At 44.4% G+C, this 115,483-nt stretch overlaps 1 protein-coding gene across 1 annotated transcript; it reads right to left on the bottom strand.

Moving 5' to 3' along the window:
* Positions 1-29,526: 29,526 nt before the first annotated feature.
* On the bottom strand, positions 29,527-92,979 carry LOC126092866 (facilitated trehalose transporter Tret1-like). The gene is made up of 5 exons (XM_049908597.1): positions 92,778-92,979; positions 81,760-82,048; positions 62,277-62,556; positions 39,343-39,654; positions 29,527-30,027 (listed from the first exon to the last, which is right to left on the bottom strand). The coding sequence occupies exons 1-5, from the start codon at positions 92,977-92,979 to the stop codon at positions 29,527-29,529; spliced, it is 1,584 nt and encodes a 527-aa protein (XP_049764554.1).
* Between the last annotated feature and the right edge of the window lie 22,504 nt (positions 92,980-115,483).

The raw sequence follows: 115,483 nt of genomic DNA, 5'->3' as shown, positions 1-115,483 counted from the left end.
GAGTCTCGGTCCGACACACAGTTTTAATCTGCCAGGAAGTTTCATATCAGCGCACACTCCGCTACAGAGTGAATATCTCATTCTGGAAACATCCCTCAGGCTGTGGCTAAGCCATGTCTGCGCAATATCCTTTCTTTCAGGAGTGCTAGTTCTGCAAGGTTCGCAGGACAGCTTCTGTAAAGTTTGGAAGGTAGAGACGAGGTACTGGCAGAAGTAAAGCAGTGAGGACGGGGCGTGAGTCGTGCTTGGGTAGCTCAGATGGTAGAGCACTTGCCCGCGAAAGGCAAAGGTCCCGAGTTCGAGTCTCGGTCGGGCACACAGTTTTAATCCGCCAGGAAGTATCAATGATACTTGTCATACAGCATTGAGTTCATAGCTATTATCGACAGGGCGAAGTTATCAAACTAAGATTTCACGCTAAATTCTCTTATACGAAATTTCGTGATAACTTAAAATGGGCGGTGATATTAACCGAATAATGATATGCATTTTTCTCAGTGTTGCTGTGCTACTTTCTGAACTTACGTGTTGCTCTTATAATTCACGCTTAGACCCTACTGGACCACGCTGCGCACAACAACGGGCGTTTTCAGGGTTTTGTTATAGCTTTTCTTGTGCCCTGAATTTCCAGTCTCAAAATTTTACTATCTATCATATCAGCTTGTGATTTTCGTGATCTCTTTCTGTCTTCTGTAACTCTACTGATCCATTCTATTGTTTCAATTTTAGTTTTAACACGGGTTTCGCAGGATTCCTCAAACAGTCTTGTTAATGTGGTTGGTTTCATTTTCTTCATATGCCTGCTGTTTTCATATCCGAATTAATGTTCGGTTATTTTTCATGTTCTGTATTTGCTTTAAATCTGTGTGCTCCTCCTTCAGTATAATTTGGACTGAATATTTACCCGATTTCCTTTCGTTCTCTCTTTTGGATTTCTGCAATATTTTTCTTTCTGTTTAAATTTGGTGTTTCACTGTTTTGTAGTGAACGATTGTCGTAAACAGTCATTTCCTGGCCAGTTTCCTGAACGGTTTCACCCAAAAACTGGAACTGAGAAACTCTATCGATTTTCCCGCACCATGTAGTTGCTAGACATGTGACTTTTTTTTTCAAGTGGTACTTGGAGTTCTACCCTGCTGTTTCTTGAAGAATTTCTGTTTGATTTTTCCGAAATTTCTCTCTCGAATCTTACATTCGATTTTATACTACGTAGTGTTTCACTGGGAACTGCAGTCGTTTTGAGGTCGAGACCACGTTCTTTCAGCATTTGAAGAGAGACTTACGGTTCACTGAGTCATAAACTTTTTAAGAATCTACTAATAAGCGAACTGCCTTTCTTATTATGAAGTTTTGACCCCTGAAAATTAGTTAGAGAACTAAAATTTTTCCCATGCAAGATCTACTTAGATTTAGAATTTTCAGTAGGACTGGTAGAAAGGAAATACGTCTGTTTTTGCTCACATACGCTCTCTCTCCCTGTCCATTTGCCTTCTCGAAGCAGATATTACGGGGCTGAGATTTATTTAGCTTCGTTTTAAAAGTTTTATAAGAAGTTCTAGTATTACTTTTCTGGAAGTCTTCAATGTCACTAAGTTGACTGCTCTTTTACTGTCAGTTTGACCGCCTAATTAATTTTGAAGCTTCTTTTAGAGTCACGAATAGGTTATGTGCAATTCCTGATTTGTCATTCCATACTTTGAACGCCTTATACGGTATCATGATTTAACAGCTTGTACAGGATCTACATCCCACCAAGGGTGTTTTCTCCGCTTCTGTAAAGGAATTTCGTTTTTTTGCAGTTTTGATAAACTTGTGTTTGAGTTGATCCCAATTTTGTGCTTGATTCGGGTTATGTAACGGTCTGTGTCAGCATTTGCTCCTTTGCGTACGTGATTCTTTAAAATCTCCTTGTGATGTCTGATGCATGATCTGTGATACAACAAGCAGGTTATAGTTCGATTGCTGGGGAAGAAAATGAAGAAAAATAATCTACTCTCTGTAAAATTTTTTGAAACATTCGTTGAAGTACATTGTGCACGGTGACAAGCTGACTGAAGAAGAAAGAAAAAATGTACGTCATCGTCATGGGGAATATGAGGTCATTAAAGACCAAGTAAACTCAACTGCAATTGAATAAGAGATGGCAGCTATATTGGAGAAGTAGGGTTCTTGCCTCTAAGGCGAATGACAAGTCTCAATTACCTTGGGCATCGGCGAAACAGCCCGGCGCAGGGTGGGCAATACTGTCAGAACATTTTAACGTTCGTGCTTGGTAATAGTGAATAAACGGGACAAAATTCAACAAATCACTCTCCAGTTCCTCGCTAGTGTAGGAGCCACGGCACAACATTTATGCGTCTGCACACCGCACGTCACAGACACTTGCTTGACCGCAGAACCAGCACTACTAAGCGCTCCGATAATAGGAATACATCACTTATAGAAGCTGTAAACAGTCTGTACAGGTCTCATTATTTCTGCACCACTATGGTCATACAGCGGGAATTAACATACTTTGAACGCGTTATGGGAGTTGGAGTTAGACACATGAGAAATTCAGTTTCGGAAATTCTTTGGGAATTCAATATTCCGAGATCTGCAGTGGCCAACGGCCTTCACCTAACGACCGAGAGCAGCGGCGTTTGCATAGAGTTGTCAGTGCTAACAGACAAGCAACACTGTGTGAATCAAATGTGGGACGTACGACGGACATAGGATAGTGTGACGGTATGTGGCGTTAATGGGCTATGGCAGTAGTCGACCGATGCGAGTGCTTTTGCTAACAGCACGGCATAGCACGCTGCGCCTCTACTGGGCTCGTAACCATGTCGGTTGTACCCTGGACGGGGAGAAAACCGTGGGCTGGTCAGATGAGTACAGATTTTGGTTGATGAGAGCTGAGGGTAGGGTTGTAGGTTTAGAACGTGGTGCAGACCCCACGAAGCCACAGACCCAAGTCGTCGACAAGACACTGTGGAATTTGGTGGTGGCTCCATATTGGTGTAGGCTGTGTTTACGTGTAATGGACTGGGACCTCTGATCCAGCTGAACCGATCATTGACTGGAAATGGTTGCGTTCGGCTACTTGGAGATCATCGCAGCCTTTCGTAGACTTTATCCATCCAGACAAAAACGTCACCAGGCTACAATTGTTCGCGATTGCTATGAACAACATTCTGGACAATTCGAGTGAATGATCTGGCCACTCTGCCTTCCCAATACGAATACCATTGAACATTTATGGGACATAATGGAGAGGTCAGTTCCTGAACATCATGCACCAACATCATGCACCGGCAACACTTTCGGAATTATGGACTGCTATAAAGACAGCATGGCTCAATATTTCTGCAGGGAACTTCCTGCGACTTGTGTAACCCATAAAACTTCAAGCTGCTGCACTACACGACACGAAATTAGGAGGTATCCCATGACTTTCGTCACTGCAACGTAATCTTCAGCATTGTTCTATAACACCACAATTCAAAAATTTTATTCTTTTCTACTCTGTTGTTGTTGATGTGTTCAGTCCTGAGACTGGTTTGATGCAGCTCTCCATGCTACTCTATCATGTGCAAGCTTCTTCATCTCCCAGTACCTACTGCAACCTACATCCTTCTGAATCTGCTTAGTGTATTCATCTCTTGGCGTCCCTCTACTATTTTTACCCTCCACGCTGCCCTCCAATACTAAATTGGTGATCCCTTGATGCCTCAGAACATGTCCTACCAACCGATCCCTTCTTCTGGTCAAGTTGTGCCACAAATTTCTCTTCTCCCCAATTCTATTCAATACCTTCTCGTTAGTTATGTGATCTACCCATCTAATCTTCAGCATTCTTCTGTAGCACCACATTTCGAAAGCTTCTATTCTCTTCTTGTCCAAAGTATTTATCGTCCATGTTTCACTTCCATACATGGCTACACTCCATACAAATACTTTCAGAAACGACTTCCTGACACTTAAATCTATACTCGATGTTAACAAATTTCTCTTCTTCAGAAATGCTTTCCTTGCCACTGCCGGTCTACATTTTATATCCTCTCTACTTCGACCATTATCAGTTATTTTGCTCCCCAAATAGCAAAACTCCTGTACTACTTTAAGTGTCTCATTTCCTAATCTAATCCCATCAGCACCACCCGACTTAATTCGACTACATTCCATTATCATCGTTTTGCTTTTGTTGATGTTCATGTTATATCCTCCTTTCAAGACACTGTCCATTCAGTTCAACTGCTGTTCCCAGACCTTTGCTGTCTCTGACAGAATTACAATGTCATCGGCGAACCTCAAAGTTTTTATTTCTTCTCCATGGATTTTAATATCTACTCCGAATTTTTCTTGTGTTTCTTTTACTGCTTGCTCAATATACAGATTCGATTCTTATCTGAAATCTTTATTGTCCACAGACTACAGTTCTGACCGACACCTTCAGAACACACTTCATGACATTCAATAGCAGGTCTTCATCCCTTCCTATGAGCGTTTTATACGCCAACGTCTTGCCGGAGCCCCAGAGGAAAAATTCCAGACGTGCGAGATCCGGGTATCGCGCTGGCCATGGATCAGGCCCTTCCAATACAATGATGATGGTACGTGTTGCTTAGGTGCACCCTGACGGTGTTGACATCACCTCCTTTCGCGGCCAACAAGAGGTACAGTCTCCAAGAACTATGGCAGCACATCTCGAAGGAACATCAGGTAAGATGCGACTGTCAAACGAGGAGGCAGCAAATAAATTCCTATTAGGTGATCTTCGACGTTGACAGAGAATCGTTCCTGATTGCCACCGATGTGAGTGGCGCGGAGGTTTTCCTCACTCCAGACATGGCTGTTCCGGCTATTGGAGACACCGTCATGGGTGAATCCATGAACAATACAAACTGCTCAGGGGTGTACGCTTTTTAACACCCGCTTCCTGTTCCAGTGTACAACAAACTCCCGGGATCTTTGGCAGAGTGCGGCAGAATTGCATCTGCCGTTGCAGTGTATGCATTGACGCTGTCGGTCGTCGCTTTGAACAAATAGTATCAGCTATGTTGCTGTTATGCTGTGTACGATATGTATGCCATAACACAATAAATACGCATTTCCAACCATTGGTTCCCTTCCTCAATATAATTAGTTGCGCACCTCTGTTACATGTTGTCTGGTCGGACGAGTCTCGTTTCGAATTGTATCGAGCGTATGGCAATGTACGACTATGGAGACACCCTCATGAATCCATGAATCCTGCATGTTAGCAGGAGACTCTTCAAGCTGGTGGAGGCCCTGTAATGGTGTGAAGCGTGTGCATTTGGAGTGATATGTGATTCCTGATACGTCTAGATACGACTCTGACAGGTGAGACTTATGTAAGCATCCTGTTTGATCACCGGCATTTATTCATGTCCATTGTGCATTCCGACGGACTTAGGAAATTCAAGGAGGACAAAGCGACACCCCACAAGTCCAGAATTGCTAGAGAGTGGCTCTAGGAACACTCTTCTGAGTTTAATCACTTCCGCTGGCCACCAGACTCCCCAGTCATGAACATTATTGGGCATACCTGGGATGCCTTGCAACTTGCTATTCAGAAGAGACCTCCGTCCTCTTGTACTCTTACGGATTTAAGGACAGCCCTGCAGGATTTATGGTGTCAGTTACCTCCAGCAGTACTTCAAGCATTAGTCGAGTCAATGCCATGTCATGTTGCGGTACTTCTGCGCGTTCGCCGGGGCCCTACACGATATTAAGTAGGCGTACCAGTTTCTTTGGCTCTTCAGTGTAGTTTGGTACTATTCACGCCTGTCACCACCTATTTTATCTCGAACTGGCATTGTTAAAGTCATCTTGAAGTCTGAGTCTGTCACGCTTTTTCATATATCTCGCCCTTTAGGTCCGATAATTTTGTCATAGTTGGTTCCCATAAATATCTCAATAATTCTGACCGAATGTTTCGTAACCAAGGGTCCTCTTTCTACCTAGGTCTCTCTGTGTTCACAAAATTTTTCTCACAGTATCATATCTCCCATCTCTTCTTCATTTACTTCCTCTTCCTTTCTGCATTGCGCAACAAAATTGAAGGATAACTTTTTCGTGACCCCGTAAATGTTTCCCATTGCGACGCATTAGCTTGAAATTTGCCTCAAAGTTGTTTAAAACCTTCCTCTGTAATAATGCAATAGAGTGACGCCTCACAAATTCGCGTGAGCTGTAATGTTGGTTAATGATGACACACTGGCACCAATTTCACCATAATTCTGCCCACCGTCACCGTAGACGTGTCGTGCTATGGGGAGGTCCTCACACCACTCTTACCAACATTTTCCCCTTCATTTGGCATGTCTGCGATGGTGGTCGGAACCGCGACACCCGGCGTTGATACATCTTTTTTCTTATGGATGGCTGAGGAAAACATCTAAGACACACAGCCACTCAGAATAGATACGAAAAGGCCTCAGAAGAGGGCGTGAAGGGTTTCAGTGAAATCATCCCTTCCCTGGGGTGTTGATTCCGGCGCATTTCGCGGTCGAAAACTATGGTGTGCAGTGTGATAAACGACATGACGACATTCTTGACAACGGGGCGCGTTGCCACCCCCTGGAAGTTTCAACCCTATTCTAAGGACATTGTGGGGCTGCAAACATATTGAACCCGTTCTGATCCATTTGGAGTGATGTGCGACCCCAAATTTTGCTCTGGAATACAGTATGGAGGGATCCTCCAAAAACATTCGATGAAATTTGAACGTGATCCCAAGCAGCAAAGACTGTTTACGGTTTCTCAGTACTTCTGTTTCGAGCCCTCCCGTGATGTGATCATGGGGGGAGGGTGGCTAATGAAGCGACAGATGGTCCCTCTGATGCTGCCCCCGTCCTCTGCCAGTTCGGCAGCACCCTTGCTGCCACTCACGCACCTTTGCTGAGCACATTAAAAAGTATACCTGTCAGAAACTTAGACACCAGCTCATCCCCACAACTGCTCTCTGAAGGTAGGCAAGCCCCATTTAAGTGTTGCTGAAAGGGTTGCCAAGCCCTCAGGCACTAGAATGGCCACAAAGTTGAACTGGTTTGTCACAGGGACATTTTTAAAGTGCTCAACAAAATTGCGTGAGTGGTACCGAGGATGTTGGCGAACTGCGGGTCTTGAAGGGTCCCTTTCTGTTTTATTTACGCAAATATTAATGTTGCAGCCCACACTCCTCCCCTTCTTGCTGGCTGCCACCATTCTGATCTACACCGCAGAGGCGTCAAAAAGACGAAAGAAATATGGGTAAGAGGGGTTATGACGACCTTATCATCGTTTGACGCGTCCACGGTATCTGTGGACAGAACTATGGTGAAATCTGGTGGCAATGTAACATCAATAAGCCACCTTAGAACTCATCTGTGACTTTATCTGAGCATGTGTCGACATCTCGCCGACTGAAGAGTCGCGGAGACCGGGGGGGGGGGGGGGGGGGGGGGAGGTGACGTTGTAGGTAGGTCGCCACACTTTCGCGCCATACGCAGGAAGGTTTCAGGTAACTTTAGCCAAATTTTAAACTTGTCCGTTGCAGTGGGAGACAATTACGGTCTTTCGAAAAAGTGATCCTTTAATTCTCTTGTGCAGTTTATAATAATGTCTTCACGTACATTTCCATTGTACAGTTCTTCTTCAGTTTGGCTAAAGTCTTTGCCGCGCAGGGAAGCCGCGCGGTCTTAGGAGCCTTGTCACGGTCCGTGCGGCTTCCGCCGTCGGAGGTTTAAGTCCTCTCTCGGGCATGGGTGTGTGTGTTGTTCATAGCGTAAGTTAGTTTAAGTTAGATTATGTAGTGCGTAGGCTTAGGGACCAATGGCCTCGGAAGTTTGGTCCCATAAGACCTTACCACAAATGTCCAAAAAGTCTTGTTGTTGTTGTTGTTGTTGATGATGTGGTATTCAGTCCGAAGCCTGGTTTGAGGAATCTACTCATGCTAATCTATCCTGTGCAAGCCTCTCCGAATAACTACTGCAGCCTTCATCCATTTGATCATGCTTACTGTATTTATCTCTTGGTCTCCCTCTAAAGTCCCCCTCCCCCCCCCCCCCCCCCCATGGTTCCTCCAAACCTAAACTGATGATTCATGTCTCAGAATGTACTCTGTCAACCGAGCCCTTCTTTTAGTCAAGTTGTGCCACAAATTATTTTCTTCACAATTCTACTCAACACCTTGTCATATGCAACGCCATCTGGCCACCTAATCTTCAGAATTATTCTGTAGCACCACATTTCAAAAGCTTCTATACTCTTCTTATCTGAACTGCTTATTGTCCACGTTTCACCTCCATACAATTCTTTAGTCCACACAAATGCCTTCATAATAGACTTCATAACACTTAAACTTATATTCGAATTTAACAAATTTCTCTTCCTCAGAAACGCTTTTATTGCAATTGGCAGTCTATATTTTATATCCTCTCTACGTCGGCTATTATCAGTTGTCTTACTGCCCAAATAACAAAACTCATCCATTCCCGTTAGTGTCTTATTTCCTGATCTAATACTCTCAGCATTGTCGTGCGGTAGCGTTCTCGCTTCCCACACCCGGGTTCCCGGGTTCGATTCCCGGCGGGGTCAGGGATTTTCTCTGCCTCGTGATGGCTGGGTATTGTGTGCTGTCATTAGGTTAGTTAGGTTTAAGTAGTTCTAAGTTCTAGGGGACTGATGACCATAGATGTTAAGTCCCATAGTGCTCAGAGCCATTTTGAACTCTCAGCATTGCCTGATTAGATTCGACTACAATCTGTTACCCTTGTTTTGCTTTTGTTGATGTTAATCTCATATCCTCCCTTCAAGACACTCTCCATTCCGTTCAGCTGCACACCGTGTGGAATCGTTTGGTCGTTAACACTGCAAGGCTACCAGTCGTCTACTTCAGGCGCCTTGTTTCGGGTTAGGTCTTTCATTGCTCTGTCAAATCCTTCTGCCAGTATATGTCTCATCTCATCTTCATCTACATGCTCTTCCCCTTTCTATAATATTGCCTTGAAATTCATTTCTTTGTACGGAGCCACTACATACTCCTTCCCCTTCCAGGTTCGCCTTCTTTGTTTAGTACCGATTTTACATTTGAGCTCACAAAACCTCTTTCTCTTTTCTCAAGATGCTCGTTTCATTTTCCTGTATGTGGTGTCTATCTTTCCGCTACTTACACGTATTTCTGTAGCCTCTCATGTGTCCTCTAGCCATTCCTGCTCAGCCACTTTGCACTTTCTGTCAATCACAGTTTTAGACGTTTATGTTATGTTTTACTCTCTCATCAATTAAATTCAATATCTCCTGTGATATCTAAGGATTTCCACTAGTCCTTGTCTTTCTGCCTGCTATCTTCACTATTTCATTTCTCAAAGCTACTCATTCGTCATATACTTTATTCCTTTCCTCTGTTTCAGTTCATTTCTGCCCAATGCTCCTTCCGAAACTGTCAGCAAGCTCTGATTCTTTCAATTTATTGAAATCACACATCTTCAATTTTCTATCTTTTTGCAAACTGCTTAATTTTCATCTGCAATTCATAGCTAATAAGTTGCGGCCGAAGTACACATCTTCTCCTAGAAATGAATTATAGTTAAAAATCTGGTTCCAAAATCTCTGAAACCTTCCAGCGCGGCCGCGCGTGGTAGCCGCGTGGTGTGGAGCGCCTTGTCAAGGCACGCACGGTTTTCCCCGTCGGAGGTTTGAGTCTTCCCTCGGGCATTGGTGTGTGTGTGTTATCCTTAGTGTAAGTTAGTTAGATTAAGTAGTGCGTAAGGTTAGGGACCGATGACCTCAGCAGTTTGGTCCCATAAGACCTTAACACAAATTTCCAATTTCCTTCCACAGCACTACGGCCGCACAGTGGTGTGATGTATCTGGTTGTATGGTTGTGTGCATCGCATCGCAACGTACTTCACGCTTTCTGCCCAAGTGCCTTAAGGGCCACTCTCCTCCACATTCGAGTATGTCTGTCTACCATCGCGTTCAACGCGTCGTACGTTTCAATAACGTAACGGAAATGTCAATCAAAAACTTGCTTTTCAAATTTATTTTTATTTTTGCTGAGAATTGTTTCAAACGTCGGTGAGTTAATTTGTCGCACGAAGCTGCATGTTTTAAGCAGGGCTGTCCTCGTTACGGGTGTTACACGCAGATGGCTCGCTTGGCATGCCGTACATTACCTTTTGTTGCAGAGAAGCTTTCCATCACGTGCCCATCGACTGGTATGTCTCTCTCAAGAGAGTAGTGACTTTTACGACCAAATGACATAAGCTGTCTTGGAAACAATGTCGGCGACGCCACTATTCTTATTTGCGTAGGCAACTGGGTTATCTTTAGAAGCTGATATCGACGCTTACTCACTTTGTAGAGGCTGCCCGTTGTAACATTACTGTGCAGCGTTGCCAAGCATTTTCGGCATACAGTTTTCTGGAAGAAAGGAAATATACAGACGCACCGAAACGTTTGGCCGAGTTGCAAGGTGATGGATGATGCAAGCAGTAGGGAATCTGCAGGCAGCCGTAAGTTGTATACTCCAAGACCAAGACTTTAACATTTCATTTAGTACAGCTATCAGTGTTAGTACTCCTGTTGCAAATGGCTCTGAGCACTATGGGACTCAACTGCTGAGGTCATTAGTCCCCTAGAACTTAGAACTAGTTAAACCTAACTAACCTAAGGACAACACAAACATCCATGCCCGAGGCAGGATTCGAACCTGCGACCGTAGCGGTCTTGCGGTTCCAGACTGCAGCACCTTTAACCGCACGGCCACTTCGGCCGGCACTCCTGTTGCAGTACGAGTTTTGAAGACAGAGTACTGTTGTACATCTGTATGCTGCTGCTACATCTGTTTTCTGACAGATAACACAGTATGATTTTTCTTCGGTTAAATCCCTTACAATCTTCTTATTCATTGCTGAAATAAATCTTAAGGAACGTTTTTACATATACATAATAAGATGACTTCCTAAACGAGGACTAATAAGTGTTGTCGAAAGTAAGGCTCGTTTATGTTATAGTACACTGATGGGGAAAAAAAAATGCAACGCCAAGAACGAGTTGTGCGTCATAAACGAAAGTTGGTAGGTGTGTTTTTACGTCTGAAAGATGGTGTATTTATTAAGTCTAGCGCTAGTAGCGCTACTACGAGGTACAAATCAGGTTTGCTTGAAGTACACGCTGTAGCGATCGTGAGTGTTAGTTACCTTGATGTTAGTCAAGACTGCCTTCAAGGCGACAGACGCCAGTGTCAGCACCTCACTGAATTTGAACGGAGGAGTGTAATAGAGGTATGAGAAAATGGATGTTCCTTCTGCCATTTGTCCGCAGCTCGTGGTCGTGCTGTAGCGTTCTCGCTTCCCGCGCACGGGTTCCCGGGTTCGATTCCCCGCGGGTCAGGGATTTTCTCTGCCTCGTGATGACTGGGTGTTATGTGATGTCCTTAGGTTAGTTAGGTTTAAGTAGTTCTAAGTTCTAGGGGACTGATGACCATATATGTTAAGTCCCATAGTGCTCAGAGCCATTTGAACCATTTGAACCATTCTGCCATTTGCAGAAAGACTTGCGGGAATGTAGTCACTGTACTTGATTGCTGGCAGCGGTGGTGACGAGAATCGCAAGAAGACCAGGCACCCGAATTCAAAGGCATTGTCGAGAGGGAAGATCATGTTAGGTGTATGGCTCTGGTTCATTTCAAACGTCCCCTTCGAACAATTTTAGAATTACTGTGCTGATAAACCTCTTACACTATTTGCTTTTCAAACAGCTGAGCAAAACTGAACGTACTCAAACATTCACTAAAGTGACACAATATTTTTAGCGCAACGCAATCTGACTTTCAAAAATCCCTACAAAAGAATGGCTCTGACTAACATTAACCTATACGTTTCAGAAATCACTTACCTCACCAAAAATCTTCGTTACTCGAACTACTGCAATACAGCGAGCGCCACTACTGCCAGCTAAATAACAGATTCAAACTACGGAAGGCACTAACTACTAGTAGGCATAGTTAGCAAATGAAAGATTTTAATAGAGAACAAACAATGTATTTACCTTAATAGTCATCAAAAGTCATAATATATACAGCAGTTCATGACATCCATTTTTACAAATTTCAAAACTCCGCCATTTCTCTCCCCACATCCACCACTGCTGGCGGCTCACCTCCAACTGCGCAACGCTACACGCTGTTCACATCCAGCTGCCGCTGCCCAACACTACAATGGCAAACAACAACGCAAACTAGCCACAGACTGCACACAGCACAGCCAGTGATCTTCACACAGAGCGCTACGTAACGTTGCCAATAAGAAAACATAAACAGCCTACTTACACATTGTACTGCAACTGCAGCAGCAATTTGAGCAGCCGTTGGCACCACAGTGACACAACGAACTGTTACAAATTGGTCACTTCATGCACAGCCCCTAACTGGCAGCACAGTGACTCACCTAACTGTTACAACTTCGTTACTTCAAGCACAGCTCCGAGCCAAACGCCCTGTAGCGTGCATTCCGCTGACCTCAAACAACCGCATTTTGCGACTTCAGTGGTGTCAAGCGAGAGCTCATTGGATGGCAGGGTGGAGGTCTGTTGTCTGATTAAAGCTGGTTTTACCTCGATGCCACTGATGGCCGTGTGGTGGTTAGAAGGAGGCAAGTTGTGGGACTGTCCACGTGCTAGACACGCTCAACCTATACCTGGATGGTTATCCCACGCACCATGACTGCAAGTTTGTGCGTCAGTCTGGCGATTCGCCACTTTGTGCTGCACTAATGAACATAATTCCACGACTTGATTTCGAACAGGATAGCGCTCGTCCACACATCCAATATGCTCTGCAGTGTGTTCACATGTTGCCTTGGTCTGGTCGATCACCAGATCTGTCTCCAATTGGGCATATGGGCACATATGGTACGTCATCGGACAACAACTCCAGTGTCATTCAGAAACAGCATTAACCGTCTCTGTGTTGACAGACAAGTGCAATTTCGAACAGGATAACGCTCGTCCACACACCCAATACGCTCTACAGTGTGTCCACATGTTGCCTTGGTCTGGTCGATCACCAGATCTGTCTCCAATTGGGCACATGGGCACATATGGTACGTCATCGGACAACAACTCCAGTGTCATTCACAAACAGCATTAACCGTCTCTGTGTTGACAGACAAGTGCAACAGGTATGGAACTCCATCTAACAAACTGACATTCTGCACTGGTACGATACAATGCAATTACATCTGCATGCTTGTATTCAACATTGTGGCCGTTGCAACGGTTACTAACGAAGCAGTATTTCACATTTGCAGTTGGTTATAGAACGCCTACATTAACCTGTGGTCTTGCAGTATCAATCACTTAAATATATTACCTATACAAAGGTATTCCCGAAATTTTATTGTTCTATATGAATTATTTTTTTGTGTTATGTTTTTATCCGTCACTGTATTATTGCAGTCGGTCAAGAAGTTAAGACGCTGTGGCTTCCACAGGTCGTAAGTCAATATTGTGGCGCTATTACGGAAACGGGTACCCTTTGAGCAACACGTTAATAACAAAAAGAATGTTGGTGTCGGAACTGGTCATACTTTTTTGTTTGTAGGTGTTTTACTTTTTCATTCAGGGAACCGACTGTCCACTAACCACTTCGGTTCTCCTCAGCCTACACGGTTTCTAAAAGTCACAGTAAAATTTTCAGTATAAAAGAAGATTAAGATAGAGGATTAAAACACATAAAATATGTTGCTGAATATGACAGCACCGACTAACCGACTACTTGGTGGTTGTGAGTCCAGGCGAATAGTAGCTGCTCCTGCGAATTCTGAGAAGGTGGATGATTGGCGGTAACGCGGCAATGCGTGTTTCGTGGTAGGGGAGGAAGGGGAGTTGTATGTGGGAGATATGGGTGCTAGATGCGGAGTAAGAATGGGAGGTGTAACTTAGAAATTGGAACAAACTTTGGCTTAGGGAAGGTAGCTCTATACATTTCTGATCAAAAAGCACGAATTGGTTAATGTTACCTACGGACAGGATTTGGAATGTGTGGTGGTGAAAATGGGAGGGTACATTTTGATAACGCATGTGTTTCAGAAAAGGAGATGGGAGGTGTTCCCACAAATGCCTGATCATTTCATCTTCAGTCTTTCCCTGGTGCGTCAAGTGGGGACGTAAAGTCCGGCAGTCCCTCGGTGCTATTTGAGAGGAGTACTGTTCCAGAGGTGTAGGCTGTTTGCTGCCATCCTGTTTCACTTTCTCTCATCATCTTACAAGACAAAGAAAACACCACACCATGCAAACATCCATTACAATCAGCCACATTCAACAGATACAATTAAGACACAACTCTCGTGCAGCGCATAGTGAGCGACCATTGTACAATGAGGAAGAAAACCAGTAATGCAATAAGATTCTTATTTCTTTACCATCAGCCACACAACATGACGCACTCCAGGTCAAATGTGCTTAATTTTGCAGTAATTCTAATAGTATATCAGCAACTAATGGACTTGAGATTGCCACGTTGTTGGAATTTCGGTAAAACGGTAGTGCTGTTGGGGACGTTGTGGAAGTATTTAGTTGCAACAGTTTTGTTGTATAGCTGTCTGTACAGATACAGTAAGCCATCTTCCTGCCACAGAAGATTTAAAATGTTCATAAAAAGTCACGTACACGTTGTAGACCATGAAATTTACACCCAGAAAGTTAATGTGACCGGCGGGGTCTGGGATTTTCTCTGCCTCGTGATGACTGGGTGTTGTGTGATGTCCTTAGGTTAGTTAGGTTTAAGTAGTTCTAAGTTCTAGGGGACTGATGACCATAGATGTTAAGTCCCATGGTGCTCAGAGCCATTTTAATGTGACCCAGCGATAATGCAAGGTGACGTTTTAACGATAGTAAATGGCAAACTCACTCAAAGCGCAACAAAAGGGTGTAAGCTACTCGGAAGCTGAATTCTGAACAAGTGCATGAAACTATTAACACATGCATCCCAACCTTTCATTGCTGAAGACCGCACCTTATAGGTCCGATTTTTGCAAAGGCAAATGACTTTGTCGTCAGATACCTAATTAGCTTAATAACGTATAAATATACAGCATGTGTGGTGAATGCAGTGGTCTGCAATAACGTAGTCTCAATAGCTGAAAATCTCGGAGTAATTGTATCAGCTTCAATTTACCTTGTTTGCTGAAAACCATTAATAAAATAAAGAAACAATTCAACAGTGAATTACTTGAGCTTACAGACGAATTCATATCAGCCCGTTTTCGGAATCAAGTACAACGTGAACAAAGACATGATATTCTGCTGGTGAATTCCGCACACAAAACACTCAAAATCGGTACAAATTTACCTAACCTGACTTCTGTCATAATTCCCAATTATATGAAAGCGATTTCAATGTTTGTGGCGGGCTGCTTTCTTACCATAATACGGATGGTTGATGGCCAAATGCCTTCATACTCACACTCGAAAAAATATAAGCAAAACTTCTGACCACGGCGCGCTTTCCCGGACGACGAACAAGGGAGAAGTAGTTTCACCCCGCAAACTGTGGCGGAACGGTATCGCGTTCTGCCGCCTAGCGTTTGCATTGGCAGAAGGCGGTCGAAGCTCTTAGCTACCGGTAAGACAGACCTGCCGTTTCTCGGTGTGGCAGCGGTTCCTCATTCTGGCAGAAAGAACCGACGTGTGATTGAATAACAGTGATCGAACGAACTGTTTACGCCAAGAACAGAATGATTCTGCGATACGTGAAAGGCGTTCGTTCCCAAAAGAGAACGTAATTATCTCTTCGTCCTCGGTATGTGTGTGCGAGAGGTTCGTACCTCGGTTGGTGCTCACGTCCGCCGCTGGGGTGTTCCCGTAACACCGTGCCGATTGATTAGGCCAGCAAGAGACGCGAGTAGCCCGGAAAAGTCTTCTAGCGCCGCAGTCGGTCTGCCTGAAATGGATTCATCACTTGCAGGTACTCTGTCATATGGTCAAAAATGACACAGTCCGAGCTTGTGTTCCGTCTCTAGTGACCTCGGTGTCAACGGGACGTTAAACACAATTTTCCTTCCTTCCTTCTTCAAAAGTGAATTGACAAAACCGTTTTATCATTTGCTAATAGTGGATCGATTTGAAATCTATGAGGTGCGACAATAAAGTAATGAAAGAAAATGTTGCTTACCGTTTTAGTCAAGTTTAGTGTTGTCTCCATCAAAGTAGTTCCCTTCTGATAGCACACACTTTTTCCAGCGCTTCTGCCGCTGATAGTAACATATCTGGAACTCATCTTCTGTAATATCCTCCAAGACGCTCGTCACAGCTTTTTGGACATCTTGTGTTGTTTGAAAATGGTGTCCCTTGACCGCCGTTTTGACTCTTGGAAACAGAAAAAAGTCGCACAGAGCGATATCTGGTGGCTGTGGTAGTACTGAAATGTGTTTTGAGGTTAAAAATTGCTGTACTGACAGAGCAGTATGGGATGGCGTATTATTGCATACCAAGGTATTGAGTTATTATTAGATGAACCGTTTCTCGATTGATGTTCATTTCTTCTGCAGTTATTTTCACGGATAATCTTCGATCAGACCATACAAGTGAATGCACCCTGGCCAAGTTGACATCTATCCGTGAGGCTGATGGTCGTCCACTGCAGTCTTCATCTTCAACATTCGTTCTGCCTTCACTAAACATTTGATGCCAACGAAAAATTTGAACTCTTGGCGTAACCTGCTCTCCAAAAGCCTTCTGAAGCTTACCATAAGTTTCACCCAATTTTACGCAAAAAGAAATGGCATACCGTTCTGCAATATTATGCGGTTCCATTTGAGTGACGAGTGACGCAAGCACGTGTTAACTTATTACAGCACAACTCACGACTGAGCAGTTGCATCGATGTGCCACTTGGACTAGAAGCAGCTTATAGACAAAGGTCAAAGATTTTGTGCCTACGCAAGCCAGCAGGGTTGCTACATCTTGCAAAGAAAATCAGCCTCATTACTTTATTGTCGCACCTCGTATCTGCTATAGAAACCGAAACAATGCAGGAGAATAACCACAGTTACCACTTTGTGCCATGTGTGACTTGGGTTGTAGATGCATTTCGCAGGGCAAATCAAAAGGTGTGTTACAAGGGATCGTGGTTGGTAGGTGGGTACCAAGTGAATATGTTAGTGAAAGCCTCGTTTGCGTGCTAGCGTCCCTGAAATGTGGAGGAGAAAGTAGGCAGCTGGGGCCACAAAAGCTAAGCAAGGAATACAGGAGAAAATGTACTTTTTTTGGGTCATCAGTCTTCTGCCTGCTTTGATGCGACCCGCCACGAATTCCTCTCCTGCGCCAACCTTTTCATTTCAGAGTAGCACTTGCAACCTATGTGCTCAATTATTTGCTGGATGTATTCCAGACTCTGTCTTCCTCTATGCTTTTTACGCTGTACAGCTCCCTCTAGTACCATGGAAGCTATTCCCTGATATCTTAACAGATGTCCTGTCATCCTATCCTACTCTCAGTGTATTCCATAATACTCCTTTTCTCGTCGATTCTAGAGAGAACTTCCTCATTCCTTACCTTATTATTCCACCAAATTGTCAACATTTTTCTGTAGCTTCATATCTCAAACGCTTCTACTATTTTCTGTTCCGGTTTTCCCACTGTACACGATTCACAACCATACGTTTCTGTGCTCCAAAAGTACATTATCAGACAATTATTTCTCAAATTAAGACTTATATATGATAGTTGTAGACTTGGTTTGGCCAGGAATGCCTTTTTTGCCAGTGTTAGTCTCCTTTTTATGCCTTCCTTAATCCGTCCGTCACGGGTTATTTTCCTGCCTAGGTAGCAGAATTGTCCTTAACTTCATTTACTTTGTGATCACCAATTTTTAAGTTAAGTTTCTCGCTGTTCTCATTTCTGCTACTTCGCATTATTTTCGTCTTTCTTCTACTTACTTTCAATCCATATTCTGTACTCATTAGATTGTTCATTTTATTCAAAACCTGCAATTCTTCTTCACTTTCACTGAGGGCAGGAAAGTAATCAGCGAGTCTCATCACTGAGATCCTTTCCCCTTGAATTTTGATTCCACTTTTGATGAAACGTCAGTTTGAAACTTCCTGGCAGATTAAAACTGTGTGCCGGACCGAGACTCGAACTCGGGACCTTTGCCTTTCGCGGGCAAGTGCTCTATCAACTGAGCTACCCGAGCACGACTCACGACCCGTCCTCACAGCTCTAATTTTGCCAGTACCTCGTCCCCTACGTTCCAAACTTCACAGAAGCTCTCCTGCGCACACTCCGCTGTAGAGTGAAATATCCGGCGCACAGTTTTAATCTGCCAGGAAGTTTCATATCGGTGCACACTCAGCTGCAGAGTGAAAATCTCATTCTGTAAACGGCAGTTTGTTAGTAAATACCAGTTTAACTAACTTACAGAAGGTGCTCAATACGACCATCATTTGGATGGCAACTTTGGTGACAGATCGATTTGACGTGCAGGCCTAGTAGCTTGGCCCCTTCGCACGCTACACCTGATACCACTGGATTTTCATATCTGGGAGTACATGAAAACCCTGGTGTACGAGACTCCCGTGGAGTCACCACAAGATCTCGTAGCACACACGCAAGTACCAGATAGCGCCATCCGTCATACGCCGGGAACATTTCCAAGGATTGCCGGCCGGGGTGGCCGAGCGGTTCTAGGCGCTTAGAACCGCGCGACCGCTACGGTCGCAGGTTCGAGTCCTGCCTTGGGCATGGATGTGTGTGATGTCCTTAGGTTTCAGTAGTTCTAAGTTCTAGGGGACTGATGACCTCAGAGGTTAAGTCCCATAGTGCTCAGAGCCATTTGAACCATTTTTTTCTAGGGGACTGATGACCTCAGAAGTTATGTCCCATAGTGCTCAGAGCCATTTGAACCATTTTTTCCAAGGATTCCGCAAGATTTCATTAGGCGATGCACAAAATGTATCGAAGTTGTTGGTTGTCATATTGAACACCTTCTGTAAGTCACATATACTGGTGTTTACTGATATTAAAGTACGTTATCTCTTTTACTGCTTTGCCTAGCTTGTGTGGCCCAGACTGCCTACGTCCACCTCCACATTTTAGCGACACTAGCATGCAAACAAACCGTTTTTGAACATAAATTTATTAGGAAAATATGCTCAAATGCTGCCCATCTACCAACCCCATACCTTCTGACACACCCTCTATACGCGGTTGAAACCGCGTTGCGATCATGCGCACTGAGCACGGCCATTGTGCCATCACACCCACAGCCCTTTTTCTCGACACGGATCCTTTGTTTGGCGAACTTCTGCAGCTACGAATTTTTAACAGTGGCTAGAGGACAAATGTAAGGATGTAGAGGCTTATCTCATTAGGGGTAAGATAGATACTGCCTACAGGAAAATTACAGAGACCTTTGGAGAAAAGAGAACCACTTGTATGAATATCAAGAGCTCAGATGGAAACCCAGTTCTAAGCAAAGATGGGAAAACAGAAAGATGGAAGGAGTATATAGAGGGTCTATACAAGGGCGATGTACTTGAGGACAATATTATAGAAATGGAAGAGAATGTAGATGAAGAGGAAATGGGAGATACGATACTGCGTGAAGAGTTTGACAGAGCACTGAAAGACCTGCCTGAGCCGAAACAAGGACCCGGGAGTAGACAACATTCCATTAGAACTACTGACGGTCTTGGGAGAGCCAGTCCTGACAAAACTCTACCATATGGTGAGAAAGATGTATGAGACAGGCGAAGTACCCTCAGACTTCAAGAAGAATATAATAATTCCAATCCCAAAGAAAGCAGGTGTTGACAGATGTGAAAATTACCGAACTATCAGTTTAATAAGTCACAGCTGCAAAATACTAACACGAACTCTTTACAGACGAATGGAAAAACTGGTAGAAGCCGTCCTCGGGGAAGATCAGTTTGGATTCCGTAGAAATATTGGGACACGTGAGGCAATACTGACCTTACGACTTATCTTAGAAGAAAGATTAAGGAAAGGCAAACCTACGTTTCTAGCATTTGTAGACTTAGAGAAAGCATTTGACAATGTTGACTGGAACACTCTCTTTCAAATTATGAAGCTGGCAGGGGTAAAATACAGGGAGCGAAAGGCTGTTTACAATTTGTACAGAAACCAGATGGCAGTTATAAGAGTCGAGGGACATGAAAGGGAGGCAGTGGTTGGGAAGGGAGTGAGACAGGGTTGTACCTCTCCCTAATGTTATTCAATCTGTATATTGAGCTAGCAGTAAAGGAAACAAAAGAAAAATTCGGAGTAGATATTAAAATCTATGGAGAAGAAATGAGAACTTTGAGGTTCGCCGATGACATTGTAAATCTGTCAGAGACAGCAAAGGACTTGGAAGAGCAGTTGAACGGAATGGACAGTGTCTTGAAAGTAGGATATAAGATGAACATCAACAAAAGCAAAACGCGGATAATGGAATGTAGTCGAATTATGTCGGGTGATGCTGAGGGAATTAGCTGAGGAAATGAGACACTTAAAGTAGTAAAGGAGTTTTGCTATTTGGGGAGCAAAATAACTGATGATGGTCGAAGTAGAGAAGATATAAAATGTAGACTGGCAATGGCAAGGAAAGCGTTTCTGAAGAAGAGAAATTTGTTAACGTCGAGTATAGATTTAAGTGTCAGGAAGTCGTTTCTGAAAGTATTTGTATGGAGTGTAGCCATGTATGGAAGTGAAACATGGACGATAAATAGTTTGGACAAGAAGAGAATAGAAGCTTTCGAAATGTGGTGCTACAGAAGAATGCTGAAGATTAGATGGGTAGATCACATAACTAATGAGGAGGTATTGGATAGAACTGGGGAGAAGAGGAGCCTGTGGCACAACTTGACGAGAAGAAGAGACCGGTTGGTAGGACATGTTCTGAGGCATCAAGGGATCACAAATTTAGCATTGGAGGGCAGCGTGGAGGGTAAAAATCGTAGAGGGAGACCAAGAGATGAATACACTAAGCAGATTCAGAAGGATGTAGGTTGCAGTAGGTACTGGGAGATGAAAAAACTTGCACAGGATAGGGTAGCATGGAGAGCTGCATCAAACCAGTCTCAGGACTGAAGACCACAACAGCAACAACATACATTTTAATTGGAAAACTACTCACATGTGTGCGGAAAAAGAAGATCGCAGCGGTAATCTTTAAGAGCTAAAAACTAAAGTGTTCAAGCTCTTGTGGCGGCTTTTTTATAGGAAACTTGTCCCTCCTGTCCCTCTTCAGGCAATGACTTTGCGGCCGGAGAGAGAGCGCCATATTGTTTGTGGCTTTAGAAATAATTGAAATTAACTAGTGGAATAAAAATGTGAATATATATGAACACCAAAAGGAGCAAAAAATTAAGGCAGTTTCATGACAACACTATCCTCTTGTTTGGAATTAATACCTACTGACCTGCTTGCTGTAGACATAAGCCCTTTCCCCAAAAAAAACCACCACAATAGTAGGGGCGCAGTGTGGGGTCGAAGCACATGGCTGCGTTAGTCAGTCGGATATGTTCTTTTACTTTCAGTGTTATAAAATGCTTCTCTTACCTGTCTAATTACACTCATGCTCATAAATTAAGGATAGTTGCAGAATGTGGTGCCACACAACGTGGCACTACACGAAACTGCCGCTAATAGCATAGGCATATACGGAACACACGAGACACAGATGTGTAAGTCCACGGTATTGGTGACAAATTGAGAAAACCGTCCCGAAACACATGTGCTACAAAATGCCACTGTTTCCTGCGCATGTACTCCAACATCAATATGGGGTATGATGGGGTATGATCACCATGCACACGTACACAGGCCGCATAACGGATTAGCATACTCTGGGTCAGGTGGTCGAGCAGCTGCTGGCGTATAGCCTCCCATTCTTGCACCAGTGCCTGTTGGAGCTCCTGAAGTGTCGCAGGGGGTTGAAGACGTGCAGCGATACGCCGACCGAGAGCATCCCAGACGTGCTCGATGGCGTTTAGGTCTGGAGAACAGGCACGCCACTCCATTCGCCTGATATCTTTTGTTTCAAGGTGCTCCTCCACGATGGCAGCTCGGTGGGTTCGTGCGTTATCATCCATCAGGAGGAAGGTGGGACCCACTGCATCCCTGAAAAGGCAGACATATTGGTGCGAAATGACGTCCCGATACACCTGACCTGTTACAGTTCCTGTGTCAAAGACATGCAGGGGTGTACGAGTACCAATCATAATAGCACCCCACACTATCAAACCACGACCTCCATACCGTTCCCTTTCGAGGACATTAAGGGGTTGGTATCTGGTTCCTGGTTCACACTAGATGAAAACCCGGCGATAATAACTGTTCAGACCTCGTCCGTGAACATAAACTGGGACCACTGTTCCAATGACGAAGTACTGTGTTCTTGACACCTGGCTTTACGGGCTCTCCTGTGACCAGGGGCCAGTGGAATGCACCTTGCGGGTCTCCGGGCGCATAAACCATGTCTATTCAGTCGTCTGTAGTGTGTTTGGAGACAACTGTTCCAGAGGCTGCGGTAAGGTTCCGAGCAAGGCTACCTGCAGTACTCCGTGGCCGTCTGCAGGCACTGATGGTGAGATACCGGTCTTCTTGTGGTGTTGTACACTGTGGACGTCCCGTACTGTAGCGCCTGGACACGTTTCCTGTCTGCTGGAATCGTTACCATAATCTTGAGATCACACTTTGTGGCACACAGAGGGGCCGTGCTACGACCAGCTGTGTTTGACCAGCCTCCAGTCGCCCTAGGATTCTACCCCTCACACGTCATCAATATGTGTTCTTTGAGCCATTTTCAACACACAGTCACCATTAGCACGTCTGAAAACGTCTGCACACTTACTCGCTGCACCGTACTCTGACATGCACCAACACACCTCTGCATATGTGGACTGCTGCAAGCGTCACCGTGCGACGACCGCAGGTCAGATGCACCGCATGGTCATACCCCGAGGTGATTTAAACCCGCAAATCGCCCACCAGAGCGTTGTTTCACCATGTACTAGCATTATCCTTAGTTTATGACCATGAGTGTATTTAGAGAGTGCCCTACGCTTTTCTCCAACGCAATTGTATCATCTACAGGTAAGAGAAAATACCAGTTGACTGAGCTGAGAAGAATTCGACTGATTATCGGTGGAATAACATACGACATGCTTGAAGACGTACCTGGGTGATAAAAAGTAAGGAGAGTAGCGGCGCATCCTTTCGCATCGTGTACAAAGCACGTTTTCCGTTTCCCCTGTGTATTATCTCGGTGTAGGGAAGTCCCGAGATTATTTGTTTTATTTTTGTGTGCTGCACGATGCGGTGGTAGTTACACGTGGTTTACGTGTGGTATAAAGGAAATAGAAATAAAAAATATAAAAAATGTCCCACTGTTGATTTCTCCTCACCATTCCTAATACCTAGCCGGCGAGGGTGACACTGTGGCCAGGCCTGGGGTTATGACCTGCCCACTCTGCACTCCTCGCACTCGCCTCCAATGAAAAAGATATGTAACTGGAGTCTTTTTATTGAGACCTGCGAAAGAAATGAAACAAAAAAAGTCCTGGCCACGGCATAAATAAAAAAAAGAAACAAAAGAAGAAAAGTGTCTCTTCCGGGACTGGGATGTGCACCGAATCGAATACGCCCGGCGGATTAACGATGAGGCTGGTGTGCTAGCAATCCTGAATGTAGCTTTTAGGCGGTTTCTCTCATCTGACTATGGGAATACTGGGTTGGTCACAAGTCGCACCTGTGTTACACGATTAGAAAACATTTCTCAAACTTAGCTCACTTTCACATGAAAATCGCCGCAAGCAGACAGTTGAGCTACACATTTTCCGTCCCAGGGAGTAGCGGGTTAGCGACGGGAAGGGCATCCGCCCACTCCTTAAACTAACCATGCCACAGCCGTTAGTAGCCATGTCCACCCTGTGCCAATGCGGGACAAAGGCACAAGAAAAAGAAGAACACAAATTCTGACCTCATAGGCGAAAAATAGCTCTAAAGTAACAGATGGCCAGCCGGTTCTGGGCGCTTCGGTTCGGAACCGCGCTGCTGCTACTGACACAAATTCGAATCCTGCCGCGAGCATGGCTGTATGTGATGTCCTTAGGTTAGTTAGGTTAAAGTAGTTCTAAGTCTAGGGGACTGATGACCTCAGATGTTAAGTCCCATAGTGCTTAGAGCCATTTGAACCAGGAACAGATGAAACGACACTGAAAACACTTCAGTCAGTTTTCCACCCTCAAGGCTAACAAACTTGTTAAAAATAAGCATTTATCTAGTTTCTTGACGACTCCTGCGCTTCTTCCGCTACTTCTTCATCCACAATTGCTTGCGGGCTGCAGTACTAAATAGATCTTTACAAAGTTACGTAATGTTTCGTTTTCTTCTGCTGAGATGCCTCCGGAAGCTTCCAGTGATTGAAATATCTTAAATATTTATTTATGTATAGACTGTTCCACTGCTCTGATAGTTTGCCTCGAGCATTTGGTAAGGCGGCTTGCCCTTCATGGTATCCTGTACACACACCACTCATTTCAAAAACGATTCAATAAACAAAAGTTTCCTCATATATGTATTTTGAGGTATGTTGTGTGTGTTTGCACTGCTTGACATATGAAGCGAATAATGAGAAAGTGAATGTTGTGTCTTCTTCTGTATGACGTGTGTCTCAATTTCGATGCTGAGTGTATTGAGAAGCGGCTCAGTCATTATTGTATTTGTTCCAATACGTGTTTCAAGACAATTGCGAAAAACGAAAGGCGTTTAGCGTCCAGTCACCGACATGGTGGTTGGAGTTCGATCACAAGCTTCGATTAGGTAAAGTTAGGTAAATCTATCTCCAACTCGAAGGTTGGCTTGAGGGAAGGAAGTTTGGGTTTAATGTCTCGTCGACATCGAGGTCATTACAGACGGAGCACAAGCTGGGATTATATCAAGGATGGGAAGGGAAATCGTCCGTGCCGTTTCAAAGGAACCATCCCGCCGTTTGCCCGGAGCGATTTAGGGAAATCACGGAAAACGTAAATCTGGTTTGCCGGCCGTGGGTTTGAACAGTCGTCCTCGCGAATGCGAGTCCAGTGTGCTAACCACTGCACTGCGCCACGTCGCTTGGTGGGTTTGTTTGAACACGCCATTGCTTTAGTAGTAGTAGCAGTAGTAGTAGTAGTGATATTGTTGAAAGTGGTATGCCCTTTCCTTCCTGCTACTTCTCAGTTCATGGACTGTGCGGCTTGTTCCGGCGGAGGTTCGAGTCCTCCCTCGGGCATGGGTGTGTGTGTTTGTCCTTAGGATAAATTAGGTTAAGTCGTACGTACGCTTAGGGACTGATGACCTTAGCAGTTAAGTCCCATAAGATTTCACATATATTTGAACATTTTTACCTCTCAGTTGACTTACCCATCTAATTATAGGTGAGTGTAGCATAGGTTCCAAACCATGGTGCAACTTGGCGTTTTGCTCATATGCAGATCATCGGCAAACGTGAACGAAACGATAATTATTTGTAAAATTCTTGGTCTACTCATGTTTGAATCCCAGACTTTCGAATTTGTAGTCTGACACAAATACAGCTCGGCTCTGAGTTACAGAAAATCGATGGTGTCGTTCTTTAATGGAGCCCTGTCGGCGTTGGTCTTTAATGTAGGAAAATCACGGGAAATCTGTGAATGACTGGATGAAGAACTGAAATACAGAGTGCAATTGAAGTGCTCGATAGCTCATCTTTTGCTACGTATAGTACTTGCAGTTAAATTAAAAGAAATTGATTACTTGATGCACTCTATGAATTTACTATAGGATGCAGAGAAGTTTGAAACTGTAGTTTTACGTTCTGTATTATTTTAACCCCTCCAATAAAATCGTCTTGTTCTGTTACATACTGAATATGTTTTCAAACATGGGTCTCACATAAATGATTTTAATTTCATTATTTTTAAGAAAGTTGATTATTTCTCTTATATTAGGTCTACTTAAAACTTTTGACTGTGCAATTGAAGACATTTACATTAACACTGTTAATCATAAACTGTAAGAGTAACTTCAAAGAAAAGGTTATCGATAAGTGACTCCTTTGTTGCGTAAAAGGATTTCGTTGGTACATGTATAAGTAGTTGTAAGAAGTGATTGTCGTATGTAGCTGAGAGGAAGTTGTCGCACTGTGTATGCCACGCCGTATTCTGAACTTCAGACATATTTGAATGCTGACATTATGACGTCCCCTAATGAAGAGAATTAAATGCTATATGAAAGATAAAGTGTCTGTAATAAGTTATTTCAGCGTACATATTTTAAACAAAAAACTTGAATATTCTCCTGTAAGCAGAAATATACCTCCAGTTGTAGAGCCAACAAATAAGTTGAAATACATAGAAGAAAATGAAAATTACTAAATTAATTTTTATAGCAATCTTTATTTGGTGAATAATTCAACCTTTGCTCCTACCTTTTCCCAGTGGTAGAACATATCACGCAAGCAGCTGCAAATAAATAATTTGCGACGTTTGTTGTAAAATTAAGTACTGAAGACTGCTACAGAGGTGTGAAGAATCTAGTGCACCAACTCTCGCAGTAGTATAATTATCTGTTCTCTTTTGGACTGCGTGATATGAGAAGCGAGGTATGAGAGAGTGGATGTTGTTTCTCCTTCGGTACGACTAATTAAGTTCCGATATTGAGTATACTGAAAAGTGGCTTCCTTTTTTTTGGTTGAGTTGCGCCATAAATTTCTTTTCTCCCCCACTTCAATTCAGAACCTCCTCCTTAGTTTCTTCATCTATCCATCTAATCACCAGCATTCTTCTGTAGCTCCACTTTTCAGGTGCCTTCGCTTCTTGTCTGAACTGTTTGTCTCTACACGTTGGATAACTCTAGTGTTAAATGTTTGCTGTTCGGTCAAGAAATCTTTAACTACCTTGGAGTAGGAAAATGGAGTGCTGAAACTGGAACGTCTTAATTTAGTCTAACTTCTTACATGTATCTGTTGTCGTGACTCTACCAAATTCTACAACAGCTTTTTTCTCGGAAATGGGTGTCTGTGTGTTTCATGTAGCTAAATGTTCATATTATAATAAAGGAGATCGCTTACAAATTACTCGTGCGACAGGTTCTAGAATATTGCTCAAGCGTGTGAGAGCCGTATCAAATAGGAATAAGAGGGATATTGAAGGTGTATAGAGAATGGTCGCACGTTTATTTGATGCGTGGGAGAGTGTCACAGAGATACTTGAGGAACAGAACTGGAAGTCTCTTGAAGACAGACGTAAACTATCCCGACAAAGTTTCGAGAACCGGCTTTAAATGATGTCTCTAGGAATATACTACGAGGGTCGCCCAGAAAGTAATGCACCACATTTTTTTTCTCAGACAACAACAATGATAGGAATGCGAAACTTTATATGCATTATTTGAAGTTTCCGGAGTGCGCGTGCAAATTTTTCGTTACCTCCAACAGATAGCGTAGCTGCAGTAATGTTTCAAAATGACGTCTGTAAGCCGGCCTGAGTGGCTGAGCGGTTCTAGGTGCTACAGTCTGGAACTGCGCGACCACTACGGTTGCAGGTTCGAATCCTGCCTCGGGCATGCATGTGTGTGATGTCTTTAGGTTAGTTAGGTTTATGTAGTTCTAAGTTCTAGGGGAATGATGATCCCAGAAGTTAAGTCCTACAGTGCTCAGAGCCATTTGAACCATTTTGACTTCTGTAAGTCATGTATGTTACAAGCAGCGTGTCGTCATTGAATTTCTTAGTGCAAAGAAACAAACTTTTAGGAACATTTAGAAACGTTTGTGTGCTGTTTGTTGAGCATCTGTAATCGACAGAAGTACCTTTGATCGACGGACAAAGAGGGCGAGGCCATTACGAGATGGCGGTTCGGCAGAGCTCCAGAATTTGTAGCGTTCGAGCAGGCCATCCATGGCTGTCACAAGTGACGACATGCATCTTGCCGATGTGCTGATCCGCGAAGACCGACACGTAACTCGACAGCTGGCGCCGATGCTACCAATCAGCAAAGGAAGTGTGGATGCAATCAATACCCCAGGTGATTGTTTGAATCAACATGATAGCGCTCGGCCACCCACCAGTTTGAGGACTACGGAAAACATCACTAAACATGGTTGGGCAGTGTTACTACATCTATTCTACAGCCTTGACGTTGGGCCTTTAAAGGACGCCATTCGTGGAAGGCATTTTGAGGATGACGAAGAGGTGATTCCCGCAGTGAAGAAACGGCTTCTTGACCAGGACAAGCAGTGGTACCGACAGCCGGCCGGGGTGGCCGAGTGGTTCTAGGCGCTACAGTCTGGAACCGCGCGACCGCTATGGCGGCAGGTTCGAATCCTGCCTCGGTCATGGATGTGTGTGATGTCCTTAGGTTAGTTAGGTTTAAGTAGTTCTAAGTTCTAAGGGACTGATGACCTTAGAAGTTAAGTCCTATAGTGCTCAGAGCCATTTGAACCATTTTTGGTACCGACAGGGCATACACGTCCTTCTGTCCCGCTGGAGGAAGGTCATGGGAGAGGAAGGAGATTACGTGGAAAAATAGGAAGTGTGGAAGAAATATCAGTCTTTCTTGTGTGTACGTTTCATTGTGTTCAATAAATAATTTTTGAAGAAAAAAATGTGGTGCATCGGCGGCTCTCCTACAACTCTCTACGTAACTTCCTGGCAGATTAAAACTGTGTGCCCGTCCGAGACTCGAACTCGGGACGTTTGCCTTTCGCGGGCAAGTGCTCTACCATCTCTTTTTTTTTTTGCATTTTGTTCATTGTTGATCGTTGTGTTCGGTCGTTGCGGACGTCGCAAGACATCCTGTTCAAGTTCGCTGGTTGATCCTTAGTTTTTTATTACAGAGGCCAACCTGCTCTCTGGTCGAACACGCTGAGCTACCGTGCCGGCGACCATCTGAGCTACCGAAGGACGACTCCCGCCCGGTCCTCACAGCCTTACTTCTGTGAGGAGCGGGCGTGAGTCGTGCTTCGGTAGCTTAGATGGTAGACCACTTGCCCGCGAAAGGCAATGGTCCCAAGTTCGAGTCTCGGTCGGAGACACAATTTCAATCTGCCAGGAAGTTTCATACCAGCGCACTCTCCGCTGCAGAGTGAAAATCTCATTCTGGAACTCCCTACGTATGGATCACATTGGGATCGTGAGGATAAGATTAGAATAATTACTGCACACACAGAGGCATTGAAACAATCATTCTTCCCGCGATGTGTACGAGAGTGGAATGGGAAGAGAGTATAATAATTGGTACAATGGGACGTATCCTCTGCCACGCATCTCACGGTGGTTTGCTGAGTATAGATGTAGACGTAGATGTTAAGCTACGCTTTTATGACTTTGGTAACAAATGAGCCGTTTCAGCATGTTTATTATAGAGTGCGTGGCTGTGATTCCTACATAGGTAGCGTAGCACAGCTATGTCGATACTTTCATTATGAAAGAATTGTATAAATACTGCAATTTGCACTACAGTACACGTAGCTTGACGGAGACGATCGCGTATCTCCGTGCCGTCGGCCGGTCGGAACTAGGAGCTGACGGTGAAGACACTCCTGCCGCCGTTGAGGTCCCTGAGGATGCTGTCCAGAGGCCGGCCTTTGGTCTCAGGCAGCGCCGCCAGTCCGACGACGGTGCACGCGATGCTGACGGCCGCGAAGAACCAGAAGGAGCCGTACTCGCCCATGGCGTCGGACATGAAGGGGTAGAGCTTGCTCATGAGGGCGGCCAGCCCCCAGATGGTGCAGAAGCCGAGCACCGAGGCGAGCCCGCGAAGGCGCGGCGCCACCAGCTCCATAACCAGCACGTAGGGCAGCGGGCCGGGGCCCACGGCCATAACCATGACGAACAGCGACAGGCACAGCACCGGCAGCCAGCCGACGGACGACACGTCCGTGGCCGTCTCCGTCCGCAGGTAGAAGTACGCGCCCAGGGCTATCAGCGACGCCGAGGCGAACACGTTCGTCACGAAAAATATCGTGCGTCGGCCGACGTAGTCCATCAGCGGGGTGGACAGGACGCCACCGGCCACCTGCGGGTACACACACACTTGCGACAATAGCCACCACTTCTCTCGTTCATAGTCACTTCGGTATGTTTTTCATGTACAAAGTGTTTCTTGCTTAGTAGCATGCCGTATGTTGAGTGGTAAATTCGAGGGCGAATTTCTCCGAAGAGTGGAGGAATGTTGAGTGGTACTTACAGGGTGTTTCAAAAATGACCGGTATATTTGAAACGGCAATACAAACTAAACGAGCAGCGATAGAAATACACCGTTTGTTGCAATATGCTTGGGACAACAGTACATTTTCAGGCAGACAAACTTTCGAAATTACAGTAGTTACAATTGTCAACAACAGATGGCGCTGCGGTCTGGGAAACTCTATAATACGATATTTTCCACATATCCACCATGCGTAGCAATAATATGGCGTAGTCTCTGAATGAAATTACCCGAAACCTTTGACAACGTGTCTGGCGGAATGGCTTCACATGCAGATGAGATGTACTGCTTCAGCTGTTCAATTGTTTCTGGATTCTGGCGGTACACCTGGTCTTTCACGTGTCCCCACAGAAAGAAGTCACAGGGGTTCATGTCTGGCGAATAGGGAGGCCAATCCACTCCGCCTCCTGTATGTTTCGGATAGCCCAAAGCAATCACACGATCATCGAAATACTCATTCAGGAAATTAAAGACGTCGGCCGTGCGATGTGGCCGGGCACCATCTTGCATAAACCACGAGGTGTTCGCAGTGTCCTCTAAGGCACTTTGTACCGCCACAAATTCACGAATAATGTCCAGATAGCGAGATGCAGCAATCGTTTCGAATCTGAAAAATGGGCCAATGATTCCTTTGGACGAAATGGCGGCCCAGACCAGTACTTTTTGAGGATGCAGGGACGATGGGACTGCAACATGGGGCTTTTCGGTTCCCCATATGCGCCAGTTATGTTTATTGACGGAGCCGTCCAGGTAAAAATAAGCTTCGTCAGTAAACCAAATGCTGCCCACATGCATATCGCCGTCATCAATCCTGTGTACTATATCGTTAGCGAATGTCTCTCGTGCAGCAATGGTAGCGGCGCTGAGGGGTTGCCGCGTTTGAATTTTGTATGGATAGAGGTGTAAACTCTGGCGCATGAGACGATACGTGGACGTTGGCGTCATTTGGACCGCAGCTGCAACAAGGCGAACGGAAACCCGAGGCCGCTGTTGGATCACCTGCTGCACTAGCTGCGCGTTGCCCTCTGTGGTTGCCGTACGTGGTCGCCCTACCTTTCCAGCACGTTCATACGTCACGTTCCCAGTCCGTTGAAATTTTTCAAACAGATCCTTTATTGTATCGCTTTTCGGTCCTTTGGTTACATTAAACCTCCGTTGAAAACTTCGTCTTGTTGCAACACCACTGTGTTCTAGGCGGTGGAATTCCAACACCAGAAAAATCCTCTGTTCTAAGGAGATGATGATGATGTTTGATTTGTGGGGCGCTCAACTGCGTGGTTATCAGCGCCCGTACAATTACCCAATCTTTGCTCAGTCCAATTTCGCCACTTTCCTGGATGATGATGAAATGATGAGGACAACACAAACACCCAGTCATCTCGAGGCAGGTGAAAATCCCTGACCCCGCCGGGAATCGAACCCGGGACCCCGTGCTCGGGAAGCGAGAACGCTACCGCGAGACCACGAGCGGCGGACGGAACTGTTCTAAGGAATAAACCATGTTGTCCACAGCACACTTGCACGTTGTGAACAGCACACGCTTACAGCAGAAAGACGACGTACAGAATGGCGCACCCACAGACTGCGTTGTCTTCTATATCTTTCACATCACTTGCAGCGCCATCTGTTGTTGAAAATTGTAACTACTTAATTTCGAAAGTTTGTCCGCCTGAAAATGTACTGTTGTCCCAAGCATATTGCAACAAACGGTGTATTTCTATCGCTGCTCGTTTAGTTTTTATTGCCGTTTCAAATATACCGGTCATTTTTGAAACACCCTGTAAGATAGGTAAATAAATTAGTGAAATAAATGTGAAGTGAAGTAGAAATTAGAAAATAAATGAAAAAAATTAGTTTAGTATAGAAGAATTATACACTGGCAAACAGCGGACAAAGCAGCAGTGGCAATGACCGGCGCTTGAAATCAGCACGTTCAGGGGAGAAGCGGAAACTGTCGACTCAGCCGTCAGGGCATCGCCCGACCGGCTCACGTGTTTCTCATTTGTCACATGTGATCAACGGCCCTCGCCTACATTCCAAGAGCCAATGACCAACGTTAAGAAGATTCTTCGAGAAGCTTTTTAACGTGACAGAAGAGGCAATGACCGTGAAGTCGTTCACCTCCAGCGAACTGAAGTGAATAAACACGCGAGACGCAGTGGGCCCGACAAGAAGAGTAGTTTCAGTTCAGTTTCGGTGCTGAAGACCGTCATGCAGGAAGAGACTACATCGTACACAAAAGCACCAAATCCGCCGCTGTGATGGAATAGCAAGCCGCAGCTTCGCCGCCAGAAGACAGAAGTAAAAGGTATTTGAAGACTGATTTTTACGTACCCGGGTGACTCGAGAGGACGGGAAGGAGACGGCCTCACATCAGCAGTCACCTGTGAGCTGGGATGAAGATCGGACAGCCGAGGACTGGCAAGCTGGAGTCCGTTGTTCGAGTCCGGGACACTGGCCTTCGCCCGCCGCGCCGCTCCGCTGGCCGACGCAGAACACTGACACACGCGGCCGCTTACAGAAGAGAAACACTGGGACGCCACATCCGAGGTATCACCATCCGATTCACGACTTCGTTCTCAATAATTAAACGGGTCACCACGATGCACGTCTCCAGTCAACTGGGCAAAACAGCGACACGAGATACACACCGCCAGGCGTAATCAGACGCCGCCGCTGCCGCAGCAGAAGGCTTCGCAAACGACACAGCTGCCGCTCTACCCAGCCAGGACAATCCAGTAAGAAAAACTTTGTACAAATCTTCAATAAAATTTATCTTATGTAAAAATGCTGTTTCATTCTACCCCATACCCGAGCCATGAAAGAACCCACCCTGCCCACAGTTGTTAAGAAAGAAAAAGTAATTTATTTTGTGTTTTTCATCCTGACATAAAACTTTAGAATCAAATGCCCTTTGCAGTAATGTTCATCCTGACAACTGACTAGCATCAAAAGAGAAAACTCAATTACGTTTGGTGCCCGAAGTGTTACACATAGTTTAAATAAAGCAAAATCTCCAAAATTGGCGAAGTTTTGCAGAAGCTCAAAATTTAGCACGAACTTAAAGGCGCGACGCTTTTAATCCACCAGAAAACCCAAAGACATTCTTGTATTTTGACTGGAGGTCCGGGGGACTAGAGCCGTTCCCTGCAGTAAGAAAATGAAACACCTACAGCCGTCCTCTTGGTGTCATTTACTATGTAGGTACCAGTTTCGGCGCTTCAATGAACCATCTTCAGGCCTTAGTTGATGCTGAAGGGCTTATCACCTCCATATACAGGGTGAGAAGTATTTAAACCGACAGCCGCGCGGGATTAGCCAAGCGCTTAGCCGGCACGGCAACTCTGCGTGTTCGGTCAGACGGTTAGCTACCCTCTGTAATAAAAAACTGGGTTAATGGATCAACGACGAACTGAAACGGGTGTCTTGCGACGTCCGCCCCGAGCAGATACAAGAAACGAAAACGAACAAAATGAGATTTTTTTTTTTTTTTTTTTTTTTTTTAAAGCGGTCTAAGGCGCTGCAGTCATGGACTGTGCGGCTGGTCCCGGCGGAGGTTCGAGTCCTCGCTCGGGCATGGGTGTGTGTGTTTGTACTTAGGATAATTTAGGTTAAGTAGTGTGTAAGCTTAGGAACTGATGACCTTAGCAGTTAAGCCCCATAAAATTTCACACACATTTAAACCGACAAACTCTGGGAGGTTGTAGGGTACATCAAAACAAATATTTTTCCCTAATGTCATTTTTTCCTATGAGGTCGATTTAAACCGGCAGAGGAAGATTTCTCTGGCGGCAAATTAATTAAACCAACAAACACTTTTCCATTTTTTTATGACCAAGAGACAACACATTAACACAACCCAATTTCAATGACAGTAGATTTTCAAAAATGCCTCCATTGACATGCAAACAAAGGTTACACAGTCGGATCATGTTCTGTCTGACACAGGCAAAAACCCCAGGAGTATCCTGATTTGTTCCTGTTGCTGCTACTATCCGGGCAACCAGGTCCTCTTTTGATGCAACAGGAGTTGCGTGAAAAAGGTTGCGCATCTGTACCCATACAAAGAAGTCCAGAGGGGACATATCTGGACATCGAGCAGGCCATGGTACAGGACCACCTCTGCCAGTCCACGTTTCTGGGAACCATCGGTCTAGGAATCGACGCACACGACGACTAAAATGTGCAGGCGCCCCGTCGTGTTGGAACAACATGCGTTGTCTTGTAAGGAGCGGGACGTCTTCCTGCAATTCTGTCAATGCTCTGGCGAGAAAATTGTAATAGTGCCTGCAATTTAATGGCCTATGTAGCAGATACGGCCCAATAAAACAGTCCCCAACAACACCGTCCCACACATTAACGAAGAACCGCACTTGATGAGAGCGATTAACTGTGGCATGTTGGTTATCCTCACTCCAAACTTGCGAATTGTGCATGTTGAAGACTCCATCACTCGCGATCGTTGCTTCATCGGTAAACAACACAGAGAATGGAAATGTACGATGTATTTCAAGCTGTTCCAGGCACAACTGCGAAACAGTGCTCTGAGTGGATAATGAACTGGTTCCAGGTTGTGGACACACTGTAAGTGAAATGGACGTAACAATTGCTCTCGAAGGACTTTTCTTACATTCGTCTGATTCGTCCTCACGTTACGTGCAATTGCACGAGTGCTGATTGAGGGATCCCGCTCCACATGCTGCAAGACAGCTTCCTCAAATTGCAGCGTTCTTACCGTGCGACGGCGTCCCTGTCAAGGTAATCTGCTAAATGACCCTGTCTCACGCAGACGTTGGTACACAGCAGCAAAGGTCGTATGATGCGGGATACGGTGATTAGGATATTGTTGTTGAAAAAACCCGCTGTGCAGCTCGTCCGTTGTGGTGCGCTACGTAGTACGCACCAACCATACCAGTGTACTCGCTCCAGATGTATCGCTCCATTAGTGAACAGAGAAAATGCACTACTACACTGGTAGACAGCAGTTGCCTACAACTGAAGAGCGTATTACGGCCTCCACCGGTTTAAATAATCCTCATTGGGAAAAATGACATTAGGGACAAATATTTATTCTGATGTCCCCTACAACCTCCCAGAGTCTGCCGGTTTAAATACTTTTCACCCGGTATACGATCCATCAGTGGCCAACATAACTGGTTTAAGCAGTTACAGATAGTCTGCATACAACGGTTATGTTGAAGAGGAATGGGCATCTCTAAAAAGGACATCACGGAAGTTGGAAAGAAAAACACAGGTACAAGGAAGGAAACTGCGAAGAAACCATGGGTAACAGAGGAAATACTTCAGTTGATCGACGAAAGGAGGAAGTAAAAAAAGTGTTCAAGGCAATTCAGAAATAAAGAAATACAAGTCACTTAGGAATGAAATAAATGCGAAGTGCAGGGAAGCTAAGGCGAAATGGGTGTATGAGAAATATCAAGAAATTGGAAAAGAAATCTGTGTCGGAAGGACTGAGTCAGCGTATAGAAAAGTCGAAACAACTTTCGTTGAAATTAAAATAAAGGGCCATAACATTAATAGCGCAATGGGAATTCCTTGGTTAAATGCAGGGGAGGTAGCGGATAGATAGAAAATGTAAAAATGGTTCAAATGGCCCTGAGCACTATGGGACTCAACTTCTGACGTCATTGGTCCCCTAGAACTTTACTTAAACCTAACTAACCTAAGGACATCACACACATCCATGCCAGAGGCAGGATTCGAACCTACGACCGTAGCGGTCTCGCGGTTCCAGAATGTAGCGCCTAGAATCGCACGGCCACTCCGGCCGAGGAAAGTGGCAACAAAACTGCTGTTCAGGTAGGTGTGTATAATGTATGAGACTGGCAATATACCATCACACTTTCGAAAAAAAACCATCATCCAGACAGGTCTAAATATAGCAAGAGCTGACAAGTGCGAGAATTATCGCACAATCAGCTTAACAGCTATACATCCAAATTGCCAAAAAAATAATATAGAGAATAATGGAAAAGAAAATTGAGTATCTATTATACGACGATCAGTGGGAGAATTATCCAACTGTCAGTTTAACAGCTCATGCATCCCTGTTGCTGACAATAATAACAACAAAAGAATGGAAAAGAAAACTGAGGGTCTATCAGATGATAAGTTGGTTTTAGGAATGGTAAAGCCACGAGAGAGGCAGCTCTAACATTGTGGAAAATTCTGTAAATTTGTGGTAAGGTCTTATGGGACCAAACTGCTGAGGTCATCGGTCACTAAGCCTACACATTACTTAAACTAACTTACGCTATGGACAACACACATACACCCATGCCCGACGGAGGACTAGAACCTACGACGAGTAGAGCCACATGGACCGTGACAAGGCGCCTTAGACCGCGTGGCCACCGCGTGCGACTCTCACATTGTGGTTGTTAAGGGAAGCAAGACTGAAGGAACATTAAAACACTTTCACAGGGTTCGACGACATGGACAAAGCTTTCGACAGTGTAAAATGATGCAATATGTTAGAAATTATGAGTAAAATAGGAGTAAGCTGTAGGAAGAGATGGATAACACTCAGTATTTACAAGAACGAAGACGGGAAAGGTACAACATTGCGATTAAAATTCAGGGTGAAGGGATGTGAATGATAAGATTTGCTGACGACATTGCTATCCTCAGTGAAAGTGAAGAAGCATTACAGGATCTGTTAAATGGAATGAATATCCGAATGAGTACAGAATACGGGCCGAGAACAAATCGAAGAAAGACGAGAGTAACGACAAGTAGAAGAAATGAGAACAGCGAGAAACTTAACATCAGAATTGGTGATCACGAAGTAAATGAAGTCAAGAGGAATTCTGCTACCTAGGCAGGAAAATAACGCATGACGGACGGAGCAAGGAAGACTCAGAAAGCGGACTAGCACTGGTAAAAAGGGAATTCCTTGCTAAGACAAATCTGCTAGCCTCAAACAAAGGTCTTAATTTGAGGAAGAAAGTTTTGGGAATGTACGTTTGGGACACAGCAATGTATGGTAGGACATGGACTATCGGAAAACCGGAGCAGAAGAGGAGTATTTGAGATGTGATGCTACAGATTAATGTTGAAAGTTAGGTGGCCTGATAGGGATAGGATGAAGGGGTTACCGCAGAATCTATTATTATAAAGCACTTATATTTCATTTAAACGAATCATTTACTACTTTGTTCCTTCGGAGTGTCTTTTGCACCCTTGTAGATGCTAAGTATGAAGCACAAGGCACAGGGATAGTGTCTGCACTAAGTGAGGAAGGAAGCGTTTGTTTCCTCTGGAGCTCCAGGCAGTCTATGCCACACAGAGTGGAAACTGTTGCCTTTATTATTCGTAACTTCATGCCACGCTGTACGATTAAAGATATCACGAATATACACTACTGACCATTAAAATTGCTACACCACGAAGATGTGCTACAGACGTGAAATTTAACCGACAGGAAGAAGATGCTGTGATATGCAAATGATTAGCTTTTCAGAGCATTCACACAAGGTTGGCACCGGCGGCGACACCCACAACGTGCTGACATGAGGAAAGTTTCCAACCGATTTCTCATACACAAACAGCAGTTGACCAGCGTAGCCTGGTGAAACGTTGTTGTGATGCCTTGTGTAAGGAGGAGAAATGCGTACCATCACGTTTCCGACTTTGATAAAGGTCATAGCCCATAACCCATAGCGATTGCGGTTTATCGTATCGCGACATTGCTGCTCACGTTGGTCGAGATCCAATGACTGTTAGCAGAATATGTAACCGGTTGGTTCAGTAGGGTAATACGCAACGCCGTGTTGGATCCCAACGGCCTCGTATCACTAGTAGTCGAGATGACAGGCATCTTATCCGTATGGCTGTAACGGATCGTGCAGCCACGTCTCGATCCCCGAGTCAACAGATGGGGACGTTTGCAAGACAACAACCATCTGCACGAACAGTTCGACGACGTTTGCAGCAGCATGGACTATCAGCTCGGAGACCATGGCTGCGGTTACCTTTGACGCTGCATCACAGCCAGAAGCGCCTGCGATGGTGTACTCAACGACGAACCTGGGTGCACGAATGGCAAAACGTCATTTTCTCGGATGAATCCAGGTTCTGTTTACAGCATCATGATGGTCGCATCCGCGTTTGGCGACATCTCGATGAACGCACATTGGAAGCGTGTATTCGTCATCGCCATACTGGCGTATCACCCGGCGTGAGGGTACGGGGTGCCATTGGTTACACGTCTCGGTCATCTTTTGTTGGCACTGACGGCACTTTGAACAGTTGACGTTACATTTCAGATGTGTTACGATCTGTGGCTCTACCCTTCATTCGATCCCTGCGAAACCCTACATTTCAGCAGGATAATGTATGACCGCATGTTGCATGTCCTGTACGGGCCTTTCTGGATAGAAAAAATACTCGACTGTTGCCCTGGCCAGCACATTCTCCAGATCTTTCATCAATTGGAAACGTCTGGACAACGGTGACCAAGCAACTGGCTCGTCATAATACGCCAGTCACTACTGTTGATGAACTATGGTATGGCGTTGAAGCTGCATTGGCAGCTAGCTGTACCTGTACACGGCATCCACGCTCTGTTTGCCTCAGTGCCCAGGCGTATCGAGGCCGTTATTACGGCCGGAGGTGGTTGTTCTGGTTACTCATTTCTCAGGATGTATGCACCCAAATTGCGTGAAAATGTAATCTCATGCCAGTTCTAGTATAATATATTTGTCCAATGAATACCCGTTTATCATCTGCATTTCTTCTTGGTGTAGCAATTTTAATGGCTAGTAGTGCACGAGTTTGTTACTTCGGAGTGTCTTTTGCACCCTTGTAGACGCTAAGTATGAAGCACAAGGCACAGGTATAGTGACTGCACTAAGTGTGAAAGGTAGCGTTTGTTCCCTCTGCAGCCCCAAGCAGCCTATGCCACAGAGAATGGAAACTGTTGCCTTTATTATTCGCAAGTTCATGCCACGCTGTACGATTAAAAATATCACGAATATAAGTGTTTGCTGTTACTCTGGAATATGATTTAAATAAGTGACGATGGCAATTCTTTGATGACAGTAATTTTGGGCCTTTAAATAAAGTACTTTGCATCGGAGTGGCCTCCACGCTGCACGTTACCTGCAGAAGCCCCATGATGATTGTGGCGAGCTCTGGAGACAGGGCGTTGCCCCCTTCCTCGAAGATGAAGACGGCGTAGTTGATGACGGCGAAGAGGCCGCACAGCTGCTGGTTGACGGCGACCATGACGATGAGGCACAGCCCGACGACGGCGGCCCGCGAGCACGCCTGCCGCTCCAGCGCCGGCCGCTCCGCCCCCGCATCCGCGTCCGCCCCCGCCTTGGCCTTGTGCCGCCCCAGGGAGGCCTCGATCAGCGCCATCTCGTGCTCCAGCTGATCCTCCGTGATGCCGCGCCGCAGCCACCGCAGCGACTGCCGAGTTTGTGCCATTACTATCATAACTCACGCTCTTCTGACAAGGTGTGACATAGGGTACTAAAGAACAGTGTTCGGGAACTTCCTAATAACGTAACCTATAATTATAATGACAGGTCGTTATTTAACGTTGTTACCAAGAACCCCGAAGATTTCTTCACCAATGTTCTTCAAATTTTTACAGGATACTCTACTAAACATTTGGACGGACATACGTTATGTGGTGTCACCGCCAGACACCACACTTGCTAGGTGGTAGCTTTAAATCGGCCGCGGTCCATTAGTACATGTCGGACCCGCGTGTCGCCACTGTCAGTGATCGCAGACCGAGCGCCACCACACGGCAGGTCTAGAGAGACGTACTAGGACTCGCCCCAGTTGTACGACGACTTTGCTAGCGACTACACTGACGAAGCCTTTCTCTCATTTGCGGAGAGATAGAATAGCCTTCAGCTAAGTCCATGGCTACGACCTAGCAAGGCGCCATTAACCATTTCTAGAGAGAGTCTCACTTGTATCATCAAGAATGCTGTATACAAATGATGGATTAAAGTTAAGTATTCCAGCAGCTACGTACTTTTCTTTATAGCATTCATTACGTATCCTGTTTCAGACTTAACGCAAGTCGGCGTGAGTTGACGCGTGCCCTTTCGGCTTCCTCGCCTTGTGTCTAGACTGTCTTGTCTAGACACAACACGTTACACATACTTTTACATACATAATATATCTATACTGCTACAAAAGGAAAGGCCTTGTTTAACGTTGTTACCAAAAATCTTGAAACGTTCTTGACCAATTACTTAAGATTTTTACACAATACTGTACTAAATGTTCGGACGGACATAGACTACATATTTTTAAAAATATACTACATAAATATATGTGTACTATATTGATAGTAAAATCCAAAAATAGCGTAAATGAGAATGCCAATGGTGTTTGTTCCAGAAAGCTGCTGCAAGTAGTTTACAAGTTTGCGACTATTGTGGACATTGTTAACACCGGCAGCCGTTTGCTCCATCCTATTGCTTTAATACCAGGCGACGATGTCAAAACTGTTTACATTTTGTTGTGTGTACACTGCAATTGCATTGCGACGCTCATGTAACTTATTGTGTGATAATGGACATAACTGGACGTGCTTGAAAGATGTCATTTTCCAGCCTGAAAAAAGCGGACGTGCTCATAGTTGCCTTTTCCGTAAATAATAGCGTGAAACAAAGAGCGATTCATACTATTGGGGCATGGGAAGAATTTGGCACTAAATCCGGAGTTTACAAAATTACTTGTAACGACTGCCCAAACTATTACATTGGACAGACAGGTAGACCCATTAAAGTAAGGTATAAAGAACACATGCTAGGTAAAAATGGGGGAAATGTATATAATTCTACGTTTGCTAAACATCTATGGCTCTTACAGCATGCGCCACGTGAACTGGATGACGTAGAGTTGCATCACGAATTGAGTAAGGGTTACAGATCGGACTTGCTCGAAGAATTAGAGATTTTCAACCATCTTTCTCAAAAAGAAACCCTAGAAACAAAAACTTTTTAGATAATTTCAAACTCCTCCTTGCTTTAATGTAATATAGTCTGACTGACTAGAAGTTCGTTTTCTTGCCTGTTGTTGCTGGTGAGATGCGCTTTTCCTGTCTTGTTCGGATTTTACGTATTTTCGATGTTTGCTGTTTGTGGCTTTCGATGTGTATGTGTTGTTGAATCGCTCTGTTATGTTTTTATTCACAACGACAGATGATTTCGTTTTCCTTTAACATTTTGGTTGTTTTCGCTAGTATGTACTTTACCCTTAAGTTACGCGAGATTCTCGCGCATAACACTAGTGTCCTCTCTCGTTAGATGTGTTCCGTAGCGCAAGCTTCATCTGCTTGACACTAGGACACAGGTAAATTGGTTTCATATTTTTTATTGCACTTGGCCGGCCGCGGTGGTCTAGTGGTTCTAGGCGCTCAGTCCGGAACCGCGCGACTGCTACGGTCGCAGGTTCGAATCCTGCCTCGGGCATGGATGTGTGTGATGTCCTTAGGTTAGTTAGGTTTAAGTAGTTCTAAGTTCTAGGGGGCTGATGACCACAGATGTTAAGTCCCATAGTGCTCAGAGCCTTTTATTGCACTTAGGTGTTTTTAAATGGTTATGATATGTTTTATTTATTAAGACAGAAGGTTTGAATTAGCACAACTTTTAATAATTTTGATGCTCATGAGTATGTATCCATGGGTTTTAATGTGCGCGAGTGTCTCGCGCTAGAGAGCCTGTATAGGGAGAGAGTGCCCAACCGGACGATACATCGGCCATTTTTCTGCCAAACTGCGGGCAGTAAGTGACTAAAAGTTATTGAGCTTGTAATACTTTGGTAATTTTACAGTTATCTAAGCTATAAGTGTTTTTTCTTTCTCAGTTATGGTGCTCAGTTTTTGCTAATGAAGGTGTCTTCCTTTTCAGGTGTATTTTACTTCTGATGAAGGTATATTTAGATATACCGAAACCGTGGTCAAGGATATTAATAAATCTTTATCCTGCAAGTGGATGGCTGTTATCATTTACTGTGACTAATTTAGTTTGGTTTGATTGTGGTACTGTCAGTAGCTCCATTGAAATATTTGTACCTTTGGTTTAAAATAAATACACAATTGAAACTCAAGACACTCTGTGTATGGGCTGCAAAGCCGGGCTCCTGCCCATCATTTCAATCTTTGAAATCCGCATATCAATGGCGCCTTACATTATAAAAATATTTGGGATATATTGCTAACAATAATGTCAAAATTTTCTTGACCGATTTACTTCAGATTTTTACTCTATGCTTTACTAGACGTTTGAACGGATATAGGGACCATATGTTTTAAATATACATTGCATATAAAGATGTATGTAATATAGTCGTTAGCAAAAATTTCGAAAAGTTCTTTATCGGTTTACTTCAAATTTTTACATGGTACTGTAATAAAATTTTGACGACCATAGACTATGTATTTTTAAGTATATGTAATGTGTAAATATATATAATAGGCAAATGTCAGCAAAAATCTCGAAAAGTTCTTGATCGATTTACTTCAAGTTTTTGCACAATGATTATCATTCAGACAGATAGACAGTTTCTTTAAACAACATTGCGTAAGTTATCTGTTAAATCCGACTGCGAGAAAAAAAATGTTTTGCTATCAAAATGTGTGATTTAGTTTGTTTTTTAAACAAAATTTTCGTACGCAGGTATGTGCTGTTTCGTTTCATTCCTCAAAATCGGTTTTAATACAAAACAGGAAAATTTTATTTATGGCTCAGCGCTTTGTAATTAGATTACTACTGGTAGTACTACTTCTACTACTACAGGATCTGAATCGTCTGAAACTCTTTAATCCTTCCAATCCGCAGATTAAAACCATGCGATATACTGTCATTGAAGCCACTGTACTGATAGTTACAGCACCGGAAGACATATCTCCCACACCCCGTATAGTGTATATCAATGATCCTAACCGTTTTATCAATTCATTTTAAGAGACTTCAGTTTCCCATCAAAGTTTCTTTTGCAACACCAACAAATAAGGCTCCAAGTCCGAGAAAGAGGAGGTGAGCCGACAGGAAGGATGTAATGAACGGAGAGAGGGAGGGGAGGAGATGCATAGAGAAGAGGGGAGAAGAAGTTGGACAGAGAGAGGATGGAAGACGGAATTTAGAGCTTACATCCGATTCCTATACATATTCAGCAACTGCGAAGCATTGCTGGGTTCGCTAGCAATACATACTGTCAAATATACTTCACATAAAGGAAATGCAACCATGACAACCATTGTAAAGATCGTGCGGAGTAACTGTTCCATGTCTGTTAGGCCTCAACGTAAGCTGACTGATTCTGGCGTATGCCGTTTCGGTACAGAGGTGGTCAATCCTAGTAAGCAAAAAACTGGCGCGTGGACCAAGTGAAGTTGAGACGGAGTTCGTGATACACTTGGCTTACTCGGAACTGACGTCAGAGCGGCTTGTACATGTCCATCAGCGCATTTCGAGTGAGCCGAACGTGACACTGACACCAGCTTCTCCCGTGTCAGAGCTGGCCCTCGAAAATCGCAACATATTCGCTCGAAAATAGCTAAATTTTTGCAACAAGGAAGTACATAAATGTCATCGGTGCTTGTTTCAGTAGTAGAAATTTTAGCTGCCCACTTAGGTTTCTGCCTTACCACACCCTTGGAAGCTGCAACATATTCGAAAATGAACAGCCAAATTTTTGTGACAAGCAATAAATATAAATATCATTGCCCGTCGTTTCACTCACAGCAAATTCATTGTGCGTTTTTAATCTACATCTACATCATACTACGCAAGCCACCTACTGGTGTGTGGCGGAGGGTACTTTCGGTACCACTATCTGATCCCTCCAACCCTGTTCCTCTCGCGAATAGTGCGTGGGAAGAATGATTGTCGGTAAGCCTCTGTAATGGCTCTAATTTCTCGAATTTTCTCCTCGCGGTCAATACGCCCAATATATGTGGGGGTAAGTAATATGTTGTCCGACTCGTTCTGAAAAGTGCTGTCCCGAAATTTCAATAGTAAATCTCTCCGTGATGCACAACGACTCTCTTGTAACGCCTGCCAGAGGAGTTTGTTTAGCATCTCCGTAACGCTCTCTCTCCAGCTAAACGAGCCCATGACGAAACGCTCCGCTCTTCGTTAGATCTTCTCTGTCTCCTCTATCTGTACTATCACATAGGGATCCCAAATGGATGAACAGTACTCAAGAATAGGGCGATCAAGCGCCTTATAAGCCAGTTCTTTCGTGGGTGAGTTACAATTCCTTAAGATTCTCCCGATGAATCCTTGTCTGCTTTTCCCACTATCTGTTTTACATGGTCATTCCGCTTAAGGTTGCTCTGGGTAGTTACGCCTGGATATTTTACGGCAGACGCTGTCTCCAGCTGTTTGTCACTCAAAGCGTAGCTGTACAGTAGTGGATTTCTTTTCCTTTAAGGGGCTCCGGAACGCCCTATACTTGCAATGTTAAAATAACGCTTGTAAATTACATCTTTCCTCACAAAGTATTTGAGGTAGGAAGTTGAACTTTTTACAGATTATTTATTGGAATATGGGCTACAACTTAACACAGGGATTTTACAAAATTTTAGTTCAGTTATTAAAGATGATTTTTTTCAATTGTAATGAAAATTCACAACATTTTTTGCAATTTTTTATTTATATATTCAAAAATATACAGTTTTTTGGAAAAAGTCTGTGTTAAATTATGCAGAAGGTACTGTGTAACATTTACTGAAAGTTTGAAACAAATATGTTTGGAAGATCCTTAGAAAACATGTAATTAGTATGAGAAAATAAAAGTTTTGGGAATCGAGCGACAAAGATTGGATTAACTTTTTAGTGCATTCCAGGTCCATAGGATGGATTATCTTCATCCTCTGCAAACTCCTCCTCCAGCTTCCTCTTGTTCCTCCTCCTGTTTACTCTTGCTTGTATTTCTAGACTCTTTACAGCCCTGTCTGCAGCCCGAAGGCGTTCCTTGTCTAAAGCAAGCATCGCTCGTACCATGTTAGAATGTTATTATTTACAGTAAAAACACATACCTTTGGTTTTCCAACATTTCTCCTTTTCTTAAAAGCCTTCAGAGGATTTCTAATAACTTTACTTTTACTCATTATTATACTTCAACAAAACAGAGACTCAAGAAACAGAATTAATTACGAATATTTTCGAGATAACGACAGAGTAAATAAACATGAAACAATCGACAATCACACCAGCGATATATATTGAACCATCACAGGTTAGCCACAACACATACTTTATCTCACATCACTAAAATGTACCTGATGAACACGGACGTTAATAATCACACCATTTGACAGCAGTTTAACAGCGCCACAGTGGGTCACGCCCATGTAGAACACATTTCAAAAAAAAAAAAAAAAAATTAAAAATAGTTGTAGTCTTCGGAATTGAATAAATTATATATCTATTAAAAGCAGATTCAGAAAACGCAAAAAAGTAAAAATTGAACTTTTCATGATTTTGAGCCTTTCCGGAGCCCCTTAATCAGACAGAAGTCATAAAATCGAAGAAACTGCGCCCTGAGCGAGTGCACTCTTACATGCAAATAACGGCTAATATTGCAGAACATTTTTCTATTTCATTCACAATAAGATGTGTGCTATTTGTTCTTTCGGAAATTTCTGAAAGAACAGACTCCATTTTAATCCTGCACCAACTATGAATCAACACACAAAGGAATTAGTGACATTAGCTGCCAGTGGGCATTGATTAATATCAATGAGGCAAGTTGAAAATTTGTGCTGCACCGGGATTCATACCCACGCTGAACACAGAGGTAACCATAACCGCAAGGACAGCCCCAGCACCCTTCCCATCAGACCCAAATTCTCAACTTATATCACACACTACTGATGTACACTATGTGATCAAAAGTATTCGGACACCTGGCTGAAAATGACTTACAAGTTCGTGGCACCCTCCATCCGTAATGCTGGAATTCAATATTGTGTTGGCCCACCGTTATCCTTGATGACAGCTTCCGCTCTCGCAGGCATACGTTCAGTCAGGTGCTGTGAGGTTTCTTGCGGAATGGCAGCCAATTCTTGATGGAGTACTGCACTAAGGAGAGGTATTGATGTCGGTCGGTGAGGCCTGACGCGAAGTCGGCGTTCCAAAACATCCCAAAGCTGTTCTGTAGCATTGAGGTCAAAACTCTGTGCAGACCAGTCCATTGCAGGGATATTATTGTCGTGTAACTACGCCGCCACAGGCCGTGCATTATGAACAGGTGCTCTATCGTGTTGAAAGATGCAATCGCCATCCCCGAATTGCTCTTCAACAGTGGGTAGCAAGAAGGTGCTTAAAACATCAATATAGGCCTGTTCTGTGAGGGTGCCACGCGAAACAACAAGGGGTGCAAGCCGCCTCCATGCAAAACACGACCACATCATAACACCACCGCCTTCGAATTTTACTGTTGGCACTACACACACTGGCAGATGACGTTCACTGGGTTTTCGCCACACCCTCACCATGGCGTCGGATCGCCACTTAGGGTACCGTGATTCGTCACTCCACACAACGTTTCTCCACTGTTCAAGCGTCCAATGTTTATCCTCCTTACAGCAAGCGATTCGTTGTTTGGCTTTTACCGCCGTGATGTGTGGCTTATGAGCAGCGGTTCGACCATGAAATCCAAGTTTTCTCACCTCCCGCCTAACTGTCACAGTACTTGCAGTGGATCCTGATGCAGTTTGAAATTCCTGTGTGATGGTCTCGATAGATATCTGCCTATTACACATTACGAGCCTCTGCAACTGTCGGTGGTCTCTGTCCGTCAACAGACGAGGTTGGCCTGTACGCTTTTGTGCTGTACGTGTCCGTCCACGTTTTCACTTCACTATCACATCGGAAACAGTGGACCTAGGGATGTTTAGGAGTGTGGAAATATCGCGTACAGACGTATAATACAAGTGACACCCAGTCACCTGACCGCGTTCGAAGTCCATGAGTTCCGCGGAGCGCCCCATCCTGCTCTCTCACGATGACTAATGACTACTGAGGTCGCTGATATGGAGTACCTGGCAGTAGGTGGCACAATGCACCTAATGTGATTATCAGAGTAGCTCATCAGAAGATTATCTTGCGAATTTGTCACCGTATAGGGTAGGGTAAACATAGTCATGTGTAGGGACTGTGGTTGTTGTGAGCGGACGCAAGGAGAATTGGCCACTCTTCGGGGGCAGGTGGAGGCTTTGTCTGTTAGGCTCATCGAGCTCGAGGCGCAGGCGTCGGCTCGTAGTGGCGTTGGGGCAACTGTGGTGAGACCTATGCCTACTTCGGTGGCCTTGGAATCACATGGAACCCCTGATGTCGCTGCGTCTTCCGGCAGTGAGCATCTTACCGGTCAGCCATCACTCCAGGGTGAATGGCGGACAGTGGTGGGCTCGCGCGTGCCTGGCCGAAAGGCGAAGGTGGGATCTGGCCGCGTGGCGGCTGCCTTATCCCTTTCCAACAGGTACGGGGTGCTTCCTAGTGGTGATGACATCGTTTCCGAGCCACCACAGGATGCCTCGCCTGTTGGGCCAGTGGCCGATTCTCCGGCAAGGTCCCGACAGTCACAGAGGGCGGGCCTATTAGTTATAGGGAGCTCCAACGTTAGGCGGGTTATGGAGCCCCTCAGGAAAATAGCGGGTAGGTCGGGGAAGAATGCCAGTGTGCACTCGGTGTGCTTGCCGGGGGGTCTCGTCCGTAATGTGGAGGAGGCCCTTCCGGCAGCTATTGAACGCACTGGGTGTGACCGGCTGCAGATAGTAGCACATGTCGGAACGAATGACGCCTGCCGCTTGGGTTCTGAGGCCATCCTTGGTTCTTTCCGGCGGCTGGCTGATTTGGTGAAGACAACCAGCATCGCACGCGGAGTGCAAGCTGAGCTTAATATCTGCAGCATAGTGCCCAGAGTCGATCGCGGTCCTCTGGTTTGGAGCCGTGTGGAGGGTCTAAACCAGAGGCTCAGACGACTCTGCGACTATAATGGTTGCAAATTCATCGACCTCCGTTATTGGGTGGAGAACTGTAGGGCCCCCCTAGACAGGTCAGGCGTGCACTACACACCGGAAGCAGCTACTAGGGTAGCAGAGTACGTGTGGCGTGCACACGGGGGTTTTTTAGGTTAGAGGGACCCCCCCTTGGGCGAAACGATAAAATACCTGACGGCTTACCAGAGAGGACATTATCATCGTTGATAAAGAACGTCCGTCCTCAGAGACCAAAAACAGGAAAAGTTAACGTAATATTCGTAAACTGCAGGAGTATCCAGGGCAAGGTTCCTGAATTAGTATCTCTTATTGAAGGAAATAGTGCGCATATAGTATTAGGAACGGAAAGTTGGTTAAAACCGGAAGTGAACAGTAACGAAATCCTAGACACAGAATGGAATATATACCGCAAGGATAGGATAAACGCCAATGGTGGAGGAGTATTTATAGCAGTAAAGAATTCAATAATATCCAGTGAAGTTATTAGCGAATGCGAATGTGAAATAATCTGGGTTAAGCTAAGTATCAAAGGTGGGTCAGATATGATAGTCGGATGCTTCTGTAGACCACCTGCATCAGCAACCGTAGTAGTTGAGCGCCTCAGAGAGAACCTGCAGAACGTCGTGAAGAAGTTTCGTGATCATACTATTGTAATAGGGGGAGACTTCAATCTACCAGGTATAGAATGGGATAGTCACACAATCAGAACTGGAGCCAGGGACAGAGACTCTTGTGACATTATCCTGACTGCCTTGTCCGAGAATTACTTCGAGCAGATAGTTAGAGAACCAACTCGTGAAGCTAACGTTTTAGACCTCATAGCAACAAATAGACCGGAACTTTTCGACTCCGTGAATGTAGAAGAGGGTATCAGTGATCATAAGTCAGTGGTTGCATCAATGACTCCAAGTGTAATAAGAAATGCCAAGAAAGGAAGGAAAATATATTTGCTTAACAAGAGTGATAGGGCACAAATCGCAGAATATCTGAGTGACCACCATCAAACGTTCATTTCTGAGGAAGAGGATGTGGAACAAAAATGGAAAAAATTCAGAAACATCGTCCAGTACGCCTTAGATAAGTTCGTACCGACTAAGGTCCAAAGCGAGGGGAAAGATCCACCGTGGTATAACAATCATGTACGAAAGGTACTACGGAAACAAAAAAAGCTTCATCATAGGTTTAAGAGTAGTCGAATCATAGCTGATAAGGAAAAGCTGAACGAAGCGAAAAAGAGCGTAAAGAGAGCAATGAGAGAAGCATTCAACGAATTCGAACATAAAACATTGGCAAACAATCTAAACAAGAACCCTAAAAAGTTTTGGTCATATGTAAAATCGGTAAGCGGATCTAAATCCCCTATTCAGTCACTCGTTGACCACGATGGCACCGAAACAGAGGACGACCGAAGAAAGGCAGAAATACTGAATTCAGTGTTCCGAAACTGTTTCACTGCGGAAAATCGTAACACGGTCCCTGACTTCAGCCGTCGCACGGACGCCAAAATGGAAAATATTGAAATAAACGATATCGGAATTGAAAAACAACTGCTATCACTTAGTAGCGGAAAAGCATCCGGACCAGACGAGATACCCTTAAGATTCTACAGTGATTATGCTAAAGAACTTGCCCCCTTTCTATCAGCAATTTATCGTAGATCGCTGGAAGAACGTAAAGTACCTAGCGACTGGAAGAAAGCGCAGGTCGTTCCCATTTTCAAGAAGGGTCATAAATCAGATGCGAATAATTATAGGCCTATTTCGCTTACGTCAATCTGTTGTAGAATAATGGAACATGTTTTGTGTTCTCGTATTATGACGTTCTTAGATAATACAAATCTCCTTCATCATAACCAACATGGATTCCGCAAACAGAGATCATGTGAAACTCAGTTCGCCCTATTTGCCCAAGAAATTCACAGTGCCGTAGACACTGGCGAGCAGATTGATGCCGTATTCCTGGACTTCAGGAAGGCATTTGATACGGTTCCGCACTTACGTTTAGTGAAAAAAATACGAGCTTACGGAATATCGGACCAGGTTTGTGATTGGATTCAGGATTTCCTAGAAGAAAGAACACAACATGTCATTCTTAACGGTTCAAAATCTGCAGATGTAGAGGTAATTTCGGGAGTACCGCAAGGAAGCGTGATAGGACCTTTATTGTTTACAATATACATAAATGACTTAGTTGACAACATCGGTAGCTCCGTGAGGCTATTTGCAGATGACACGGTTGTCTACAAGAAAGTAGCAACATTAGAAGACTCGTACGTACTCCAGGAAGACCTGCAGAGGATTAATGCATGGTGCGACAGCTGGCAGCTTTCCCTAAACGTAGATAAATGTAATATAATGCGCATACATAGGGGCAGAAATCCATTCCAGTACGATTATGCCATAGGTGGTAAATCATTGGAAGCGGTAACGACCGTAAAATACTTAGGAGTTACTATCCGGAGCGATCTGAAGTGGAATGATCACATAAAACAAATAGTGGGAAAAGCAGGCGCCAGGTTGAGATTCATAGGAAGAATTCTAAGAAAATGTGACTCATCGACGAAAGAAGTAGCTTACAAAACGCTTGTTCGTCCGATTCTTGAGTATTGCTCATCAGTATGGGACCCTTACCAGGTTGGATTAATAGAAGAGATAGACATGATCCAGCGAAAAGCAGCGCGATTCGTCATGGGGACATTTAGTCAGCGCGAGAGCGTTACGGAGATGCTGAACAAGCTCCAGTGGCGGACACTTCAAGAAAGGCGTTACACAATACGGAGAGGTTTATTATCGAAATTACGAGAGAGCACATTCCGAGAAGAGATGGGCATCATATTACTACCGCCCACATATATCTCGCGTAATGATCACAACGAAAAGATCCGAGAAATTAGAGCAAATACGGAGACTTACAAGCAGTCGTTCTTCCCACGCACAATTCGTGAATGGAACAGGGAAGGGGGGATCAGATAGTGGTACAATAAGTACCCTCCGCCACACACCGTAAGGTGGCTCGCGGAGTATAGATGTAGATGTAGATGAATGTGAAAAAGGTATGTTGTTGGGGTGTCCGGATACTTTTGATCACATAGTGTAGTGTGGTGTCTGAAAGAACAAACACCACATATACAGGGTGTTACAAAAAGGTACGGCCAAACTTTCAGGAAACATTCCTCATACACAAATAAAGAAAATATGTTATGTGGACATGTGTCTGGAAACGCTTAATTCCCATATTAGAGCTCATTTTAGTTTAGTCAGTATGTACTGTACTTCCTCGATTTACCGCCATGATTTCATACGGGATACTCTACCTGTGCTGCTAGAACATGTGCCTTTACAAGTATGACACAACATGTGGTTCATGCACGATGGAGCTCCTGCAAATTTCAGTCGAACTGTTCATACGCTTCTTAACAACAGATTCGGTGACCGATGGATTGGTAGAGGCGGACCAATTCCATGGCCTCCACGCTCTCCTGACCTCAACCCTCTTGACTTTCATTTATGGGGGCATTTGAAAGCTCTTGTCTACACAACCCGGTACCAAATGTAGAGACTCTTCGTGCTCGTATTGTGGACGGCTGTGATACAATACGCCATTCTCCAGGGCTGCATCAGCACATCAGGGATTCCATGCGACGGAGGGTGGATGCATGTATCCTCGGTAACGGAGGACATTTTGAACATTTCCTGTAACAAAGTGTTTGAAATCACGCTGGTACATTCTGTTGCTGTGTGTTTCCATTCCATGATTAATGTGATTCGAAGAGAAGTAATAAAATGAGCTCTAACATGGAAAGTAAGCATTTCTGGACACATGTCCACATAACATATTTTCTTTATTTGTGTGTGAGGAATGTTTCCTGAAAGTTTGGCCGTACCTTTTTGTAACACCCTGTATAGTGAAGGTGATGACGGTCAATGATACCTGAGTAATGTGGCTAATGATGAAGGGCACTACATCAGTAGACGTTGGGAATCTGAGTGTGACGGGAGGCGCGCTAGAATAGTTAGCGTAGTTGTGGTGACCACTTTGCTCGGATGGAGTACTGGTCAGCGCCATCAGTTTAGTAAGTAGTAGATCCGGGTTCGATTCCCAGCCTGGAACAAATTCTTAATTTGCCCCATTGATATAAATCATTGCCCACTGGCAGCTAATGTCTTTAATTCCTCCTCGTCTTGATTTATAAGAACAGCACAGGATTTGTTACAAATGTGAGGATATGGAAAAACAGGACGCGAACGTTCTATCTTCGCCTGCGTAACTTTGTGTCCCTAATCACAAGACGACGACGAACTGACAGAATTCTCAACAGTACTGTAATTCATCTTAGGCTGTTACCGCCGATCCAAAATAACTGATATTCAATTACAAGAAATTATACGAAGGGTGACGCGCCTGTGATAAATCTACAATGTGCCGTTGCCTTGAAACAGCATCCTACCACACCACACAAGTTATAATGCTAAAACAACGAAATACGGGAAATCAGTGTGGCTTTTCCAAAGTTGTCGACTGTCTGCATCGCATCGAGTTGCATTTCATTTGGGTGCTACAAACGCGACCCGGCGTGAGGCTGCGGTCGGAAGGCGTACAATAGGAGAACTGTCAGGGGAAATCCTTCAGTGTTCCGGAGGCAGGAAATGGCTTCCGTTCTGAGCGCGGCAGAGTGTGGTGGATGATGGAGAATATTCGTATTGAGAGACTATGTAGCTATACAAGACACATAAAATAAACAACAGACAGAAGTGAAGAGCGTAAAAGGACGCAAGTACTGAAGACAAACGTCTTTGCTTTGGAGCAACTACTTAAGAAATTATGCTATATGAAGTGCATTGGATCTTATAAAATTTTTACTTTTATTATTATTAATTAGATTGTGACTAATAATGTATCGTTGATCAGCTCTTGTTAAGGGCAATCAATTTATCTGCAAAGACTTTAAGTAAGATACCTGATACAGATGCACTAGCACGAACTAATGGAACAGTACAATTAATCATAGAGGTAAAATACGCCACCACTATTAATTTGTCTTGACAAACGAAAACTTTTGTTACAACATAAATAAAAGAAGCTTCCTGTGTAATAAAGCTGTTTCCTGAAACATCATTTTTGTCATATAAACTTTACTCAACGTACTGTCTGAGTATTTTCAACATACCTCATTAAAATATCTAAACATTAATTAATATTCTAATTATTTATTTTACTTATATTTGTTTTATGTTTTAAGTTGTTATTTTACGTCTTACATTCCTGGCTTTTTGGTTATTTAGTTTTCAAAAGATAATAATGTTAATCTGTAAGGAAATGCTTAAAACAACATTTTTTTGCACCATACACATAAAACGAACGAAATATCTTCACATAATACGCACGACGGAGAAGGCAATTAAAACAAAATTGACCCAGATTTCGAATTTTCACAGGTGATTCTCTAAACGTCTTGATTTGTATCAGACATATGTCAGTACATTGGTAAGGCTTGGCGAAGAGAACTGATTACGTACTAGTGATTGCAGCTTCTACGGTCGCAGGTTCGAATCTTGCCTCCGGCATGGATGTATGTGATATCCTTAGTTAGGTTTAAGTAGTTCTAAGTTCTAGGGGACTGATGACCTCAGAAGTTAAGTCCCATAGAGCTCAGAGCCATTTGATTGCAGCTTGATTGTATTGTATCTCAAATGGTGATTGACATCATAATCATTCCACAAAACTAGGTCTGAAAATTTTCTCACAACATTCTTCCAAATATCGAAAGCCGTATACTTCCGCGGCTGTATCTGTGCCATCGAGACCTCTGGGATCAGCGGATGTTTCTTGTCCTTGGATAGAGCGTCAACACTTTTTTTTTATCTGACCACCCGTCTTTTCACAGTTTTAAAAGAAACTACTAGTGAATTTGGACTGAGGATTCGAGAATCTCTTTTTGAAGGTCGAAATCTTCTTGTGACAACACCGAAATCTGGTAAACGAATGTCTGACCGGGCCAAAAGATATTTGAAAGATGATTTCTTTGCCAGTATACAACTTTCGATGTCGGAAGAAATTTATGAGAAAACTTTCTGTTGAATGATTATGATGTCAGTCTCCACTTGAGAAACAATAAAATTAGGCTGCATTCACAGTATATAATTAATTCTCTCCGCTAAGGCTTACCAAAGTGCTGAAATATGCCTGATACGAATCAGGATATTTAGAGGATCAATCGTGACAATTTGAAAACCTGCTGAATTTCGTTTTACATTGGCTTCTCCACCATTTCCACTAGCGCAACGATCCCAGCGCCGCATTCAAACTGAGAATTATCTGTAGCGGCCAAACATTTGAAGATGAGTCTTCATTGACTCTAAAGCTAATTATTAAAATATTATAGTATTTTTTTAAAAAAAGATAGTGTAAAGCGGCTGGTTGTAGTATTAATTCAAAGCATCCGCTAGAATAAATACTCTGCCTGAAAAAAAGTCAAGCGTCCTGTACAGAAAAGGGGGTGGGGACGAACGAAATGAAACTTCACGGGTTGAGACAATATGTGATGTTCTTCTAATGATTACAAAATCGAGTCAAATTGAGAATGAACTTGGCAGTACGAGCCTACTTATTAGTATGACCTCGCACACCCTCAGACCTGGAAGCACGCATTGATTCTGTTGGGAAGAATGTCACAAAGTCATTGTATACTCTTCTGAGGCAAGCTGGCCACAGCTGTAGTAAGTGGTCCAGTATATCGTGGATGCTGGCACTGGGACAGAGCTGACATCCGAGCTGGTCCCACAGGTATTCTGCAGGGAACAGATCTGAGGATCTTGCTCGCCTCGAGAGTATGTCAACATGACGGGGACAGTGCATAGAGACAGGTGCCATGTGTGGCCGAGCATTGTCTTGCTGAAAAATAACACCACGATGCTGTCACGCGAGCAGTAATACGTGAGGACGCAGGATATCCATAACGTAGGTTTGTGTTGTCAGTTCCCTCACTCGCTACAGTCGTGATCTGAAATCATAGCCGATGGCTCCACACTTCATGACGCCAGGAGTGAAACCGCTGTCCCTCTCAAAAACTTCGTAAGTATGAACTCCCTCCTCTCTCCGTCCGAACAGGCCTTGGAAGGTCACTGGGTGCGGATATGGAAGGGGAGGTGGTCAGCGCAGCGCTCTCCCGGCCGTATGTTGTTTACGAGACCGGAGCGGCTGGCTACTTCTCAATCAAGTAGCTCCTCAGTTTTCCTCTCAAGGGCTGAGTGCAACCCACTTGCCAACAGCGTTCTGCCCATCCAAGCGCTAGGCCATCACCTCGGTGATCTGATGGGAACGGGTGGCAGGGCCGTTGGCGTCTTGTAAGTAACCTCTACCAAAGAAGCCGCCATTATCGCTAACGATGGATGTCTGGACAGTGCGAAACAATGCAACGTCATTCGTCTGCATCTTCCCGATCACAGCACCACTCCAAACGCAGCAACTTTTGTTGTAGTGTTAATGGCAGCGTTTACATAGGACGGTATTCCCTAGATTGGCTGCTGCCAGTATGTGATCAATGGTGCGAGAACACAGAATGTTACATGGAGTCTACCTGTTCTGCGACGGCAGGCGCAGATGTGAAGCCGAATTTGGCAAAAGCCTCAGAATAATCTAGCTTTGTACTTTACAGTTGGATAAAGTCCTCAGTTATTTGCTGGATGTATTCGAATCTCTGTAATCCCCTACAAATTTTACTCTCTGTAGCTCCCTGTAGTACCATAGAAGTACTGATGTCTTAAGAGATGTCCTACCATCCTGTCCCTTCTTCTTGTCAATGTCTTGCATGTCTTCCTTTCCTCGCTGATTCTTCGGAGTAGCTCCTCGTTCCTTGCCTCATTAGTGCAACTAATTTTCAAAATTCTTCTGTAGCATCACATCTCAAATGCTTCGATTCTCTTCCGTTCTGGTTTGCCCACAGTCCATGTTTCACTACCACACAATGCAAACGTATATTCTCAGATATTTCTTCCTCAAATTAGGGCCTATGCTTGATACCAGTAGACTTCTATTGGCCAGGCATGCCCTTTTTGCCAGCGCCAGTCTGTTACTTGTGTTGTCGTCCTTCACGGGTTATTTTGCTGCCAAGAGACCAGAATTTCTTAACTTCATCTACTTCGTGATTATACACTCCTGGAAATGGAAAAAAGAACACATTGACACCGGTGTGTCAGACCCACCATACTTGCTCCGGACACTGCGAGAGGGCTGTACAAGCAATGATCACACGCACGGCACAGCGGACACACCAGGAACCGCGGTGTTGGCCGTCGAATGGCGCTAGCTGCGCAGCATTTGTGCACCGCCGCCGTCAGTGTCAGCCAGTTTGCCGTGGCATACGGAGCTCCATCGCAGTCTTTAACACTGGTAGCATGCCGCGACAGCGTGGACGTGAACCGTATGTGCAGTTGACGGACTTTGAGCGAGGGCGTATAGTGGGCATGCGAGAGGCCGGGCGGACATACCGCCGAATTGCTCAACACGTGGGGCGTGAGGTCTCCACAGTACATCGATGTTGTCGCCAGTGATCGGCGGAAGGTGCACGTGCCCGTCGACCTGGGACCGGACCGCAGCGACGCACGGATGCACGCCCAGCAAATTAGGGACACTGTTGCTCCTGGGGTATCGGCGAGGACCATTCGCAACCGTCTCCATGAAGCTGGGCTACGGTCCCGCACACCGTTAGGCCGTCTTCCGCTCACGCCCCAACATCGTGCAGCCCGCCTCCAGTGGTGTCGCGACAGGCGTGAATGGAGGGACGAATGGAGACGTGTCGTCTTCAGCGATGAGAGTCGCTTCTGCCTTGGTGCCAATGATGGTCGTATGCGTGTTTGGCCCCGTGCAGGTGACCGCCACAATCAGGACTGCATACGACCGAGGCACACAGGGCCAACACCCGGCATCATGGTGTGGGGAGCGATCTCCAACACTGGCCGTAAACCACTGGTGATCGTCGAGGGGACACTGAATAGTGCACGGTACATCCAAACCGTCATCGAACCCATCGTTCTACCATTCCTAGACCGGCAAGGGAACTTGCTGTTCCAACAGGACAATGCACGTCCGCATGTATCCCGTGCCACCCAACGTGCTCTAGAAGGTGTAAGTCAACTACCCTGGCCAGCAAGATCTCCGGATCTGTCCCCCATTGAGCATGTTTGGGACTGGATGAAGCGTCGTCTCACGCAGTCTGCACGTCCAGCACGAACGCTGGTCCAACTGAGGCGCCAGGTGGAAATGGCATGGCAAGCCGTTCCACAGGACTACATCCAGCATCTCTACGATCGTCTCCATGGGAGAATAGCAGCCTGCATTGCTGCGAAAGGTGGATATACACTGTACTAGTGCCGACATTGTGCATGCTCTGTTACCTGTGTCTATGTGCCTGTGGTTCTGTCAGTGTGATCATGTGATGTATCTGACCCCAGGAATGTGTCACTAAAGTTTCCCCTTCCTGGGACAATGAATTCACGGTGTTCTTATTTCAATTTCCAGGAGTGTATATCCTGATTTTAAGTTTTTCGCTGTTCTCATTTCTGCTACTCCTCATTAATTTCGTCTTTCTTAGTCTCACTCAATGTTCTGTACTCATTAGACTGTTCATTCCGTTGAGCAGATCCTCTAATTCTTGTTCACTTTCACTGAGGATAGCAATATCATCAGCTACTTTTATCATTCTCATCCTTTCAGCTTGAATTTTAATCCAACTCTTGAACCTTTCTTTTGCTTTCGTCATAGCTTCTTCGACGTATAGATTGAAGAGAGGCGGTGAAATAGTACATCCCTGTCTTATTCCATTTTTAATCTCAGCATTTCCTTCTTGGTCTTCGACACTTACTGTTCCGCCTTGGCTCTTGTACATATTGTATATTAACCGATTTTCCTTATAGCTTCTCCGTATTTTTCTCAAAATCTCCAACGTTTTGCACTATTTGACGTTGTCGAACGCTTTTCTCAGTTCGACAAATTCTTTGAATGCTTCTTGGTTTTCCTTTAGTCATGCTTCTATTATCAGCCGCAACGTCAGAACTGCCTCTCTGGTGCCTTTACCTTTCCTAAAGCCAAACTGATTGTCATCTAACACTTCCCCAATTTTCTATCTTGTTGTTGTGGTCTCCGGTCCGAAGACTGGTTTGATTTTTATTTATTTATTTATTTATTTTAAATTTTACACGTCCAGTTCCTTAGGACCAAATTGAGGAGCAAATCTCCAAGGTTATGGACGTGTCAGTACATGAAATTACAACATAAATGTAATAACAGATATAATCAAATGTTTATGAACCCAAAAAAAGAAAGCCATAAGTTTACGTAAACGCAATCAACAATATAACGTAGGAATCAGATTAATTTTTCAAGGAACACCTCGACAGAATAGATGGAGTGATCCATGAGGAAATTCTTCAGCTTCGATTTGAAAGCGCGTGGATTACTGCTAAGATTTTTGAATTATTGTGGTAAATGGATGCAGCAGTATACTGCTCACCTTTCAGCACAAGTGTTAAGTAAGTGCAATCCAGATGCAGATTGGATTTCTGCCGAGAATTAACTGAGTGAAAGCTACTAATTCTCGGGAATAAACTGATATTGTTAACAAGAAACGACAGTAGAGTATATATATCTTGAGGGACCAGTGTCTGAATGCCCAGACTAGTGAACAGGGGTCATCAAGAAGTTCGCAAACTTAGACCACTTACTGCCCGAACCGCCCGTTTCTGAGCCAAAAATGTCCTTTGAGAATAAGAAGAGTTACCCCAAAATACACACATCAAAAAAGTTTCGCATCACCTCGGTTCCGAGAGTTACGGAACTTGTACAGAATACTGGAATAGAGATCATCATAAACATCATTTCCCCCCTTTTTATTTCTCATGAAAACCATACATTGTACGTTGTACCAGCATACAGCGAGACCTTCAGAGGCGGTGGTCCAGACTGTTGTACACACCGGTACCTCTAATACCCAGTAGCACGTCCTCTTGCATTGACGCATGCCTGTATTCGCCGTGGCATACAATCCACAAGTTCATTAAGACGCTGTTGGTCCAGATTGTCCCACTCCTCAACGGCGATTCGGCGTAGATCCCTCAGAGTGGTTGGTGGGTCACGTCGTCCATAAACAGCCCTTTTCAATCTGTCCCAGGCATGTTCGGTAGGATTCATGTCTGAAGAAATGCTCGCCACTCTAGTCGAGTCATGTCGTTATCCCGAATGAAGTCATTCACAAGATGTGCACGATGGGGGCGCGAATTTTCGTCCACGAAGACGAATGCCTCGCCAATATGCTGCCGATATCGCATTCACGTATCGTACAGCCGTTACGGCGCCTTCCATGACCAACAGCGACGTACGTCGGCCCCACATAATGCCACCCCAAAACAACAGGGAAACTCCACGTTGCTGCCTCAGTGGACAGTGTGTCTAAGGCGTTCAGCTTGACCGGGTTGCCTTCAAACACGTCTCCGAGAATGTATGGGTGAAGGCGTATGTGGCACTCATCGTGATGCCAATCCTGAACGGTCAATTCGACATGTTGTTGGGTCCATCTGTACCGCGCTGCATGGTGTCGTGTTTGCAAAGATGAACCTCACCATGGACGTCGGGAGTGAAGTTGCGCATCATGCAGCCTATTGCGCACAGTTTGAGTCGTAACACGACGACCTATGGCTGCACGAAAAGCATTATTCAACATGGTGGAGTTTCTTTCAAGGTTCCTCCGAGCCATAATCCGTAGGTAGCAGTCATCCACTGCAGTAGCAGTAGCCCTTGGGCGGCCTGAGCGAGGTATGTCATCGACAATTGTCCCTTTGTGTCTCCTTCATGTCCAAAGAACATCGCTTTCGTTCAATCCGAGACGCCTGGACACTTCCCTTGTTGAGAGTCCTTCCTGGCACAAAGTAAAAATGCGGACGCGATCGAACCGCGGTATTGACCATCTAGGCATGGCTGAACTACAGACAACACGAGCCGTGTACCTATTTCCTGGTGGAATGACTGGAACTGACCGGCTGTCGGCCCCCCTCCTTCTAATAGGCGCTGCTCATGTACGGTTGTTTACATCTTGGGCGGGTTTAGTGACATCTCTGAACAGTCAAAGGGACTGTGTCTGTGATACAGTATCCATAGTCAACGTCTATCTTCAGGAGTTCTGGGAAGCGGGGTAATGCAAAACCTTTCTCAGTGTGTGTGTTACTTGTTGTCGGACGGCAGGCCCAGATATGAAGCCGTATGTAGCAAAAGCTTTAGAATTATCTAGGTTTGTATCTTATATCTGGATAAAGTCTTCAGTTATTGAGAACTTTTAACACTGCAGTGCGTCAGCAATCGTGAATAATTTAATGATTATAAAGAATCCGCCTCGATTGCGAATTGAAACCGGATATTGACCTAGGTTTCGACGCTGATAACCACGCCTTCTTCGGAACACACTAAAACTACAAACTGCCTAAAGAGGCATGGTCCAACATTAATACAGAACGTCCAAAAGGGCAAAAGACTAGCATAAGATGTAAAATAAACGGTACGTGTGTACCATGTCAATAGCTGTACTTAGGTCAAATGTTCGGTGGGTCGCGGGCTCTCCGTTATTTGCTGGATGTATTCCATCTCTGTCTTTCTCTACAGTCTTTACTCTCTATAGCTCCCTCTAATACCATGGCAGTACTGAGGTCTTAACAGATGTCCTACCATCCTGTCCCTTCTTCTTCTCATGTCTTCCATACATTCCTTTCGCCGCCGATTCTTCCGAGTATTTCCTCGTTCCTTGACTCATTCAACATTCTTCAACAATCCGAAGGGCCATATATGAGAGATCAACGCTGTTAAGAAATACGTTTAATGGGAAATACAGGGTGTTAAAAAAAGGTACGGCCAAACTTTCAGGAAACATTCCTCACACACAAATAAAGAAAAGATGTTACGTGGACATGTGTCCGGAAACGCCTAATTTCTATGTTAGAGCTCATTTTAGTTTTTTCCACCTACGCTCAATGGAGCGCGTTATCATGATTTCATACGGGATACTCTACCTGTGCTGCTAGAACATGTGCCTTTACAAGTACGACACAACATGTGGTTCATGCACGATGGAGCTCCTGCACATTTCAGTCGAAGTGTTCGTACGCTTCTCAACAACAGATTCGCTGACCGATGGTTTGGTAGAGGCGGACCAATTCCATGGCGTCCACGCTCTCCTGACCTCAACCCTCTTGACTTTCATTTATGGGGGCATTTGAAAGCTCTTGTCTACGCAACACCGGTATCAAATGTGGAGACTCTTCGTGCTCGTATTGTGGACGGCTGTGATACAATACGCCATTCTCCAGGGCTGCATCAGCGTATCAGGGATTCCATGCGACGGAGGGTGGATGCATGTATCCTCGGTAACGGAGGACATTTTGAACATTTCCTGTAACAGTGTTTGAAGTCACGCAGGTACGTTCTGTTGCTGTGTGTTTCCATTCTATGATTAATGTGATTTGAAGAGAAGTAATAAAATGAGCTCTAACATGGAAAGTAAGCGTTTCCGGACACATGTCCACATAACATATTTTCTTTCTTTGTGTGTGAAGGTTTGGCCGTACCTTTTTGTAACACCCTGTATATCCCCGCGAAATGGTTAAGTGCCTCGTTCCCAAATCTAATTCCCTCTGCATCACCTGATTTAATTCAGCTACAATCCACTATTCTTGTACCGTTTTTTGTTGATGCTCGTCTTATATCCTTCGTTCAAGACACTGTCCATTTCATTCAACTGCTCTTCCATGACCTTTCCCATCTCTGACGGAATAACAATGTCATCGGCAAATCTCAAAGTTTTTATTCCTTCTCCCTGAACTTCTTATTCAAGTTTTTTCTTTGGTTCCCTTTGCTGCTTGTTTACTGTACATTTTGAATGACATCGGGAATAGGTTACGACCCTGTGTCACTCTCTTTGTAACCACTGCCTCCCTTTCGTGCCCTATTTTCTTAGAAGTTTTTTGATAGCTTCGCGCTCTTTTGTTGCAGGTAAGTGGATGTGAGCGCCAGCCGCACGCACCTGCCGGGCCTCCGGGTACTGGCGCTTCTTGGCCAGCCAGTAGGGCGTCTCAGGGAGGAAGGCGAAGCCGACGGTGAAGAGCAGAAGCGGCACCAGGTTGAGGTAGAGCACCACCGAGTAGGGCAGGTAGGCGCCCACCACGTACGAGAAGAGCACGCCCGAGTTGCTGATCAGCCCCAGCAGGCAGCCGAGCGCGCCGCGCACCTCGTTGCTCGCGATCTCGCTCACGTAGATAGAGGGCAGCACCAGCGACGCCGCCGCGTTGATGCCCGCCAGGATCCTGCCGAATCCAAATGTCTCGCCTGTAGAGGAAGGTCACGTAACCGACGGGGTCAAGGGGAGAAAGGCGGATGGTACTGTAGCAAAGGTAAAGGCGCCAGAGGGGCTGCTCTGACGCTGCGGTTGATAATGAAAGCAAGACTGAAGACAAGTCGAGACGCATTCATACGATTTGTCGACCTGTAAAAAGCGTCCGAAAGTGTAAATGAAGCAAGACGTTCGAAATTCTGAGAAAAGTAGGCTAAGCTATAGGGAAAGAGGTGTAATATACAATAAGTACAAGACACAAGAGGGAATAATAAGGCTGGAAGACCAAGAACGAATTATGACGGAAATAAAACAAATATTCAGCAGGGGGATTGAAATTCAAGGTGAAAGGATTTTAGTAACAAGATTCGCTGATGACATTTCTATCCTCCGTGAAAATGAAAAATAATTGTAGGATCTGTTGAATGGGATGAACAGTGTAATGAGTACAAAATAGAGACTGAAAGTAAACAAAAGAAAGACGAAAGTAATGAAAAGTAGCAGAAATGGGAATACCTAGAAACTCAACATCAAAATTTGTGATCACGAAGTACCGGGTGATCAAAAAGTCAGTATAAATTTGAAAACTTAATAAACCACTGAATAATGTAGATAGAGAGGTACAAATTGACGCACATGCTTGGAGGGACATGGGGTTTTATTAGAACCAAAAAACAAAAAAAAACAAAGTTCACAAAATGTCCGACAGATGACGCTGGACAGCAAAACGTCAGTGACTGCGCATGACAATCGTGTATAAAAGGAGCTGTAATGAGAGAGAGAATCAGATGCGCCAGCAGTCGCAGCATGTTCACAATACCTGAAAAGGCGCTTTTAGTGAAGCTGTATTATCAGAATGGGGAATGTGCTAGTTCAGCGTTACGATCCTATCGCCATAGGAAGGGGATTCGAACGGGTAAAGGTCCGTTGACAAATGCAGCTGTCGCGAGAATGATTTCCAAGTTCGAAGTCATGGATTATTTGGACGATAGACCCCGTAGTGGCCGACCGAGCACACGGCGTGATGCTGCTGAGACAGTTCAGGAAGAAATGGAGACTGTAGCGGGTCCGTCTATGCACGGGGAAGTCAGCGCTCGTGCAGTCGCACGTCGCACCGGCATTCCATATACTACTGTTTGGTTAGCACTGAGGCGTACCCTCCGAATCTATCCGTACAAAATCCATCGGCATCATGAACTGTTACCTGGCGATTTAGTGAAGCGGAGGGCATTTTCGGTGTGGGCGTTTCAAAAGATGGCGGAAGATGACGACTGGTTGCGTAACATGTTGTGGACCGACGAAGCTCATTTCACGCTCCGAGGGTCTGTCAACGCCCACAACTGCAGAATTTGGGCTACCGAAAATCCTAGAACTGTCGTGGAAATTCCACTGCACGACGAGAAAGTCACGGTATGGGTTGAATTTACCACATCTACAGTTATCGGGTCTTTTTTCTTCGAGGAAATGCGTGATTCTGGTTTTGTAACTGCTACCGTGACGGGTGAGAGGTACGCCGATATGTTACAGAATCGCATCATCCCCAGCCTGGCTGATAAACACCTGCTGGAACGTACGATGTTTATGCAGGATGGCGCTCCACCCCATATTGCTAGATGCGTGAAAGGTCTCTTGCGCGCGTCGTTTGGTGATGGTCGTGTGCTCAGCCGCCACTTTCGTCATGCTTGGCCTCCCAGGTCCCCAGACCTCAGTCCGTGCGATTATTGGCTTTGGGGTTACCTGAAGTCGCAAGTGCATCTTGATCGACCGACATCTCTAGGGATGCTGAAAGACAACATCCGACGCCAATGCCTCACCATAACTCCGGACATGCTTTACAGTGCTGTTCACAACATTATTCCTCGACTACAGCTATTGTTGAGAAATGATGGTGGACATGTTGAGCATTTCCTGTGAAGAACATCATCTTTGCTTTGTCTTACTTTGTTATGCTAATTATTGCTATTCTGATCAGATGAAGCGCCATCTGTCCGACATTTATGAAATTTTAATTTTTTGGTTCTAATAAAACCCCATGTCATTTCAAGCATGTGTGTCAATTTGTACCTCTCTACCTACATTATTCCATGATTTATTCAGTTTTCAAATTTATACTTACTTTTTGATCACCTGGTACAATAAGTACAAGACCCAAGAGGGAACAATAAGGCTGGAAGACCAAGAACGAAGTGCTCGGAATAAAAAGGGTGTAAGAGATGGATGTGGTCTTTCGCCCCTTCTGTTCAATCTATACATCGAAGAAGCAATGACGAAAATAAAAGAAATATTCAGCAGGTGGATTAAAATTCAAGGTGCCGGCCGTAGTGGCCGAGCGGTTCTAGGCGCTTCAGTCTGGAACCGCGCGACCGCTACGGGCGCAGGTTCGAATCCTGCCTCGGGCGTGTATGTGTGTAATGTCCTTAGGTTAGTTAGGTTTAAGTAGTTCTAAGTTCTAGGGGACTGATGACCTCAGATGTGAAGTCCCATAGTGCTCAGAGCCATTTAAAAATTCAAAGTGAAAGGGTTTCAGTAGTAAGATTCGCTGATGACATTGCTATCCTCCATGAAAATGAAAAAGGATTGTAGGATCTGTTGAATGGAATGAACAGTGTGATGAGTACAGAATACAGACTGAAAGTAAATAAAAGAAATACGAAAGTAATGAGAAGTAGCAGAAATGGGAATATCGAGAAACTGAACATCAAAATTTGTGATCACGAAGTAGATTAAGCTAAGAAATTCTGCTACATAGGCAGCAAAAAACCCATGATAGACGAAGTGAGGGCTGGCAGCTGTGGCCGAGCGGTTCTAGGCCTTTCAGTCCGGAACCGCGCTGCTGCTACCGTCGCAGGTTCGAATCCTGCCTCGGGAATGGGTGTGTGTGATGTCCTTAGGTTAGTTAGGTTTAAGTAGTTCTAAGTCTAGGGGCCGATGACCTCGGCTGTTAAGTCCCATAGTGGTTAGAGCCATTTGAACCGTTTTGAACGGTGTGAGGTGGACATAAAAAGCACGCTAGCACTGACAAAATTGGCATTCCTGGCCGAGAGAACTCTACTCGTATCAAACACAGGCCTTAATATGAGGAACAGATTTCTGAGAATGTACGTCTGGAGCACAGCATTGTATGGCAGTGAGACATGGACTGTGGGAAAACCGGAACAGAAGAGATTCGAAGCCTTTGAGATATAGTGCTGCATAAACGTGTTGAAAATTAGGTGGACAGATGAGGTAAGGAATGGGGACGTTCTCTGCAAAATCGGCGAGAAAAGGAAAATTGAAAAACACTGACAAGCAGTAGGGACAGAAAGGAAGGACATTTGTTAAGACATCAGGGGTTAACTTCCATAACTTCCTTGGTACTAGAGGAAGCTGTAGAGGGTAAAAAGTATAGAGGAAGACAGAGATTGGAATACATCCAGCAAATAATTCAAAACGTAGGTTGCAAATGCTATTATGAGATGAAGAAGTTGACACAGGAGAGGAAATTATGGCGGGCCTCATCAAACAAGCCAGAGGACTGATGACTGAAAAATAAAAACGCTCTTTCGAAATCATAACTTATTATGAAGACTATATAGGAATATTCTTCACACTAAATAATAGAGCAACACGTTACTTGTTGGTTAGTTAGTTACATGTTCCATACATAACTTGAATGATCGTTTTATCGAAATAACGTGGAACAAGTCAATTTACGGTATATGTGGCATGATTAGTGGTAACAGTTATAAACACATTATTTTGTTAGTCTTACTCAAGCAACTATTTTCTTTGGCAATCAGTTTTCTGCATGGAATGAAAGGAATTGGCAAGGAGAAATGATCTTATATCAGATTTAAAATTTTGCTGCCTGTCAGACGTTTCATGTTGTTGGGCAAATGATCAAAGTATTTTCTTGAAGCATAGTGAACTCTTTCCTTAGCCACTGACAGATTTAATAACCTAAGTGTATAAATTAAATTAAGGCAGTGTCCTGACTGACTGACTCATTATTGGCCAGCTCAAATAGCTAAGGACAGAAACCTGAAATTTGGAGAAGGTATGGGTCTTAAACCGTAGACGTCGTTTAAGAAGGGATTTTTCGAAATTCCAACCGTGAGCATGATACATCAGACTGATACGGGTTTTGTCCGGCCCTTTATCAGACTAATATATTTTTTATTATGTTATTCTTCTCATCCCAATTGCTTATAGAGCGCGGGGAGAGTACCTAGCTAGTACTGTAATTTTGTCTTCACGGTTCCAACAGAAGCGATTCGTAGGGAGCTCAACGATATCCCTACATGTTTCACATATGCTGCTTATTGAAATGTTGTAAGCAGGCTTCCTCCTTGTAATTTGCTTCTGTCTTCAACGTCTTTTAATTCAGGTTCATCGACATTTCCGTGACACTCTCCCGAGAGTCAAACGAACGTGTGACGATTCGTGTCGCCCTTATTTGTATACTTTCAATATCCTCTGTTAGTCCTGTTTGGTGTTGGTTCCACATGCTTGAGCAATAAGAGGATGAAAGTTCTTTATTTTAAATGTCGCTATTAAGGCAATTTTGAAGCTAGATCTATGAAAACTGGTATTTGGTTTCGCAGTCAGAAATAAAGAAATGTCTGTTTCAGTGGTTCTGGAAATACTGGGTGAAAGGTTTTTTTGGTAATAAATCATTATCAAAGAACTGCTACAGTACTTTTAAAGATAGGTCTATGAACACTGTTATTTGATTTCACGGTTGCAAATAAGAAAATGCGTATTTGAGTAGTTTTGGAAACTGAATCCCTGAGGAGAAGAAACAGGAAATGAGAGTTTTTATGAAAATATTTTATTGTGAAAGCAACTATGAAAATTTAAGTTTGTCTTCTCAGTTAGAAATTAAAACAATATGTGTTTTACTGTTTTTAGAAATTCAGTCCCTAGCAGCTGAAACAGGGGGCTGAAAGTTTTTATCGAAGTAAGTCATTGTGAAAGCGTTTTTGAAGAAAACTCTATGAAAATTTGTATTTGGCTTTTCTGTTGGAAGTAAAACATACATTGTGACTGTTTTTGGAAACTCAACCCCCAAGGGGCTGAAACGTAATAAGAAAATATTTTATAGTAAAAGCATTTTTAAAGCTAAGTCTTTGAAAATTGGTGTTTGGCTTTTAGGTTAGATCTGAAAAAATACTGTCACTGTTTTTTGGAAATTCAACCCCTAAGAGGGTTTTCCCACAGTTGGTCTTCAGACCAGCCTGTGTTTGAGTGTACCGATCTTAAGAGTAAGGTTCCCTCCATGTTATCCTGTGACAAATAACGCACGTAATTTAATGTTCAACCACGTTACAGTGTAGAGCCCAGTACGTTTTCCTATGCCTCCCCGCCCCCCTCATCTGTCCATCAAAGCTTTTAGTAATGGTGTTTTCGTATTTCTGTAGGATGAATGCTTGAACTAAATTTTTTTACTACGTTTTATCTGTTTCATTTACACGTTCCCGTTCACTTAGTTAGGTACAGCTCTTGGTCAAAATTATGGAATCACCGCGAGAAATGCATTCTTGATCATAAATGAAGGTACTAGCCAAGACTGCAGATTGCACTGTTGTATTTGACCACGAACGGCAGGTCGGAATAGTGTTCTGTGTACTTGTGAGTGCAATACATCGCAGTTAAGTGAATTCGAACGTGGGTAAGCTGTTGGTGCTCGTATTATGGGTCTCTACCTCCGTAGCCGACGGTCAATGCGACAGACACTTATGCGGGGGACACGGATACGATTCCTAGGACTACCAGGGATTTTTTTCTTTGTGAGAGAACTGGACAGGATGCACTCAGTCTCGTGATGAGAACTGAGGAGCTTCCTGATTTTGAGTTAGCTGCTCCAACGTCGAAACGACGACAACGGCCGGGAGTACGGTGTGCTGACCACGTAACGCTTCATATCGCATCCAATGACGAATGCTGAGGATCACACGGCGGTCGGTCGATTATCGCCTTGTCTACAGGGCATTATCACGAGCCTTCTTTTTTCTGTATGAGATGTGCTTCCGAAATACAGGTGGCCGAAGCGTTTGGTGTTCAAGAGGCACCATATTGAAGATTTATACCGCATACCAGGAAATCAGAAAAACAGCATACGCTAAGTCACAGCGCGGAAGAAAGTATGTGTTGAGTGATAGTGACAGACGGTCATTGAAGAGGATTGTGACGGAAAATAAGAGGACAACAGCTGCAAACGTCGCTGCAGAACTGAATGTCGGACTCACAAACACTGTCAGCAGCCAAAATAACACGAATGGAGCTCCGTCAGCAAGGACTTTAGGGGAAAACTCGAATTTCAGAAACTACCCACAGTTTGGATTCCGTAGAAACACTGGAACACGTGAGGCAATACTGACCTTACGACTTATCTTAGAAGAAAGATTAAGGAAAGGCAAACCTACGTTTCTAGCATTTTTAGACTTAGAGAAAGCTTTTGACAATGTTGACTGGAACACTCTCTTTCAAATTCTAAAGGTGGAAAGGGTAAAATACAGGGGGCGAAAGGCTATTTACAATTTGTACAGAAACCAGATGGCAGTTATGAGAGTCGAAGGACATGAAAGGGAAGCAGTGGTTGGGAAGAGAGTAAGACAGGGTTGTAGCATCTCCCCGATGTTATTCAATCTGTATATTGAGCAAGCAGTAAAGTAAACAAAAGAAAAATTCGGAGTAGGTATTAAAATCCATGGAGAAGAAATAAAAACTTTGAGGTTCGCCGATGACATTGTAATTCTGTCAGAGACAGCAAAGGACTTGGAAGAGCAGTTGAATGGAATGGACAGTGTCTTGAAAGGAGGATATAAGATGAACATCAACAAAGGCAAAACGAGGATAATGGAATGTAGTCGAATTAAGTCGGGTGATGCTGAGGGAATTATATTAGGAAATGAGACACTTAAAGTAGTAAATGAGTTTTGCTATTTGGGGAGCAAAATAACTGATGATGGTCGAAGTAGAGAGGATATAAAATGTAGACTGCCAATGGCAAGGAAAGCGTTTCTGAAGAAGAGAAATTTGTTAACATCGAGTATAGATTTAAGTGTCAGGAAGTCATTTCTGAAAGTATTTGTATGGAGTGTAGCCATGTATGGAAGTGAAACATGGACGATAAATAGTTTAGGCAAGAAGAGAATAGAAGCTTTCGAAATGTGGTGCTTCAGAAGAATGCTGAAGATTAGATGGGTAGATCACATAACTAATGAGGAAGTATTGAACAGGATTGGGAAGAAGAGAAGTTTGTGGCACAACTTGACCAGAAGAAGGGATCGGTTGGTAGGACATGTTCTGAGGCATCAAGGGATCACCAATTTAGTATTGGAGGGCAGCGTGGAGGGTAAAAATCGTAGAGGGAGACGAAGAGATGAATACACTAAGCAGATTCAGAAGGATGTAGGTTGTAGTAGGTACTGGGAGATGAAGAAGCTTGCACAGGATGGAGTAGCATGGAGAGCTGCATCAAACCAGTCTCAGGACTGAAGACCACAACAACAACAACAACAACAACAACACTCACAGTGATGCAAATGCCCGTAACAGGAAAATATGGTGCCGAAGGCATAAAACCTGGACTGCGCAGCGATGAAAGAAAGTCATTTGGTCGGACGAATCTTGTTGCACGCTGTTTCCAACTTCTGACCGAGTTTATGTCAGATGAGTGAAACATGGCAAGTGTTCGTTTATCATTTGGGTTGCCATGTCGTTGTAATCAATTTCCCCCTCTCCCCCCCCCCCCCCCGTCCCGTAGAAGGTCCCATTATTGTCAAGGGTTATAACACCATCTCTGCTGATCAGAATCCCCTAGCACAATGTTTGTTCCCCAAGGTGTTGTTGTGCGGCCCTGCTACGCAGCTCACGTCGTCCAGGACTGGTTTTGTGGGCTCGAGGAGGAATTGTCGTATCTCCCCCGCCCCCCAAAGTCACCAAATCTCAATATTATTGAGCCTCTGTGGTCTACTTTGGAGAGAAGATTACGGGATCGCTATCGACGCCCATCACCGTTACCTGAACTTGATACTGCTTTGCAGGAAAAATAGTACAAAGATTCCGTTGAAAATCATACAGCACCCGTATTTAACCATTCCGAGACGGCTGGAAGCTGTTTTGAGTGACAACGGTCTCCCTGCGCCGTTTTAGACATACTAATCTGTTGTGTTTTTGATGTTTCCATAAATTTTGTCCACCCCCAAAACACTGAACATTAGTAAGCATTGACGATTCACTAGGGGTCACAATTTAGGGAATGCGTCAGCATTATCCACTGTGCAAATCAGTGTGCTTGCTCAGCGAGCGTGAAGAACTTGAATGTTAAACATGAGTAAAAAATTAATTACACTGAAGAGTCAAATAAGCTGGTACACCTGCCTAATATCTTGTAGGGCCCCCGCGAGCACGCAGAGGTGTCGCAACACGACGTAGCATGGACTCGACTAATGTCTGAAGTAATGTTGGACGGAATTGACACCATGAATCCTGCAGTGATGTGGATAAATCCGTAAGCGTACGAGGGGGTTGAGATCCCTTCTGAACAGAGCGTTGCAAGGCATCCCAGGTATGCTCAATAATGTTCATGTCTGGGTAATTTGGTCCGCAGCTCGTGGTCTTGCGGTCGCGTTCTCGCTTCCCGAGCACGAGGTCTCGGGTTCGATTCCCGGCGGGATCATGGATTTTCACCTGCCTCGAGATGAGTGGGTGGTTATGTTGTCCTCATCATTTCATCATGAAAGTGGCGAGATTGGATGAACAAAGGTTGGGAATTTGTACGGGCGCTGATAACCGCGCAGTTGAGAGCCCCACAATCCAAACTTCATCGTCTGGGGAGTTTCGTGGCCAGCGGAAGTGTTTAAACTGAGAATTGTGTTCCTAAAGACACTCTGTAGCAATTCTGCACGTGTGGGGTGTCGCATTGTCCTGCTGGATTTGACCGAGTCCGTCGGAATGCACAGTGGACATGAATTGATGCACATGATGAGACAGGATCCTTACACATGTGTCACCAGTCACAGTCGTATCTAGACGTACCAGGAGTCCCATATCACTCCAACTGCATACACCCCACACCATTACAGAGCCTCCACCAACTTGAACAGTCCGCTGCTCACATGCAGGGTCCATTGATTCATGATGTTGTCTCCATACCCGAACATGTCCATTCGCCCGATACAATTTGAAACGAGACTCGTCCGACCAGCCAACATGTTTCCAGTCATCAACAGTCCAATGTCGGTATTGACGCGCCGGGGCGAGGCGTAAAGCTTTGCGTCGTGCAGTCATCAAAGGGTACACGAGAGGGCCTTTGGTTCCGAAAGCCCAGTCGATGATGTTTCGTTGAATGGTTCGCAAGCTGACACTTGGTGATGGCCCAGCATTGATATCTGCAGCAATTTGCGGAAGGGTTGCACTTATGTCACACTGAACGATTCTCTTTAGTCGTCGTTGGTCCCGTTCTTCCAGAATCTTTTTCCACCCGCAGGGATGTCGGAGATTTGATATTTTACCGGATTCCTGATATTCACGGTACACTCGTGAAATGCTCGTACGGGAAAGTCCCCATTTCATGCAACCTCGGAGATGTTGTGTCCCATGGTTCGTGCGCCGACTGTAACAACACGTTCAAATTCACTTAAACCTTGATAACCAGCCGTTGTAGCAGCAGTAACCGACCTAACAACTGCGCCAGACCCTTGTCTTATATAGGCGTTGCCGTATTCTGCCTGTTTACATATCTCTGTATTTGAATACGGATGCCCATATCAGCTTATATATACCGAAGCGCCAAAGAAACTGGTATAGGCAAGCGTATTCAAATACAGAGATATGTATGATTTTTGTGGATATGTACGACGTATGATCTTTGTAATTATATATCCCTGTCACAGGATTGCTCAGAGGGTATGAATGAATGTAATGACAATTTAGAAATATAAAAATAAGCATAACCCCTATATTTCCGTAATTCATACAAAGGAGTGTATTTTTGTAGCTAATTCAGTGAATCATATAATATTGACAAACTGCCTATTGGCTTCTGTCTCGGGTTCTTCGGCCGGCGTTTGTTTGATGTTTTCTGGCGTTTCACCAGCGCATATGGCTGGGATTGTCAAAGCTTCCCCTCTCAGCCCATGATCCAACAGTCAATCGTGCTGGCAATAGGTGAGAAAAATCATCAAACAAACGTCGGCCGAAGAACCCGAGACAGAAGCCAATAGGCATTTTGTCAACAAGAGGTCACGAAAGTCTGAACAGTTATCTAATATTGCCTGTCGGTTAAGTGAAAAACCAAGACTGCTGACGCAGCAGATGTTTACACAGTACAGTTGCAGAAACAGGGGTCCATCTCTAGTGTTGGTTTTGATATTTTGCCACAGTTGCTTCGATATCACATAAAACTTTACAGCTACATACTCGCTGTACGGTAACTTAATGAAAACGCTTGTTTTAATGGTTTCAATGATTCCAGAAGTATTACATTGCTTTCAACCATCGCTGCGTAGTGGGTTGTACATGCGACACTCAAACGGAGCTCTAGCTACTTCATGCATATACTAAGAGGTGACCCCTACTGAAGTCTTAAAATATCTTACAGTATCACCAACTTCACCTCGTAATTTAAAGAGAAAAGCTCGCAAGTAAGATATCAACACGAGAACTCGATCTTGTGAGAAATTTTGGGCCTTAATTGTGATGTAATGACCTCCTGACGTCCAGCTTTTAAACTTGTCATTCGCTGCGACTCGCTCGGCCTGTCCAAGGGCCAGGCACTGAAGACGGAGTGATAGCTCAGCACTCCTATTCGCGGGGTGTTAATGGTGAGGGACACGTCTAATGAACCTGTTTTGAAATCTTGTTCGTGAGCACGTTGTTGCGTTGTTTTATGCGAAAAGCGTACATAATGTCGCTCTCACGCACATGTACCGGGTGGTTACAAATAAAGTGTAGTTACTGACGGAAGTCGAGTGTGGGCTGTAATTACAGTATTGAAGCGAAGCTTGGTAGATACGCTGATGCGTGAAACTGACTTACGCAGGAAAAAAATTAGTTCCAGTTTTGGTCATCAGTTGCAAATCTGGCACTGTACAGCATCTCGTAGACATCTTTGGTACTCATATTGAACAAATTGCGCAAGTGGTGTGTGAGGTAATGGGCGAGTTGTGTGGCCTTGAAAATATTCTAAGTTTGGAATTGGCGTGGCAGCACGGGCCGCTCGGCAAGCTGGTTCTCGCCAGCAACTGCGTGGTGCCGAACATTAGCCGGAGCAAGAGGGTTAGCCCCAGCGTGTGGTCCGGGCTGACCGCGTGGCTGCGAATTCCATGTTGACGCTGTGTCGAGGAATGGGCTTTGTGTCGATGAAGGAGATTTATATGCTGGGAGTGCCAAAGATGGCGGACTTTGTGAAACCATAATGGCAGCATTTCACAGTTCATGTAGAAATTAATAATAGCCAGAGGAATCATGATACTTTACAAAGAAACATGTACATTACCATTATTTGCACGACGATTCTGATGGTGTAATCAGAATTATATTATACAGGTAACACCCAGTAACGAATTTCCAAAATCTAAACGGTTCATCCGATTTTGTCGATCGACGTGTCTTGTAGTATGAACCTAAATTGGTATGAATTACAGGCATGCAACTTGAATAGTACATGAGTTACTGGAGGTCAAAGTGGCCGATCACTGTTGATCGTGTCAGGCCTTAAGTACTCCACAGTTACACGAAAAAACGGTAGCAGCATGCTTATAAATGTATTTATTCATCTATGTCTGTGTTTATATCCGATATATACTATTAATGAAGAAATTGGTCAAATTTTTCCGGTGTTTTAGAATGTACAGAGACATCAGGCTACTGGCCTACTTTTGTTTCTGTTCCTTTGATATATGTTTATTTAATTTGTTTGTGTATTTAATAATGTGTGTTAAAGCGTGTTTATGGTCCAGCCGTAGGGATATTTATTTAATTTTAAGTTATTTAAATGCAAATACAGTATTTCGTATGTGTTTCAATATGTTTGTGAGTGTACGTTGGCTTGGAGACATGGCGGGAGCGCTCTAGCCAATCACAGCACTCGTTATTACACTAGGCGACTACCGAAGTCAATGGAGAGAGTATGGAAGGGAAGTGCTGGACGAGAAGGCGCGATGAACGATTGCAGGAAGTACTTGGAGAGTGCTGAGAGTTAGCGCGTGTTCACGGGAGACAGAAATATTTCGTAGTGCCGACTTGCGCACTTGTGAGATTTTCGTGTCTTCTGCAGTGAAGACGTAGTATGCGTTTAGAAGTGAATATCTCGCAAGCTATGTTGTTGCTAATAACTAATTATGTGAAGTAGGAACCTATTATTTCCATGTTATTCAACTTTATTTTTTTAATTGCTGGACCATTGACAGCGATAAGTGTTTTGCAATAATAAACGGCATTCTTAAAGGTACTTCTGGTATCGCACTCATCATTTAAAGTCGTTAAAATAGTACCTGCAGATTTTATTTAATTGCAATCTTTCATTTATAAATTTCTATGTAACATTCAAAATTCGCAATTGCCGAGTGATAGGAACCTTCAACCATTCGATTCAAGCGTATACTCGTATTGTATACTATAGACTCAGCAGTATTTGGCTTGTAATACGGCAACCACGTATTCCAGTCCCTAAATAACGAAACCAGCCAACACTTTTAATATTTCAACTCTGAGTCAGAGGGTACGTAGTTGAGGGTCACTTTTTTTTTTATAGCCCTCGGGCGGTTAATAATAAAGTCAACATTATGCCTTTCTCACTTGTTTGTTCTTTTTCTGCCCACGTCCCATTCCTAATCCATTACATTCGAAAACATTTCTACGCGTCTTTCTTGCATTCACAGTGACAGATTTGTTTTGGTGGCCAAATTCGGAACTAATCTTTTTCCAGTGTAAGTCGGTTCCGCATTAACGCATTCGATGATCAGAATATGTGCCAAGTTTCGCTGCCATACGATATTTCAGCCCACACTGTATCTCTGTGAGTAGCTGCACTTTAGTTACAGTCACCCGGTACAGATCAGCGGACTGGCAACCAGCACAATCCTATTCGCGGGATATTGCAGGCGGACCAGGGAAGATTATGAAGGAGGAGAAGACATCTCGCGATCGTGTTCTGAAAGCTTGTTTGAGAACGCGTTGTTTCGTTGTTTTGTGCGAAAAGAGTGCGTAATGTGTAAACCTCACGCACACATACTCTGATCGGCCAGAACGTTATGACCACGGACCTATTATCGTCATAAAACCGTCCAGGGATGGTAGAGTCACCTGGCGTGGGATGACTGCTAGTCATACACACTCACGGTTCATCTAGTATTAGTGAGCGTGCTGTCCTTGTGTAGAATGGGGCGGGCGCGCCATCTGTCGTGAGTTTGACCGAGGGCTGACTCTAATGGCCCGCAGGCTCGGCACTAGAGATGGGCAAACTGAAACACATAACTGTTTCGAAACAAATGAAACAGTACAATGTAATGTTCGAAACAGTGAAACAGTTTGTGTTTTGTTATCTAATAAACCTACACATTTTATCATCTTGAATGTCTACTGTATAAGTATGTCAATATAAACATAAATGAGGTGCGAGAGCGCTGATCATATCGCAGAAAGTATGAAACTATCACTTAGGCGTCTTGGCAGTTTAGAATTTCCTGAAGCAAATGCGCTGCTTTCGTGTCGTGTGTCTTTCATACTTTTCAATTCGCTGAGGACAGCCATAGCTGAAGACAGAAGAACCACCACGGACGGAACTGGAGGTGGGAGCCAACTGCAGAAACAACGGATATGCAACTGGGATTCCCACATTCCGTTAGTATGGGTAATATACCCATCCTGCTAATTTCCATGCACACAAAGGGAATCATTGTGGATAATAGGCACAGTGACTATAGACTCACAAATAACGCCAAATAATTCGAATAAATAACAAAATATAACAGAAAAATTTTGTCTTTTAAGGTGTTTCGAACCGTTACTATAAATTCACTATGCTTCCCAGCCCTTCCCGTTCACCATTACACTATCAGTGATACGTCAAACAGATTGCTTGCAATTATACCTACATCAAATTTCTGTATATGTCTAATAACTGTCACTTTACGCTTTTTTTTATTCAAAATGTTGTAGGCCTACTTGCGTTTCTTAATATGATTACTGTACATGACCAGAGAAACGTATGTTGTAAAAAAAAGTGTAATTTAACTGAGTGATTTTCATATATTTATTATTTTGAATGTGAATAGTATGCGTTGTTTTATTGTTTGGTTAGTGTTTATAAAGCAGATGTTACGCCATTTCAGAATAGGACAGTCAGATAGAAACGAAGCTTTATTTTCGCATATCTTAAGCTTCATGCTATTGCTTGTCAAAAAGATTTCGTCACTCTTGAAAGTGTTTCACGAAGTGGTACGTTCTGTTTCAGTACCTATGCCGAGCCCGAATCTCGTCCGACACAGCGCGGAATGAAACATCACTGTTTCGATACAATTAGTCCGTTCCAAGCGGAGGTGGACTGAAACAGCCTTATTTTGAAACAACGATACAGTTTCTGTGTCTGGCTCGAGATCGAATCTGGTCCGGTTACCCGAGACAGGGGCGGAATTAAACACCACTGTTTCGAAACAGTGAACCACAGTCGTTCCGAAACACTGAAACAGTTCCACGTATCGGTACACTGTATCGAAACATAGAAACAGTGGCCAAGTCTACTCGGCACTTCTTGTCGGATGTTCGAGGAGTGCTGTGGCGAGTGTCTTCAACATGTAAGGCGACCGCTTGCGATAATCGGGAAACCTGGGTTCGAGTACCGATCCGGCACTAATTTTCATTGTCGTCATCCCATTATACAGCTGGTGGTTGTCCATATTCGCATGTGCGAATACATTTAATGTAGTTTAATTATAACCACGCTGTATTTCGCACTCGCGCACGAAGCGACTGCAGTGAATTGAAGCGAGTAATAAACAGATGTGCGCGAAGTTTAGAAGCTATAGATTCAAAAGGTCATAACTGCATACTGTCAGAATCTTGGCCGAAATTTTCAAGCAGCATGGACTGAGGGGGCTAATACCTTGCTACTGTGCTTTTCTCTTCTTAAGATTTGAAGTCAAGTTGATGATGTTTCATTGAAAATTCTACAGCAAGTATCAACGATAATATGAAATACCTCGTAAACAATTACTGACAAAGGGTCGTGAAGATCTGGGATCGCAGATTTACTTCAAACTTTGGGGACCTTTAGTAGCCCATTAAAACAACATAATGTCCAAGTGGTGAGGTGCACTACTCTGGTAAATCGCAAGTGAACTTTTACGCTTGTGCTATGTAACTGACGTATCTGTGCGTAGGGGTACTGGAAGTTAGAGTTGATGGTGGTCAAGCTGTTTTTCTCCAGTTTCCTTTGAGGTGTCTTCCTTAACCCACTCCAGAGCAGGTGTTTTCTTGCCATGAAGAGTTGATCCCCGCCTCTTCCACACTTAGAACCGATATATTCTCTGGTCATCGGAATGTTCTGGGCGGAAAAACTATACGTCGATAGTCTCAATGGGTCTGAGGTCTTGCTGCGCCCACCTCCTGTTAATTTTTCTAAAAAAGTAAATAAATATAAATAAATAAACCAGTGATGTCCATTGTACCTCCACGTCCCCTACACTTTCTTTGGTTCCCGGAGGGTGGGAACGGGACGTGGTGGGCTAGGCCTTGGGTTGCGACCCCTGCCCACGTTGCCCCCACTCCTCCCTTTGGGCGCCAGGAAGGTCCTTAAAAAAATTAAAAAAAAGAAGTGATTAGCGTTCGAGCTTCGTAAGATGAACGTGGTTGGGACAACGGTTCCACTTCCGCCGAAACCTACATTTTTGTAGCGCAAGTGTAAATTCTGTGATGTTCAAAAAATTTTCACCTACGCTATTCGTCCTTGCTACATTAGCAACGTTTCACCGTCACGCAGACTAACTGCCAAATGCGGCCTACCTCTGTGTCTGCAGCTCCAAGCGTCGAGGCGCAAAGTAGTTTCGGGCACCTTACCAGATTGCATGGGTAAGGCATTTCACAAATGACGACAGGGATACGTTTTCAAGAAAACCAAATATGTCCATTTACTTGTCGATAGTTATAAATTTCTTTGTTCTAATAATTAAATTTAATTAAAAATAGTAAGTTGGCAAATAATATGAAATTCACTAAAACTTCATGCAAATATACGTGCTTTTTTTAAAAATTCTATTATCTCTCAAATGCCATATAAATTGATATGACCAGTAATAAAAAAAATACAGCAAACAATCCTGTCGGAGGAACATCCGCAACTGAGCATTATAGCAGAGGTAGAAAATACCGATTCAGTAGTAAGGTTCTTTTTATTTAGAGCACGACCGGTTTCGGTCTCTAATATGCCCATCATCAGGCGTTTATAACTTCATGCGGTGACCCCGAGCGCTGCGGTGGACAAGTACAGGACTTGGTGCATCCCCAGCGAGCGCAGAGCTGGTGATACACTGCGTCCTGTACTTGTCCACCGCGGCGCTCGGGGTCACCGCATGAAGTTATAAACACCTGATGATGGGCATATTAGAGCCCGAAACCGGTCATGTTTTAAATAAGAGGAACCTTACAATTGAAACGGTATTTCCAACCTCTGATAAAAAAATATAGATCAAAAATTAAAACTGAGCTGGAGACGAACCGTCGCCTCATAAAAGTTCGTCTCACGAGACTGTGAACAAGTCCTTGCCTTAACCTCATAAATTAAGTCAGGCTTTCAAAGGGCCCAAAAAACCTGTGTGGCTTTCGTGGACCTCTCGGCGGCCTATGATACCATTTGGTTCGACGGACTCAAGCTGAAATAGCGATCCCTTTCCACAACACAACTAAGCTTCTGGAAAACATGTTGAAAAATCGCTACTTCAGAGTGAACGTAGGTCAATCTACGAGTAAATCCTACTCAATAAACAATGGGATCCCACAGGGATCAGTGTTGGCTCCCCTTCTCTTCAACCTATGCACGAGTGACATGCCAGAAACTAAATCGCAAAAATTCTGGTATGCAGATGACATTGCAACAGCCACTCAGAGCAAGGCATTCGAAGAGGGGGAAGGTAGTCTGTCAACCGACTTTCAACTTCTTAACCAGTATTATACGAAATGGAGATTCTACCCAAATTCAAATAAAACTGATGTAAGCGTATTCCACCTGAACAATCATGAGGACCGCACCGGATTAGCCGTGCGGTCTGAGGCGCTGCAGTCATGGACTGTGCGGCTGGTCCCGGCGGCGGTTCGAGTGCTCCCTCGGGCATGGGTGTGTGTGTTTGTCCTTAGGATACTTTAGGTTATGTAGTGTGTAATCTTAGGGACTGATGAGCTTAGCAGTTAAGTCCCATAAGATTTCACACACATCATCATCATCATCATCAATCATGAGGCAAGATGAGAGTTACAAGTAACATTCTGCAGTGAGCGATTGACGCACAACAGCTATCCAAAATACCTACGAATCACTCTGGACCGGTCAATAACCTATAAAAAACACCTAGAAATAACCAGTCAAAAGAAAAAAAATCGAAATAACATATTAAGAAAGCTGACTGGAACCTCCTGGGGAGCTAAAGCTACCACCCTACCCACCGCAGCACAATCTCTTGTTTACTCGGCGGCAGAATACTGCGCTCCAGTCTGGTAGAAGAGCACACACACGAAGAAAATATATGTCCAGCTTAATACCACCATGAGGATTGTCTCAGTAACTCTGCAATCAACTCCACTTCCCTGGCTTCATGCCCTTTGCAATACAGCTCCTCCCTCCCTCATAAGGCAACAAGCAGCTATCCGAGAATGGAAGAAAATTAGCCGGCCGCAGTGGCAGAGGCGTTCTAGGCGCTTCAGTATGGAACCGCGCGACCGCTACGGTCGCAGGTCGAATCCTACCTCGGGCATGTATGTGTGTGATGTCCTTAGGTTAGTTAGGTTTAAGTAGTTCTAAGTTCTAGGGGACTGACGACCTCAGATGTTAAGTTCCATAATGGTCAGAGCCATTTGAACAATTTTTTTGAAGAAAATTAATGACCCTCTGTCTCTGAAGATATACCTATCCGAAAAATATTGGACCATATACCAACTACTCGCCTAAAATCCAGGCGAATGATACTCCACGTGCTGTTCAGTGCCTACTTAGATGTGGACTTGTAATAGCTGCAGTGGCTGTCTCCCTAATCTTTCGCATATTGTTGTTTGAAATCAATCATTTAATAATATATTTGTAATTATACATGACGATAGTATCTGTTCCCGAAAGAACAGTTACCGTAGATGACCATGCAGCTTTGCTAGAAATGAAATGATAATTAAATGGACACGAGTAATGAGTATGATGGGCAAACATCTCACTACGAATGTAGTGGTGTGGACATGTTGGGATTGTGGGTCTCACGGGGAGCGTGCAAGGGACAAGTCCCTGCAGTCGCGCTATCCTCTGTGCCGTCGGTGGCTCAGAGCCGGCACGGCAGCTCAGCGTGTTCGGTCAGAGGGTTACGTGCCCTCTGTAACAAAAAAACTGAGTTAATCGATCAACAACGAACTTCACTGGACGTCTTACGACGTCCGCCCCGAGCAGATGCAACGAACAAAAGCGAATAAAATGAGATTAAAAAAAAAATGGATAGAGCGTCTGCCATGTAAGCAGGAGATCCCGGGTTCGAGTCCCAGTCGGGACACACATTTTTCAACATGTCCCTAATGAAGTACATGAACGCCTGTTTGCAGCTAGGGTGTCCATTTAATTATCATTTCATATTTGTAATTCGTTTATTATCTTAAGTAATAGTATTGCGCAATTTTACTCTGTAGATGCCATACGCTAAATAAATAAAATAAAAATAAAGTTCGTCTCACGAAGCTCGAACGCTAACCACCTGACCACCATGAACTCTACCGTCCGGCACCTACGCAGGGATACATACGCCACATAATAGACGCTTACACCCTGTTTTGCGATTTTCTCGGAATTGCCGGAAAAGTCCACCTTGCACATTATGTTGTTTCAATGGCCTACTAAAGGTGTGCAGAGTTTGAAGTAAATCTGTGATCCCAGTGTCGTGGCCTCCCCTTGTGAGACTACAAGTTTTCCCGTCCAGTACCGATTTGATAAGACGGTAGTAGAGCGCACCTTGCGATGTAGAGGTACCCCGTGTTAGTGGAGGCGATCTTGAGGATCCAGGAGACGAACAGCGGCGCCACGGTGAGGTAGCCGAACGGCTTGCGAGGGACGAACTCGGTGAGCGCGGAGAAGACGGGCGTGAAGACGACGGCTGCGACGGCGAGCAGCGACGACACCCAGGAGCCCTCGTCGACCGTCAGCGGCTGCGACACCACGCCGTCCTCGGCCGACTGCAGCTGCGGCAGCGCCATCGCCGGCCACACCATCGACGAGCCGAACGCGAACGTGTTCAGGTTGACTGCGCACAACGCCAGCAATGCACACTGTACTGTCTGTCACTCAAGCGGACGTAATGTGAGCAAGTGCACAATACAATGAGGGCAATGAGGTCACAGAAGTCGTGGGACAGCACATGCACAGATGGCGTTGGTACCACGAAGGTCGGCAGCTGTGGCCGAGCGGTTCTAGGCGCTTCAGTCTCGAACCGCGCTGCTGCTACAGTCGCAGGTTCGAATCCTGCCTCGGGCATGGATGTGTGTGATGTCCTTTTTTTTCCTTCTTTATTGTTATTGTAAAACCTGTACAACAGGCAGGCTGTCAGCAGCATTCTACGCTGCTCTTCAGCCAGAGAATAGACAATGAGAAAACAACAGAAAGATTACACATAAGCTGCATAGCGGTGAGTAATAAAACAGTAGACACATAAAGACAAACACGGAGCCGTTCACACTCGACGATAATCCACACTACAAACTGTTGTCACGACGCACTAACACTGAAGAAGGCGATGGCACAGGTGAACGATGGAGCGTGACGGTGAACACTGAACACTAAACACGACGGCACACACGAGACACTGATGGCGATGATCTCCGGCGCGCGAATGTCCACTTAGCGTGTGCGAGTCCGGCGACTTGCCAAGAGGGGAAGAAGGGGGAGGTGGGGGAGAGGGGAGAACAAAGATGCCAATGGCTGAGGAGATGGGGGCAAGAGGAGAGGGACAGGGGAGGGGAAACCCGGGGGAGGAGTGGGGAGAAATGGAGGAGGGAGGGAAGAGGGAGAGAAGGGTGGGAGGGTGCCCAAAGGAGCAAAAACAGGAAGAGGGAGGGAGGATGAAAGTTGGTAGGAGGGGTAGATGGAGGGGAGGAGGGCATCATCAGGGAGAGGGAGCTGGCGGAAGCCACCTTGGGAGAGGGTAAGGAGGGTGGAGAGATGGATACCGGGTGGGACGTGGGAATACAGGTGCGGCAGCGGGCGGGGGTGGGAGAGGATGGGTGAGACAAGTGGGTGAGGAGGATCGAGTTTGCGGGAGGTGTACAGGATCCGTATCCTTTCAAGGAAAAGGAGGAGGTGGGTGGATGAGATCGTACAGGATCCGCGTGGGGGAGGGGAGACGGATGCGATAGGCGAGGCGGAGAGCATGGCGTTCAAGGATTTGGAGGGATTTATAAAAGGTAGGGGGGGCGGAGATCCAGGCCAGATGGGCGTAACAAAGGATAGGGCGGATGAGGGATTTATAAGTATGGAGAATGGTGGAGGGGTCCAGACCCCACATACGGCCGGAAAGGAGCTTGAGGAGACGGAGTCGGGAGCGTGCCTTGGCTTGGATCGTCCGGAGATGGGGAGTCCAGGAGAGGCGACGGTCGAGAGTGACGCCAAGGTACTTAAGGGTGGGAGTGAGAGCGATAGGACGGTGAGATAGAAATCAAGGAGGCGGAAGGAAGGGGTGGTTTTGCCTACAATGATCGCCTAGGTTTTGGAGGGATTGACCTTGAGCAAGTACTGGTTGCACCAAGCGGTGAACCGGTCAAGATGGGATTGGAGAAGGTGTTGGGAGCGCTGCAGGGTGGGGGCAAGGGCAAGGAAGGCGGTGTCATCGGCAAACTGGAGAAGGTGGACGGGGGGTGACGGCGGCGGCATGTCCGCCGTGTACAAATGGTACAGAAGGGGGGAGAGGACGGAGCCTTGGGGCACACCAGTGGAGGGGAAAAAGGTGTAGGAATCTGTGTTATGGATGGTGACGTAGGAAGGACGGTGGGAGAGAAAGGAGTCGATCAGACGGACGTAGTTAATGGGAAGGGCGAAGGTTTGGAGCTTGAAGAGAAGACCGGAATGCCATACGTGGTCATAAGCTCGTTCGAGGTCCAGGGAGAGGAAGATTGCGGAGCGACGGGAATTAAGCTGGTCGGAAAGGAGATGAGTGAGGTGAAGGAGAAGGTCGTCGGAAGAGAAGGACGGCCGAAAGCCACACTGGGTAACGGGAAGGAGGCGATGCTGGCGGACATGCTGGTGGATGCGTCGGGTGAGGATAGATTCCAGGACCTTGCTGAAGACCGAGGTAAGGCTGATGGGACGGTAGGAGGAGACGGCGGACGGCGGTTTTCCAGGTTTAAGGAACTGTGATGTCCTTAGGTTAGTTAGGTTTAAGTAGTTCTGAGTCTAGGGGACTGATGACCTTAGATGTTAAGTCCCATAGTGCTCAGAGCCATTTGAACAATTTTTGAGTACCACGTACACGAGGTATAAAAGGGCAGTGCTTTGGCGGTGCTGTCATTTGTACTCTGGTGATTCAGGCGAAAAGGATTCCGACGTGATTATGGCTGCACGACGGGAATTAACAAACTTTGATTGCGGAATGGTAGAGGGAGCTACAAGCAAGGGACAGTCCTGTCCAGAAATCGTTAGGGAATTCAGTATGCCGAGATACACAGTGTCAAGAATGTACCGAGAAGGTCAAATTTCAGGCATCTCATAACCAACAAATTGTGGTCAGAATCCGCATCTGCCTCTGCAAATGTCTTCAGTTTAAAATTTGGTTCCGAAATTTTTGTCTTACCTTTATACGAGTCAGAAACCTTGTACTGTCTACAGGTCTTCCACGTATACAGCCTTCTTTTATGATTCTTAATCGAAGTGTTAGCGATGATAAAATTGTGCACTGTACAAAATTATCCAAGTGGCTGCCTCTTTCGTCCCTTTCTCCCAGTCCATATTCATCCACTATTTTTCCTTTTCTTCCTTTTCCTACAATCGAATTCCAGTCCCCCATCACAATTAAATTTTCGTCTCCCTTAACAACATGAATACTTGCTTTTATCTCATCATACATTTCTTCAATCTCTTCATCATGTGCGGAGCTACTTTGCATATAAACTTGCGCTTGTGTCAACCTTGGCTACAATGAAGCGTTCACTATGATGTTAGTGGTAGCTTACTCACATTTATGTTTTGATCTGCTGTTAGACTTACTTCTCTCTTACCACTATTTGGTTTTGCATTTATAATCATGTATTCACCTGACCAGAAGTCCTGTTCCTCCTGCCACAAACCTATCCATTTCCCTTTTTGTAAATTTTGTAACCTACCTGCCCGATTAAGGGACCTAACATTCCACGCTCCGATCTGTAGAACGCCTGTTTTGTTTCTCCTGATGGCTACATCCTCTCGAGTGGTCTCCACCTGGAGATCCGAACGGGGGACTGTTTTATTTCCGGAATATTTTAACCAAGAGGACGCCATCATCATTCAACCATACAGCAGAGCCGCATGCCTTCGGGCACAATTACGGCTGTAGTTGCCCATTGCTTCGCAGTACCAGCGCAGCAAGGCCGTTTTGGTTGTTGTTACAGGGCCACATCAGTTAATCATCCAGACTGTTGCCCCTGTAACTAGTGAAAAGACTGCTGCCCCTGCCCATGAACCACAGTTTGTCTGGCCTCGCAACAGATACCCCTCCGTTGTCGTTGCACCTAGAACACGGTTCTCTGTATCGCTGAGGCCCGCAAGCCACCCCACTGACGGCAAGGTCCATGGTTCATGAGAGGGGGGGATTTACAGAAACCAGACGACAGAGGGAGATTCGAGGGGCATGAAAGGCATGCTATGGTTGAGAAGGGAGTGTGACGGGGTTGTAGCCAATGTAATTCAAATTGTGCAAGGAGCAAGCAGTAAAGGAAACCAAAGAAAAATTGGGAGTAGGAATTTAAATCCAGGCCGAAGAAATAAAATCATTGAGATTTGTCGATGACATTTTAATTCTGTCAGCATAGGGCTTGGAAGAGCAACTGAACAAAATGAACAGCGTCTCAAAAGGAGGATGTAAGTAGCAGGAAAATGTGTGTCTCACCCAACTTTCAAAATAAGCCATTTTTATACAATTGTAGGCCATTTTTAGACATTTTTGATCGAAATTAACAAATCCTATAGCTTAGGTCCGTAACTCGACTTTATCCAACGATCATATTTCGAAAATCTCCTTTTTATGCAAAATCAACAGTTTTTTATTTTTATAATTAAATTTATGATGCTGATAAATAACGGATAATAATAGTGATGATGATGGCATGTCAGATTATTATATATGAACTTGGTATCTGAGTGCCATAGGCATTACTAATATGACCAATTTGATTAAAAGCTGCAATACATCCCACACATTGCCCTCCACGCAATCTACGTGTTTCGGACTCGTCTGCCCCTACGTACATAGTGCTAAACGAAGACTAACTTCAGAATTAACAGGATAGAGTAGCATGGAGAGCTGCATCAAACCAGTCTCTGGACTGAAGACCATAACAACAGTAACTAGTGAATCTTCACATTCATAACAAAATCATGAGCGGCTGCTCCGTCCGAGCAGATACAGAAGTGCGTTGCATCAAACTCAACAGCAAAGTGTTGTGCCAGTGGGTGCATACCTCTTCCACAAGCGTTCCGTAAAATTTTGCTCAGGGCGTGTCCTTACATACGAGTGGCCAGCTTGGAGTTTTCATTTCGTGATGATAGCAACTGTCGCTGGTATGCCAGAAAGCCATTTTTCTCACTCTACATAACATACATATAGTTTCCAGAATGAGATTTTCCCTCTGCAGCGGGGTGTGCGCTGATATGAAACTTCCTGGCAGACTAAAACTTTGTGCCGGACCGAGACTCGAACTCGGGACGTTTCCCTTTCTCGGGTAAGTGCTCTACCAACTCTTTTTATTTTTTATTTTTTTTTTTTGTATTCCCGTTTTGTTCGTTTCTCGTTCGTTGTATGTGCTCGGGGCGGACGTCGTAAGACATCCGTTATAGTTCGTCTTTGATCGGTTAACTCGGTTTTTTTTTTATTACAGAGGGTTGCTAACCCTCTGACCGCACACGCTGAGATACCGTGCCGGCTTCAGCTGAGCTACCCAAGCACGACTCACAACCCCTCATCACAGCTCTACTTCCGCCAGTGCCTCGTCTCCTACCTTCCAAACTTTACAGAAGCTCTCCTGTGAACCTTGCAGGAAGTTTCATATCAGCGCACACTCCGCTGCAGAGTGAAAATCTCATTCTAGAAACATTCCCCCAGGCTCGCGGGAGAGCTTCTGTAAAGTTTGGAAGGCAGGAGACGAGGTACTGGCTGAAGTAGAGGTGCGAGGACGGGTCTTGAATCGTGCTTGGTTGGTAGAGCACCACTTGGCTCCGAAAGGCAAAGGTCCCGAGTTCGAGTCCCGGTCCGGCATACAGTTGTAATCTGCCAGGAAGTTTCATACATATAGCTTTTTTTTTCTTTACTAAAACTTTATGTTGCTGAGTAATGTGTAATTTGCCAATATCTCTTGAAATCTGCGAACTTCTTGTTCATTTGAGTCATGCATTTAGAAGGTCCATCGCCTAATGCCTTCATTTTTCTTTGCCTTACAGAGGATTGGAAAGGCGTTCCGTGGCGGTATTGTTATTGGGTCCCTGTGCCATTCTCTGTCTCCAGAAACCTTTTGGTCGCCCAAACAGAAATATCGCAATAGTAAAATACTCTGGATAACTGTTGGATGGTGGTGTATAAGACGATTATTTTATAAATCTATTACTTTACTCCGAATTAATTTTACACTCAGGTGACAATTTTGTTGGGCTCTCCGTAAAGAGTACGCAAGAGCGAGAGGACTCTCAGTTGACATATAATGGAGCCTATGTAACGTGTTTTGTATGACCGTGGCAGACATCTTAGTGTTGCTTTTGTTGGTAGCACTGTTCTTAACACTGCAACCACCTTGAGATACCGCCCGTAAACTCGCGGAAGCAAGCACTGATGATGAGCAACGCGCTCCCATGATATCTGATCATTCAGTGCCGACCGGTCGCAGCATCATCCTCCGCCATTGGCGTCATCCGGATGTGGTGCGGAGGGCCACGGCGCCGGCAGATCGCTCTCCCCATCGTTGTCAGCTCGCAGACCTTGGACTCGCTACTTCTCATTCAAGTAGGTCCTCAACTGTCATCAAGAAGCTGAGTGGACCCCGTTCCAGTTCTCTCGCAAAGGAAAAATCGCTAGCCGTTCTGGTAACTGAAGTCGGATCCTCTGCATGGCCGTTACGTGAGCTGACCACTCAGTTGCGTTGGTAGAAAACACCGAATAAGTAAAAGACTGAGACTTTCTGGCGGATTACAGCTGTTGTGTGGACCGGGACTCGAACCTGGGACTTCCGCATTCTCGGGTCAAGTGCTCTACCTGCTGAGCTACCCAGACACGATTCACGACCCGTCCTCACACTTTTACTTCCGCTAGAAACTCATCTCTTACCTTCCAAACTTCCGGAAAATTTGCAGGAGTAGCACTCCTGGAAGAAAGAATAGAGCGAGGGTACTGCTTAGCGACAGACTGGGGGATGGTTTGCAGAAAGATTTCATTCTGTAAGTCAATGGCTGTACTGTAGATTTAGTGCTGCATTTGTTTTAAATTTGTAGACATCGAACTGAGGCTGCAGTGTTGGCCATGTTTGTAATGATCGACCACGACGCTACCTCTTCCCCCTCCAAGAATTCGAGATGGACCTGCAGTGGACTCTTCGCTCATTCCGAAATCGACGGGTGGTGCTGCATACACAAACAGAGGTCGCCGCACCCTCACCCTAGTGTTCATCCGCTCCTCCTCGAAAGTCGGCGCACGCGGAGACCCTGTGGGAGAAGTCACGTCGAACATTGCAAGACTGCCATCGAAGCCTCATCTAGATGCCAAGTCCGTACGTCTGCCACTGTCACCATCTTACAAGCGCTACTTATTGGTGAACTAAGGACATTATTCTGGTAGATGATCGACTACTAGTTCTGTAGAGAAAAATAATTACTTTCTGTTTTGCTTTTGTCGTGCTTGACTATGAACATTTTAAGTAAATGAGTATAAATTCTGCCCATGCAGCTGTATATCTAGTGTTTGTTGTTTAAAAGGCTATCCACATACCCACCTCCTACAACTGCAGACATCTCTGATCCTTACATCCCGTATTTTTCGCCAGAGCAAGTTGTGTCTGCAGTCGTAGGAGCTGGATTCATGGTACATCTTTTAAACTACAAACACAGACATACAAGTTGAATGGGTACAATTTACACACTTTTATTTACAATGCTCAAGAAGCCAAACTGGACAAAGCAATAATACTGTAGAAAGTAGCTATCTTTACATGTTGAACTGACAATTGTTCATCCAACTGAAAACTGTCCTTCGTTCACTGACCGCAGTGAGTTATGGTGTCACTATCTCGATGGAGTTACGACGTTCGTGGTTCGTTCTAACCTAGGTAATCCGCGTGGGCAGAGTTACAACGAGGCGCCGATGGTGTTAATGCGACCGCTTCTGGGACGGGGGAAGTATCCGCCCGGCGTATTAACGACTGTGAATCTGTGTTCCGGTCAGGCTGGATGTGGGTTTTAGGCGGTTTCCCTCGTCTCACCAGGTTAATATCGATCTGATTCCCAAATTTCGCCTCAAACAAACGCTACGCAAATATTTAGAACAATTTCTCTTATTTTTACACATAATTCACTCTACACGCTGACAGATTGGGTACACTGCTTGTGTTCTGGGTTGCGAACAGGAGACCTACGACCTCCGCTGCGTGGTCTACTTAAGAACTCAGTCACCATTAGCATCAGATACTGGTGAACACCAGTAGTGCGTAGTTACTAGCTGTGACGTCTATTTGGGTATGTAGTGCCAACCGAGTGATGGAGATTCCAAAAGGGAACCCCCCTCTCCCCCCCCCCCTCCTCCGGATAACAATGCGTGTTAAAGCACCGCTTACGGAATGGTGAGGGGCACCGGTGCCAGATCGAATCCTCCAGGTATACTCACTATAAGAGTCGGTGCAGCCTGGATGTTGTTTCAACGTTGTTTTTCACACGCATCTAGATGAATAATGGGTTGGTACCCAAGTAAAGAATCTTCAAGACGTGTTCGTAAAATTTGTCAATCTGCAAAAAGCTTTCGACAATGTCAAATGGTGCAAGATGTTCGATATACTGAGAAAAACAGGGGTAAGCCATTGGGAGGGACGAGTAATATACAGTGTGTACAAGAGCCAAGAGGGAATAATAATGAACGACCAAGAACGAACTGCTCGGATTAAAAAAGGGTGTAAGACAGGGATGTAGTCTTTTGGCCCTGCTGTTCAATCTGTACATCGAAGAAGCAAGATGGAAATAAAAGAAACTATTAAAACTGGAATTGAAATTCAAGTAAGAGGGTATCAATGGCTGGATTCGCTGATGACATTGCTAACCTGAGTGAAAGTGAAGAAGAATTAAATGATCTGGTGAATGGAATGAACAGTCTAATGAGTCCAGAACATGGACTGAGTGTAAATTGAAAAGAGACGAAAGTAATGAGAAGTAGCAGAAATGAGAACGGTGAGAAATCTAACATCAGGATTGATGGTCACGAGGTAGATGAAGTTAAGGAATTCTACTACCTAGGAAGCAAAATAACCAATGACGGAAGGAGCAAGGGGGATTAGCATTGTCAAGAGAAGTCTCCTAGTATCAGACATAGGCCTTAACTTGAGGAAGAAATTTCTGAGAATGTATGTTTGGAGCACAGCATTGTATGATAGTGAAACACTGACTGTGGGAAAACCGGAACAGAAGAGAGTATAAGCAACTGAGATATGGTGCTACTGACGAAGTTTGAAAATTAGGTGGACTGATAAGGTAAGGAATGAGGAGGTTCTGCGCAGAATCGGAGAGGAAAGGAATATGTGGAAAACACTGATAAGGAGAAGGGACAGGGTGATACGACATCTGCTAAGACAACAGGGAACGACTTCCATGGTATTAGACGGAGCTGTAGAGGGAAAAACTGTAGAGGAAGACAGAGATTGGAATACATCCAGCAAATAACTGAGGACGTAGCAAGTGCTACTCTGAGATGAAGAGATTGGCACAGGAGGGGAATTCGTGGCGGGCCGCATCAAAGCAGTAAGAAGACTGGTGACTCAAAAAAAGAAAAAGAAAACCAAGTCTTGCCTGAGTTACACGATTTGCAGACACTTGGAAGATTTTTCATCCATTCCTTCCTGGCCTGGTACAGAAAGGGCATCCGTCCACCATTTAAATTAACTTTGACAAACCCGTTGTGCCGACTCTGCGCAGATTCGGGACAAAGGTACAAGAAAAAAAAGAGGGGGATACCGGAGGAAGCGAAGTGCCCGCTGGCGGCCAGTCTAGAGAGTGACTGTTGACTTCGGAGGGGCGCGATGGCGGCGTAGTGTGCGGTCGGGGTAAACATCGCCGATTCTGCGAGGATGACAGACTTGAGAAGTGCTTTCATCTACATCTACATCTACATTTATACTCCGCAAGCCACCCAACGGTGTGTGGCGGAGGGCACTTTACGTGCCACTGTTATTACCTTCCTCTCCTGTTGCAGTCGCTTATGGTTCGCGGGAAGAACGACTGCCGGAAAGCCTCCGTGCGCTCGAATCTCTGTAATTTTACACTCGTGATCTCCTCGGGAGGTATAAGTAGGGGGAAGCTATGTATTGGATACCTCATACAGAAACACACCCTCTCGAAACCTGGACAGCAAGATACACCGCGATGCAGAGGGCCACTTGAGTTTGCTAAACATCTCCGTAACGCCATCACGCTTACCAAATAACCCTGTGACGAAACGCGCCGCTCTTCTTTGGATTTTCTGTATATCCTGCGTCAACCCGACCTGGTAAGGATCCCACAGTGATGAGCAATACTCAAGTATAGGTTTAACGAGTATTTTGTAAGCCACCGCCTTTGTTGATGGACTACATTTTCTGAGGACTCTCCCAATGATTCTCAACCTGGCACCCGCCTTACTAACAATTAATTTTATATGACCATTCCACTTCATATCGTTCCGTACACATACTCCCAGATACTTTACAGAAGTAACTGCTACCAGTGTTTGTTCCGCTATCATATAATCATACAATAGAGGATCCTTCTTTCTATGTATTTGCAATACATTACATTTGTGTATGTTGCCACTCCCTGCACCAAGTGTCTCTCCGCTACAGATCTTCCTGCATTTCGCTGCAATTTTCTAATGCTGCAACTTCTCTGTATACGACAGCAGCATCCGCGAAAAGCCGTATGGAACTTCCGACACTATCTACTAGGTCATTTATATATATTGTGAAAAGCAATGGTCCCATAACACTCTCCTGTAGCACGCCAGAAGTTACGTTAACGTCTGTAGACGTCTCTCCATTGAGAACAACATGTTGTGTTCTGTTTGCTAAAAAATCTTCAATCCAGCCACACAGCTGGTCTGATATTCCGTAGGCTCTTACTTTATCAGACGACAGTGCGGAACTGTATCGAACGCCTTCCGGGAGTCAAGGAAAATGGCATCTACCTGGGAGCCTGTATCTAATATTTTCTGCGTCTCATGAACAAATAAGACGAGTTGGATTGGGTCTCACACGACCGCTGTTTCCGGAATCCATGTTGATTCCTACTGAGTAGATTGTGGTTTTCCAGAAATGACATGATACGTGAGCATAAAAACATGTTCTAAAATTCTACAACAGATCGACGTCAGAGATATAGGGCTACAGTTCTGCGCATCTGCTCGACGACCCTTCCTGAAAACCTGTGCTCTTTTCCAATCATTTGGAACCTTGCACTTGCATAGCGAATTTAACTCGGAACGGACGTGAGACCGGGTCGTTGTACTACTTTTTACCGACTGTTGGCGTAGAAGGAGCACAGCCGATGGCACCGCCGCTGTTTGCCGTGCAGCTTACCGACGCAGGCGGCGAGGAACTGCGGCCACACCGCCGGCTTGGTGTGAGACCGCGGCGCCTCCGCCCCCGGAGGCTGCTTCTCCGGAGAGCCAAGGCCCGCGGCATTGGCGTTGGCGCTGGCGGCGGTCTCTGGGGCCGCGCGTGGTACGTACACACCGGTGACGCCGTAGCCGTTCGCCACCTCTCCAGAAAACCGCTTCATGCTGCCGACCAGAAGATTGCAAACAGTGTCTGCCGTGACGGCGCGTTAAATACCACCCGGGCGTGCGCCACAGGTTGTCGCCGTAAATCACTGAGGCGGCCTGTCTACACACCGAACAATGGAGGGTGTTTGCCGCGGTGACATCTGCACGTGATTACCGGAACGCAGCTGGGCGTCGTGTAGCAGTAGAGATGTTTTGTGTCGTTGTGCGGTAACAACGGCCACAACACTGCGTGTTACGCCTGGTTACACCAGGAGGATCGGCGAACGAGAATTCTCTCGGGTGTAAACGGTAGGCGAGCGCGGGGGAACTGCATTCAGTCGTGCTCGGTTCACATTCGCTAGTGCTCGCTCGTGTTCCGCTAGTTCTCGATCTTTTAGCGAAACGTCGAAGGCAGTTCGCATTGAACCCCCTCACCCCCTGGTTGCTCCTCTCCTCTCCCATCCCCGCTCCCTGCCACGTCTTCACCGTTGTGTCCCCCCTATCCTCCATCTCTACACCCTACATCTCCTTTCCCAAGGTGGCTTCCATCAACTCCCCCTCCCGGATGATGCCCTCTCTCCCTCCATTTATCCCTCCTATCAAGTCTGATCCTCACTCCCCCTCCTTTCCTCTGTCCTTTTCCCGGGCTCCCTCGCCCCCCCTTCCATCCTCTTTCTTCCCCACCTCCCCTCTCTTTGCCACCTTCTCTCCCCTGCGTCCTTTTACATTTCCCTCCTCTGCCTCTTCTCATTCCCTCTCGCGTCTGCCCTTCTCCCCCTTTATTAGTCCTCTCCCTCCTTGGTTCCCCCCCCTTTTCGTTTTTTCCTCTCCTCCCTCCTTGTTTTTCCCCCTACTCCAGGTCCCCCCCCCCCCATCTGCCTTGGGTCGGGAGTGCCATCTTTGTGCCGCCTTTTTCGTGCAGTGTTTTACAGTGTGTTTTTCCAGTGCGTGCTCCGTGTTGTGTCTTTTGGGACATGTAGCGAACAGCCATCATACTGTCGCTGGGTGTGCTTTTATTACTTGCGAACAGAAACCAGACGGTCTCCATGTTTTTTTAACTGTGTGTCTACTGTGTTACTTGTCTGATTCCTGTGTCTTTTATCTACATTGCCACCCCCTTTGCTTTCTGTTTTAACTTTCCGCAATTTTACGCCATTTTTCACTTTAAATCGCCATTTTATCGCCTGTTTTTTCTTGTTTCTTTCTCCTTCCTTTATTTAAAAAAATTCTGTAGGCTGTAGAGCAGCCTAGTAAGCTGCTGCCGGACCGCCCCCTTCGGGGGGAATTGAAAATCAATAAAGAAGAAAAAAAAAGCAGTTCGCATCCTTTCCGCTTCGGCGCTAGCAGTACAGAAAAATTTACTCCGTTATTTTGTCTACTTTTGATGCTGACATGAGTTGCATGACGGTTGGAGTGGTCTGAGGAGAACGTAACGTTGCTGATAAAGGAGAAAAATATCATAGATTCTTCTGGGATCAGAGGTTCACGGCATAAATGCTGAAGCAAAAGAAGTGTGATTGGTAGAAAGAGGGCAGAAGCACTCAAAGGTCACACTGGGAACATAAGTAAGACGACAAATGCGTTAGATAGCAGAAACGGGTGGGAAAGGAGTGAATAAGCACAATCTGTGCATTTCTATGTTACTTATAATCCGTCTTGATTGCAAAAATGTTTATTCACATGACCGGTTTCGGTTCCTCTAGAACCATCTTCAGATCAGCAATTTCGGTTACAGGAGTAACCCGTCCACACTCAGCAACCTTCACATGCTGCGTCACATGAATGTGACAGGTTACTCCTGTAACCGAAATTGCAGATCTGAAGATGATTCTAGAGGAACAGGAACCGGTCATGTAAATAAACATTTCTGCAGTCAAGACGGATTATACATATCAATGTATAAAAAGTGATTGCGGTATCCCTGCAGACACTATGTCCGTTTTTGCAAACTTTGCATTTCTTTTTAATACGCCTCTGAAAAATAAAGCCTCCGAATTTTGTGATCTGTTCTCAATGTTGGTTGAGATATTACATTTTATGCACATTACTCGGTTAACTTTCCCTCTTCGTTCACGCAAGTTGCAGCCCTTTGCCGCTAGAGGGCTCCGGTTTGTAACGTGTAACTTACCAGTGTGTAACGTGACTATGTCTGTATACTGCGAGCCTCTCAGAAAACTGAAAGCACGAATTACAAGAGTTCGTCCACATATGGAGCACCCTCTCCTGGCGTAAGGAAATTGCTTATTAATAATAGTGATGCTGTAACTGGTGGCTGGTAATATTTACTGACAAAATGCAACCTAACGCTAGATTGCGTACTTACGGCTATCCTGTGTGGCAGATTTTAGTAAGACTTTAAAAGAGAGAGAGATTATTGATTGATCACCGATGCGTCAGTTCTCGATTGTGTTCAGGAGACATACGGACTGATTACGCGAATAATTGCCTTTTGACCCAGGATTGCCTTCACGCAATCAGAATCTTCGATGAAAATACCTAAGGGACCTATTTGAATATAAAAATGGAAATGAAAGCAAATTAGTGGGATTTCGTAGGAGAAAGATTAACTGATCGGAAGTTGAACACATTAGTGGTCTCCCAAACACAATTGAGACACCGCGATAAAGAACGAACCTGTAACAAAGCTCATATACAATTAGAACATCATTTTTGGTTAGTGAAAGAAAAGAATAAGTAGAAAATTACTGCATCGTAAAATATTAATATATTTTGAGCAAATTGGCTTTAAACTTCTACACATTGACAAATACACAATAAATGCATGACTTACGTCTGATGCCGGCCTGTGTGGCCGTGCGGTTCTGGGCGCTTCAGTTTGGAACCGCGTGACCGCTACGGTCGCAGGTTCGAATCCTGCCTCGGGCATGGATGTGTGTGATGTCCTTAGGTTAGTTAGGTTTAAGTAGTTCTAAATTCTAGGGGACTGATGACCACAGGTAAGTCCCATAGCGCTCAGAGCCATTTGAACCATTTGAACTTACGTCTGATATTTCTTTTGTAAATGGCGCAGTCCAATAATCGCTGCTTTGTCAGTCCGTTCCTTCCTAAAATTAAATGTCCTTGCGTGTGCATAAGTACATTGTATCCACACCCGAGTTACCGAAATGTTTGTTCGTCGTTTCACATAGATTTTACACAAAATAAAAATACAACTTGTAGCAATACTATGTAGTACGTCTTAACATGTCGGCGACCAAAAGTACAAGGGATAATGAAGTCTCTAGAATATTTATTAACAAAAGATAGATTGTTCTTTCTTCTGTTTCGCAGCTTCTTGCTATCAAGCGCTGGGGCAATGATTTTAAATATCTGCGCCCAGTGGGACATAGAGTTTATTTAGAGTATTTAAACGCTGGACGCGCGTTTTGGTATAGGTGCGCATAAAAAAAACTATTCTCGCGCTGTGATGCTTAGCATCTTTACGAACTACAGCTCGTTGGCTGTCCTTTTCTTTAAAGACAAATGTCTCACATGCAAAGTAACTGAAATCCAATAATATTACACTCTCTTTCAGCGCGACAATGCTAGACCACACACCAATGCTGCGACATCTGCAACAATTCGACACTTTGGTTTCGCTCTCATCGATAATCCTACATACAGTTGCGACTCGACCCCATCAGATTTTCATCTGTTTCCAAAAATTAACCGGCAGCTTCGAGGACTTCACTTTCGTAGTGATAAAGCGCTGACTTATTGTTCACGGTTACTATTCACTCGAATTTGCAACTCATTTGATGTCCATTATAATTAGCAGTTGCCTTTGAGCTATCACTGAGTGTTAACAATGGAGAAAAAGTGAATTGCTTTTCTTTGGCATTTTTTGGTATACGCTTGCTGATAGCATTACGGGAAGTACGAAATATGCGCCAAAATAAAACTCACAAAAATGTGAAAGAAAAACTATTGGAAGGAGTGAGAACTGCTCGTGAAATTCAGTGCACTGTTACTGAAGTAGATCTACGAGACTGTGCCCTCTCGTTAGACAGATTTAGGAAATTGTACAGAAAAGGAAGTCACAAAATTACGAAGTTTACTTAAAGTAAACATGTAGAGGTATCAAACTTCCTGGCAGATTAAAACTGTGTGCCCGACCGAGACTCGAACTCGGGACCTTTGCCTTTCGCGGGCAAGTGCTCCACCAACTGAGCTACCGAAGCACGACTCACGGCCGGTACTCACAGCTTTACTTCTGCCAGTACCTCGTCTCCTACCTTCCAAACTTTACAGAAGCTCTCCTGCGAACCTTGCAGAACTAGCACTCCTGAAAGAAAGGATATTGCGGAGACATGGCTTAGCCACAGCCTGGGGGATGTTTCCAGAATGAGATTTTCACTCTGCAGCGGAGTGTGCGCTGATATGAAACTTCCTGGCAGATTAAAACTGTGTGCCCGACCGAGACTCGAACTCGGGACCTTTGCCTTTCGCGGGCAAGTGCTCTACCATCTACCACCTTTCGCGGGCAAGTGCTCTACCCTCCTTTCAAGACACTGTCCATTCCGTTCAACTGCTCTTCCAAGTCCCATGCTGTCTCTGACAGAATTACAATGTCATCGGCGAACCTCAAAGTTTTTATTTCTTCTCCATGGATTTTAATACCTACTCCGAACTTTTCTTTTGTTTCCTTTATTGCTTGCTCATTATACAGATTGAATAGCATCGGGGATAGGCTACAACCCTGTCTCAATCCATTCCCAATCACTGCTTCCCTTTCATACCCCTCGACTCTTATAGCTGCCATCTGGTTTCTGTACAAATTGTAAATAGCCTTTCGCTCCCTATATTTTACCCCTGCCACCTTTAGAATTTGAAAGAGAGTATTCCAATCAACATTGTCGAAAGCTTTCTCTAAGTCTACAAATGCTAGAAATGTAGGTTTGCCTTTCCTTAATCTTTCTTCTAAGATAAGTCGTAGAGTCAGTATTGCCTCTCGTGTTCCAACATTTCGACGGAATCCAAACTGATCTTCCCCGAGGTCGGCTTCTATCAGTTTTTCCATTCGTTTGTAAAGAATTCGCGTTAGTATTTTGCAGCTGTGACTTATTAAACTAATAGTTCGGTAATTTTCACATCTGTCGACACCTGATTTCTTTGGGATCGGAATTATTATATTCTTATTGAAGTCTGAGGGTATTTCGCCTGTCTCATACATCTTGCTCACCAGATGGTAGAGTTTTGTCAGGACTGGCTCTCCCAAGGCTGTCAGTAGTTCTAATGGAATGTTGTCTACTCCGGGGGCCTTGTTTCGGCTTAGGTCTTTCAGTACTCTGTCCAACTCTTCACGCAGTATCGTATCTCCCATTTCATCTTCATCTACATCCTCTTCCATTTCCATAATATTGTCCTCAAGTACATCGCCCTTGTATAGACCCTTTATATACTCCTTCCATCTTTCTGCTTTCCCTTCTTTGCTTAGAACTGGTTTTCCATCTGAGCTCTTGATATTCATGCAAGTGGCTCTCTTTTCTCCAAAGCTCTCTTTAATTTTCCTGTAGGCAGTATCTATCTTACCCCTAGTGAGATATACCTCTACATCCTTATATTTGTCCTCTAGCCATCCCTGCTGAGCCATTTTGCACTTCCTGTCGATCTCATTTTTGAGACGTTTGTATTCCTTTTTTGCCTGCTTCATTTACTGTATTTTTATATTTGCTCCTTTCATCAATTAAATTCAATATTTCTTCTGTTACCCAAGGGTTTCTACTAGCCCTCATCTTTTTACTCTTTTGATCCTCCGCTACCTTCACTATTTCATCCCGCAAAGCTACCAATTCTTCTTCTACTGTACTTCTTTCCCCCATTCCTGTCAATTCTTCCCTTATGCTCTCCCTGAAACACTGTACAACCTCTGGTTCTTTCAGTTTATCCAGGTCCCATCTCCTTAAATTCCACCTTTTTGCAGTTTCTTCAGTTTTAATTGTACAGTTCATAACCAATAGATTGTGGCCAGAGTCCACATCTGCTCCTGTAAATGTCTTACAATTTAAAATCTGGTTCCTAAATCTCTGTCTTACCATTATATAATCTATCTGATACCTTTTAGTATCTCCAGGGTTCTTCCATGTATACAACCTTCTGTCATTATTCTTGAACCAAGTATTAGCTATGATTAAGTTATGCTCTGCGCAAAATTCTACCAGGCAGATTCCTCTTTCATTTCTTAGCCCCAATCCTTCTCTCCCTTTTCCTACTGTCGAATTCCAGTCAGCCATGACTATTAAAGTATCGTCTCCCTTCACTACCTGAATAATTTCTTTTATCTCATCATACATTTCATCAATTTCTTCGTCATCTGCAGAGCTAGTTGGCATATAAACTTGTACTACTGTAGTAGGCGTGGGCTTCGTGTCTATCTTGGCCACAATAATGCGTTCACTATGCTGTTTGTAGTAGCTTACCCATACTCCTGTTTTTTTATTCGTTATTAAACCTACTCCTGCGTTACCCCTATTTGATTTTGTATTTATAACCCTGTATTCACCTGACCAAAAGTCTTGTTCCTCCTGCCACCGAACTTCACTAATTCCCACTATATCTAACTTCAACCTATCCATTTCCCTTCTCATAGCAAATACTAAAGCAGCGTTAGATATGCCAAAACTCCCAGTAGATTAACAAAATTTAATCACATGTAAAATCGCCAAAATTATACAGAATTAAATACGTTATCAGGACCATTTTAGCCATTCAGAACGTGAAGACCAGTTAACTATTAGAAGCATTAACAAAAAACTTAGGACACAAAATGTCGTTTGTTTAAAAGCCCATAAAACGAATACAGTCGTTATTACGGATGAATCTGATTATAATGACAAAGTTTTACAGTTTTTTGATAACAATGCAATTACTAAGATAGATAAAGACCCCATTAAAAATTCAACGATAATTTAAAGAAAAAGCTTAATTTGTGTAACTTCCTTTTTACCGATGCGCAAATAAAGCAATTTATTAACATGAATGACAGTGGCACGTAAAGTGCCCTCCGCCACACACCGTTGGGTGGCTTGCGGAGTATAAATGTAGAAATGTAGTAGAAATAAATCCTAGCGCTCATAAATTGAGGGCCCAACCTAAAGTGCATAAACAGCTGATCCCGATCCGCCCAATTTGTAACTATATCGATAGCTCAGCCTGTAAAGTTAGCAAAAAATTCGATGCTTGCTTAAAGAATATTATGCATTCGAAAAAGAGTACACTGTGCGGAAGTCATACGAAGCTGCACATGACATTAAGTCTGTACCCATACCAGAGGACGGGATATTTGTATCATTTGACATCACAAATATGTACACAAATGTCCCAGTTAAGGAGACGATAGAAATAATAATAATTTAATTAAGCCTAAACAATTGACTGTGGCGATATCTGCGACCTTGTTGACTTATTGGAATTAGTCACTTCCCAGAATTACTTCACATTCCTGGGTGCCATTTATAAACAACAGGAGGGTCTTGCAATGGGCCAATGTTTGGGGGGAACTTAAGTTGACATATTCATAAACACATTAGAGATACGTTTTTTCGTTAATTATGCACAGACAAACAAGAAAATTCGGTATTACAAACGTTATATGGATGACGCTTTAGTACTTCTTGAGGGATCTGTTACCGACATAGATATAATGCATGACCAACTTAATAGCTTGCATCCAAATATAAAATTTACGAAAGAAATAGAAGCTAACAAAAGTATAAATTTCCTGGTCGTCCAAATTTCAAATATTAAGAACCAGCACAAATTTGGAATTTTCCGTAAGCCAATCACCACAGATTGCATAATAAGTAGAGATTCTTGCTATCCAGTGTACCATAAGCGAGCATATTTTAACTCGATGATACACAGGTTAAGTAACCTTCTGCTAGACGAAGACGCAATAAACAAGGAACTAGATATCTTGCAGGAAGTAGCGATTAGCAATGGTTTCAGAATGGAAATGATCACAGAACTATTTGAACGGAAAGTTAGAAAATGCAAGGCTAGTATAACCGATAAAATCACGCTTCAGAGAGATGATGTTAACTATAAAAAAAACTAAGTTTGCCAAATTACCATATTTGGGAGTAGTATCAGATAAAATTGCCCAGGTGTTTAAGAAAACCAACGTAGTAATCAGCTTTCACACAGACATTACATTAACTAAAAAAATCAGGCATGGCACAGGTAGAACAAACCAGTTTGCAAGATCAGGGGTTTACAGAATACAATGTGGCTCATGCACAAAATGTTATCTTGGGTAAATTGGGTGGGCGTTTAACGACAGGTTTAAAGAACAAATCATGAGTAACAAATTTTATCAGTAATCCCGGTGTTTTTACTGTAAAGAAAAGTTTATGGACTATAACGAGCGAAGAAAAGCATACTCCAATGTATTTTATTTTTTTATGTTTTTGTAAATGAAATGTAGACTCGACATGTCATTGTATTTGAAGAATGTGATTTATTGTATCAGTCTACTTTAACAGTGATTCATAGAACTGTACAGTTATTTTTGGACACTTATCGAAAACATCTTCAGCAATTTCGATGGAATAGTATACGTATTTACTTAGTCTTGTTTGCTATAATAGAGCCCGGCTGAAGGATGCATCCTGTATTTGCGCGCAGGCATTGTGATATTTTGTTCCGATTTGTGGTGTTGCACAGTGAACTGGATTGCTGGCGAGCGTTTTACGCCATTCAGATTCGTAAAAAGTGTACGCACATAAAATATTATATATCAGAGCTCTGTCTTCAACTCATTTACGAGCACTTTAGTCAATGTGAGAGCTTTTAAACAGATAAAACATGTATTAGCCTCTGTTATGTTACATATAAATATTCTCATCCTCTCCTACTGCCCCTTTCAATCTTAGCACTATTTAGAAAGCCGTATGATGTCGACACATGAAAAGACTTTACGATATAAAGACTTAGCTCCACCTGAGCTTTTATTTGTGATAGATTATTAGAACGATGGTAACATTAACAACACAGCAAATATTTAACAACATTTTACGATGTTATAAGTGTCGTACTCATCGGATCCTGTGGGACTCTCGCAATCAAAAGGCTGCATTTTGATGACGACATGTACTCATGTTAGATAGTCTTATATTCTGACAGAATGTAAGTTATGTAGATTTCTCACCAATTTTTAAAGTAAATTACGCTACTATCTTAATGAAATATTTGTTTAATTATGTATATACATCTTATGCTTCATTTTTATGTTTTTTTTGGTGTTTAGGTAACTTTTGCAGTGTTACTTGAAAATGACCCTAAGACTGAAATTGCAATCGTAACAATAAATATTTCATACAGCCAACGGCGACTATGATGTCTTTTAAGAAATACTTCTTTTCAGTTTTCTTTTCTTTATCAACAGCAACATGTTCTCGGTATTATTATAATAACATGTGATATACTGTATCGAAGCTAATTCTTTTTTAAAAGGGATGGTTCTTTCTTTCGCAGATTGATACCCATACATTAAATCGACCTAAGAAGTAGTTACAGTTTAAATGTCGTCTGTAGTTAAAGTAAAACTAACTTTAGAGAACTGTGGTCTAGGGGCAGCGTATTTGACCAGTAATCAAAACGTTTTGGTTCTTTGGTTCGAAGAGATAAAGTGTCTGAGCACACTGAACAGATAATTTAGTACGTAAAAAGAGATGATAATACACTCCTGGAAATGGAAAAAAGAACACATAGACACCGGTGTGTCAGACCCACCATACTTGCTCCGGACACTGCGAGAGAGCAATGATCACACGCACGGCACAGCGGACACACCAGGAACCGCGGTGTTGGCCGTCGAATGGCGCTAGCTGCGCAGCATTTGTGCACCGCCGTCGCCAGTGTCAGCCAGTTTGCCGTGGCATACGGAGCTCCATCGCAGTCTTTAACACTGGTAGCATGCCGCGACAGCGTGGACGTGAACCGTATGTACAGTTGACGGACTTTGAGCGAGGGCGTATAGTGGGCATGCGGGAGGCCGGGTGGACGTACCGCCGAATTGCTCAACACGTGGGGCGTGAGGTCTCCACAGTACATCGATGTTGTCGCCAGTGGTCGGCGGAAGGTGCACGTGCCCGTCGACCTGGGACCGGACCGCAGCGACGCACGGATGCACGCCAAGACCGTAGGATCCTACGCAGTGCCGTAGGGGACCGCACCGCCACTTCCCAGCAAATTAGGGACACTGTTGCTCCTGGGGTATCGGCGAGGACCATTCGCAACCGTCTCCATGAAGCTGGGCTACGGTCCCGCACACCGTTAGGCCGTCTTCCGCTCACGCCCCAACATCGTGCAGCCCGCCTCCAGTGGTGTCGCGACAGGCGTGAATGGAGGGACGAATGGAGACGTGTCGTCTTCAGCGATGAGAGTCGCTTCTGCCTTGGTGCCAATGATGGTCGTATGCGTGTTTGGCGCCGTGCAGGTGAGCGCCACAATCAGGACTGCATACGACCGAGGCACACAGGGCCAACACCCGGCATCATGGTGTGGGGAGCGATCTCCTACACTGGCCGTACACCACTGGTGATCGTCGAGGGGACACTGAATAGTGCACGGTACATCCAAACCGTCATCGAACCCATCGTTCTACCATTCCTAGACCGGCAAGGGAACTTGCTGTTCCAACAGGACAATGCACGTCCGCATGTATCCCGTGCCACCCAACGTGCTCTAGAAGGTGTAAGTCAACTACCCTGGCCAGCAAGATCTCCGGATCTGTCCCCCATTGAGCATGTTTGGGACTGGATGAAGCGTCGTCTCACGCGGTCTGCACGTCCAGCACGAACGCTGGTCCAACTGAGGTGCCAGGTGGAGATGGCATGGCAAGCCGTTCCACAGGACTACATCCAGCATTTCTACGATCGTCTCCATGGGAGAATAGCAGCCTGCATTGCTGCGAAAGGTGGATATACACTGTACTAGTGCCGACATTGTGCATGCTCTGTTGCCTGTGTCTATGTGCCTGTGGTTCTGTCAGTGTGATCATGTGATGTATCTGACCCCAGGAATGTGTCAATAAAGTTTCCACTTCCTGGGACAATGAATTCACGGTGTTCTTATTTCAATTTCCAGGAGTGTATAATAATCATGTGGAACTGGAATGCAGTAGTAGGAGAAGGAGTAGGAGAAACCGTTACGGGATATTATGGATTTAGTAGTAGGAAGGGAAGAGGAGAAAGACTAATTGAGTTCTGAAGTAAATTTCAGATAATGATCGCGAATACACTGTTCAAAAATCACAAAAAGGACGGGGTATACCAGGAAAAGACCTGGAGATACGGAAAGATTCCAGCAGGATTACATCGTCGTCAGATAGGGAGTCTGAAATAAAACATTGAATCGTAAGGCGTACCCAGGAGCGGATGTAGTCATGGAACACAATTTAGTAATGTTGAAGAGTAGGCTGAAGTTAAAGAGACTCACCCGGAAGGGTCAGTGTGTTACTGAAGTAGTGAATATTGGTGAGAAGCGGATGAAGTTCTCTGCGGCTATAGATACTGCGAAAATCTATTCAACAGTGGGCAGTTCACTTGACAAGGAAAGGACATCCCTAAAAAGGGCAGTCATAGATGCTGAACAAACATAGGTACAGGGAAGGTAACGACGAAGAAACTTAGGCTAACAAAAGAGTACTTCAACTGATCGAAGAAAGCAGGAGGTTCGAAAATGTTCATAGAAATTCAGGAATACAGGAATAAAAGGCACTTAGGAATGACGAAGTGAGAAGGGCAGGGAAACCAAGACGAAATAGCTATAGGAAAAATGTGAAGTAGTCGAAGAAGAAATGATAGTCGGAAGACCTGATTCAGGATACAGAAAAGTCAAAATAAGCTACAGTGAAGTTAAAAGAGTATATTGAAGATCTCTTACGACGTGCAGGATTTGTCTGATGGAGTGTTTGAGGAAAAAATGGGAGTCGATATATAGTACATGAGAGTCCAGTGTTAGAGTCAGAGTTTAACAGAGATTTGGGAGACTTGCGATCAAATAAAGCAGAAGGTATAGGTAACATTCCTTCAGAAAATCGTAAATAATTGGTAGAAGTGTCAAATAAGTGACTATTGAAGTTGGGGTGCAGAATTCTTGAATCTAGGAACATACCATCAACCTCTCGAAAAAATATCATGCACACAATTCCGAAGGCACCAAGGGCGGGTAAGTGCGAGAACTATCACACAGTCAGTTTAACGCCTCAGGCAGCCTCGTTGCTGATCAGAATCATATAATGAAGAACCCAAAAGAAGACTGAGGATCTATTAGATGATGATCAGTTTGGTTTTAGGAGAGGTACGGGTACCAGAGAGGTACTTCTGACGTTGCGATTCACAGTGAAAACCAAAAATTAAGAAAAATCAAGGCAGGTTCATAGACTTCGTTGACTTAGAATTAGCGTTCGATGTTGTAAAATAGAGCGAGATATTCAAAACTCTGAGTAAAATACGACAAGATATAGGGAGAGAATGACACTATACAGTATGTACAAGAACCGTAAGGGAACTGTAAGTATGGAAGATCAAGAACTGAGTGTTCATATTAAAAAGGATGTAAGACAGGGATGTAGTCTTTCGCCCTATTGTTCAGTTCATACATCGAAGAAGACGGAAATAAAAGTTCAAGAGCGTAGACGAAAGTAATGAGGAGTAGCAAAAATAAAATTAACGGCAGACTTAACAGCAGAAGAAGTATCGAAGGAAGGAACATATGGAAAACACTGAAGAAGAAGAGACATGATGATAGGAGATGTGTTAAGCCACTATGGATTAACTAACTTGGCATTAAAGGGAGATTTCAGGGGTTAAAAACTGTAGGCGAAGACAGAATTGGAATACAACCAATAAATAAGTAGGGACGTAGGGTGCAGGGGCTACTCTGAGGCGAAGAGGTTGCCACGTGAGAGGAATTCGTGACTAGCGGCAACAAACCAGTCAAAAGACAAAAAAATAGTTTAGAATTTCTACCACAAGTATTACAGGAAAAGAGCTTCATTGACGGAAGCCAGGCAGTAATTGGCCTCACCGAGTCCTCATCAACAATAAATGGTATCATAGGGAACAATAGTTTGAACAACTGAGATATTTTATATGCAGGTTTGTCTGTGTTTTGTAAATGTTTACTACCAATCAAATACTTTCAGGAATAATATCCATGAATAATTTGTTTACCTCGGCGCAGTTAATGGTAGATGGTATCGAATGTTAATAGTATTCACACATGGGATTAAAAAAACGAATGGATTTGTTTGAATAAGCAACATTGTGGTGCGGACAGAAGTACACTGATAAAATGTGAGGGGATAACTGTGTCAGGAAAAAGAGAGAGGGAGAGATAGATAGATAGAGAGAGACAGAGAGAGAGAGAGAGAGAGAGAGAGAGAGAGAGCGAGAGAGATAGAAAGCTCTGCCCGCAGAAAACGTTTTAGAATAGTGAAAAAAAGTCTCTGCGAGGGTGATCTTCAATAAACTGTATGACGTTGCAATATGTCGAATCCACATGAAGTCGAGCTAAAGGAAGAGAGTGCAGAAACTGAGAAATATACATATAGTTATAGGTAATTTGCACCGACACTTAACTCGCGTAGGTATACGTGTTCATTGACGATCGCTTGTGCGATTTCATTATACCCGGTTTGAATCCAGGTGCTCATATTTTTTTCTCAACAGTAATGGAAATGAGCGTTTGGCGTCATTGGCCGGCAGGCCCCTTACGGGGCAGGTCCGGCCGCCTTGGTGCAGGTTTTATTACATTCGACGCCACATTGGGTGACCTGTGCGGCGGATGGGGATGAAATGATGATGAAGACAATACAACAGCCAGTCCCTGAGCGGAGAAAAATCCCCGACCCAGCCGGGAATCGAACCCGGGCCTCTTAGGACGGCAGTCCGTCATGCTGACCATTCAGCTATCGGGGCGGACTTCTCACCAGTGATTCACCACAAAAGGAGGAGAGACGGTGTGAAGTGATGATAATCATTAGACTTCGCGACAATGTCCTGTGTCAGTAAAGTCTCGTGGAGTGAGAAAATGTAACACTGCCCATCTCCATTATAATTATCCGGGCTGTTATGCCGTGGTCGGTTGGCGGGAGCGCGCGGACACGGAATTTAGCGGCAGTCAGTAGCGAGCCTGTGGGTGTGTTGGACCTTTCATCGATCTACGGACCCCCTTGAAGATGTCTCCCGCAGTCGGAGACGAAACGTTGGGAATTGAGACAAAATTCATCAACCGACCACGGCATAACAGCCCGGATAATTATAATGGACATGATATTTCCGGCCGTGAAAGTCTACATTTTAGTAACTGCCCATCTGTCCGCTGGAAACATATTAAGGTTGATGGGACCATGAATGTAATTCGAGAAGTAGAGTCTATGTCGTGGTAACCAATTTTACTCTTTTCTTTCTCTTATCATCATCAGCATCGACAGAATCACGATAGAAAACAACAAAAAGAAAGACCAAAGCAACAACAGCAACTACTACTATTACATGTTAAAGAAGATGCACTAGGAAGGAGCTATGAAAATTAGTCATAAATTGTAATTTATTTAGTCATTGATGGAAAATGCTAAACTGTACTCTGGCGACCGATAGATGAGTGGTGGGACGTTGCAGCGCAGTTTCACCGCACAGCTGGCAAGGGTAGTAAACAGCGAATATGTCGGTACCAGGGCACAAAGCGAATTTCATTCCGTGTGCAGATGGACAGTAATTGCGCCTCACAGATAGGCACATGAACAAAATAAACAGATGGCAGTATTCTGAGAGTGGACGTATAGTTGGGCTCAAAGAGGGCCATTGGCGTAATGGGAGAATCGCTCAACATTTGAATGGAAGGGATGCCACTGTTCGACGACGCTGGCAGGAATGAGTGAACCATGGCCGAACGCACCATCAAGAAGGGAGCTGATAGAACGTGACGCCCGAGCAATCGTCTGAGAGCAACTCAGAGCTCCTGATTCACCATTATCATCGATCCGACGTGCAACTGGACCGTTAATAGGCGGCTGTCAGAATGAGCGCTGAGCTACCTTTAACCTCTGTACACCAACCCATGATGCCGCCCACAATCGGCCCTGAATCTCATTGACTGGAAGTAATGTCTCTTGAAACGGTCTCTCCGCTTTCAAAAACATAAACTTACGGAATTGATAACTATTTTGTAGAATTTATTCCATTCCATTCTGACAGACTGGTACAGCAACGATCTGGATTTATTTCGGATAGAGAAACAGTCTGCGTTGAAAAGTTATTTATTCCAGCGACGCTCTTCAACTTTTTGGGGAATCATCACCCTGAATAACAGTAACTGGACATGAAATCCATCCGTCATACGCTGAGGTGACAAAAGTTATGGGATAGCGATATGCACGTATACAGATAGCGGTATAATCGCGTACCAAGATATAAATGGGCGGTTCTGTCATTTGTACTCAGGTGAAAAAGTTTCCGATGTGATTATGGCCGCACGACGGGAATTAACAGACTCTGAACAAGAAATAGTAGTTGGAGTATATGCCGGCCGGCTGGTGTGGCCGAGTGGTTCTAGGCGCTTCAGTCTGGAACCGCACGACCGCTACGGTCGCAGGCTCGAATCCTGCCTCGGGCTTGGATGTGTGTGATGTCCTTAGGTTAGTTAGGTTTAAGTAGTTCTAAGTTCTAGCGGACTGATGACCTCAGAAGTTCAGTCCCATAGTGCTCAGAGCCATTTGAACTATTTTTGAACATTCCATTGCGGAAGTCGTTAGGGAATTCAGTATTCTGGGATCCACAGTTTGACGATCGTGCCGAGAATACGAAATTTCAGGCATTACTTCTCACCACAGACAAAGCAGCGCCGACAGCTCTTACTTAACGACCGAGAGCAGCGGCGTTTGCGTTGAATTGTCAGTGCTAATTAACAAACTACACTGCGTGAAATCTACTTGGGATGTACGATGAACGGATCCGTTAGGACAGTGCGGCGAGATTTAGCGTTAATTGGCTACGCTAGCAGACGACCCTCGTGAGTGCTTTAACTAACGGCGTTATATCGCCTGTAGCACCTCTTTTGGGCTCGTTACCATATCGATTGGAGCCTAGACGACTGGAAAGATGTGGCCTATCGGATGAGTCCCGATTTCAGTTGGTAAGAACGCCACGGAGCCATGGACCCAAGTTGTCAACAAGGCACTGTACAAGCTAGTGGCGGTTCCATAGTGGTATGGGCTGTGTTTACGTGAAATGAACTAGGTTCTCTGGTCAAACTGAACCGATCATTGACTGGAAATGGTTTATCTTCGGCTACTTGGAGACCATTTGCAACCATTCATGGCCTTCAGTTCCCGAATAGTGATGAAATTTCTATGGATGACAATTTAACATGTCACCAGGTCACAATTGTTCGCGACTGGAGTGAAGAGCATCTGGACAATTCGAGCGACTGATCTGGCCACCTAAATCTCCGGACGTGAATCCCATCGAACATTTACGGGACATAATCGAGAGGTCAGTTCGTGCACAAAATCATATACCAGCAACCCTTTCGCAATTATGCTCGGCTATAGAGGCAGCATGGCTCAGTTTTTAATCAGGTGACTTGTTGAGTCCATGCCACGTCGAGTTGCCGCAGTACGCTAGCCAAAAGGACATCTGACATGATATTAGGAGGTATCCCATGACATTTTTCATCTCAGTGTAGAGTCATGCAGAATGAGAGGCGGAACTTAATCACACCAGAAACAAAGCCTTAACAGTACAGTATAGGACCACTCTTACAGAACTACGAGGTGTATTCAAGTTCAAAGGCCTCCGATTTTTTTTCTCCGGACTGAAAAGAGATAGAAACATGCGCATTGTTTTAAAATGAGGCCGCGTTCATTGTCAATACGTCCCAGAGATGGCAGCACCGTACGGCAGATAGAATTTTACCGCCAGCGGCGAGAATGACAACTGTTTTATATACTTAAAATGGCGACGTTTTCCTTACTTGAACAGCGTGCAATCATTCGTTTTCTGAATTTGCGTGGTGTGAAACCAATTGAAATTCATCGACAGTTGAAGGAGACATGTGGTGATGGAGTTATGGATGTGTCGAAAGTGCGTTCGTGGATGCGACAGTTTAATGAAGGCAGAACATCGTGTGACAACAAACCGAAACAACCTCGGGCTCGCACAAGCCGGTCTGACGACATGATCGAGAAAGTGGAGAGAATTGTTTTGGGGGATCGCCGAATGACTGTTGAACAGATCGCCTCCAGAGTTGGCATTTCTGTGGGTTCTGTGCACACAATCCTGCATGACGACCTGAAAATGCGAAAAGTGTCATCCAGGTGGGTGCCACGAATGCTGACGGACGACCACACGGCTGCCCGTGTGGCATGTTGCCAAGCAATGTTGACGCGCAGCGACAGCATGAATGGGACTTTCTTTTCGTCGGTTGTGACAATGAATGAGACGTGGATGCCATTTTTCAATCCAGAAACAAAGCGCCAGTCAGCTCAATGGAAGCACACAGATTCACCGCCACCAAAAAAATTTCGGGTAACCGCCAGTGCTGAAAAAATGATGATGTCCATGTTCTGGGACAGCGAGGGCGTAATTCTTACCCATTGCGTTCCAAAGGGCACTACGGTAACAGGTTCATCCTACGAAAATGTTTTGAAGAACAAATTCCTTCCCGCACTGCAACAAAAACGTCCGGGAAGGGCTGCGCGTGTGCTGTTTCACCAAGACAACACACCCGCACATCGAGTTAACGTTACGCAACAGTTTCTTCGTGATACAACTTTGAAGTGATTCCTCTTGCTCGCTACTCACCTGACCTGGCTCCTAGTGACTTTTGGCTTTTTCCAACAATGAGACACTCTCCGTGGCCGCACATTCACCAGCCGTGCTGCTATTGCCTCAGCGATTTTCCAGTGGTCAAAACAGACTCCTAAAGAAGCCTTCGCCACTGCTATGGAATCATGGCGTCAGCGTTGTGAAAAATGTGTACGTCTGCAGGGCGATTACGTCGAGAAGTAACGCCAGTTTCATCGATTTCGGGTGAGTAGTTAATTAGAAAAAAAATCGGAGGCCTTAGTACTTGAATGCACCTCGTATGTACTTGGCATAATCTGTGCGCGTCACAACAGATCCATTCACTTGCGCAATCTGATTGTGCCCCAGAAGGATGAAACGCGTTCGTGAAATAAATAACTTTGCAATTCAGAGCCTTTTTGAACCTGAGACACTCTTTTGTAATCGACTTGCTTTTATCGGCCTTGTAAGCGATTACGGCCACAACATGTTGGTGTCCAGCAGTTGTGATTTAGCAGCTGGAAGAGAGAGAGCATGCTCAACTGAAGTACGTCTAGTGACATAATTTCGAACTCTAGTGGTTGAGGTAAGCTGCGCATCGCCTTTGTTCTCAGCAACTAGTCTTTCGAGCAAATACAACAAGGGAAAGATAAGAAAGATTACAGCGTGTGCACCTTCAAATAAAGAAGCGTTGTTTCGTCTTGCTACCTTTGCGGTTAGAAGCAGAGAGTAAATACGTAATCTTCTTAACGAAATTCTCTCCGGTACCATACCCACCGAAGAATCTACACACCTTAGATACGTATAATTACCGTAATCTAAACGTATTTATAAAAATACTAAGAGGAGATGGCAGTGAAAGTGTGAACTGCGGTCAACCTCAAGTGGCTTCGTCGACGATGGACAATTGAAACTTAATCTGCCTTCCATTTTATCCTTTTAGGTCAATACCAACGTTATTACGGTTTACATCCCATAACTTAAGAACCGTAGGCTCTGAAAAAAAATCGAAGGAAGCCATTTGCATAGCACTCAATATGTTTTCCATATATAAAATGCTTTCTACCATACGTGACAATAGTTGGATACCATTATGAGCAAAATCCGATAAGGATGAGCTTGTCGGATATGGTACAGTCCATCATCACTCGTACTCTTCTTGAAGAAGTCCTACAGCTGTTTTGGAGTCGGTATGTTACTTGTTATTGGTATTATGGCGAATAAGTCTCTCATTTGTTCAATTGAGCCCGTGAGGAGTGTTAACTCCCAGTGGTTGTCGTTTTCCAGTAGTCCTAAGCGCTGGCATGTTTCTCTGTACGTCTGGTACAGGTAACCCTCAACAGTCTTGAGATCTGTGAAACTTGTTGGTTCCCGTATTTCATGTAACAACATCCGGAGATAGATGCAACGTTTTTCGGCTTTACGGTGTATGCTCGGCCTATTCCGCTAATTTGGATGATTCCTGGATGATCTACTGGAATTACTTGTTTTCACCATTGAAAGATTTCTCTTCCTGTGTTCCGAGTCGACAAAATAGCAATGTTTTCGGGAATGGATCCATTTGGCACAATTGGTAAAAAGCTTTTAATGTTGTGTTCTGGGGTGGTTCGCTTGCAATTTTTCTTTTGGTATATTTTGTGAAGTAAACTCTCTGTCTATTCTCCAAACGTACTGCTGGATATTTTACAGTTGGTTTGCGCTCGTGTATAGAAAAACAGCAAATCCGCCACGCTGCTTCGTTACAGTTGATGTATCTTACCTTTCGGTACATGAAAATTTGGCGTTTCTCTCTTCTTGTTCGCCGTCTTTGGCTGTTTCAAATATTGACGTGTCACTTCTTTTGTTCACATACTTACGGACATATTTTATGGATTTAAATGAGTTGCAGTATTCTACGTTTAAATGTGCTTGCAAAATTTTGGAAAGCACTGTGTTGTATGGTACTACTCGTTGATTATCTATTTCCAATTCGTCGCTTCCTGGTATTGGTATTTTTGCTGTGAAGCCACCGTTTTTGGGTAATCGTCTTCTCTATTGCGATAGCCATAAACTCTGGTTCGTGTGTCGTCCAAGTATGGTTTTCAGTATTTTTTCTACATTTTCCATCATGGCGAATTGGGCTTTAATCGCCAGCAAGGTCCGTGAATCATGTTTTCCGCTACTATGTAGTATAGTTCCGGATCTTCTTACAGATTGGCAAATTCAGCTTTGGTTTTTTCCGGTACCCTTGGGATGAATTCCGTCGTGTAGCCATATGAGATTGTGCGAGTGAGGCAGTCTCGTTTTTGCCGTACGATAGTGTACATGCAGCATCTAACTGTTCCAAAGATGTGGTACTTTGTGATGGCTTCGGAAAACTCGGGCTGTTATGTCACGTAGATGCATGGGACTTGTCCGTATCTTCGTTGTTGTTTGATTTCTGGCCACAACGAGTTGCATGTGAATGGTTATGAAGAGCTCAAAAAAAAAAAAAAAAATTGCTCTGAGCACTATGGGACTCAACTGCTGTGGTCATAAGTCCCCTAGAAATTAGAACTACTTAAACCTAACTAACCTAAGGACATCACACACATCCATGCCCGAGGCAGGATTCGAACCTGTGACCGTAGCGGTCGTGCGGTTCCAGACTGTAGCGCCTTTAACCGCTCGGTCACTCTGGCCGGCTGAAGAGCTCAGGTCGTCCATATTCTCTTATGTAGGTCATGGCATCTTGAATGTATAGGTTCCTGTGTCTCGGACTTCATATGTACGATAAGGGTAAGATTACCATTTTTCCAATGTCGTCAATGTTTCCGTCATTCATGATTTCGTCTCGAAGGTGCATGTATTTTTCCGTATGTAGTTTCTTCTGATTAAGTCTTGTGTAAAGCATACGTTGAGCTTCTGTTTTTATACACATATCCAGGAACTGTTAGAATTAACGGCGAGTGCTGAGAATGTGATTCTACACTGAAGAACCAAAGAAAATGTCATACCTGCCTAATATAGTGCAGGGCCCACGCGAGCACGCAGAAGTGCCGCACCATTACGTGGCATGGACTCGACTGATGTCTGAAGTAGTGCTGGGGAGGGGGGGGGGGGGGGAGGCTGAACTGACACCATGAATCCTGCAGGGCTGTCCATAAATCCGTAGGATTGCAAGGGGGTGGAGATCTCTTCTGAACAGCACGTTCCAACTCATCCCATATATGCTCAATAATGTTCATGTTTGGGGAGTTTGGTGGCCAGCTGAAGAGTTTAAACTCAGAAGAGTGTTTCTGGAACCACTCTGTTGTAATTCTGGACGTGTGGGGTATCGCTTTGTCGTGCTGGAATTGCCCAAGCCCGTCGGAATGCACAATAGACATGAATGGATGCAGGTGATGAAACAAGATGCTTACGTACGTATCACCTGACAGAGTCGTATCTAGACGTATCAGGGGTCTCATATCACACCAACTGCACACGCCACACACCATTACAGAGCCTCCGCCAGCTTGATCAGTCCCGTGCTGACATGCAGGATCCATGGGGCATGAGGTTATCTCCATATCCGTACACGTCCATCCGCTCGATACAATTTGAAACGCGACTCGTAGGATCAGGCAACATGTTTCCAGTCACCAACAGTCCAATGTCGGTGCTGACGGGCCCGGGCGAGGCGTAAATCTTTGTGTCGCGCAGTCATCAAGGGTACACGAGTGGGCCATCGGCTCCGAAAGCCCATATCGATGATGTTTCGTTGAGTGGTTTACACGCTGACATTTGTTTGTAGCCCAGCACTGGAATCTGTAGCAGTTTGCGGAAGGGTTGCACTTCCGTTACGTAGAACGATTCTCTTCAGTCATCGATGGTTTCGTTCTTGCAGGATCTTTTTCCCGCCGCTGATTTGATATTTTACCGGATTTGTGATGTTCACGGTACACTCGTGAAATGGTAGTACGGGAAAGATCCCAACTTCAGCCCTACCTCGGAGATCTGTGTCCCATCGGTTGTGCGCCGGCTATAACACTACGTTCAAACTCATTTAAATCTTGATAATCTGCTATTGTAGTAGTAGTAACCGATCTAACACCTGCGCCAGACACTTGTCGTCTTATATAGGCGTTGCCGACTACAGTGCCGTATTCTGCCTGTTTACATATATCTGTATTTGAATACGCTTGCCTATACCAGATTCTTTGGCGCTTCAGTGTACGTTTCTTATCATTAATCGGTGTAATGGTGCTCCTTTTGCAATTAGAAAAAATATTATGTATTCCCGATAAGAGCAAAAAGAACAGACAGGTAGCCTCGAAACTTTCTGCTGCAAAATTAATTTTAACTACTGTTCTCTAATCTTACCAGGTCGTCTTTCCTTCCTAGCATTAAATAATTTAAATAAATCTGTACTTTGGTGATACTTTTGAGTATGAAAGTAGAAATTGACCTTTTCATCAGAAATAAAATATTTAGTGCAGTGGATCTTAATTAGTGGCTGAAAAAGAGTAAATTATTAATTTTGTAGTAATGCGTGGTGTCTCCAGAGTGCAATCAAGCGCACCCAAGGTTAAAGTTCTTAGTAGTCAGCGATAAGAACCAGATTTTCAAGATATACATCATAATGTAGCTCTGAAAAATTCTTGACGCTGTTGTTGAAGAGCAAGTCAGACGGATACGATTCTAAGCAACTATGATAGTCTGTGTCGGTAGGGTAAGTTCCACAAATGTTTGCTTTTCACAAAAGAGAATCTGTTCATTCCAAAAGACC

This window comes from Schistocerca cancellata, chromosome 7 (assembly GCF_023864275.1).
Source record: "Schistocerca cancellata isolate TAMUIC-IGC-003103 chromosome 7, iqSchCanc2.1, whole genome shotgun sequence".
In the NCBI taxonomy this organism is placed as follows: Eukaryota; Metazoa; Arthropoda; class Insecta; order Orthoptera; family Acrididae; genus Schistocerca; species Schistocerca cancellata.
The sequence above is the reverse complement of the archived record's forward strand: the minus strand, read 5'-3'. Positions and strand labels throughout refer to the sequence as shown.

What these genes read in the sequence shown, in the direction of transcription:
- LOC126092866 (XM_049908597.1), bottom strand. Translation starts at nt 92,979, where the DNA reads ATGAAGCGGTTTTCTGGAGAGGTGGCGAACGGCTACGGCGTCACCGGT. An exon ending in GTTCCTCGCCGCCTGCGTCG is followed by an intron (nt 82,049 to 92,777) that starts GTAAGCTGCACG and finishes CGTTGTGCGCAG; the next exon opens with TCAACCTGAACACGTTCGCG. An exon ending in AGTACCCGGAGGCCCGGCAG is followed by an intron (nt 39,655 to 62,276) that starts GTGCGTGCGGCT and finishes CAAACTCGGCAG; the next exon opens with TCGCTGCGGTGGCTGCGGCG.